General features: G+C 46.5%; 1 protein-coding gene and 1 long non-coding RNA gene across 12 annotated transcripts; one reads left to right on the forward strand and one right to left on the reverse strand.

The window, feature by feature from the left end:
• Positions 1 to 18,069: 18,069 nt before the first annotated feature.
• On the forward strand, positions 18,070 to 68,880 carry LOC140075480 (uncharacterized). Of its 2 annotated transcripts, none has more exons than XR_011849429.1 (3): positions 18,070 to 18,214; positions 20,418 to 20,687; positions 68,672 to 68,880. It is a non-coding gene; the product is annotated as an uncharacterized lncRNA (long non-coding RNA). The 2 variants fall into 2 exon arrangements; XR_011849428.1 differs by lacking the exon at positions 68,672 to 68,880 and adding an exon at positions 22,096 to 22,179.
• Positions 65,558 to 111,216, reverse strand: LOC140075479 (UDP-glucuronosyltransferase 1A1-like). Of its 10 annotated transcripts, none has more exons than XM_072121487.1 (5): positions 110,321 to 111,216; positions 69,725 to 69,856; positions 68,982 to 69,069; positions 66,678 to 66,897; positions 65,558 to 65,972 (listed from the first exon to the last, which is right to left on the reverse strand). In XM_072121487.1, the coding sequence occupies exons 1-5, from the start codon at positions 111,176 to 111,178 to the stop codon at positions 65,681 to 65,683; spliced, it is 1,590 nt and encodes a 529-aa protein (XP_071977588.1). In that variant the 5' UTR covers positions 111,179 to 111,216; the 3' UTR covers positions 65,558 to 65,680. The 10 variants fall into 10 exon arrangements, with proteins under 10 accessions (XP_071977588.1, XP_071977585.1, XP_071977590.1 ...); XM_072121484.1 differs by having other exon boundaries at positions 110,300 to 111,216; XM_072121489.1 differs by lacking the exon at positions 110,321 to 111,216 and adding an exon at positions 108,118 to 108,995.
• Between the last annotated feature and the right edge of the window lie 5,667 nt (positions 111,217 to 116,883).

The raw sequence follows: 116,883 nt of genomic DNA on the forward strand, positions 1-116,883 counted from the left end.
ACAGATGCTGCCACTCTCAGGGCAGCGCAGCGCCGCCTCCAACTGCCCGCTCACCGACTGTTGTGCGACGTGCCCACGAGGTGGAATTCAACACTGACCATGTTATCCAGAGTTTACCAGCAGCGCCGAGCGATTGTAGACTGCCAGATGTCAACTTCCACCAGAACTGGTAGTCAGGTCAGTCAGCTTCCTCAAGTCTACAATGAGGAGTGGACGTGGATGTCTGATATCTGTCAGGTGCTGAGTAACTTTGAGGAGTCAACACAGATGGTCAGTGGCGATGCCGCCATCATCAGCCTCACCATCCCGCTGCTTGGCCTGTTGAAAAACTCTCTGATCAGCATGAAGTCGGAAGCTTTGCGCTCGTCACAAGAGACGGGGGAAGAAGATTCCCTTGTTGATAGCCAAAGCACCCTCAGGTCTGTTTCTCAGCGCATATCGGAGGAGGTGGAGGTGGAGGAGGATGAGGAGGAAGAGGAGGAGAATGTTGGCGAGACACAAGAGGGGACCATTGTTGAGTCCTTCACTGTTCAGCGTGTATGGGCAGAAGAAGAGGAGTTGGAGGAGTTGGAGGAGGAGGAAATGGACAGTCAGGCCAGTGAGGGGAGTGAATTCTTACGCGTTGGTACTCTGGCGCATATGGCAGATTTCATGCTAGGCTGCCTATCCCGTGACCCTCGCGTTCAAAGAATTTATTCCAGCACCGATTACTGGGTGTTCACTCTCCTGGACCCACGGTACAAGCAAAATCTTTCCACTCTCATCCCTGCAGAGGAAAGGAGTGTGAGAATGCATGAATACCAGCAGGCCCTGGTGCACAAGCTGAAACAGTATTTCCCTTCTGACAGCGCTAGCGGCAGAGTGCGTAGTTCTGCGGGACAAGTAGCGAGGGAGAGTAGGCGAGCAGGCAGCTTGTCCAGCACTGGCAAGGGTACGCTTTACAAGGCTTTTGCCAGCTTTATGTCACCCCAGCAAGACACTGTCACCTGTCCCCAGTCTCGGCAGAGTAGGGCTGATCTTTACAGAAAGATGGTGAGGGAGTACGTAGCTGACCATACCATCGTCCTAAATGATCACACAGCTCCCTACAACTACTGGGTTTCAAAGCTGGACATGTGGCACGAACTGGCGCTGTACGCCTTGGAGGTTCTTGCCTGCCCTGCCGCTAGCGTCTTGTCCGAGCGGGTTTTCAGTGCAGCTGGTGGCATCATCACCGATAAGCGTACACGCCTGTCGACTGACAGCGCTGACAGGCTGACGCTTATTAAGATGAATAAAGCTTGGATTTCTCATAATTTCCAATCTCCACCAGGTGAAGGAAGCTCAACCTCAATAATTGATCCACTCCTCCTCCTCCTCATTTTCCTCCTTCTCCTCCTCTTTGTACAGTAAAGCAGAGGAAACTGGCTATTTTTTGACAGGGCCCACTGGCTCTAGCTATAGTACTTTATGCATTTAATTTTTCTGGAGGGCCACCTACCCGGTCCTCTGTTTTAAACAATTTTTGGGAGTGCCACATACAGGCACTCAATCTATTCAATTTTTCTGGAGGGCCACCTACCCGGTCCTCTGTTTTAAACAATTTTTGGGAGTGCCACATACAGGCACTCAATCTATTCAATTTTTCTGGAGGGCCACCTACCTGCTCCTCTGGTTTGAAAAATTTTTGGGACTGCCACATACAGGCACTATCCAAATTAAATTGTCTCCATAGCCTCCACACGTTGTCTCCATTGCTACCTCCAAAAGTCGTCCATATAGCTGCCTCCATACATCGTCCCTTTATCAAACGAGGTGTGTCAGGCAGAAATTTGGGTTGTTTTCATGGATTCCACATCAAAGTTGTTAACTTTGTCGCCACCCTGCTGTGTTATCCACAAAATATACTGGCAAACTTTTATCATTTACCAATATTATTTCAGCGCTTCTTGCGCATCTGTTTACATTCCCCTCACCCGGCATATCCTAAACTTATAAGAACGCTACTACACTTGATCTTATACAAAAGGTTCTTAGAAGTGCTGTTTGGGGAGTAGCCTAGAGACAGGGGCTTGGATTGGCGAAAGCTCGCCTGGCAGCGGAGCGCCAGCTCCATGCGCATCAGCCGCTTCTTGCGCATCTGTTTACATTCCCCTCACCCGCCATATCCCAAACTTATAAGAACGCTACTACACTTAACTTGGTGCAGGCTGGGACAGAGTCTGACCCTGGGGCTGGTCATATACTGCCGACGCAGAGAATTGCGGGGCCTACCTCGGTCCAGGTCTCAAAGGCCTACTATACCTCCTCCCAACCCTCCTCCACCTCCTCCTCCTCCGAATTACCATCCGTGGGCATGGCGCCATCAGTCGGTAGCTCTAGGCACAGCAGCAGTGCCGTCGCTAAGCGACAGCAGGCGGTGCTCAAACTGCTGAGCCTAGGCGATAAAAGGCACACCGCCCAAGAGCTATTACAGGGCATTCCACATCAAACTTGTTAACTTTGTCGCCACCCTGCTGTGTAATCCACAAAATATACTTGCAAACTTTTATCATTTACCGATATTATTTCAGCGCTTCTTGCGCATCTGTTTACATTCCCCTCACCCGGCATATCCTAAACTTATAAGAACGCTACTACACTTGATCTTATACAAAAGGTTCTTAGAAGTGCTGTTTGGGGAGTAGCCTAGAGACAGGGGCTTGGATTGGCGAAGGCTCGCCTGGCAGCGGAGCGCCAGCTCCATGCCAAGATCCAACTAACATAGTTTTAACTGCAGCACCTTTAATCTACTACTAGTTCACTGCCTCCATACATGGTCCCCTTATCAAACGAGCTGTGTCAGGCAGAATTTTGGGTTGTTTTCATGGCTTCCATGTTAACTTTGTCGCCACCCTGCTGTGTAATCCACAAAATATACTGGCAAACTTTTATCATGTACCGATATTATTTGAGCGCTTCTTGCTCACCTCCTTTGGTTCCTCTCTGCCACCCATTGGTTTGAAGCCTGAGTCCATTTAGGGTATGTCGCCATGCCACTCTCTAGCCTGCTGCCGCTGCCTCTGCATGCCGTCCCCTATAGTGTCAGGGTCAATTATTGCATGTTTTAGATGCTATCTAGCTTCATTCTGTCACTCCGTTTCCTGTCCATTTCCGTGGTGTTTCCATCCTTTTCTGAGGTTCCCAGGTGTTTGGCCAAGCTTCCCTGTGCAGAGCCTTGGTCCCCTTGAAAAATGCTCGAGTCTCCCATTGACTTCAATGGGGTTCGTTATTCGAGACGAGCACTCGAGCATCGGGAAAAGTTCGTCTCGAATAACGAGTACCCGAGCATTTTAGTGCTCGCTCATCTCTAGTCAGCATCTATTGGGACAGATCTGTGTGTTTAAAAGTATATATCAGTGCATAAATGTGTGTGCATAAGTATATAAATGTGTGTATGTCTGTTAGTTACAGCTGACATCCAGTGTATTCTGATGCTGGTCCAGCTCCGATCTTGAGCTGAGCCAGCAGCAGCTCTGCACCCGGTTAAGAGTGTATAAATGTGTGAGTATACAAATATGTTTATTTTCTGAGGGTTTAGGGCAGCGATGGCGAACCTATGGCACGCGTGCCAGAGAGGGCACGCAGAGCCCTCACTGCTGGCACGCGCCCCATCCTCCTAACCACTGCCAGGTGCGGACAACCACTGTCCACACCTGGTTGTCATGGCTGCTGGCAGTATCGGAGCTGCGCTCCGATACTGCTAACGGCCATGACAGAGCAGGGTGCTGACACTTCCTGCTCTGTCACTCCAATCACAGCAGCGCACAAGACGGTAAGCGTCCCAGCGCTGGCAGCGAAATGATGTCATTACGCTGCCAGCGCTGGGCACCTTACTCCGTGTGCGCTGCAGTGATCAGCCGGAGGAACGCCGAGTCTGAGGTGAGTTTTTTTTTTTTTAACTCAGCGCATCCACGGGGCATAGATCAGCAGGAGGCTGATTTCCTGCCCGCTCCCGCCCCTCCCCTCCACTAAGCAACCGGCCCGAAACTCACTGCGCCGCTACCACAAGCCCCCGTGCCCGAACCCCAGCCCGCTATCGCACCCCTACCCCCCCCGCCCAAACTCCGCCCACTACTGCAATTTGCCTGCCGAACTCCGGCCGCTCTCACTAAACCCCCCCCCCCCCCAACTCCGGTCACTGCCCCGCATCACTCCCTCTCCTGGAACTCATGCCTCATAACCCCATTGCCCCGAACTCCAGATGCTGCATTACCCCCCCCAGCCCTAACTCTGGCCGCCCACCCTCTGCCCATCTACCCTACTGACCCCCCCGGAACAACAGACACCTGAACTTCTGCCCACCAGCATGGCCGCCACCTTGGACAACCAAAGAGTAAGTAACATGTATTTCTATGTATGTATTTATGTATATGCATATTAGATTATAAATTTATATGTGCATTTGTATATTTATACCTGTGTGAGGGCTTATTTTTTGCGTAACATATTTTACTTCTCATTTATTATTCCATGTCGTGTACTGGGAAGCTGTAGATTTTAATACTTTCGCTGTGCGCTCCAAATCATTTGTGTCCTTTATTCTTTGGTCTGGTCCTATCGCAGTGATACCAGATTTGTAGGTTTTATTGTGTTTTAATACTTTTTCAATAATTAAAACAGTGTACGAAAAAGAAAATAGTTTCGCCATCTTGTGACGCTAATAACTTTAGTGCACGGAGCTGGGGAGGTGTGGTTTTTTTGCTTTATGAGCCGTTGTTTTCATTGCTACCATTTTGAGGACTGCGTGACCTTTTGATAACTTTTTATTACTCTTTTATGTGATGTAAAATGGTGTAAAAGTGGCGTTTCAGTGTGTATAGGACTGCTGGAATCCGAGCTCAGGCAGTCCTGTGTAAATTGATTCTAAACTAAACCGTCAGTTTTCTGGTTAAATTGCCGTACTGGCACTTTGCCATAAGTAATTAGGTTTTGGGTTGCAGTTTGGGCACTCGGTCTCTAAAAGGTTCGCCATCACTGGTTTAGGGGGACCCGATGTAGAAGTCTGCTATAGGGCCCTGGCTTTCCCAGTTACTCCCCTGTCTCAGTTTACACTGTACTTTAATACATTAGTATTGCAGTGCAGTGTCTTGAACCACTAATAAGATCATCAGGAATTCAAGTGCAAGTGTATATAAGGTAAAATAAATGTTAAAAAGTAGAAACCTAAAAAAAAAAAATAAAGTTAATCCCTCGTTTTAACCCATTCATTCATTGCTAATTGCACATTGTAATGAATGAGGAGGAAAATCCACATATACTGCCATACTGCAAAAAAAAAAGTTTAACCAAAAATTATAATTAAAAAAAAATAAAAATTCAAATCACCCCCTTTCCCTAGAACTGATATAAATATTAACAGTAAAAATCATAAACACATTAGGTATCCCCACGTCGGAAAATGCCCGATCAAATTATAATAACGGGTTTTCACTGCATTTAACCCAGTGACGGAAAATAGCGCCCAAACTCAAAAATGGCACTTTTTTGCCATTTTGAAAAATATTAAAATAATCAATAAAAAGTGATCAAAAGGTTGCACAGTCCTAAAAATTATAGCAATGAAACCACCATCAAAAGTCACAAAAAATGACACCACCCACAGCTCTGTACACCAAAAGTTATTGGTGCCGGAAAATGGCAAAATCAACCTATACAAATTTGGTATCCCCAAAATGGAAGTGAAAAAACTAAAATGGGCCAGGTTGTTAAGGGGTTAAAGTCCCTAAAATGACACATTCCCATAAAAAAAATCTAACAAAGTATGACAGCACAAAATAAATAAAAAACCTAAACATATTTGGTATTGCTGCGTCCTTAGCAATCTGCAATAAACAAGGTCATTATCGGACCTGCATGGTGAGCAGTGAAAAAAAAAACTTGAAAACTTTCAGAAAAAGATGATGAAGATGAAAGATGATCACTACCATTTAAAAAATGCTCTAAAAAGTTATCCAAAAGGTTACGGGTCCCAAAATAAGCTTAAACAGCTAAAACGAACAACTCGTCTGGTAAAAAATAAGCCCTTAACCATACCAAAAGATAAAAGTTACAGTTCTGAAAGGATGGTGATGCTAAAATAAACAAGATTTTCTCCAAATTAGTTTTTATTCAGTAAAATTGGTAAAAATGAAAAAGCTATATAAATGAAGTATTGCTGTAATTGTGGGGACCCATAGAATGTTATTTTTATTGTAGGATGAATAGCCCAAAAAAAGCTAAAAAAATCTTAACATTAAATCTTGATCTTAAATTGATGATTCTCATTTCCACCACCAAGAAAGTGTTAATATAATCTTATCATCTTTCATAGATACCCCAAAATGACGGCCAGCAAAAAACTAACCCCTATATGTCCACATTTAAAAAAAAAAGCCTGTAAATTGTGACAATGCAAATCTGCTCTGAATGGCTCCTTCCATTCTATGCCCGGCCGTGTGCCCATACAGCAGTTTACCAACACATATGTGAGAAATTGGGTATTAAAATTTGTGCAACTTCTTGTCATTTGATCCATTGTGATTTTTTTTCCATTTTTAGGCCAATATGAATTTATTGTCCAAAATAATTACAATTTCTAAATTGCACCTCCATTTTGTATTAACCCCTATAAAAATGGGGTTTTGATATTATTTAGGCTGCTACAGGCAACTAGAACAGTTCTGCTCTCAGACACTTCTGATATTTCTCCCTTATAGTGTGAGAGCTGCCATGTTCACACTACGCGATTGTATTGCGTTTTGAAATATCTCCTCCCTGAACACGGATGTGTCTAGACCTAAAAGCTTGTGTTTGACAAGTGTTTTCTTACTATGGCAAAACACAAGTTGCTACTTACCAAACACAAGCATCTAGGTCTAAAGACATCTGTGCTCGGGGAGGATCTCTAGATGTGCTTGATATGTTTCAAAATACAACTCAATCACATCTTGTGAAGATGGCCTTAAAGTCCAGCAATAAGCAGTACCCCCTTTCACTCCCATATTTATGGCCTCTCTCACCTCCCTCTTATTAATGTTGTCCCCCTGTATCTCCCCCTCTTATTGTGGGCCCCCTGGTATCTCCCTCTCTTATCTCCACCTATCATTGTGGGTCCCCCCCATCTTGTTGTCCCCCTCATCTTTCCCCCTCTTAGTGTGGCCACATTTCTGCGTTGTAGCCACAAACACCATATACTCACCTTTCCACATACCCCAGGAGCTCCTCTCCTCCTTCTGCTCTGCTGCTGTGCACAACAGGGGATGATGTCATCATATCGCGCCTGCCGACCTTCTGCACATAGCAGCAGAGAGACACAATGATGATGCGGAGAGCTCATAGCTCTCTTCATCATCATTGCTTTCAACTTTATCTGTATTGGAAGGACACAAAGTTGAAGCCGCAAATGTCAAAAAGGGCAGAGTTGGCGTGACTAGGGGGCAGAGTCAGCAGGTTCAGGGCCCACTGGTGCTTTCACCTGCACATCGGTGGGCCAGTCTGACCCTGGGGGTTTTAGTGGACAGATGCCAGATGGCCTCACATACTCTAAACCTAAATCTATCTCCCTGACATTTTTAAGCCATGTTCTATTATCCAAGCCTTGTCTTGATAATCTCGCTATGCAGCATGCATTATCTATAGGGTGGTAATACATGGGAATCAACATAATTATGGTAATATATTAGGAACTATCTCATGTTCTACACCACATACAGACTGAACCCCACAGACATACATCATGGACCCCTGTATGTAAAGCTGCAGAGTAACCCCCGCTAGAGTTGCACCAGCTATGAGGTGAGTTGAGCCTCTTGCCTCAGTCAGCACCACCGGCAACAAGATGGGGGCAGCATCCGGGGCGCAGTCACCTGTGACAAAGCAGGACCTGACACTTAAAAACTTTATTTCTTCACCCCAGATATCAGCATGGTGGTGAGACTGCATGAAGAACCCTCTTGACCAAAAAAAATAATCGGATATATTACTAGTGGATGGAGGGGCCCCGTCTTATAGCTCGCCTGAGGCAGCAGAAAGTTCAGGTTCATACCTGACCCCCGCACACACCGCACATGATTATCCTCCAGGCTGAACACTGCACCTCCCCCACACACATCATGTGACAGGAAACGGGAAGCTCCGCCTATATAAACCTAGTCACATGATCTCAAGTGTCACAGGACCAGTGACATCACAACTATCCCCAGTCGTTGCTAAGGGCCATATAATCCGGATTATGATGCCGTAGGAAGTTGCCGTATTCTAGAGAATGACAGTTCCATTATCCAATCAGTACACGGAAGCCCTGCAGCAGCAACGAATCAGGATTCTGTGTTCCTGTCCCAGGGCATTGCCACCCACGGCCATGTCAGAAACCTTGGTTGGGTTGAGAACAGACACCCATGAGGTGAGGAGATGGTTCTGACAGGGGTTTTCTATATTCCATGTTTCATTGGCAGAATGGGAAGTGGTTGGTTGCTACCAGTTGTAGTTCCCGTTCAGCATTGTTCTTGGACATTGGACTCTTCTGTATCATAAGTCTGCCTCAGGAGAACAACAAATCCCAGCACTCATTGCCATTGGTCAAAAATTATCCAGTTGCATCAAATAGATACAACACTGTCTATTTATAATGTATGTCTGGGGGGGGGCACAACTCCCAGCATGCTCAGCAACAAACTGTATGGTTAAAAAAATGTCTGTTGCCCATAGCAACTGATCACAGCAAAGTTGTCACTTTTTAAAATGAAAACTGTGATTGGTTGCTATGGGCAACAAAGAAGGTTTGCCATTTAGACTATTTTTATAGTGGAAGAGCCACCTGTTATTAAACTTTTGGTTAAATATAGAGGCTTCTAAGTAAAAAATCACAGCACAACAGTACAAGGAATGTTAGCTGTATTGTGATTGGTCACCATCGGCAACAGTGACTGTATAAGACATTCCGCCTAACAGTTACCCAGTTGCATCAAATATTGATATTGCTGCTCCGATCCCCCCAAATAAAAGGTATGACAGGTTATGGGGATAGCTGTATAGCACTGCCATAGCGCATGGATGGTGCGGGGGAGCACATGCTTGTCTGAGCGGCCGTGGGGTAACGTGCAAAGTCTGTGCCAGGACACCTACTATACTGTGTGGTTTATAGCAATAGTCTTCTCATATGGGGGAGTAACACATTATGGACCCCCTAAGGGTGATGCCACACGTCCCTTTTTTGGACCGTTGGACGCATGGACGCATGCGTTTTAAATGGGCTGAAGACGTATGCGTTAAAACGGTCCAAAAATGGGACTTGTAGCATCACCCTAAGGGTGATGCCACACATGGCATTTTGAAACCATTTTTGGTCCGTTTTTAAGCAATCCGTTAAAAAACACATGCGCTAAAAAACGCATCCTTTTTTAAAAACACATGCTTTTTTTTTAAACCCATCCGTTTTTGGCAGGTTTTCCGAATTTGCGCAATTAAAAACAGACAAAAACGGATGCGTTTTTTAACGCATTGCTTAAAAGCTGACCAAAAAACGGTTTCCCCATAAGGGTGCGTTCACGCATTGTGTGTCGGTCTCGTTTTCATTGCGTTTGAAACACATTACAACAGCTGAGGAGAGGTGATTGCCTAATTACATTACTGTTGACATTTCCTTTTACAAAACGCATAGTAAACGCGATGTTAATGCATGTGTTAACAATGCGTTAACGTGTGCATTTTGTTAAAAAACGTAAACAGTAATGTATTTATGCAAATAACCTCTCCTCAGCTGTTGGAATGTGTTTCAAACGCAATGAAAACGAGACCGACACACAATGTGTGAACGCGCGCTAAGTCTCTTGTGCACGGATGCAACTGCACCTCCTCAAGTTATGCTTCTGAGCGGGACCCCTAAAACTGTGATCAGTGGGGGTCTTAGTGCTCCATTACTCTCTTGAAAGAGGATAACATGCTATGTTGGGGAAACCCCTTTAATTATTAATTGTGTCACTTAAGGGGGTTGTCCACTTTCAGCAAATAATTGATGTTGTTTGTGTAAGAAAGCCCGCGGTCACACGTACCGCTAGGCTTCCGTTATAATGCGACCTCCCCCTGTGTGCTAGCGTCGTGTTATGACGGACGCTTAGCGGTACGTGTGACCGCGGCCAAAAACGTATACAATTCACCAATATACTTTTAGATCTCTGCTTGCTTTGCTTCTAAGTTTACTTCCAGTGGATATCCTCTGTCCTTGGTGATGTGATGGAGGTGTAGGTGCAGTTATTATCACACTACTCCCATTGCTCTCAGTGATAATAACAGCTCATGTACCTGCATGTCCACATCTCCATGGACAGATTCTTACCACTGGAAGCAAATAGAGAAGCTTTCTATACAAGTACAGCAAGCAGAGTTATAGAAAACCCTGAGGAATTGATACAGAAAGTATATTGAAAAATTGTAGAACTACACAAATAGTGAAAGCTGTCATAACAACAAATTGCGGCTCAGGCCGCGGTCACACGCACCGCTAGGCGTCCGTCATAATGCGACGCTAGAGCACAGGTGGAGGTCCTCAGCCCGAACGCACATGCGTTTCCAGGGAAATGCATGCGATCGGCTTAACAATGTGTGCGCTAGCGTCGCGTTATGATGTATGTCCAGGGGGGGGGGGGGCACAATGTGTGCGCTAGCGTCGCATTATAATGTATGTCCAGGGGGGGGGGACAACTCCCAGCATGCTCAGCAACCACCTGTACGGTCAAAAGATAAAGGAATGTTAGCTGTATTGTGATTGGTCACCATTTGTGAAAGTGACAGTATTCTGATTAGACATTCCGCCTAAAAGTGACCCAGTTACATCAAATATTGACATTGGTGGTCCGATTCCCCAAAATAAATGGAGTGACAGGTTATATTGAGGGTGCAGCCACACGTTCAGGGCGCGTTCACACGTTGCGTTTTGACCTGCGTTTTCATTGCGTTTGAAACGCATATACAACAGCTGAGGAGGGGTGATTTGCCTAATTACATCACTGTTAACATTTCCGTTTACAAAACGCATCGTAAACGCAATGTTAATGCATGCGTTAACAACACATGCGTTAACATTGCGTTTACAAACGTAAATGGTAATGTAATTAGGCAAATCACCTCTCATCAGCTGTTGTATATACGTTTCAAACGCAATGAAAACGCGACCAAAACGCAACGCCCTCAGGTTTTCAGTTGCAGTGTTTGAAACCAAAAGCAAGTGTGGATCATAATGAGTGAGACCATATCATTACGAAGTGCTGCTCCTCCTATTTTCGCTCCACTCCTGGTTTGGGCATCAAAAACTGCATCTGGAAAACTGAACACGTGGACACACCCTAAACAAAAAACCTTCTTTTTCTTACCTTCGCTATTTATGACACAGCAGTAACTTCTTCTCCCGGGCTCAGACCAAGGGTGATGCCACACATGGCGTTTGGAACCTGTTTTTGATCCGTCTTTAAGGGTGATGCCACACATGGTATTTTGAGACTGTTTTTGATCCATTTTTAACCCCTTAATGACCGCCGTAAAGGCTTTAAGGGTCATTAAGGGTACTTCTTCTGACGCGTACGCCTTTCTACGGCGGCGCGTCAGAAGAAGATTTCGGGACACCGGGTCTCCGCGGCGTGTAAGGGGTTAAAACCCGGGATCGGACCCCCTCTGGTGAGCTTACCGGGGGATCCGATCCCTCCTGCCTCAGCCCCGGGTTCCGGCGAGTGACCCGGGGCTGTCGGCTCCTCTCTGTGCCGGGTTCCGCCTCTTGGCAGGACCCAGCTGTAAGTAACTGAGCATGCTCAGTTACTTACACTATACACTGCAATACAAGTGTATTGCAGTGTAAAGGCTTGAATAAGCGATCGGATGATTGCTTATTCAAGCCAAGAAGTAGAAAATGTAAAAAAAAGTTAAAAAAACAAAATTAAATCTTTTTATAATATAATTAAATAAATAAATAAAATAAAAGTCCCATAATCTCCCCAGTTACACATAAAATGCAAATAAAGTAAATAAAACACAAAAACACGTACATATTTGGTATCACCGCGTCCGTATTAATCTGTACAATAAATCTAAATCAATATTGAACCCGCTCGGTGAACTACGCAAAAAAAAACTCGAAAAACTTCCCAAAATATACAATTTTCCATCAAACACCATCACAAAAAATGTTCTAAAAAGTGATCAAAAAAAGTTACGTTCCCTAATATGATACGACTGAAAAGAACAACTGTTTTCGCAAAAAATAAGCCCTCAACCAGATCTGACAACAGAAAAATACAGAAGTTATGGCGCTGAAAAGTTGTCAATAGTAAAAACAATGCGATTTTCTCCAATATTGGTTTTGCTCAGGAAAATTGAGCAAAAATAAGAAAAACTATATAAATGAGGTAACACCGCAATCGTAGTGAACCAGAGAATAAAGATAAAATATTATTTTTACGTTACGGTGAGCGGGGGAAAAAAAATGCTAACAATCCAAAATAAAAAGTGATGATTTTGTTTGTGTCCCCCTTGAAATAGTTAATAAAATCTCACGAATAAGCTTTAGACTCCCAAAATAAATTATCTATACATTGTATCTCATCCCGTACATAATAAGCCCTCATACGTTCGCATTACCCAAAAAAAAAAAAAATTTATAGGTCGTACAATGTGACAATACAAATCTGCTGTGAATGGCGCCTCCATTCATTCTATACTCGGCCGTGCGCCCGTACAGCAGTTACCACCACATATGGGGTATCAGTACACTCGGGAGGAATTGGGCATCAAACGTTGCAGTGCGTTTCAACATTTAATTTATTCTGAAAATGTCAGTTTTGGCCTAAATGAATGTATTTTCCAAAAAAATTCTATAATTTCTAAATCGCAGGTCCATATTTTTTAACCCATGTGAAACACTTAAAGGGTTAATAGACTTAATAGAAGTTGTTTTACATATGTTGAGGGGTGAACTTTCTAAACTGGGGTAATTTATGGGGTTTTACTATTATTTAGGCCTCTCAAAGTCACTTGAAAGCTGAGTTTTCCCTCAAAATGTGAGTTTTGACCATTTTCATGAAAATAAGAAAAATCGCACCTGGGTAGTTTTACATCTTGTCTGGAAACCAGAACATTTCAAACTTGGAAAATGAAGAATTTTTACAAACTTTTGCCAAATTTTCACTTTTTTTCAGAACGAAACGCAAAACTTATCACTTAAATTTTATAACTAACATGAGGCACAATGTGTCACGAGAAAACATTCTCAAAATCACCGGGATATGTTAAAGCGTTCCAAAGTTATAATTAATTATCGTGAGACATGTCAGATTTGAAAAATCGAGTCTGGTCATTGAGCTGAAAACTAGTGTCGCTGATAAGGGGTTAAGCAATCCGTTAACCGCATGCGTTAAAAAACGCATCAGTTTTTTTATAAAACACATGAGGTTTTTGACAACGCATCCGTCTTTGACAGGTTTTGACAGGTATTACGAATAAGTGCAATAAAAACAGACAAAAACGCATGCGGATTTAAAAAACGGATGCGTTTTTAACGGACTGCTTAAAAACGGACCAAAAGCGGTTTCAAAACGCCCTGTGTGGCATCACCCTGAGGGCGCGTTCACACGTTGCGTTTTGGTCGCGTTTTCATTGCGTTTGAAACGCATATACAACAGCTGATGAGAGGTGATTTGCCTAATTACATAACCGTTTACGTTTGTAAACGCAATGTTAACGCATGCGTTAACAAAACGCATGCGTTAACGCGTTGTTAACGCGTTGTTAACGCATGCGTTAACATCGCGTTTACGATGCGTTTTGTAAACGGAAATGTTAGCAGCGATGTAATTAGGCAAATCACCTCTCCTCAGCTGTTGTATATGCGTTTCAAACGCAATGAAAACGCAGGTCAAAACGCAACGTGTGAACGCGCCCTTACTCTGAGGAGGGGGTGTGGCCAACTTGGGGGCAGAGCTACCCCTCACATGACTTCTTCAGACGTCATGTGAGGAGATAGCAGGGGCTGATCCCGCCTCCTCCTCGTCCTGAAGCTTCAGCAGCTCTACAGCTCTAATGTACGGGACCAGGAGGAGGCAGGCAAAACAGGGGATAAAGGAGCAGCCCGGGATAATCTCCCAGCCACCGTGATGGCAGGACAGAGCCCAAAAAAACAGGACTGTCCCGCTGAATCCTGGACGGTTGGGAGGTATGCCCTCTGCACCTCCTCAAGTTATACCTCTGCTGAGTGAGATCCTGTGATTAGTGTGGTCTCAGTGCTCCATTCCTTCCTGGAAAGGGAATAACATGCTATCTTAGGGCGACCCATTTAATATTAAATTGTGTCACTTATATTTTTTTCAGATTCCTGCATGCTGTCAGCTCCCCCTACATGGGCCCCCCGCTTCTCTAGCAAGTGGGGGGCCCAATCCCTCTAGCTGAGGGGGACAGAATCCCTCTACCTAGGAAGCCTTCCCCTTCCTCCGGCTCAAGCCAGAAGCCTTCTCCGTCCCAAGCTTTTAGATGCCTGCCTTCTCTATCCCCGAGCATCCAGATGCCTGCCTGCCTTCTCCGGCACAAGTCTCAAGCCTCAGTGACTGTATAAGACATTCCGCCTAACAGTGACCCAGTTGCATCAAATATTGATATTGCTGCTCCGATCCCCCCAAATAAATGGTATGACAGGTTATGGGGATAGCTGTATAGCACTGCCATAGCGCATGGATGGTGCAGGGGAGCACATGCTTGTCTGAGCGGCCGTGGGGTAACGTGCAAAGTCTGTGCCAGGACACCTACTATACTGTGTGGTTTATAGCAATAGTCTTCTCATATGGGGGAGTGACACATTATGGACCCCCTAAGGGTGATGCCACACGTCCCTTTTTTGGACCGTCTACCATGCCTTTGGCTGTTTATCTTAATAGATAAACAGGTTCAAAGCAGCCAAAGGCATGGTCAACAGTAAAGAATTGACGCGTTTTAAAAACGCATGCGTTTTAAATGGGCTGAAGACGTATGCGTTAAAACGGTCCAAAAATGGGACGTGTAGCATCACCCTAAGGGTGATGCCACACATGGCGTTTTGGAACAGTTTTTGGTCCGTTTTTAAGCAATCCGTTAAAAAACACATGCGCTAAAAAACGCATCCGTTTTTGAAAACGGATGTGTTTTCAAAAAACGGATGCATTTTTTAACGCAATGCTTAAAAACGGACCAAAAACGGTTTCAAAACGCCATGTGTGTCATCACCATAAGGGTGCGTTCACACATTGTGTGTCAGTCTCGTTTTCATTGCGTTTGAAACACATTACAACAGCTGAAGAGAGGTGATTGTCTAATTACATTACTGTTGACATTTCCGTTTACAAAACGCATAGTAAACGCAATGTTAATGCATATGTTAACAATGTGTTAACATATGCATTTTGTTAACAAACGTAAACAGTAATGTATTTATGCAAATAACCTCTCCTCAGCTGTTGGAATGTGTTTCAAACGCAATGAAAATGAGACCGACACACAATGTGTGAACGCGCGCTAAGTCTCTTGTGCACGGATGCAACTGCACCTCCTCAAGTTATGCTTCTGAGCGGGACCCCTAAAACTGTGATCAGTGGGGGTCTTAGTGCTCCATTACTCTCTTGAAAGAGGATAACATGCTATGTTGGGGAAACCCCTTTAATTATTAATTGTGCCACATAAGGGGGTTGTCCACTTTCAGCAAATAATTGATGTTGTTTGTGTAAGAAAGCCCGCGGTCACACGTACCGCTAGGCGTCCGTTATAATGCGACCTCCCCCTGTGTGCTAGCGTCGCGTTATGACAGACGCTTAGCGGTACGTGTGACCGCGGCCAAAAACGTATACAATTCCCCAATATACTTTTAGATCTCTGCTTGCTTTGCTTCAAGTGCATATCCTCTGTCCATGGTGATGTGATGGAGCTGTAGGTGCACGAGCCGTTATTATCACACTATTCCCATTGCTCTCAGTGATAATAACAGCTCATGAACCTGCACGTCCACATCTCCATGGACAGATTCTTACCACTGGAAGCAAATAGAGAAGCTTTCTATACAAGTACAGCAAGCAGAGTTATAGAAAACCCTGAGGGCGCGTTCACACGTTGCGTTTTGACCTGCGTTTTCATTGCGTTTGAAACGCATATACAACAGCTGAGGAGAGGTGATTTGCCTAATTACATCACTGTTAACATTTCCGTTTACAAAATGCATCGTAAACACGAAGTTAACGCATGCGCTAACATTGCATTTACAAACGTAAACGGTAATGTAATTAGGCAAATCACCTCTCATCAGCTGTTGTATATGCGTTTCAAACGCAATGAAAACGCGACCAAAACGCTACGTGTGAACGCGCCCTGACGAATTGATACAGAAAGTATATTGAAAAGTTGTAGAACTACACAAATAGTGAAAGCTGTCATAGCTGTTACCCATAACAACAAATTGCGTCTCAGGCCGCGGTCACACGAACCGCTAGGCGTCCGTCAGAACGCGATGCTAGCGCACAGGGGGAGGTCCTCGGCCCGAACGCCCATGCGTTTCCAGGGAAACGCATGCGATCGGCTTAACATTCACATGCGTTTCCCTGGAAACGCATTTGCGTTCGGGCCGAGGACCTCCCCCTGTGCGCTAGCATCGCGTTCTGACGGACGCCTAGCGGTACGTGTGACCGCGGCCTCAACGGAGAGCAGAATATAACATTATACCTGTGCAGGAGTTGGTCGCTACTTATGATGTATGTCCAAGGGGGTGGGGCACAACTCCCAGCATGCTCAGCAACCACCTGTAGGGTTAAAAGATAAAGGAATGTTAGCTGTATTGTGATTGGTCACCATTTGTGAAAGTGACAATATTCTGATTAGACATTCCGCCTAAAAGTGACCCAGTTACATCAAATATTGACATTGGTGGTCCGATTCCCCAAAATAAATGGAGTGACAGGTTATATTGAGGGTGCAGCCACACGTTCAGGTTTTCAGTTGCAGTGTTTGAAACCAAAAGCAAGTGTGGATCATAATGAGTGAGACCATATCATTACGAAGTGCTGCTCCTCCTATTTTCGCTCCACTCCTGGTTTGGGCATCAAAAACTGCATCTGGAAAACTGAACACGTGGACACACCCTAAACCAAAAAACCTTCTTTTTCTTACCTTCGCTATTTATGACACAGCAGTAACTTCTTCTCCCGGGCTCAGACCAAGGGTGATGCCACACATGGCGTTTGGAACCCGTTTTTGATCCGTCTTTAAGGGTGATGCCACACATGGTGTTTTGAGACTGTTTTTGGTCCGTTTTTAAGCAATCCGTTAACCGCATGCGTTAAAAAAACACATCTGTTTTTTTATAAAACACATGAGGTTTTTGACAGGTTTTGACAGGTATTACGAATTTGCGCAATAAAAACGGACAAAAACGCACACGTATTTAAAAAAGGATGCGTTTTTTAACGGACTGCTTAAAAACGGGCCAAAAACGGTTTCAAAACGCCATATGTGGCATCACCCTTACTCGGAGGAGGGCCAACTTGGGGGCAGAGCTACCCCTCACATGACTTCTTCAGACATCATGTGAGGAGATAGCAGGGGCTGATCCCGCCTCCTCCTCGTCCTGAAGCTTCAGCAGCTCTACAGCTCTAATGTACAGGACCAGGAGGAGGCAGGCAAAACAGGGGATAAAGGAGCAGCCCGGGATAATCTCCCAGCCACCGTGATGGCAGGACAGAGCCCAAAAAAACAGGACTGTCCTGCTGAATCCTGGACGGTTGGGAGGTATGCCCTCTGCACCTCTGCTGAGTGAGATGCTGTGATTAGTGGGGTCTCAGTGCTCCATTCCTTCCTGGAAAGGGAATAACATGCTATCTTAGGGCAACCCATTTAATATTAAATTGTGTCACTTATATTTTTTTCAGATTCCTGCATGCTGTCAGCTCCCCCTACATGGGCCCCCCGATTCTCTAGCAAGTGGGGGGCCCAATCCCTCTAGCTGAGGGGGACAGAATCCCTCTACCTAGGGGTGTCCCTTCCTCTGGCCCAAGCCAGAAGCCAGAAGCCTTCCCCTTCCTCCGGCCCAAGCCAGAAGCCTTCTCCGTCCTGAGCTTTTAGATGCCTGCCTTCTCTATCCCCGAGCATCCAGATGCCTGCCTTCTCCGGCACAAGTCTCAAGCCTCAGAAGCCTCAGCTGGGCAAAGAACAGAACGCCCATGGGGTGAGGAGATGATTTTGACGGATTTATTGCCGGGGGGGGTGGGGGTGGGTGAAGCCCCTGGTTTATAGTAACTACCATTGTTGTCTATATTCCATGTTTCATTGGCACAATTATTACACAGCAGACAGTTCATACCATGTGGCTAAGCATGCTGGGAGTTGTAGTTTCCGCTCTGCATTATTTTTGGACATTGGACTCTTCTGTATCATAAGTCTGCCTCAGAATTTATTGGAGAACAACAAATCCCAGCATTCATTACCATTGGCCAAAAATTATCCAGTTGCATCAAATAGATACAACACTATTTATAATGTATGTTCGGGGGGGGGGCACAACTCCCAGCATGCTCAGCAACAAACTGTATGGTTAAAAAAAATGTCTGTTGCCCATAGCAACTGATCACAGCAAAGTTGTCACTTTTTAAAATGAAAACTGTGATTGGTTGCTATGGGCAACAAAGAAGGTTTGCCATCTAGACTATTTTTATAGTGGAAGAGCCACCTGTTAGTAAACTTTTGGTTAAATATAGAGGCTTCTAAGTAACCAATCACAGCACAACAGTACAAGGAATGTTAGCTGTATTGTGATTGGTCACGATCGGCAACAGTGACTGTATAAGACATTCCGCCAAACAGTGAACCAGTTGCATAAATTATTGATATTGCTGCTCCGATCCCCCCAAATAAATGGTATGACAGGTTATGGGGATAGCTGTATAGCACTGCCATAGCGCATGGATGGTGCGGGGGACCACATGCTTGTCTGAGCGGCCGTGGGGTAATGTGCAAAGTCTGTGTCAGGACACCTGTTTGCAAATGCCGACAAAACGGCACGTGTGCCACCACCCTAAGGCTAGCGTCACACGTAGCGCTTTGTCTGCGCTTGCAAAACAGACAAAGTCGCGCCCACCGGGGCGGGCCTCGTGAACAAGCCGCCGGTGTTTCGCGTTAAACGCAAATTAACGCAAAACACCGACGTCTCGTTCCCGATCGCAGGCGTTTCCATAGAAACGCCGATGCGATCGGGCCGAGGCCCGCCCCAGTAGGCGCGACTTTGTCTGCGTTTGCAAGCGCAGACAAAGCGCTACGTGTGGCGCCAGCCTTAGGGTGATGCCATACGTCCCATTTTTGGATCGTTTTAAAGCATGCTTTTTCAGTCTGTTTAAAAGCACATGCATTTGTTAATGTCTACCATGCCTTTGGCCGGTGCCACGCGCACCGCTTCGGCTGCGTTTGAAAAGGCAAACGCAAGCAAAGCCGCGCCTACCGGGGCGGGCTGCGGCCGATCGCATCGCCGTTTCTATGGAAACGCCTGCGATCAGGAACAAGCCGCCGGTGTTTTGCATTAAATTAACGCAAAACACCGGCGGCTCGTTCCCGATCGCAGGCGTTTCCATAGAAACGCCTGCGATGTGATCGGGCCGAGGCCCGCCCCGGTGGGCGCGACCTTGTCTGCGTTTGCAAGCACAGACAAAGCGGTACGTGTGACACCAGCCTTTGGCTGTTTATCTTAATAGATAAACCGGTTCAAAGCAGTCGAACGCATGGTGAACAATAAAAAATTGACGCGTTTTAAAAACGCAGGCGTTTTTAAATGGGCTGAAGATGTCTGCGTTAAAACGGTCCAAAAATGGGCCATGTGGCATCACCCTGAGGGTGAAGACACACGTGGCGTTTTTGGGCCGTTTTACGTTTTCAGATCGTAAAAAACGCATGCTTTTTTAACGATCTGAAAACGCACTAACTAAAAACAGCCCACAAACGGCCTAAAAACGCCACGTGTGTCTTCACCCTGAGGCTGGCGCCACACGTAGCGCTTTGTCTGCGCTTGCAAAACGCGATCGCAGGCGTTTCCATAGGCGTTTGCAAGCGCAGACAAAGCTCTACGTGTGGCGCCAGCCTAAGGGTGAAGACACACGTGGCATTTTTAGGCCGTTTTTGGGCCGTTTTTAGATCGTAAAAAACGCATGCGTTTTTTGACAGGTTTAACCAATTATCTTAATTTCAAACTGGTCAAAAACGCATGCGTGATGGCTGGACAAACCCCAAAAACCAGGACTGTCCCGCTGAATGAGTGAGACCCCCCCCCCCCCAATCCTGTGATTAGTGCAGTCTCAGTGCTCCATTCCTTCCTGGAAAGGGAATAACATGCTATCTTAGGGCAACCCATTTAATATTAAATTGTGTAACTTATATTTTTTCAGATTCCTGCATGCTGTCAGCTCCCCTACATGGGCCCCCCCGATCCTCTAGCTAGTGGGGGACCCAATCCCTCTAGCTAAGGGGGACAGAAAACCTCTACCTAGGGGTGTCCCTTCCTCCGGCCCAAGCCAGAAGCCTTCTCCTGCCCAGGCCTCTAGACGCCTGCCTGCCTTCTCCATCTCTGAGCATCCAGATGCCTCCAAGCCTTCTCCGGCACAAGCCTCAAGCCATGTCAAGAGCCTCAGCTGGGCAAAGCACAGAACGCCCATGAGGTGAGGAGATGATTTTGACGGATCCATCACGGGGGGCAATGACCATGGTTTATAGTAACTACCATTGTTGCCTATATTCCATGTTTCATTGGCAGAATGGGAAAGGGTTGGTTGCTGCGAACTGCAGAGGCAGTCATCTAAATATGACACAATTATTACACAGCAGACAGTTCATACCATGTGGTTAAGCATTCTGGGAGTTGTAGTTCCCGTTCAGCATTGTTTTTGGACATTGGACTCTTCTGTATCATAAATCTGCCTCAGTATTTATTGGAGAACAACAAATTCCAGCATTCATTACCATTGGTCAAAAATGATCCAGTTGCATCAAATAGATACAACACTGTCTGTAATGGAAGCTGTCTGTAACCCATAGCCACAAACTGCAGCTCAACTGAGCAGAATATAACATTAAACCTGTGCAGGGGTCGGTTGCTATATACGATGTATGTATGGGAAAGGGGGGGGGGCACAACTCCCAGGATGCTCAGCAACAAATTGTATGCTTAAAAAAAAATGTATAAAAAAAAATGAAGGTTTGCCATTTAGACTATTTTTATAGTGGAAGAGCCACCTGTTATTGAACTTTTGGTAAAATATAGAGGCTTTAATGTAACCAATAACAGTACAAGGAATGTTAGCTGTATTGTGATTGGTCACCATCGGCAACAGTGACTGTATTCTGATTAGACATTCCGCCTAACAGTGACCCAGTTGCATAAATTATTGATATTGCTGCTCCGATCCCCCCAAATAAATGGTATGCCAGGTTATGGGGATTGCTGTATAGCATTGCCATAGCGCATGGATGCATGCATGGTGGTGTAACGTGCAAAGTCTGTGCCAGGACACCTACTATACTGTGTGGTTTATAGCAATAGTCTTCTCATATAGGGGAATGACAAATTATGGACTACAAGTCTCTTGTGCCCCGGATGCAACTGATCCCTCTGCACCTCCTCAAGTTATGCCTCTTCTGAGCGGGATCCTAATCCTGCGGTCAGTGGGGGTCAATGCTACATTACTCTTTGGAAAGGGGATAACATGATATCTTGGGGAAACCCCTTTAATTAACAATTATGCCACTTTAAGGGGTTGTCCACTTTCAGCAAACAATTGATATTGTTTGTGTAAGAAAAAGTTAAACATTTTCCCAATATACTTTCTGTATCCGTTCCTCACCACTTTCTAGATCTCTGCTTGCTTTGCTTCAATAGAGAGCTTCTAAGTTTACTTCCAGTGGATATGGAGGTGTAGGTGCACGATCTGTTATTATCGCACTGCTTGCTTTCTATATAAGTACAGCAAGCAGAGTTACAGAAATTATATAGAAAAAATTCTATAACTTTTCATTACACATATAATATCAATTGTTTACTAAAATAAACACTTTCTTGTTATTTCTCAGATTTCTGTCAGCCCAAGGAGTCCTCCAAAACCTCTACCTAGGGGTACAACATCCAGCCTGCCTTGCTGCCCCCCTTGGCCCGGGCCAGCCTGCCTTGCTGCCTCCCCCAGCCCGGGCCAGCCTGCCCTGCTGCCTCCCCTGGCCCGGGCCAGCCTGCCCTGCTGCCTCCCCCGGCCCGGGCAAGCCTGCCCTGCTGCCTCCCCCAGCCCGGGCCAGCCTGCCTTGCTGCCCCCCTTGGCCCGGGCCAGCCTGCCTTGCTGCCTCCCCCGGCCAGCGGCGTTGCTGCCTCCCCCCGCCCGGGCCAGCCTGCCTTGATGCCTCCCTTGACCCGGGCCAGCCTGCCTTGCTGCCCCCCTTGGCCCGGGCCAGCCTGCCTTGCTGCCTCCCCCGGCCCGGGCCAGCCTGCCTTGCTGCCTCCCCCGGCCCGGGCCAGCCTGCCTTGCTGCCTCCCCCGGCCCGGGCCAGCCTGCCTTGCTGCCTCCCCCGGACCGGGCCAGCCTGCCTTGCTGCCCCCTTGGCCCGGGCCAGCCTGCCTTGCTGCCCCCCTTGGCCCGGGCCAGCCTGCCTTGCTGCCCCCCTTGGCCCGGGCCAGCCTGCCTTACTGCCCCCCTTGGCCCGGGCCAGCCTGCCTTGCTGCCTCCCCCGGCCCGGGCCAGCCTGCCTTGCTGCCCCCCTTGGCCCGGGCCAGCCTGCCTTGCTGCCCCCCTTGGCCCGGGCCAGCCTGCCTTGCTGCCCCCCTTGGCCCGGGCCAGCCTGCCTTGCTGCCCCCCTTGGCCCGGGCCAGCCTGCCTTGCTGCCCCCCTTGGCCCGGGCCAGCCTGCCTTGCTGCCCCCCTTGGCCCGGGCCAGCCTGCCTTGCTGCCCCCCTTGGCCCGGGCCAGCCTGCCTTGCTGCCCCCCTTGGCCCGGGCCAGCCTGCCTTGCTGCCCCCCTTGGCCCGGGCCAGCCTGCCTTGCTGCCCCCCTTGGCCCGGGCCAGCCTGCCTTGCTGCCCCCCTTGGCCCGGGCCAGCCTGCCTTGCTGCCCCCCTTGGCCCGGGCCAGCCTGCCTTGCTGCCCTCATTGGCCCGGGCCAGCCTGCCTTGCTGCCCCCCTTGGCCCGGGCCAGCCTGCCTTGCTGCCCCCCTTGGCCCGGGCCAGCCTGCCTTGCTGCCCCCCTTGGCCCGGGCCAGCCTGCCTTGCTGCCCCCCTTGGCCCGGGCCAGCCTGCCTTGCTGCCCCCCTTGGCCCGGGCCAGCCTGCCTTGCTGCCCCCCTTGGCCCGGGCCAGCCTGCCTTGCTGCCCCCCTTGGCCCGGGCCAGCCTGCCTTGCTGCCCCCCTTGGCCCGGGCCAGCCTGCCTTGCTGCCCCCCTTGGCCCGGGCCAGCCTGCCTTGCTGCCCCCCTTGGCCCGGGCCAGCCTGCCTTGCTGCCCCCATTGGCCCGGGCCAGCCTGCCTTGCTGCCCCCCTTGGCCCGGGCCAGCCTGCCTTGCTGCCCCCCTTGGCCCGGGCCAGCCTGCCTTGCTGCCCCCCTTGGCCCGGGCCAGCCTGCCTTGCTGCCCCCCTTGGCCCGGGCCAGCCTGCCTTGCTGCCCCCCTTGGCCCGGGCCAGCCTGCCTTGCTGCCCCCCTTGGCCCGGGCCAGCCTGCCTTGCTGCCCCCCTTGGCCCGGGCCAGCCTGCCTTGCTGCCCTCATTGGCCCGGGCCAGCCTGCCTTGCTGCCCCCCTTGGCCCGGGCCAGCCTGCCTTGCTGCCCCCCTTGGCCCGGGCCAGCCTGCCTTGCTGCCCCCCTTGGCCCGGGCCAGCCTGCCTTGCTGCCCCCCTTGGCCCGGGCCAGCCTGCCTTGCTGCCCCCCTTGGCCCGGGCCAGCCTGCCTTGCTGCCCCCCTTGGCCCGGGCCAGCCTGCCTTGCTGCCCCCCTTGGCCCGGGCCAGCCTGCCTTGCTGCCCCCCTTGGCCCGGGCCAGCCTGCCTTGCTGCCCCCCTTGGCCCGGGCCAGCCTGCCTTGCTGCCCCCCTTGGCCCGGGCCAGCCTGCCTTGCTGCCCCCCTTGGCCCGGGCCAGCCTGCCTTGCTGCCCCCCTTGGCCCGGGCCAGCCTGCCTTGCTGCCCTCATTGGCCCGGGCCAGCCTGCCTTGCTGCCCCCCTTGGCCCGGGCCAGCCTGCCTTGCTGCCCCCCTTGGCCCGGGCCAGCCTGCCTTGCTGCCCCCCTTGGCCCGGGCCAGCCTGCCTTGCTGCCCCCCTTGGCCCGGGCCAGCCTGCCTTGCTGCCCCCCTTGGCCCGGGCCAGCCTGCCTTGCTGCCCCCCTTGGCCCGGGCCAGCCTGCCTTGCTGCCCCCCTTGGCCCGGGCCAGCCTGCCTTGCTGCCCCCCTTGGCCCGGGCCAGCCTGCCTTGCTGCCCCCCTTGGCCCGGGCCAGCCTGCCTTGCTGCCCCCCTTGGCCCGGGCCAGCCTGCCTTGCTGCCCCCCTTGGCCCGGGCCAGCCTGCCTTGCTGCCCCCCTTGGCCCGGGCCAGCCTGCCTTGCTGCCCCCCTTGGCCCGGGCCAGCCTGCCTTGCTGCCCCCCTTGGCCCGGGCCAGCCTGCCTTGCTGCCCCCCTTGGCCCGGGCCAGCCTGCCTTGCTGCCCCCCTTGGCCCGGGCCAGCCTGCCTTGCTGCCCCCCTTGGCCCGGGCCAGCCTGCCTTGCTGCCTCCCCCGGCCTGGGCCAGCGGCCTTGCTGCCTTCCCCGCCCTGCAGCTTTGCTGCCCCCCGCCCCCCGGCCCGGGCCATTCTGCCTTGCTGCCTCCCTTGGCCCGGGCCAGCCTGCCTTGCTGCCCCCCTTGGCCCGGGCCAGCCTGCCTTGCTGCCCCCCTTGGCCCGGGCCAGCCTGCCTTGCTGCCCCCCTTGGCCCGGGCCAGCCTGCCTTGCTGCCCCCCTTGGCCCGGGCCAGCCTGCCTTGCTGCCCCCATTGGCCCGGGCCAGCCTGCCTTGCTGCCCCCCTTGGCCCGGGCCAGCCTGCCTTGCTGCCCCCCTTGGCCCGGGCCAGCCTGCCTTGCTGCCCCCCTTGGCCCGGGCCAGCCTGCCTTGCTGCCCCCCTTGGCCCGGGCCAGCCTGCCTTGCTGCCCCCCTTGGCCCGGGCCAGCCTGCCTTGCTGCCCCCCTTGGCCCGGGCCAGCCTGCCTTGCTGCCCCCCTTGGCCCGGGCCAGCCTGCCTTGCTGCCCCCCTTGGCCCGGGCCAGCCTGCCTTGTTGCCCCCCTTGGCCCGGGCCAGCCTGCCTTGCTGCCCCCCTTGGCCCGGGCCAGCCTGCCTTGCTGCCCCCCTTGGCCCGGGCCAGCCTGCCTTGCTGCCTCCCCCGGCCTGGGCCAGCGGCCTTGCTGCCTTCCCCGCCCTGCAGCTTTGCTGCCCCCCGCCCCCCGGCCCGGGCCATTCTGCCTTGCTGCCTCCCTTGGCCCGGGCCAGCCTGCCTTGCTGCCCCCCTTGGCCCGGGCCAGCCTGCCTTGCTGCCCCCCTTGGCCCGGGCCAGCCTGCCTTGCTGCCCCCCTTGGCCCGGGCCAGCCTGCCTTGCTGCCCCCCTTGGCCCGGGCCAGCCTGCCTTGCTGCCCCCATTGGCCCGGGCCAGCCTGCCTTGCTGCCCCCCTTGGCCCGGGCCAGCCTGCCTTGCTGCCCCCCTTGGCCCGGGCCAGCCTGCCTTGCTGCCCCCCTTGGCCCGGGCCAGCCTGCCTTGCTGCCCCCCTTGGCCCGGGCCAGCCTGCCTTGCTGCCCCCCTTGGCCCGGGCCAGCCTGCCTTGCTGCCCCCCTTGGCCCGGGCCAGCCTGCCTTGCTGCCCCCCTTGGCCCGGGCCAGCCTGCCTTGCTGCCCCCCTTGGCCCGGGCCAGCCTGCCTTGCTGCCCCCCTTGGCCCGGGCCAGCCTGCCTTGCTGCCTCCCCCGGCCTGGGCCAGCGGCCTTGCTGCCTTCCCCGCCCTGCAGCTTTGCTGCCCCCCGCCCCCCGGCCCGGGCCATTCTGCCTTGCTGCCTCCCTTGGCCCGGGCCAGCCTGCCATGCTGCCTCCCCCGGCCCATGCCAGCCTGCCCGGCTGCCTCCCCCGGCCCGGGCCTGCGGCTTTGCTGCCTCCCCCGGCCCAGGCCAGCGGCCTTGCTGCCTTCCCAGGCCAGCGGCGTTGCTGCCTCCCCCCGCCCTGCGGCTTTGCTGGCCCCCCGCCCCCCGGCCCGGGCCAGCCTGCCTTGCTGCCCCCCTTGGCCCGAGCCAGCCCGCCTTGCTGCCTCCCCCCGCCCTGCGGCTTTGCTGCCACCCCCGGCCCGGGCCAGCCTGCCTGGCTGCCCCCCTTGGCCCGGGCCAGCCTGCCTGGCTGCCCTCCTTGGCCCGGGCCAGCCTGCCTTGCTGCCCTCCTTGGCCCGGGCCTGCGGCTTTGCTGCCTCCCCCGGCCCAGGCCAGCGGCCTTGCTGCCTTCCCAGGCCAGCGGCGTTGCTGCCTCCCCCCGCCCTGCGGCTTTGCTGGCCCCCCGCCCCCCGGCCCGGGCCAGCCTGCCTTGCTGCCCCCCTTGGCCCGAGCCAGCCCGCCTTGCTGCCTCCCCCCGCCCTGCGGCTTTGCTGCCACCCCCGGCTCGGGCCAGCCTGCCTGGCTGCCCCCCTTGGCCCGGGCCAGCCTGCCTTGCTGCCCTCCTTGGCCCGGGCCAGCCTGCCTTGCTGCCCCCCTTGGCCTGGGCCAGCCTGCCTTGCTGCCTTCCCCGCCCTGCAGCTTTGCTGCCCCCCGCCCCCCGGCCCGGGCCATTCTGCCTTGCTGCCTCCCTTGGCCTGGGCCAGCCTGCCTTGCCGCCTCCCTTGGCCCGGGCCAGCCTGCCTTGCCGCCTCCCTTGGCCCGGGCCAGCCTGCCTTGCCGCCTCCCTTGGCCCGGGCCAGCCTGCCTTGCCGCCTCCCTTGGCCCGGGCCAGCCTGCCTTGCCGCCCCCCTTGGCCCGGGCCAGCCTGCCTTGCTGCCTCCCCCGGCCCGGGCCTGCGGCTTTGCTGCCTCCCCCGGCCCGGGCCAGCGGCCTTGCTGCCTTCCCCGCCCTGCAGCTTTGCTGCCCCCCGGCCCGGGCCATTCTGCCTTGCTGCCTCCCTTGGCCCGGGCCAGCCTGCCTTGCTGCCCCCCTTGGCCCGGGCCAGCCTGCCTTGCTGCCCCCCTTGGCCCGGGCCAGCCTGCCTTGCTGCCTCCCCCGGCCCGGGCCTGCGGCTTTGCTGCCTCCCCCGGCCCGGGCCAGCGGCCTTGCTGCCTTCCCCGCCCTGCAGCTTTGCTGCCCCCCGCCCCCCGGCCCGGGCCATTCTGCCTGGCTGCCCCCCTTGGCCCGGGCCAGCCTGCCTTGCTGCCCCCCTTGGCCCGGGCCAGCCCGCCTTGCCGCCTCCCCCCGCCCTGCAGCTTTGCTGCCACCCCCCCCCGGCCCGGGCCATTCTGCCTTGCTGCCTCCCTTGGCCCGGGCCCGGGCCAGCCTGCCCTGCTGCCTCCCTTGGCCCGGGCCAGCCTGCCCTGCTGCCTCCCTTGGCCCGGGCCAGCCTGCCCTGCCGCCTCCCTTGGCCCGGGCCAGCCTGCCCTGCTGCCCCCCTTGGCCCGGGCCAGCCTGCCTTCCTTGGCCCCGGCCAGCCTGCCTTGCTGCCTCCCTTGGCCCCGGCCAGCCTGCCTTGCTGCCCCCCTTGGCCCGGGCCATCCTGCCTTGCTGCCCCCCTTGGCCCGGGCCAGCCTGCCTTGCTGCCTCCCCCGGCCCGGGCCAGCCTGCCCTGCAGCCTCCTTTGGCCCGGGCCAGCCTGCCTTGCTGCCTCCCCCGGACCGGGCCAGCCTGCCTTGCTGCCCCCCTTGGCCCGGGCCAGCCTGCCTTGCTGCCCCCCTTGGCCCGGGCCAGCCTGCCTTGCTGCCCCCCTTGGCCCGGGCCAGCCTGCCTTGCTGCCCCCCTTGGCCCGGGCCAGCCTGCCTTGCTGCCCCCCTTGGCCCGGGCCAGCCTGCCTTGCTGCCCCCCTTGGCCCGGGCCAGCCTGCCTTGCTGCCCCCCTTGGCCCGGGCCAGCCTGCCTTGCTGCCCCCCTTGGCCCGGGCCAGCCTGCCTTGCTGCCCCCCTTGGCCCGGGCCAGCCTGCCTTGCTGCCCCCCTTGGCCCGGGCCAGCCTGCCTTGCTGCCCCCCTTGGCCCGGGCCAGCCATCCTTGCTGCCCCCCTTGGCCCGGGCCAGCCTGCCTTGCTGCCCCCCTTGGCCCGGGCCAGCCTGCCTTGCTGCCCCCCTTGGCCCGGGCCAGCCTGCCTTGCTGCCTCCCCCGCCCTGCAGCTTTGCTGCCCCCCGCCCCCCGGCCCGGGCCATTCTGCCTTGCCGCCTCCCTTGGCCCGGGCCAGCCTGGCTTGCCGCCTCCCTTGGCCCGGGCCAGCCTGGCTTGCCGCCTCCCTTGGCCCGGGCCAGCCTGCCTTGCTGCCCCCCTTGGCCCGGGCCAGCCTGCCTTGCCGCCTCCCTTGGCCCGGGCCAGCCTGCCTTGCTGCCCCCCTTGGCCCGGGCCAGCCTGCCTTGCTGCCTCCCCCGGCCCGGGCCTGCGGCTTTGCTGCCTCCCCCGGCCCGGGCCAGCGGCCTTGCTGCCTTCCCCGCCCTGCAGCTTTGCTGCCCCCCGCCCCCCGGCCCAGGCCATTCTGCCTTGCTGCCTCCCTTGGCCCGGGCCAGCCTGCCTTGCTGCCCCCCTTGGCCCGGGCCAGCCTGCCTTGCTGCCCCCCTTGGCCCGGGCCAGCCTGCCTTGCTGCCTCCCCCGGCCCGGGCCTGCGGCTTTGCTGCCTCCCCCGGCCCGAGCCAGCGGCCTTGCTGCCTTCCCCGCCCTGCAGCTTTGCTGCCCCCCGCCCCCCGGCCCATTCTGCCTGGCTGCCCCCCTTGGCCCGGGCCAGCCTGCCTTGCTGCCCCCCTTGGCCCGGGCCAGCCCGCCTTGCTGCCTCCCCCCGCCCTGCAGCTTTGCTGCCCCCCCCCCCCCCGGCCCGGGCCATTCTGCCTTGCTGCCTCCCTTGGCCCGGGCCCGGGCCAGCCTGCCTTGCTGCCTCCCTTGGCCCGGGCCAGCCTGCTCTGCTGCCTCCCTTGGCCCGGGCCAGCCTGCCCTGCCGCCTCCCTTGGCCCGGGCCAGCCTGCCCTGCTGCCCCCCTTGTCCCGGGCCAGCCTGCCTTCCTTGGCCCCGGCCAGCCTGCCTTCCTGCCTCCCTTGGCCCCGGCCAGCCTGCCTTGCTGCCCCCCTTGGCCCGGGCCATCCTGCCTTGCTGCCCCCCTTGGCCCGGGCCAGCCTGCCTTGCTGCCTCCCCCGGCCCGGGCCAGCCTGCCCTGCAGCCTCCTTTGGCCCGGGCCAGCCTGCCTTGCTGCCTCCCCCGGACTGGGCCAGCCTGCCTTGCTGCCCCCCTTGGCCCGGGCCAGCCTGCCTTGCTGCCTCCCCCGGCCCGGGCCTGCGGCTTTGCTGCCTCCCCCGGCCCAGGCCAGCGGCCTTGCTGCCTTCCCAGGCCAGCGGCGTTGCTGCCTCCCCCCGCCCTGCGGCTTTGCTGCCCCCCCGCCCCCCGGCCCGGGCCAGCCTGCCTTGCTGCCCCCCTTGGCCCGGGCCAGCCCGCCTTGCTGCCTCCTCCGGCCCGGGCCAGCCTGCCTGGCTGCCTCCCCCGGCCCGGGCCAGCCTGCCTGGCTGCCTCCCTTGGCCCGGGCAAGCCTGCCCTGCTGCCCCCCTTGGCCCGGGCCAGCCTGCCTTCCTTGGCCCCGGCCAGCCTGCCTTCCTACCTCCCTTGGCCCCGTCCAGCCTGCCTTGCTGCCCCCCTTGGCCCGGGCCATCCTGCCTTGCTGCCCCCCTTGGCCCGGGCCAGCCTGCCTTGCTGCCTCCCCCGGCCCGGGCCAGCCTGCCCTGCAGCCTCCTTTGGCCCGGGCCAGCCTGCCTTGCTGCCTCCCCCGGACTGGGCCAGCCTGCCTTGCTGCCCCCCTTGGCCCGGGCCAGCCTGCCTTGCTGCCTCCCCCGGCCCGGGCCTGCGGCTTTGCTGCCTCCCCCGGCCCAGGCCAGCGGCCTTGCTGCCTTCCCAGGCCAGCGGCGATGCTTCCTCCCCCCGCCCTGCGGCTTTGCTGCCCCCCCGCCCCCCGGCCCGGGCCAGCCTGCCTTGCTGCCCCCCTTGGCCCGGGCCAGCCCGCCTTGCTGCCTCCTCCGGCCCGGGCCAGCCTGCCTGGCTGCCTCCCCCGGCCCGGGCCAGCCTGCCTGGCTGCCTCCCCCGGCCCGGGCCAGCCTGCCTGGCTGCCTCCCCCGGCCCGGGCCAGCCTGCCTTGCTGCCTCCCCCGGCCCGGGCCTGCGGCTTTGCTGCCTCCCCCGGCCCGGGCCAGCCTGCCTTGCTGCCCCCCTTGGCCCGGGCCAGCCCGCCTTGCTGCCTCCCCCCGCCCTGCGGCTTTGCTGCCACCCCCGGCCCGGGCCAGCCTGCCTGGCTGCCTCCCCCGGGCCAGCCTGCCTGGCTGCCTCCTCCGGCCCGGGCCAGCCTGCCTGGCTGCCTCCCCCGGCCCGGGCCAGCCTGCCTGGCTGCCTCCCCCGGCCCGGGCCAGCCTGCCTGGCTGCCTCCCCCGGCCCGAGCCAGCCTGCCTGGCTGCCTCCCCCGGCCCGGGCCAGCCTGCCTTGCTGCCTCCCTTGGCCCGGGCCAGCCTGCCTTGCTGCCCTCCTTGGCCCGGGCCAGCCTGCCTTGCTGCCTACGCCCGCCCTGCGGCTTTGCTGCCACCCCCCGCCCGGGCCAACCTGCCTTGCTGACTCCTTCGGCCCGGGCCAGCCTTGCCTTGCTGCCTCCCCCGGCCCGGGCCAGCCTGCCTTGCTGCCTCCCTTGGCCCGGGCCAGCCTGCCCTGCTGCCTCCCTTGGCCCGGGCCAGCCTGCCCTGCCGCCTCCCTTGGCCCGGGCCAGCCTGCCCTGCTGCCCCCCTTGGCCCGGGCCAGCCTGCCTCCCTTGGCCCCGGCCAGCCTGCCTTGCTGCCCCCATTGGCCCGGGCCATCCTGCCTTGCTGCCCCCCTTGGCCCGGGCCAGCCTGCCTTGCTGCCTCCCCCGGCCCGGGCCAGTCTGCCCTGCAGCCTCCTTTGGCCCGGGCCAGCCTACCTTGCTGCCTCCCCCGGACCGGGCCAGCCTGCCTTGCTGCCCCCCTTGGCCCGGGCCAGCCTGCCTTGCTGCCCCCCTTGGCCCGGGCCAGCCTGCCTTGCTGCCCCCCTTGGCCCGGGCCAGCCTGCCTTGCTGCCTCCCCCCACCCTGCGGCTTTGCTGCCACCCCCGGCCCGGGCCAGCCTGCCTTGCTGCCTCCCCCAGCCTGGGCCAGCCTGCCTTGCTGCCTTCCCAGGCCAGCGGCCTTGCTGCCCCCCTTGGCCCGGGCCAGCCTGCCCTGTTGCCCCCCTTGGCCCGGGCCAGCCTGCCTTGCTGCCCCCCTTGGCCCGGGCCAGCCTGCCTTGCTGCCCCCCTTGGCCCGGGCCAGCCTGCCTTGCTGCCCCCCTTGGCCCGGGCCAGCCTGCCTTGCTGCCTTCCCAGGCCAGGGCCAGCCTGCCCTGCTGCCTCCCTTGGCCCGGGCCAGCCTGCCCTGCTGCCTCCCTTGGCCCGGCCCAGCCTGCCTTGCAGCCTCCCCTGGCCCGGGCCAGCCTGCCCTGCTGCCTTCCCAGGCCAGGGCCAGCGGCCTTGCTGCCTTCCCCTGCCCTGCGGCTTTGTTGCCTCCCCCGGCCCGGGCCAGCCTGCCTTGCTGCCTCCCCCGGCCATGCCTCCAGCCAGCCTGCCTGCCTCCTCCGGACCATGCCTCCAGCCAGCCTGCCTGCCTCCTCCGGGCCATGCCTCCAGCCAGCCTGCCTGCCTCCTCCGATCCATGCCTGCAGCCACCTGCCTGCCTCCTCCGATCCATGCCTGCAGCCACCTGCCTGCCTCCTCCGGGCCATACCTCCATCCAGCCTGCCCGCCTCCTCCGGGCCATGCCGCCAACCTGCCTGCCTCCTCCGGGCCATGCCTCCAGCCTGCCTGCCTCCGGGCCATGCCTCCAGCCAGCCTGCCTGCCTCCTCCGGGCCATGCCTCCAGCCAGCCTGCCTGCCTGCTCCGGGCCATGCCTCCAGCCAGCCTGCCTGCCTCCGGGCCATGCCTGCAGCCAGCCTGCCTGCCTCCTCCGGGCCATGCCTCCAGCCAGCCTGCCTGCCTCCTCCGGGCCATGCCTCCAGCCAGCCTGCCTGCCTCCTCCGGGCCATGCCTCCAGCCAGCCTGCCTGCCTCCTCCGGGCCATGCCTCCAGCCAGCCTGCCTGCCTCCTCCGGGCCATGCCTCCAGCCAGCCTGCCTGCCTCCTCCGGGCCATGCCTCCAGCCAGCCTGCCTGCCTCCTTCGGGCCATGCCTCCAGCCAGCCTGCCTGCCTCCTCCGGGCCACTCCTCCAGCCAGCCTGCCTGCCTCCTCCGGGCCATGCCTCCAGCCTGCCTGCCTCCTCCGGGCCACTCCTCCAGCCAGCCTGCCTGCCTCCTCCGGGCCATGCCTCCAGCCAGCCTGCCTGCCTCCTCCGGGCCATGCCTCCAGCCAGCCTGCCTGCCTCCTCCGGGCCATGCCTCCAGCCAGCCTGCCTGCCTCCTCCGGGCCATGCCTCCAGCCAGCCTGCCTGCCTCCTCCGGGCCATGCCTCCAGCCAGCCTGCCTGCCTCCTCCGGGCCATGCCTCCAGCCAGCCTGCCTGCCTCCTCCGGGCCATGCCTCCAGCCAGCCTGCCTGCCTCCTCCGGGCCATGCCTCCAGCCAGCCTGCCTGCCTCCTCCGGGCCATGCCTCCAGCCAGGCTGCCTGCCTCCTCCGGGCCATGCCTCCAGCCAGCCTGCCTGCCTCCTCCGGGCCATGCCGCCAACCAGCCTGCCTCCTCCGGGCCATGCCTCCATCCAGCCTGCCTGTCTCCTCCGGGCCATGCCACCAACATGCCTGCCTCCTCCGGGCCATGCCTCCAGCCAGCCTGCCTGCCTCCTCCGGGCCATACCTTCATCCATCCAGCCTGCCTGCCTCCTCTGGGCCATGCCTCCAGCCAGCCTGCCTGCCTCCTCTGGGCCATGCCGCCAACCAGCCTGCCTCCTCCGGGCCATGCCTCCATCCAGCCTGCCTGTCTCCTCCGGGCCATGCCACCAACATGCCTGCCTCCTCCGGGCCATGCCTCCAGCCAGCCTGCCTGCCTCCTCCGGGCCATGCCGCCAACCAGCCTGCCTGCCTCCTCTGGCCCATGCCGCCAACCAGCCTGCCTCCTCCGGGCCATGCCTCCATCCAGCCTGCCTGTCTCCTCCGGGCCATGCCACCAACATGCCTGCCTCCTCCGGGCCATGCATCCAGCCAGCCTGCCTGCCTCCTCCGGGCCATACCTCCATCCATCCAGCCTGCCTGCCTCCTCCGGGCTATGCCTCCAGCCAGCCTGCCTGTCTCCTCCGGGCCATGCCACCAACCTGCCTGCCTCCTCCGGGCCATGCCTCCAGCCAGCCTGCCTGCCTCCTCCGGGCCATACCTCCATCCATCCAGCCTGCCTGCCTCCTCCGGGCCATGCCCTTCAGCCAGCCTGCCTGTCTCCTCTGGGCCATGCCACCAACCTGCCTGCCTCCTCCAGGCCATGCCTCCAGCCACCTGCCTGCCTCCTCCGGGCCATGCCTCCAGCCAGCCTGCCTGCCTACTCCGGGCCATGCCTCCAGCCAGCCTGCCTGCCTCCTCCGGGCCATGCCTCCAGCCAGCCTGCCTGCCTCCTCCGGGCCATGCCTCCAGCCAGCTTGCCTGCCTCCTCCGGGCCATGCCTCCAGCCAGCCTGCCTGCCTCCTCCGGGCCATACCTCCATCCATCCAGCCTGCCTGTCTCCTCCGGGCCATGCCCTTCAGCCAGCCTGCCTGTCTCCTCTGGGCCATGCCACCAACCTGCCTGCCTCCTCCGGGCCATGCCTCCAGCTCACCTGCCTGCCTCCTCCGGGCCACGCCTCCAGCCACCTGCCTGCCTCCTCCGGGCCATGCCTCCAGCCAGCCTGCCTGCCTCCTCCGGGCCATGCCTCCAGCCAGCCTGCCTGCCTCCTCCGGGCCATGCCTCCAGCCAGCCTGCCTGCCTCCTCCGGGCCATGCCTCCAGCCTGCCTGCCTCCTCCGGGCCATGCCTCCAGCCAGCCTGCCTGCCTCCTCCGGGCCATGCCTCCAGCCTGCCTGCCTCCTCCGGGCCATGCCTCCAGCCAGCCTGCCTCCTCCGGGCCATGCCTCCAGCCAGCCTGCCTGCCTCCTCCGGGCCATGCCTCCAGCCTGCCTGCCTGCCTCCTCCGGGCCATGCCTCCAGCCAGCCTGCCTGCCTCCTCCGGGCCATGCCTCCAGCCTGCCTGCCTGCCTCCTCTGGGCCATGCCTCCAGCCTGCCTGCCTGCCTCCTCCGGGCCATGCCTCCAGCCAGCCTGCCTGCCTCCTCCGGGCCATGCCTCCAGCCTGCCTCCTCTGGCTTCAAAATAAAACACTCAAATTGTGAGTAAAGATGTGTCCTGTGTTTTAAAAAATGCGTCGTTGGGTATTTCCTCTTGAACAAAACTCATTGTCATTCCAGTCATGTTTAATAGTAAAGGTTAACTAAGCATAAGGGATTCTGACTTCCAAATGAAGTGAGGGTAATTTGCAGCACTTAGTGGCACCTGTCTGAACCTGACTCTTTTATCCAATAAAAGATATTGTCCATCAGGATATACAATTATATACAGTCCAGCAATAGGAGACAAAATATGCAAATCATAGACGCCATACAAAATTTTCAGGCCAAAATTTCCATCACTGAAACTGTAATGATAATAGATAATAATCTCCAGTGAAATGCTTTAAGGGTGTGTAAAAGGCATATTGTACCAAGAGAGAAATTAATAGATGTCATAACGTTGTTAAAGCGGTTGTTCCAGTGATAGCAAGTGTCTAACTTGCTGATCGGCAGGAATCTCGGTGAAGGGGCTCCTACGGTTCTCGAGAACAGGGGTCGTTGTACACGAGATGAACAGAGCAGCCTGTCGCATACTTATTTTCCACCATAATTTGCTAGTAAATTCCTTAAAAATGAGACATTGTGATTTTTCTGGATTTGTTTTTTACATTTTGTCTCTCATAGATAAGGTTCTACCTATGATGTAAGTACAGGCCTCTCTAATTTTTTAAGTGGGAGAACTTACACATTTGGTGGCTGACTAAATCTTTTTTCCCCCACTATATATATAGCCTTTCTATATACAGTCTGTCCCTTCTGGCCCTGGTACCCAAGCTTTCCCCCTTTGGCCTCCTCCGGGCCTCAGCCTCCAGCTGCTTGCCTGCCTCCTTTGGTTCCAGCTGCCTGCCAGCCTCCTCATTCCAGCTGTTTTAACTACAAACAAAACACTAAAATTGTGAGTAAAGATGTGTGTCCTGTGTTTTGAAAAATGCAACGTTGGGTATTCTGTATCCAATAGGAAGAGCGGTTTGATACTATATGACAATGGACATATCAATAGTAAAGTATTTTCTATCTTATACCTATAGACTCTTAGTGTGGCCCCCGCTCCTCTGTAGCATAGTTTAAAAATAACCAACAACTCACCTTTCCACGTTCCCCAGCAGCTCTTCTCCTCTTCTGTGTACAAGAGGGCGGCAATGATGTCATCATATCACGCCTGCAAACCTGCTGCAGGTAGCTGTAGAGAGACACAATGGGGGTCATTTACCTACCCGGTCCAGTCGCGATCCAGCGGTGCCTTCTCTGATGCTGATTCGGGTTCTGCCGGGATTCACTAAGGTCGTGTGCCCGATATCCACTAGGTGTCGCTGCTGCGCTGAAGTCTGCCGGAATTCACCTCCTCCGTCTCGGTGTATGTGAGTGCTATTTTTGCGACACAAATTTTTTTTTAAGTTCCGCGGTTTTTCCGAATCCGACGGGTTTTCAGACGGCCACGCCCCCCCCCCATTTCTGTTGCGTGAAAGCCGGCGCCGATGCGCAACAATCCGATCGCATGCGACAAAATCCTGCGGCAATTCGGCGCAAATCGGAAAAATTCGGGAAACCCGGCGGAAAAACGTAATTCGGACCCTTAGTAAATGTTCCCCAATGAGACTATATACAGTACCTCCGCAAGTCTATTAATACAGTTACCCAACAAGTCTATACATGCAGTCCCCTCATAGTCTATATATACAAGGCCCCCATAAGTCTATATATACAGGGCCCCCACAAGTCTATATATACAGCTACCACTATACAGCTATATACAGTTAAGATACACCCCGCCTACACACACACAGTTCAGATACAGCCCCCCCACACACACAGTTCAGATACAGCCTCCCCTGACAGTTTAAATACAGCCTCTCCCCCGCTCAGTTTAGATACAGCCTCCCCAGCACAGTCCCCTTATAGTCTATATATACAGGGCCGCCACGAGTTTATATATACAGCTACCCCACAAGTCTATATATACAGGGCCCCCAGAAGTTTATATATACAGGGCCCCCACAAGTCCGTATCTACAGCACCTTCACAGTCTATGTACAGCGCCCCCACAGCCTATATACAGCGCCCGCACAGCCTATATACAGTACCACCTCATCCTAAATACCGGCCTCCCACACAGTTAAGATACACCCCCCTTACACACACAGCTCAGATACAGCCCCCCACACACTGTGCCTCCTCCGGGCCATGCCTCCAGCCAGCCTGCCTGCCTCCTCCGGGCCATGCCTCCAGCCAGCCTGCCTGCCTCCTCCGGGCCATGCCTCCAGCCAGCCTGCCTGCCTCCTCCGGGCCATGCCTCCAGCCTTCAAAATAAAACAGTCTATAGTCTATATATACAGGGCCCCCACGAGTCTATATATACAAGGCCCCCAGAAGTTTATATATACAGCTACCCCACAAGTCTATATATACAGGGCCCCCAGAAGTCTATATACAGCACCACCACAAGTCTATATATACAGCACCCCCACAAGTTTATATATACAGGGCCCCCACAAGTCTGTATCTACAGCACCTTCACAGTCTATATACAGCGCCCGCACAGCCTATATACAGTACCACCTCATCCTAAATACCGGCCTCCCACACAGTTAAGATACACCCCCCCCCCCCCCTACACACACAGCTCAGATACAGCCCCCCCCACACACAGTTCAGATACAAGGACATCCCAAGGACTATGATGGTCGGTTAATATAATACGGTTATGGTGAGCGCATTTGCATTTGCCCTAGTGGCTTGGGGCAACTGTATCTCTAGTAGGGACGGTCAAAAGATGGATAAAATAATTAAGAAAGCCTCCTCGATAGTAGGTTTGCAATTTGATAGATGGGAGGAACTTGTACAGTGCGGGATAATAAGGAAATTGTAAAAAATTGTAAAAAATTTGAAATAATAGTGACCATCCAATGTATGGCGTGCTGCAGGCACAGATTAGTGGTTTTAGCTCCCGTTTTATTCTCTTGCGCTGCAGGTCGGAGAGATTTAAAAAGACGTTTATACGTTTATATTATCTATTTTATGGTATATGTGTTCTTTTTATGTGAGTATATATGTGATGTCCTGTCAATTTGATGTACTGCGGAGGTGACACTTTAAGTTCCCATTTGGGATAATAAAGTATTATTATTATTATTACAGCCTTTCCCCCGCTCAGTTTAGATACAGCCTCCCCCGCACAGTTTAGATACAGCCTCTCCCCCCCCCCCCCCCACACACACAAACAGTTTAGATGCAGCCTCACACACGCACAGTTTAGATACAGCTCCCCAACACAGTTTAAACTGTTGGGGGGGGGGGCCTGTATCTAAACTGTGTTGGGGAGCACACACAGGCTACATGCAGCCCCCATAGTGTGTATACAGCTAATCCACTCGGTGCACATGCAGTCCACACATTGAATAATACACAGCCCTCCACATAATTCCTTACAGACTCCCCAACCCACTTATAAGGCATCTCGTTCTATACCTGTCCCCTTACTTGTGCTGCCCCCTTTCTTTAGGCTCCACTAATAGTCCCATCTTTTCAGTAGCCCCTTCACTTATAATCCCACCCTTTCAGTTGTCTCTCCACTTATAATGCCCCTCTTCAGTAGCCCCCCATTTATATTGTCCCCCCTTTTCAATAGCCCTTCCTTGGGCAGTCTGAATAATTTTAGTCGTATATATACAGGGCTTGTTTAAGGTTGGTGGGGCCCCCGGGGTGCAAAATCTGGGGAAGCGCCCACTGAGTGTAGCATACATTCATATCCTCCTGCTCAATATCCACTATCCCAGCAGTAACACAGCAACATACACCTGCCAACTCCCAGTAACACAGCTACATATAGCCGCCTCACCACCAGTAACACAGCTACATACAGCCGCCTCATCCCCAGTAATACAGCTGCATACAGCCATCTTACCCCCAGTAACACAGCTACATACAGCCGCCTCACCCCAGTAACACAGCTACATACAGCCGCCTCATCCCCAGTAACACAGCTACATACAGCCGCCTCACCCCAGTAACACAGCTACATGCAGCCGCCTCTCCCCCAGTAACACAGCTACATACAGCTGCCTCTCCCCCAGTAACACAGCTACATACAGCCCATAACCCCCCTGTAACACAGCTACATACAGCCGCCTCATCCCCTGTAACACAGCTACATACAGCCGCCTCATCCCCTGTAACACAGCTACATACAGCCGCCTCATCCCCTGTAACACAGCTACATACAGCCGCCTCATCCCCAGTGTCACGAACCCGACTCACCGAAGTTCACACACTGGGATAACTACTCTATGGAGTCCCAGAATTTAGCCCTTAAGCTCCGCCCACTTCCACAAAATGGCGTCCTTACGCTAAATTTACTCCACAGAATCTTAGCCCCAGCCAATCCGCACTGCCACCACCCACGAGTTACTTATGCAAAGAAGGCCGTAGGCACCTCAACCACACAGACAATGCACCCTGATGATAACTCAGCACATGCACTCACTACTTACACGATATTACAATTATAAATTCACACAGAACATGCAATCGCTTACTACATGGACTATGCTAACAATGACCTCTGGTAACGTGATTCCCTTCAGAGACTCAGATTCTTTAAGGCTACAAGCAGAGGCTTATTAAAAAGTTTTAATTTACATAAAAATGCAGTACACTCAAAGAATTAAATTGTCAGATAAAATGAAAAAAGGATTAAAAACAATACACATACAATACTTACAAACAGTTATGGAAGAAGAAACAAAAAATTCTTGCTAGTGGAATAGGAAGAAATTCTTTGGCCCGAGGACAGGGCATAAGCATCGATCCAGCCTTCTATTGTCATAGAGTCACTCAGTCTGAACACTACTATGTGGCTGCTTCATTAATTTAAGCCCAGGTGATTTTTTGACCCCCACCCCTGGCTGTGATGTCACCGTGAGGGGGATTTTTCTATCCCCCTCCTATCAGTGAGCTACTTTTTGGGTCTGGGTTTTTATCAGAACCCCATAACTTTTGATTGGGAGATGGCACAATTGTGCCATGGCTTCCAACCAAACGGGTATGTTATTCCCATTAACCCCATATCAAACTTGGGGCGTCTTAGCCTAATATCAGGGGTGTTCTGCTATTGGCTGCCTTCCATTGCAGCTAATGTTCTGATTTTCGGTCCAGAAGTGTGTCTAGACCCCATAACTGTCCTGTGTAACTTGGGACCTATAATTATGAATTATGTCCCAGTTATGGACAGCTATGATATTCCCCTTTGTCTGAATTTGGAGGGAAAAACATGCAGTCTGTGGCTTCTTTTCATCCCCCACTAGCTAGACTACTCTGGCCGAAAGGTGTTAATTTTACCACTTAGGAAGACCATGCTTCTCTGATCAAACATAGACTCCCTGGGGTTTTATAACCACCCTGCCAGGCTCATCTTCTGGCTGGTCTTAAACAAATGGAGCCTAATGATTTATAACAGGCAGAATGAAACACAAAGAAAGAAAAAAATATATATAACAAACAAACTGTGGAGGAGTAATATTATTATCACACCTCCCTCCAGAGATATGGCATGGGATTTTGATATTCTAATCAATATCCCAAGCCATTGTCCGCCGGCTCTCCCTGCCGTGACAACCCGTCTGCATTCCCATGTTCACTGCCCTTCTTGTGTTGAATGGTAAAGTCATATTGCTGTAGGCCTAGACTCCATCTCAGCAGCTTTCCGTTATCCCCAGATACCCGGTGAAGCCAACTGAGAGGGTTGTGGTCCGTTACCACGGTGAACTTTCGGCCATATAAATAGGGCTGTAGTTTCTGTAGGGCCCACACAATGGCAAGGCATTCTTTTTCTATGGTGGCATAGGCCACCTCCCTGGGTAAGAGTTTCCTGCTTAGGTATAGGATGGGGTGCTCATCTCCCTCTGGGTTGACCTGGCAGAGTACCGCACCCAAGCCATAGGCGCTTGCGTCAGTCTGGAATACGGACTTGCGGCTGAAATCTGGACTCTGTAAGACTGGAGAGCTAGTCAGAGCCAATTTCAGAGCCGCCATGGACCGCTCACAATCGGCAGTCCAGCTGACTACCTGTGGTAGTTTCTTCTTTGTGAGGTCTGTGAGGGGCTTGGCCAGGGTACTGTAGTTAGGGACGAACTTACGGTAGTACCCAGCTATTCCTAGAAATGACATCACCTGTTTCTTCGTTTTGGGGGTAGGCCAATTTGCAATGGCCTCTACTTTCCCTGGCCTGGGCTTAAGTGTCCCCCCCACCTACCAGGTGTCCTAGGTATTGCACCTCAGACATGCCTATCTGACACTTCCCAGGCTTGATGGTGAGACCGGCTTCCCGGAGGCGCTTGAGCACCTGTGACAGGTGTGTCAAGTGCTCCTCCCAAGTCTGGCTAAACACTGCAATATCATCCAGGTATGCCACAGCAAACCCTTCAGACTTACTTAGCAGTTTGTTCACCAAGCGCTGGAATGTGGTAGGGGCATTCTTCATGCCAAAGGGCATGACTTTAAACTCATATAGTCCAAAGGGGGTGATGAAGGCGGACTTTTCCTGCGCCTCCACTGTCATGGGAATCTGCCAATACCCCCTACTTAAATCCATGATGGTGATATACTGGGCGCTGGCGAGTTGATCCAAAAGCTCATCTATGCGGGGCATTGGGTAAGCGTCAAAAACTTTGATGCTGTTCAGCTTCCTGTAGTCCACACAGAAGCGTGTGGTCTTGTCCTTTTTGGGGACAAGCACCACAGGTGATGCCCACGCACTTTGAGACTCTTGGATCACCCCCAGCATTTCCTCCACCTCCCTCTTAATGTCAGCCCTTACTTCTGTAGAAACCCGATATGCACCCTGTCTGACTGGTGGGTGTTCCCCCGTGTCTACATGATGAGAGGCTAGTGGGGTTTTTCCTGGTTTACCGGTGAAAATGTCAAGGTATGGGTTGAGTGTCTCTCTCCGCTGGGATTTCTGAGATCCAGACAGCTGGGCGCTGACTATGGCATCCTCAATGGACCCTCCCTCCTGTGCGGATGCCACTAAGTCAGGCAAGGCCTCCCTTTCTCCCTCCTCTGGTATACTGCAAACTGGCAGGACGCACGTATCCCTATCATGATGAGCCTTGATCATGTTGACATGAAAAACCTTGTGCTTCTTGCGAACATGGTCGATCGTGACTACATAGTTCACGTCATTTAGGCGTTGATGAATGGGATATGGGCCTTCCCACGCAGCTTGGAGTTTGTTTTGGGTAGTGGGGATCAGGACCCACACCTTCTGGCCCACCTCATACACTCTCTCCCTGGCGTTCCTGTCATACCACCGTTTCTGGTCGGCCTGGGCTTGAGTCAGGTTCTCCTGCACCATCCCTGTCAATGAACAGTCTGTCCCTGAACTTCAGAACATAGTCAACTACAGAGACCTCTGGTGACCCTAATTCTCCCTCCCATGACTCCTTCATGAGATCTAGTGGGCCCCGTACCTTCCTGCCATAGAGAAGCTCAAAGGGAGAGAATCCAGTCGATGCCTGCGGTACCTCTCTGTAAGCGAATAGCAGGTGTGGTAGATAACGATCCCAGTCCTTCCCATGGGTATCCGCAAACGTCCGGAGCATCTGTTTGAGGGTCCCATTAAACCGCTCGCAGAGTCCATTGGTCTGCGGGTGATAAGGACTGGCTACCAAGTGCTGCACCTGTATTTTCTTACAGAGGCACTGCATAAGGTGAGACATAAACTGGGTCCCCTGATCTGTGAGCATCTCTCTGGGGAACCCTACACGAGAGAATATAGTGAGGAGCGCATCTGCCACCTTGTCAGCCCGGATGGATGACAATGCCACGGCCTCTGGGTAACGTGTGGCATAATCCACAACCGTCAGGATGAAGCGTTTACCTGAGCTGCTGGTGACATTCACAGGGCCTACAATGTCAACAGCAATTCTCTGGAAAGGCTCCTCAATTATGGGTAAAGGGATGAGGGGTGCTCGCTGGACCTGGCCGGCCTTCCCCACCCTTTGACATACTATACAGGAACGGCAGTATTCCGCCACATCATTCCCCATATTGGGCCAATAGAAATTCTGCTTGAGTCGACTTTTGGTTTTACTTATCCCCAGATGGCCTGCTAGTGGTATCTCGTGGGCAACTCTCAAAAGCTGCTCCCGGAAAGGGCGAGGTACCACCAGTTGCCTATCAAGGGATACATCCTGCTGGGGGTCAGTGTGAAGGCTCTGTCTATACAGCCTACCCTGGTCCCATGTAATACATTCCTTGTCCCCCTCCTCAGGGGTCTGACCAGCCCTCTCACGTAGCTTGTGTAGACTCTCATCTGAGTGCAGGGCGTCCAGAAACTGGCGACGCTCTGACTCTGTACTGGTTAATAGTTTAACCCTTTGACTGGTCTCAGCCACTGGTGACAGGCTGTCAGTCTGCTCCTGTTCCTCTGTAACCCGGACAGCAGGAGGTTCAGGACTCAGGCAACGGTGAGCTTCCTGAAGACTCCGACTGCGAGTTACAGCGGACACGGACACACCACACTCCAGCTTTTGGCGCAGAGCTGTGGGTGTTAACATACTACCACTCTTAGCCACATTATTAACACAGTTAAACTCTACATCATTACTATGTTCACATTCATGGTCTATGGCATTAAAAGCTAGGTTAGAAACAGGTAAATGGTTACTACACATTTCAACAATATCACATGATGCATCATCGTCACAGTCTACAGTAGGCATAGTCCCAACAATATCAGATGTTAACTCACGTGGGGCACCAGGGATGCCTGTGTCCTCATCGGCATCCTGGATTACATATCTAGAGACCAGACGCCCCAGGTCAGTCCCCAGCAACACATTGGTGGGAATTTTATCCGTTACACCCACGTCTGTCATCCCTCTCCCCGCCCCCCAATCCAGGTACACCCTGGCCATGGGCAATGCAGGGGTGAGGCCTCCAACTCCAGCAACTGTAAGAGTCCATCCTGGGATGAGATCCTCCGGCTTGACAAGTGTGGGGTGCACAAGGGTCATCTCTGCACCGGTATCCCTCAACCCCATTGTGACATTGTCACCCACAGTAACCTCCTGTAGGTTGTCACCAACCACCCGCTTACTCCCACCCACAAACAAAACAGATGGTGAAGACGATGTTGGTTTGGGCAAAGGGGTGGTCTTCCTCTTCTCTGGGCATGTAATGCTGATGTGCCCCGATCGGTTGCAAACAAAACACCTGCGTTGGTCTCCCGCTGGCTTAAATGACAAAGAAGGGGATGCCCCAGAAGCTTTGTGGGAAACTGTAGAAGAGTTAACAGGGGGCTTACCCCCCTTCCATCCTGCAGCTGCAGGTTTCCGTGCCTCGGGCACTCTGCTGGCAGCAAACACATCTGCCAGATGGGCAGCCTTTTCCAAGGATTTTGGCTCCCGTTCTCGTATGAACTGTCGCACCTCCGCTGTACAGGTGTGAATAAATTGGTCCATGGCGATCAGGTCATCCATCTCCTCTAGAGTGGTCACACCCCATCCTCTGGACCATTGTTTCACCAGGTTTAGCAGTTTCCTGGCAAACTCGGCATAGCTATCCGTATCTGTGCGCCTGACAGTACGGAAACGCTCTCTGTATAACTCTGGAGTGAGGTTAAAACGCTGTATCAGAGCCCTTTTGATAGCCTCATAATCGTGCTCCACAGAGGCAGGTAAGGCTACAAACGCCTCCAGTGCTTTGCCTTTAAGTCCAGGGGTAAGGTATCGGGCCCATTCTGCAGGCGGCAGTTCTTTGCTGTTGTTGGAGCTGTATCTGGGCCATCTGCAGCTCATGCTCCCGCTCTGCTTGGCGTTCAGCAAACTCACGTCTACGTTCCTCAGCCGCCCTCTCTGCTCGGGCAGCTTCCAGCGCTGTTTGGCGTTCAGCAAATTCACGCTCTGCTTTGCGCTGTTGGGCTGCTTCTCGGGCAGATTCTCGGGCTGCCTGTCTCTCCCGTTCTTGCATCAACAGCTGTATCCTAAGGCTAGGATCACAGTCACCGATCTGCTGGAGAATTAGAGAAAAAGAAGTGTCCATACCGCTGGCGCTGCCATGCCCAGCCGGTTGCGAGACATCTCCTATCGGTTCCTCTGAGGCTGGAGGTCCCTGGTCCGGTTCCGCAGAAGGATGGGACTGCACATCAAACTCCACCAGCGTTTGAATTATCTCCGCCTTGTTCTGGCCCGTTGTTATTAGTCCTCTCTCCGCACAGAGAGTCAGCAGATCAGCCTTGGATCTGTTTCTGTATACCTCTGCCATCTTAGCAGTGGTCTCAAGTTAGCAAACAAAAGATAGAAAAGAGGGGGAGGGGAACTGTTTTGCACGTATGTATATTGACTGACAAGTTTTGAGTGCACTGAGTCTCTTGCTTGTGGACTGTAGTATTAGGAATACTTCAGCCCTTAAGTGAAAGGGTTAATTGCTTAAACCAAACACTTAAAGCCTTAGCAGTGTAATAAAAAAATTATACACTATCCCACCGCTATGCCACCAATCTGTCACGAACCCGACTCACCAGAGTTCACACACTGGGATAACTACTCTATGGAGTCCCAGAATTTAGCCCTTAAGCTCCGCCCACTTCCACAAAATGGCGTCCTTACGCTAAATTTACTCCACAGAATCTTAGCCCCAGCCAATCCGCACTGCCACCACCCACGAGTTACTTATGCAAAGAAGGCCGTAGGCACCTCAACCACACAGACAATGCACCCTGATGATAACTCAGCACATGCACTCACTACTTACACGATATTACAATTATAAATTCACACAGAACATGCAATCGCTTTCTACATGGACTATGCTAACAATGACCTCTGGTAACGTGATTCCCTTCAGAGACTCAGATTCTTTAAGGCTACAAGCAGAGGCTTATTAAAAAGTTTTAATTTACATAAAAATGCAGTACACTCAAAGAATTAAATTGTCAGATAAAATGAAAAAAGGATTAAAAACAATACACATACAATACTTACAAACAGTTATGGAAGAAGAAACAAAAAATTCTTGCTAGTGGAATAGGAAGAAATTCTTTGGCCCGAGGACAGGGCATAAGCATCGATCCAGCCTTCTATTGTCATAGAGTCACTCAGTCTGAACACTACTATGTGGCTGCTTCATTAATTTAAGCCCAGGTGATTTTTTGACCCCCCACCCCTGGCTGTGATGTCACCGTGAGGGGGATTTTTCTATCCCCCTCCCATCAGTGAGCTACTTTTTGGGTCTGGGTTTTTATCAGAACCCCATAACTTTTGATTGGGAGATGGCACAATTGTGCCATGGCTTCCAACCAAACGGGTATGTTATTCCCATTAACCCCATATCAAACTCGGGGTGTCTTAGCCTAATATCAGGGGTGTTCTGCTATTGGCTGCCTTCCATTGCAGCTAATGTTCTGATTTTCGGTCCAGAAGTGTGTCTAGACCCCATAACTGTCCTGTGTAATTTGGGACCTATAATTATGAATTATGTCCCAGTTATGGACAGCTATGATATTCCCCTTTGTCTGAATTTGGAGGGAAAAACATGCAGTCTGTGGCTTCTTTTCATCCCCCACTAGCTAGACTACTCTGGCCGAAAGGTGTTAATTTTACCACTTAGGAAGACCATGCTTCTCTGATCAAACATAGACTCCCTGGGGTTTTATAACCACCCTGCCAGGCTCATCTTCTTGCTGGTCTTAAACAAATGGAGCCTAATGATTTATAACAGGCAGAATGAAACACAAAGAAAGAAAAAAATATATATAACAAACAAACTGTGGAGGAGTAATATTATTATCACACCCAGTAACACAGCTATATACAGCCGTCTCATCCCCAGTAACACAGCTACATACAGCCGCCTCATCCCCAGTAACACAGCTACATACAGCCGCCTCATCCCCAGTAACACAGCTACATACACCCGCCAACCCCCAGTAACACAGCTACATACAGCCGCCTCTCCCCTAGTAACACAGCTACATACAGCCGCCTCCCCCCCATTAACGCCGCTACATACAGCTGCCTCGCCCCCAGTAACACAGCTACATAGAGCCCCTAACCCCCCAGTAACACAGCTACATACAGCCGCCTCGTCCCATGTAACACCGCTACATACAGCTGCCTCATCCCCAGTAACACAGCTACATACACCCGCCCACCCTCAGTTACACAGCTACATACAGCCGCCTCTCCCCTAGTAACACAGCTACATACAGCCGCCTCCCCCCCATTAACGCCGCTACATACAGCTGCCTCGCCCCTAGTAACACAGCTACATACAGCCCCTAACCCCCCAGTAACACAGCTACATACAGCCGCCTCATCCCCTGTAACACAGCTACATACAGCCGCCTCATCCCCTGTAACACCGCTACATACAGCCACCTCATCCCCTGTAACACCGCTACATACAGCCGCCTCATCCCCTGTAACACCGCTACATACAGCCGCCTCATCCCCTGTAACACATCTACATACAGCCGCCTCGCCCCCAGTAACACAGCTACATACAGCCACCAATCCCCCAGTAACACAGCTACATACAGCCGCCTCATCCCCTTGTAAATAAGCTTTATAAGATTGTATTGTATAAGATTATATAAGGTGGGGCCCCCTGTGCACAAAATCTGGGGAGGCCCCCACTGAGTGTAGCATACATACATATCCTCCTGCTCACTATCCACTATCGCAGCAGTAACACAGCTACATACACCCTCCAACCCCCAGTAACACAGCTACATACAGCCGCCTCACCCCCAGTAACACAGCTACATACAGCCGCCTCACCCCCAGTAACACAGCTACATATAACCACCTCATTCCCAGTAACACAGCTACATACAGCCGCCTCGCCCCCAGTAATACAGCTACATACAGCCGCCTCACCCCCAGTAACATAGCTACATACAGCCGCCTCACCCCCAGTAATACAGCTACATACAGCCGCCTCACCCCCAGTAACACAGCTACATACAGCCGCCTCATCCCCAGTAACACAGCTACATACAGCCGCCTCATCCCCAGTAACACAGCTACATACAGCCGCCTCATCCCCAGTAACACAGCTACATACAGCCGCCTCATCCCCAGTAACACAGCTACATACAGCCGCCTCATCCCCAGTAACACAGCTACATACACCCGCCAACCCCCAGTAACACAGCTACATACAGCCGCCTCTCCCCCAGTAACCCAGCTACATACAGCCGCCTCCCCCCCATTAACGCCGCTACATACAGCTGCCTCGCCCCCAGTAACACAGCTACATACAGCCCCTAACCCCCCTGTAACACAGCTACATACAGCCGCCTCATCCCCTGTAACACAGCTACATACAGCCGCCTCATCCCCAGTAACACAGCTACATACAGCCGCCTCATCCCCTGTAACACAGCTACATACAGCCGCCTCATCCCCTGTAACACAGCTGCATACAGCCGCCTCATCCCCTGTAACACAGCTACATACAGCCGCCTCATCCCCAGTAACACAGCTACATACAGCCGCCTCACCCCCAGTAACATAGCTACATACAGCCGCCTCATCCCCAGTAACACAGCTACATACAGCCGCCTCACCCCCAGTAACATAGCTACATACAGCCGCCTCCTCCCCAGTAATACAGCTACATACAGCCGCCTCACCCCCAGTAACACAGCTACATACAGCCGCCTCATCCCCAGTAACACAGCTACATACACCCGCCTCTCCCCCAGTAACACAGCTACATACAACCGCCTCCCCCCATTAACGCCGCTACATACAGCTGTCTCGCCCCCATTAACGCCGCTACATACAGCTGTCTCGCCCCCAGTAACACAGCTACATACAGCCGCCTCATACCCAGTAACACAGCTACATACACCCGCCAACCCCCAGTAACACAGCTACATACAGCCGCCCCCCCCCCATTAACGCCGCTACATACAGCTGCCTCGCCCCCAGTAACACAGCTTCATACAGCTGCCTCATCCCCAGTCACACAGATACATACAACCGCCTCTTCCCTAGTAACACATTTACATACAGCCGCCTTATCCCCTTGTAAATAAGCTTTATAAGATTGTATAGCTTGCCCTACCCTTTCCGTTATTTAAAAGTTGGGAGATATGCACAGAGTTGAATCTTAAATCAAAACTGACCACCCTTTTTGAGACTCCTCCATGTCCCCACAAACAATAAATGGCTTATCTTGAAACTGTTTTTATAAAACCATGCCATTATTGGTTCAAAAAATAATGTATATTAAAGTTTACGTGGCTCCCTGCCATCTTGTAACCTGTGTCACAGGAGAGTGTTCACCTGGGATACCCCCTCCCCCCCCCCCCTTTGATCCTCTGAAAAATACTCGTTATCTGTGAGTTAAAAAAAAAAACTCCTGTCACCTGCCATAAATGGAACTACAGCTGCAGTACACAGCTAAGGTGGAGACATGTAGCAGAGCTGAGGTGGACACTTCAACTCTGCTACATCTGCCTCCTCTCAGCAAGCTATATGCATTTTATACTACATGGTGGCACGCTGTATGCATTTTATACTACATGGCGACACACTGTATTTATTTTGCATTGCTTTATTTTCACACGAAACCAATATAATGGATCTGTTCCTGACACTCCCCGATATACACTCACCGGCCACTTTATTAGGTACACCATGCTAGTAACGGGTTGGACCCCCTTTTGCCGTCAGAACTGCCTCATCTCTTCGTGGCATAGATTCAACAAGGTGCTGGAAGCATTCCTCAGAGATTTTGGTCCATATTGACATGATGACATCACACAGTTGCCGCAGATTTGTCGGCTGCACATCCATGATGCGAATCTCCCGTTCCACCACATCCCAAAGATGCTCTATTGGATTGAGATCTGGTAACTGTGGAGGCCATTTGAGTACAGTGAGCTCATTGTCATGTTCAAGAAACCAGTCTGAGATGATTCCAGCTTTATGACATGGCGCATTATCCTGCTGAAAGTAGCCATCAGATGTTGGGTACATTGTGGTCATAAAGGGATGGACATGGTCAGCAACAATACTCAGGTAGGCTGTGGCGTTGCAACGATGCTCAATTGGTACCAAGGGGCCCAAAGAGTGCCAAGAAAATATTCCCCACACCATGACACCACCACACCACCAGCCTGAACCGTTGATACAAGGCAGGATGGATCCATGCTTTCATGTTGTTGACGCCAAATTCTGACCCTACCATCCGAATGTCGCAGCAGAAATCGAGACTCATCAGACCAGGCAACCTTCTACTGTCCAATTTCGATGAGCTTGTGCAAATTGTAGCCTCAGTTTCCTGTTCTTAGCTGAAAGGAGTGGCACCCGGTGTGGTCTTCTGCTGCTGTAGCCCATCTGCCTCAAAGTTCGACGTACTGTGCGTTCAGAGATGCTCTTCTGCCTACCTTGGTTGTAACGGGTGGCGATTTGAGTCACTGGTGCCTTTCTATCAGCTCGAACCAGTCTGCCCATTCTCCTCTGACCTCTGGCATCAACAAGGCATTTCCGCCCACAGAACTGCCGCTCACTGGATGTTTTTTCTTTTTTGGACCATTCTCTGGAAACCCTAGAGATGGTTGTGCGTGAAAATCCCAGTAGATCAGCAGTTTCTGAAATACTCAGACCAGCCCTTCTGGCACCAACAACCATGCCACGTTCAAAGGCACTCAAATCACCTTTCTTCCCCATACTGATGCTCGGTTTGAACTGCAGGAGATAGTCTTGACCATGTCTACATGCCTAAATGCACTGAGTTGCCGCCATGTGATTGGCTGATTAGACATTAAGTGTTAACGAGCAGTTGGACAGGTGTACCTAATAAATTGGCCGGTGAGTGTATTACATATATGGGGGGGGGGAGTCTCTCTATAGCTCACATCGGACAGCAGAAAGGTTTGGTTCACCCCTGCAAGGAGGATGCTCTAAAACAGTGGTTCTCAACCTGTGGGTCGGGACCCCAGTGGGGGTCAAACGACAAAAACCGGGGGTCACCTAAAGCCATCGGAGCCACAATTTTACTGTGTTTTTACTGCGAGTTGCAAGGTTTGGGGTCACCACAGCATGAGGAACTGTATTGCGGGGTCACAGCATTAGAAAGGTTGAGAACCACTGCTCTAAAAGAATGCCTAGTGACAGGTTCCCTTTAATACTGGAGTTTGCCTAACTAATTTGTTATCCTTTGCTGCCACCTACTGCTAGAGTGTGGTATAACACCCACAGTATGAATGCCTGTCCCTACAGGGTTAATGTGTGATATTAATGTTGAAATACTTGTACTTCTATTTGCAGCCCCAGGCTGGTGATTGGTGAATCAAACTTGCTATGCTATTTAGTGAGCTTCAGCCAAATGTCTATAACTATAAACTCATTGCAAGGTTTTGGGTTCAGTCTTTTTATTTGGTGTTCTGAGTCAGTGAGCTAGCTTGCTGCTGTCTCCATTCAGACGGATAGCCCTGAGCTAAGCCAGAATGCTAATACCACAGAGTTTGCCATCTTGCTGCCAAAGCAGCCAAGTCAATCCAGGCTCCTACCAGCCAGCCCTCTAACCACTGGACTAGGGATGAGGTAGGCTCCAAGTTCTAGATCCACAGCCACCCAATGCCACCGCCATGTGTGCCAGCAGAGAGGAACGTTTACAGCCTGTTACCTACTTCTTTGTTGGACTGTGTGCCATTAAAATGATGTTTTTGTTCAAGACTTCTGTCTCCCAAGTTTGAGCCCTGGCTGCTGCTTCTAACACCAGAGGCCTCCCTTTCACTGCTGGCCCTGCTGGTCGTGGATGGGGCCTGTTATCCTGGAGCAGGCCATCCGTGACACATCCTAAGCCACACTACAAGCCGGCCACTCCTGCACCAGGGAATCCCGCTGCCCCTACACTGCTGTCAGGCCCCAAATGGATACTTTCCTGAAATAAATTATATCAACTACAGAATCCCAAATGTTTTTTATAGAGTATTATATAGAGTATTTATTAGTATTTATTTAGAGTAACCCCTCTGAACTATGTGCCCCTTAATTTATACACAACACCCCTCACATTTATGTACAGTTCTGTCTCATTAGGTATTTATTTGGGATATGCTATGTATAAATAATTTAGGGGAGACCAGCTTACAATTAATTAATAAGAGGGTGCTGTAGTTAAAATATGAGTGTACATGAATAATGAAATGCTTATACATAAGGGTGGGCAGTATATAAATGAATTCATGATGGGGTTAATTATGAAAATTACAGCAATGGTTATTTATTACTGTATACCTCTGCTGCCTCTTCTACCTGAACTATGGCACAAATTGTTCGACAGAGGGGCTAGAGGCCAGGCTAGAATCAGCTACACTTTTTAATTGATGGATTTGGAGTTGGTGGAGATATTGGCCGAAGCCTGACATTTCCATGGTAGGTACACCACAGATGATGATATTTCACTTACAACAGTGATATGCAAAGCAATAGTCCTTCCTGTAATGGTCTGAGTGTTAAAGTTTTTTTCCACCTTTAAAAAAATTATTACCTATCATTGACTATCTATAGGTTAGGTCAGTGATGGCGAACCTTTTAGCGGCCGAGTGCTCAAAAAGCAACCCAAAACCCACCTTATTTATTGCGAGGTGCCAACCAAAAATGAAAGCAGTAACTTATTGCTCCCTATTCAACAACTAGATGGAAAATTTGCATCATTGTAGCTTCTTTCTAGTGTTCCTCTGTACACAGAGAATCATGGGGCCAGCAGGAGGTCCTCCAAAGATAATTTGGCCCTGTCTATTCATTCTCCCTCTTCCTACAGTCCCAAGTAGCGAAGTCAGTATGAAAATATGACTGAAAGCAGCATCTTTTAAGTTGCTTGGAACTGCAGGAAGATTCTTTGAGTCCTGTCTGGTCTGTTGGGCCAATGGCCCGGGTGCCCACACAAAGGCCTTTAAGTGCCGCCTCTGGCACCCATGCCATAGGTTCGCCACCACTGGGTTAGGTCATCAAAATCAGATTGGTGGAGTTCAACTAATGACTTGTCCGATCAGCCCTTGCTGGTGATGGAGGGCCAGATCCACTCACTATGTAGCGATATGATCCAGAAAGTGGACTACTGGCTTTGATCTCTCTGTTCTGATCTCTCTATGGACTGTTCATCAATATCTTGGAGGTTAAAAAACGTCTTTAAAGGAAGACTGCCTTTATGTGAGCAAACAGCATTTCATGAAAGCAGCTTGTGGAGCTCATTTCACCTCTAGATGGCGTACTTGGTGCAATATGTATCATATATATGATTTATAAGTATATAAAGATCCAGTAGTTTTCCTGCTTCAGAAATTGATTCTATAATAACAAAACTTCATAAGTAGCTTTTAAAGTCGCTATAAAGTGTCTGCTTGCTTAAGCCGGGGAGCTGCAGGACTGGTCGTGCTCTTTACCCTTAAAGAGGACCTGCCACCCAAATTTTCGACACTAGGAGCTGCTTACTAAAGTAAGCAGCTCCTAGTGCTTGAACATACGCTGCAGTGTTAGAGTGATAGCGATACCGGAAACCTCCGGTAACGCTATCAAACACTCCGTCGGGGTACAATGTAATCAATGGACCGCTCGCAAAGCTGTCTGATGTATTCATGAGGGGGCCGCTCGCTCCATAGGCTGGCAGTGACTGCCACACGCAAGGCGGCAGTCACCACCCCTAGCCACGCCCCAACCCCCGCCCCCTCATGAATATGCCGGACAACTTTGCAAGCGTTCCGATGATTTCATTGTACCCCGCCGGAGTGTTTGATAGCGTTACCGGAAACCTCCGGTAACGCTATCACTCTAACACTGCGGCGCTTGTTCAAGCACTAGGTTTCTTTAGTAAGCAGCTCCTAGTGCCAAAATTTTTGGTGACAGGTCCTCTTTAAGAGCGCGGCCCTCCTGCACCCTTTCACCCGGTTCACATGGCCAGCTAATTCGGCTGGCCACTGGGGGACGGTTGCCCAGTATACTTATTCCTGAGCGCGGAGCTAGCCCATCCTCTTTGGACTGCTCCATGCTCAAGAGATACCCACACTCCCTCCCTAATTTTTTGTATCCCCTGTTTTGTATTTCTAATTTGCAGAGGTGGGGCCTGTCATGCAATGTGAAGTTTATGAAAAGGGTCTGGGTTCCCAACAGGTCTCTTATATTAGATATACTGTTAATTATAAAGCTGTGGCTGACCCCCACCTATTTCTCCCAAACAATGTTGTGTGTAGGTTTGGACGTTGGATGGGTGTATTGCAAGTTTTTGGGGTTAATCATTAGTACGGCCAGTCTATAACAATCCAACATCTTTAAAATCCACTTGTCACTGAGATCAAATAAATTTCGGCTGGGGTTACTAAACTATACAGTTCCTACTTACATACAAATTCAACTAAAGAACAAACCTACAGAACCTATCATGTACATAACCCGAGGACTGCCTGTATTAGGAAACTTGATGTGGTAGGCAGACCATGATGTCTGGTTCTCTCTGAAGACTCTAGAAAAAAACCATGTGCTCCGTTTAACAGGGGTTTATACAGGGGCGTAACCAGCAGAGGCTGGGCCCCATAGCAGACTTTTGATTGGGGCCCCTTCTCTTCCCCATACATATTTATACACACATTTACACAAGCGCAATCATTTTTACACATGTGTTTACACATTCATACATTTATACACACATACACTCACCGGCCACTTTATTAGGTACACCATGCTAGTAACGGGTTGGACCCACTTTTGCCTTCAGAACTGCCTCAATTCTTCGTGGCATAGATTCAACAAGGTGCTGGAAGCATTCCTCAGAGATTTTGGTCCATATTGACATGATGGCATCACACAGTTGCCGCAGATTTGTCGGCTGCACATCCATGATGCGAATCTCCCGTTCCACCACATCCCAAAGATGCTCTATTGGATTGAGATCTGGTGACTGTGGAGGCCATTTGAGTACAGTGACCTCATTGTCATGTTCAAGAAACCAGTCTGAAATGATTCCAGCTTTATGACATGGCGCATTATCCTGCTGAAAGTAGCCATCAGATGTTGGGTACATTGTGGTCATAAAGGGATGGACATGGTCAGCAACAATACTCAGGTAGGCTGTGGCGTTGCAACGATGCTCAATTGGTACCAAAGGGCCCAAAGAGTGGCAAGAAAATATTCCCCACACCATGACACCACGACCACCAGCCTGAACCATTGATACAAGGCAGGACGGATCCATGCTTTCATGTTGTTGACGCCAAATTCTGACTCTACCATCCGAATGTCGCAGCAGAAATCGAGACTCATCAGACCAGGCAACGTTTTTCCAATCTTCTACTGTCCAATTTCGATGAGTGTGCAAATTGTAGCCTCAGTTTCCTGTTCTTAGCTGAAAGGAGTGGCACCCGGTGTGGTCTTCTGCTGTTGTAGCCCATCTGCCTCAAAGTTCGACGTACTGTGCGTTCAGAGAAGCTCTTCTGCCTACCTTGGTTGTAACGGGTGGCGATTTGAGTCACTGTTGCCTTTCTATCAGCTCGAACCAGTCTGCCCATTCTCCTCTGGCATCAACATGGCATTTCCACCCACAGAACTGCCGCTCACTGGATGTTTTTTCTTTTTCGGACCATTCTCTGTAAACCCTAGAGATGGTTGTGTGTGAAAATCCCAGTAGATCAGCAGTTTCTGAAATACTCAGACCAGCCCTTCTGGCACCATCAACCATGTCACGTTCAAAGGCACTCAAATCACCTTTCTTCCCCATACTGATGCTCGGTTTGAACTGCAGGAGATTGTCTTGAGTTGCCACCATGTGATTGGCTGATTAGAAATTAAGTGTTAACGAGCAGTTGGACAGGTGTACCTAATAAAGTGGCCGGTGAGTGTATACACACACATCCAGTATATACAACACATACACACACATATACAGCATATATACACATACATCCAGTATATGCAGCATACACACAGATATACAGCATATATACACACACATCCAGTATATACAACATATACACACAGATATAAAGTGTATATACACACACATCCAGTATATACAGCACATACACACAGATATACAGCATATATACACACACATCCAGTATATACAACATATACACACAGATATAAAGCGTATATACACACACATCCAGTATATACAGCACATACACACAGATATACAGCATATATACACACACATCCAGTATATACAACACATACACACAGATATACAGCATATATACACACGCATCCAGTATATACAGCACATACGCACAGACATACAGCATATATACACACGCATCCAGTATATACAGCACATACGCACAGACATACAGCATATATACACACGCATCCAGTATATACAACACATACGCACAGACATACAGCATATATACACACGCATCCAGCATATACAACACACAGGGGTGTGATGGGCAGACCGTGAGGCATGAAGGCAGGAAGGCCACAGAAGAGGCGAGCGGCCGGGCAGCAGGAGAGACGCATGTGTGGAGGGTGGTACGGACCGGTTGGGAGCTGGGCGTGCCAGATGTCAGGTCTGTGGGGCAGGCACCAGGTTCCGCAGCAGAGGTAGTGGGACGGCTCCTGAGCCTGGGATGGACATCCGAATTATAATTTGTTAATGATGTGTACCCGGGCCCGTCCCACTACCTCTCCGCCCACCTCATATGCTGCCTGCATGGCAGTGGAGGTAGTGGGATGGGCCCAGGGGCACATCCATAACAAATTATAATTCAGATGTCGGTACTGGGCTCAGCTCCCTATACTAGAGTTCCTGCTTCCTGCCCGTCCATCACGGGCCCCCCATGCGCCTGGGCCCCGTAGCAGCTGCTACGGTGGTTGTTACACCACTGGGTTTATATACTCTCTTGGTCAAGTGGTAGTACTTATCCAATCAGCCTCCAAGAACATCACTGGACAGCAGCATTGTTAACTCTTGCTCTACCATAGTATCATAGTATATAAGGCCGGATAAAGACTCAAGTCCATCAAGTCCAACCTTTAATTAAATAAATGTTTTATCCCCATAACCCGTGATATTTTTTCTCTCCAGAAAGGCATCCAGGCCTCTTTTGAACACGTACATAGAGTCCGCCATAACAACCTCCTGCGGCAGAGAGTTCCATAGTCTCACTGCTCTTACAGTAAAGAACCTTTGTCTATGTTGATGGTATAATCACCTCTCCTCTCGGTGTAGAGGATGCCCCCTTGTCCTGGTCACAGGCCTAGGTATAAAAAGATCTTTGGAGAGATCCTTGTACTGTCCGTTCAGGTATTTGTACATTGTAATAAGGTCTCCCCTCTGTCGTCTTTTTTCTAAACTGAATAATCCCAAATTTTGTAATCTGTCATTGTATTCTAATCCCCCCATTCCCCTAATAATCTTGGTTGCTCTCCTCTGCACCCGTCCCAGCTCTAATATATCCTTTTTATACACTGGTGCCCAAAACTGTACACAATGGGGCAAATTTACTTACCCGGTCCATTCGCGTTCCAGCGGCGGCTTCTCCGCTCTGGATTCGGGTCCGGCCGGGATTTAATAAGGTAGTTCTTCCGCCGTCCACCAGGTGGCGCTGCTGCGCTGAAAGTAAACTCATTGCGCCGGAATGCACCGAGCTGGACCAGGTGAAGGTAAGCGGTCCTTATGCGACACATTTTCGGTTTTTAAATGCGGCGGTTTTTCCGAATACGTCGGGTTTTCGTTCGGCCACGCCCCCCGATTTCCGTCGCGCGCATGCCAGCGCCGATGCGCCACAATCCGATCGCGTGCGCCAAAATCCCGGGGCAATTTAAGTACAAGCGGCGCAAAACGGAAATATTCGGGTAACACGTCGGGAAAACGCGAATCGGGCCCTTAATAAATGACCCCCAATATTCCATGTGTGGTCTGACCAGCGATTTGTATAAGGGCAAAACTATGTCTTTCTCATGAGAATCTATTCCTCTCTTTATACATACCATAATTTTATTTGCTTTAGCAGCAGCCACCTGGCTCTGGTCACTAAAATTAAGTTTACCATCTACCAATACTCCCAAGTCCTTTTCAGCTCCAGTTTTCCAAGTAATTGACTGTTTAGAACATAATTATACTTTTTGTTTCCACGGCCCAAGTGCATAACTTTACATTTATCTACATTAAACCTCATCAACCATTTCTCTGCCCACTCCTCAAGCTTCCACAGATCCCTCTGTTATGCTAAACTATCGACCTCAGTATTTATTACTTTACACAGCTTAGTATCATCTGCAAATATTGAAACTTGACTGTGTAAACCCACTACAAGGTCATTATTAAAAAATTTAAAAAGAAGTGGCCCCAATACTGACCCAGTGGCACTCCACTGATAACGTCAACCCAATCTGAGAATGTGCCATTAACCCCTTAACGCTCAGCGTCCGATATATCGGACGCTGAGCTCAGTGACTTAGCGCTCAGCGTCCGATATATCGGACGCTGAGCCGATGCCGGTTCAGCTCAAGATTTGAGCCGAACTGGCATCGGGAAACACGGGGTGCCGGCTGTGACTGATAGCCGGCACCCCAGTGTAACACCCGCGATCGGAGTTGTCTCTGATCGCGGGTGATTAACCCGTTAAATGCCGCGGTCATCGCGACCGCGGCATCTAACATGCATATGGGGTGTCTTTCCCCCACGATCGCCCCCCCCGAATCATTTTCGGGGGGCACTGATCACTGCTACGGTATCACTGGGGTCCGATCTGGACCCCAGTGTTACCTGCAGGAACTGCCGGTAAGATGGCGTCTATGACGTCATCTTACTGGCAGAGTGCCACCCTATGCAAGTGCATAGGCTGACACTGATAATGCCCTGCAATACATAAGTATTGCAGGGTATTATTATGAACAAGCAATCAGATGATTGCTTGTTCATTTCCCATGGTGGAAAAAGTGAAAAAGTAAAAAAAAAAATTATTCAATAAAAAAATAAAGTAATAAATCACCAAAAATGCCCAAAAGCCCCAAAACATATAAAGAGACATATAACTAAAAAAAAAGTCTAAATCATAACACAAACCCCACATATATAGTATCACCGCGTCCGTAACAACCCGTAGAATAAAAATAAATAATTATTGAACCCGCACGATGAACGCCGTAAAAGAAAACTGTTATAAACCCTCCAAAAATTATGATTTTTACCTATTAAATCCCACAAAAAATGCTATAAAAAGTGATCAAAAAACCATATGTACTCTAGAATGATACTGGTGCAAAGTACAGCGTGTCCCGCAAAAAACAAGCCATCAACCAGCTCCGTAGCCAAAAACGTAACAAAGTTATGCCACTTGGAAGATGGCAATACAAAAATGATATATTTTTCCCCACAATAGGGTTTTATTTTACAAATTTAGTAAAATGCAAGAAAATATATTCGTGTCTGGTATCCCCGTTATCGTATCGACCCATAGAATGAAGATAATATGATTATTAGTCTATACGGTGAACACCACAAAAAAAAAGTAAAAAAAACAGTAGAGAATTGATGCTTTTCTACTCCTGCTCTCAAAAAGAAGTTCCTAAATTTTCAACAATAGGTGATACCAACCCCAAAATGGTAACAATGGAAAAAGCATCTCATCCCGCAAAAAAAATGCCGTCACATGACCCTAATAGCGCAAAAGCGAAAATTTTACAGCCTTCAAAAGAGGCCAATGAGGAAAGTAAAATCCTGGCAGCTGCAGGGTGCTCCTTCCCTTCTGCGCCTCACTGTGCGCCCATAAAACAAGTCACGGCCACATGTGGGGGGTCTCTGCACTCGGGAGAAATTGTAGAACAAATTGTATGGTGGGTTTTGTATTTTTATCTTTTGGAAATATGTAAATTTTAGGGCTAAATGAACGTATAACCGGCACAATTTGACTATTCTAAATTTCACCTCCATTTTGATGTAATTACTATGAAGATCTCAAGGGGTTAACAATCTTTGTAAAATCTGTTTCTGATAGCTTGAGGGGTGCAGATTTGAAAATGGGTTGGTTATATGGGGGGTTTTGATGCTAAATATGTAAATTTTCATTCAAAACTGTATTTATCCCCAAAATAGTCAATTCTGAAAATCCGGAAAAGAGCTATTCGATTTGTAAGCCGCGTGACATCAAAATCAAATCAGAATCGTTTTGATAAGTAACAGTGTTCAAAAGTTATAACCATATAAAGCGACGCATGTCAGAATCCAAAAAATGGGACTGAGCCTTAAGCTGTAAAATGGCTGTGTCCTTAAAGGGCACCTACCACCACGAATCTACCTATAAAGGTAGATCGGGTGGTAGGTGGATGTATGGGACGTGAGGATAGCCCTTTTTAGAGCTAATCCTCACGTCCCCGCTAGCCTAGCATAAACTTTATTGGCCTAATATGTTAATTTAATTAAGCGGCTACCGGGGCGTGGAGTAGCCGGACACGAGGCTACCCGGCGCGGCTACTCCACGCCCCAGTAGCTGCTTTCCCCCGCCTACCCTGTGATCTTCGGCGCGCAGCTCCTGGCAGCTGCGCGCCCTCGTCCGAGAAGCCGGAGTTCTGCGCATGCGCAGTAACTCCGGCCTCGTTCCCGAGATCGCGCATCTTGGCCGGAGTTACTGCGCATGCGCAGAACTCCGGCTTCTCGGACGAGGGCGCGCAGCTGCCAGGAGCTGCGCGCCGAAGATCACAGGGTAGGCGGGGGAAAGCAGCTACTGGGGCGTGGAGTAGCCGCGCCGGGTAGCCTCGTGTCCGGCTACTCCACGCCCCGGTAGCCGCTTAATTAAATTAACATATTAGGCCAATAAAGTTTATGCTAGGCTAGCGGGGACGTGAGGATTAGCTCTAAAAAGGGCTATCCTCACGTCCCATACATCCACCTACCACCCGATCTACCTTTATAGGTAGATTCGTGGTGGTAGGTTCCCTTTAAGGGGTTAATAACAAACCTCTGTTTTCTATCACTAAGCCAATTACTTACCCAAATACACAGATTTTCACCTAGTCCCAGCAGTCCTATTTTATATACCAACCTTTTATGTCAAATGCCTTTGAAAAGTCCAGATATACAACATCTACCAGGCAGTGGCTACAGCTGCAATTACTAAGTTCTCCTAGCATTAGCTTCTGGATGAGTTGCGCAGGCTCACAAGATAGATCCTGCCATGGGGAGGGCACTTTGAGGGCAGCACGGTGGCTTAGTGGTTAGCATTACAGTCTTGCAGCATTGGGGACCTGGGTTCAAGTCACAGGGTCAACATCTGCAAAGAGTTGGTACGTTACCTCCACGTTTGCATGGGTTTCCTCCGGTTTCCTCCCAAACTCCAAAACATACTGTGAGGTTGATTAGAATGTGAGCCCCGTTGAGGACAGTGACTGATTTGGCAAGCTCTGTGCAGCGCTGCGTAATCTGTGTGCGTTATATGATATAAATAAAGGAATCAGACGGAGGCAAAAATTATGCAAATCAACTCACAGTTCTTTATTGAACAAAAGGTAGCAGGCAACAAGCCTAAAAGGTCAAACTGCAGATCTGCAGTCTGGTACTGAAGTGTTCATGGAGAAGGGTCCTTAGGAATAAAGCTCCTGCCTGGTAGTAGATGCATAGATATTTGAGATGGAGCTGTGTCCAAACTGTGGAAGCTGCAGCTCTGGATTAAAGTCTCCTGACTCAGTTCCTGGGATTAGGTTCTTTGACAGCACTGAAGGTGTGCTCCACACTCTATCACTCTCTTCACTCAGACCATGTGGTGTGGACTCTCTGCTGTTGAAATTACATAATGTCCAGATTCTTAGAGGGCACGCGACTCCCCCTAACAGCTGCTGACAGCTACAGCCTGTCATTGTATTGGCAGGGGTGGTGCAGAATTATTATTATTATTATTCGCAAATACCACCTTGCCTATGTATTGGCAGGGGTGGTGCAGAATTATTATTATTATTATTCGCAAATACCACCTTGCCTATGCATTGGCAGGGGTGCTGTATTAGTCCTCCCTGCTCAATCGTATCAGCATCCTGAGAAAACCAATACAGAAAAAAAGAAAGTTGTAGTTTCCATCCAGGCTTCCCTTAACACAGAGGTGCACAACTTTTTTTGGTCCAAAGGTTGCATTGTCATGGGGGCGCACTTGAATACTCACCTGCCTGCAGCCGACTGAGATGTTCTGCTCAGGTGGCATCACCTTAACAAGGACGTCGGCGCCTGGGTCAGACAATGCACCCAGGCAGCGGTAGTATTTGCGTCTACACACCGCTCCAATGGTAATCCAGCTCTGTCCACAACTTCTTGCTCCTCCAGGCAGCCCAGGATAAATTGTTTTAACCCCTTCCCGCCGATGGCCTTTTTCGTTTTTCAGTTTTCATTTTCCACTCCCCACCTTCAAAACTCTACAACTTTTTTAAGTGTTCCCGTGTACTGGGAAGCAGGTAAAGAGTTGCAAATGCAGTGAAATTGGTGAAAAAACACATTTGCGCCGTATTCTTGTGGGCTTAGATTTTACGGATTATACTGTGCACCCCAAATGACATGTCTACTTCATTCCTTGGGTCGGTACGATTATGGGGATGCCAAATTTGTAGAAGTTTTATAATGTTTTCATACATTTTACAAAAATTAAAACCTGTACAAACATTTTTTGGGGATTTCGCCATCTTCTGGCGCAAGTAACTTTTTTATACTTAGGTATACAGAGCTTTGGGAGGTGTTGTTTTTTGCGACTTTTGATGACGTTTACATGTTATCATGTACGACCTTTTGATCACTTTTTATAAAAAATTTTTATATTTTTTAAAATGGCAAAAAAGTGCCATTTTCAACTTTGGGCGCTATTTTCCGTTACGGGATCAAACGCAATGAAAAACCGTTACTAGGGTTCATTCACATGGCCGTCTACGGGGACGTACATGCGGTCGCATGTACATCCCCATGGACGGCAATAGCAGCACGGTGGGGATACGGTGCCACACATATGTGGCACCGATCCGGGCCCGACACTGCAAAAATATAGAGCATGCTCTATCTTTCAGCGAGAGTGTGGCCGTGCGCCGCTGTTTTCTATGGAGGGAGGAGGGGTCACCTCTACCTCCTCTCGCGGGCATACCGCGTGAGTATGCACCCTTATATTTTGATACATCGGGCATTTTCAGACGCGTCAATACCTAATGTGTTTATGATTTTTACTGTTTATTTATATCAGTTCTAGGGAAAGGGGGGTGATTTTAATTTTTTAGGTTTTTTATTATAATTTTTTTTTAACTTTTTTTTAATTTTACTATTTTTCAGACTCCCTAGGGAAATTTAACCCTAGGTTGTCTGATTGACCTTACCATATACTGCCATACTACAGTATGGAAGTATATGGGGATTTGCCTCCTCATTCATTGTAATTTGGCTCCTCATAGCACATTGTAATGAAAGGGTTAACACGAAGGAACCTCGGGTCTTCAGAAGACCCGAGGCTGTCATGGTGATGACGTTACGGGGAGCGACAATCCTCGTCTAGCAAAGACTTACTGGCTATGGTAAGCCCGTGAGCCCTCTCCATGCACCCGCATGCGGCATGTGAGTGTAGTATTACGTCACATGTCGGTAAGGGGTTAAAATATAATCTACAGCAGGAGGCCTTGAGTCCTGTCTGGTGAACTCTGTGCTAGGCTTTAGACTGGGTGCCCACAGAGAGGACTCTGACTGCCTCCTCTGAACCCGTGCCATAGGTTCGCCACCACTGTACTATATTATTTATTGCCCACACTAACCAGTGCACTGTTTTGTTAGGCTTTGCGCCATGCACGCAACTGAAATCGGAGGGCGTGGCCGTAAAAAACCTGACAGATTCTGAAAAACCGCCGCATTTAAAATAAAAAAAGTTCCGCTTGACACGCACTTACCTGCACCCAGCGGGGGACGGTGAACTTCAGTGCACTCCGACGGATCTCAGCGCAGCAGCGACACCTAGTGGACATCGGGGGAACTGCCTTAGTGAATCCCGGCCGGACCCGAATCCTCCGTAGAGAACGCGCCGCTGGATCGGGAATGGACCGGGCAAGTAAATCTGCCCCATAATGATATCATTGCTCCCGCTGGGTTAAGTCACTCCGCTGGCTGAGAGCAATGGCAGAGAAGAGACACTGAATACTGAGCGAGGGCACAAGAAAGTGGACGTTATACAGCAAAGGCTACAGGAAGGGGCTATTTTAAAGCTGAGCGGACCTCAGGCATTATACAGTGTGGGGTTATTATAGGATAGGGTAATATAACAGCAACACATGGCTATAGGCAATGGACTGGAGCCCAATCAATGAGGTGTATGCAGAGCTGTATTATATTATGGCCAGAGTGACAATTGCAGTATGTAGTGAATTTTATCAACTACAGACAGGGCCGGATTATAGACGGGGCACCATCTTGCCCCCCCCAGGGGGCCCCCACCAGATGCCACCCCCGCGCCTCCCCTCCTGAGCCGACATGAAGCCCGGCCGCATCCCCGGCACAGGAGACTGCCAGTGCCACCTGCCCCCCCCCCCGGCACAGGTCACAGCCTCCCCACCCGCCCATCCGCTTGCATGGTCAAGCTTACCGCCCCGCGCCCGCCCTCCGCCTATTCCCCTGCAAGGCTGAGCCACATGTAGCTGTGTTACTGGGGATGAGGCAGCTGTATGTAGCTGTGTTACTGGGGGCGAGACAGCTGTATGTAGCTGTGTTACTGGGGATGAGGCAGCTGTATGTAGCTGTGTTACTGGGGATGAGGCAGCTGTATGTAGCTGTGTTACTGGGGATGAGGCAGCTGTATGTAGCTGTGTTACAGCTGGGATAGTGGAAAGTGAGCAGGAGGACGTGTATGCATGCTACACTTAGTGGGGGCCTCCACCAGATTTTGCGCCCAGGGGCCCCCACTGACCTTAATCCGGCCCTGACTACAGATCCAAAACTCTTAGAGTTTATATGCTCCCATCATCTATGATGTGCTGATTTACTGTTACTTTGAGACACTTTTCGTGTGCTGTGTGATTTATGGCTTTGTTGGTCCATGTATATCTGGGAGATTTTCTGCTGAACTACATGGTAGGGTGTTCTTCCTTTCATGTTGTTATTGCGGATATCTGTGTTCTAAGATTCTATGTAATAGTATGGATTATACCACTTTATGAGGGAGTAGATGGATATTGTATTAAGGCCCCTTTACATTTTTCAGCGGTTGCATGTCATTAATGTGATTTGCACATTGCAGTACACAGTACATATTGCTATTTTATAACCAGCCACCTTTGTCTACATTTAAGCTTCTTCTCCTTTGGGCCCTAAGGCCACATTTATAGAATGCGTTTTAATTGCATTTTGAAAGGCATAGAAAAAGTATCAGGTAAATTACATCCCAAAACACACTTTTTAAAAATCATTTTAGGTGCATCTGGAGAATTTCCTCCCGAAACATTTGCATTCAGACGTCAGGGAGGAGATTCCCGTGATACACTTAAAATTTAATTCAATCTTGTGAACATGGATGTAAGGTTCAGCATTAGATGGGATTGAAAGCAATCAGTCTCTCTGCCAGTTCCTAGTGTGCCCCCCCCCCCCTCATAATGTGGCCTCCTCTCATCTCCCCCTCATATTTTGACCTCTCATCTCTACCTCTTATTGTGGCCTCACATCTCATAACCGCCTATATTCTGTGCCCCCTCTCATATCTCACCATGATGTCGGCCCCCTCTTATACCCCCCTTATATTCTGGGCCCCCTCTCATACCCCCCATATTGTGACCCACCAACTCCTCCTCTTTTCCCTGTTCAAATGAATTTTACAAAAAATAAACACCACATACTCACCTGTCCCCCAGCAGCTCTCCTCTTCTTATATTCCTCTGTGCTATGATGACGACAGATGATGACATCATCACTGGACTCCTGCTGGCATCACAGCTACAGGGGAACAGTGATGATGCAGAGAGTCCATCTGGGTAATTCAACTTCTCTCCAGCCACAGATAGTGTTGTAATCAAAGAGGGTCATTTTATGATGACACTATACCTTTGATAAGTCCTTTTTAAGTACTGTCTGCTGAAGTGGAATATCACAGGGACAACTGTATGTATAATGTCTAGTGTGAAACTATTAAAGCTTAACATATCTTGAGGAATTGATCTTTAATTGCAATTTTCATAAAGAACAGTATTTTTTGCATTCCTGAGGGACAATTTCTACAAAGAAGCAGTTTTTCTCAATAAAAAAAGATAATTGTACATAACATCTATTCTTTCTTTGATTTGGACTTCGGTCTAGATTTTCGTCCACAGCATCTCCGGCAGGTATATGTGCAGCACTTAATGCTGATGAAGAGTGTGGTGACCAGCACAGCGAGCAGGAAGGCAAATACATCTAGAGAGTGGTACTGTATCCAGTTCAGATCATGCGCAGCTGGTCGCAGGTGGGGTGCACCCTTGTGTCTCATGACAAACTCTACCCAGTGAACGGCAAGATCCAGAGGATGGATTGGTCTATCCAGATGCAGAGCAGATAATCTCTGAATGTTCTCCTTGTAGCTAAGTTTGACACATGAAAAAGGGTTACACATAGGTTTACCTATGATGGCTGTAGTCTATATATAAAATAAATAATCAAATTCAAAAAGAGTGGTTAAAAGATTAGCCTTTATAGGTACTGGGAGGACTCTTGTGTACACAAGGTCCAACACACATGTATGTGAATTTCAAGACTGGAGGTCAAAGTTTGTGGTTACATTGGGTAGGTAGAAGCCTTTGAGCACGGCTGCTGCCCAAACCCCACACTACTGCATGTGTGTACCCCTTGGCTGAGTAGAGGAACTATCTAAAATTTTCATCCAAAATGGTTTGCAAAATTTTAAGTAAAATCTACTTAGCAAGGGGGCGGGCTGTGTAAAATTACAAAATAACAATGACCAAAAGAAATGACCTGCAGCAACTTATATGTACATGTTACAAAAAAGCCTGTAGCGCACACACTGTCCTAACAAGGTAAATATTTGGGGACATATAAGGGCATTCCTAACTTTTTCTTTTTGGATAGATATAGTTTGGCTGAAAATATAGCAAAAGCAATTATTAGATAAGAGAAGGGGTATCCAATAGTAATAGCATGGATATAATCTTAAAATGTACATTATTAGCTTTAATTCTGTCTCTCTATTCCAAGAGAACTGCAACATGGAAGCTGAATGTTGCAAATTACTAGAAGAAAAAATGTTTATATTTATGATTTATGCTTACCTTGGAACATTGATAACTGCATCAAGAGCATCGCTAAGATCTTCTGGTGTCATGTCCAAGACATTTAGTGTTAATCCAGCACCTCGGGACTCAATCCTCTTAGCATTATCCATTTGGTCACCAAACAGGGGTAACATGACCATAGGAACAGCATTACAGATACCCTCGTAGATTCCATGTGATCCCGCATGGGTAATAAAGGCTCGGGCTTTTGGATGTGCTAATGAAATATGAAAAAGATTGTCAGAGATGCCAAAGTTCTGAGCAAAATAATAAGCTAAAATTGTACATGGGCAGTGTTTTTGTGTTTCCCGTAGACAGAGAAAGCATCCATTCAATTAATTGGCAGAGAAGGTGCATGAATCTCCATCTCAACACTTGTTATCGGCCCTTTTAAATAGACAGATACACCACTTTGTGCATGTTGAGGAGCGGCGTAGACGGTTTGGTGCCGGCGTGTGAATGCCTGGCCCACAACTTTCAGTATAGTGTCTTTTGGAAAACCATAGCAAAACCCTGCCAGTTAAGACCAGAGTTTGCACCCGTATCCACTAAGAGGCCGGAGCCTCTTAGTGAATACAAGCACTAGACCGCCAGCCTGGGCTGCTTCTGGTGCCTGAGGTAGGAACTTTATTCCGCCTCAGGTGGCAGATTGCAGGCCCTTTTGGGGTTGGAAGATCTCCACCGGTAGTACGGACTTGTCAAGTACATACTACCTGAAAAATCAATTACATCTGTGCCTTTAAGTCATTGCACATTCTGGCCTGTATCACCACACACAACGCTTCTGGCACTGGCGGGCGGGCAGCTGCAGGGGAGCACTGGGGCTGGAGGTAAGCACAATGTTTAAACTTTTGGGTATCATAGCTGTATACTATATACTATGTTTTATACTGATATATATATATATATACAGTATATAGCTGTATAATATATGTATAATATATATATAAAATGTATTATATACTGTATATATAATGCTGGGAGAGGCTGTGTATTACTGGTAAAGGCTATTTATTACTGGGAAGACTGTGTATTACTGTGGAGAGCTTTGTACTGCTGGGGGAGTCTGTGTACTACTCAAGGAGACTGTGTACTTCTGGAGTGGTTGTGTGCTACTGGTGGAGGATGTGTACTGCTATGGGAGTTGCGTACTGATGGGGAGGTTGTCTACTGATGGGGAGGCTGTGTATGCAAGGGGAGGTTGTGTACTGATGGGGAGGCTGTGTACTGCTATTGGAGGTTGTGTACTGATGGGGAGGCTGTGTACTGCTATGGGAGGTTGTGTACTGATGGGGAGGCTGTGTACTGATGGGGGATGCTGTGTACTGCTGGGGGATGCTGTGTACTGCTGGGGAGGTTGTGTACTGACGGGGAGGCTGTGTACTGCTGGGGAGGTTGTGTACTGACGGGGAGGCTGTGTACTGCTATGGGAGGTTGTGCACTGATGGGGAGGCTGTGTACTGATGGGGAGGCTGTGTACTGATGGGGGATGCTGTGTACTGATGGGGAGGTTGTGTACTGATGGGGAGGCTGTGTACTGCTAGGGGAGGTTGTGTATTGATGGGGAGACTGTCTACTGCTGGGGGAGGCTGTGTGCTGCTGGGGGAGGCTGTGTACTATTTATCTACTATGTATGTATCTTGTAAGACAAAAAACTTTTGGAAAAAATAAAGGAAGAACAATTCCCAAATTGACATATTGAAATCCTCCATCATACAAAAAAAATTGTATTAAACACGATTAAAAAAACTATTTCTGAAGCCCAGGTGTTAACAAACATAAACTACGGGTTAACTGTTCCTAAACTGCAGATATTGAAAGAGAATTGTGGGGCATGTTGTATTTCTTTGCTTTGCAGGGCTGGTAGCCTCCGCCACAGGTATTCCCCTCCTCCCTTTCAGCGCTCGCTTCTTTGTACTTCTATAGAAGGTGAATAAATGCTGTTACCTGATGTGTATTGTTGACTAACACTTTGAACTTTGGTTTCTTAGATTGGGATGAGAAGATATTAGGTTTTTCAGAGCAAAGACACAGGTAAAGAGAAGTAGGGCAAAAAGTGGAGATTGAGATGAAAGGAGGGGAGATAGAGAGACAACAAGCAAAATGAAAAGTACATTGGTAACATAGAGACGGAGGTATGAGAAGGACATGAAGCTGATTTCTTACAAGGTCGAATATTCTTGATATTCTCATGATTGGAGTAGGTAACGTTATAGTTCTTTCAACGAAAAGTACTGTAAAACCAAACTTTTACACTCTGTTTTGTGAAGGATGCATCTCTCTAGTATTGTATATACTTACCAAGCAGGTCATTCTGTGGAAGCCACTTCACCAGGTGTGTGTTGTTCGCCAGATTCGAAGGTACTTTCCCTGTATATCTCCAGATAACCTACAATCATAAACAGTGGATTCCGGTGATAAATCAAGTATAAAACAGCAAAACTCAGGTGCGGTAAACTTTGCAGGGAATGTGTCTTAGGTGCAAAATAAAAACACAAATCCACTTATGCGCCAGATTAATAAAAAGGGAAAGAAAAAGAATGTGTTATAATACTCCCTACGTGTTGCGATATGGGACATGTGGTGTTCAGGGCAAAGGTTTTTTTTTTTTTTAATTTTTTTAAAAAAAAGATTCCCTTTTTTTTAAAGAATTCCATGCGTTTCTACATAAAAACAGAGGCATATAACAGGTCAGGAGCACAAAACTGTATATTTTATAATTGTAGCTCCAGACAACAAAAAAAAATTTCGCCCTATTTACAATTGGACTTTCAATTTTTTTTCCTGTAATGGGACCAAGGATTATCAATAAAACTAACTTCATTACAGACTTCTTACAGCTGAGCATTGCAGCGTGGGACTAAAGTAAAGCATCCAGAGAGCTTCATCAAAGGTCACAGTGGGCAGAGGGGTCAGTCTGTAAGTCGGGTGTACTTAAGTAGGGGGTCACCTGTACTGGATATTTATTCTTACTATTCAGCACATCATTACTGATAAAGAAATTACTTTAGATGCAAGTAGGGTGACCCAACTGATTTTCTTACCGTTTGGGGAATGTATCGGAAAGCTTCTGCTATATCCATTGCCTTGTTCATAGGAATCTCAGACACCATTGATCCCAGGGAGAAAACCACAAAGCCATGTTCTCCAGAGCTGTTAACTATCTTCTCAAAATCCTGAAAAATATTAAATATTTACGGTTATGCAGAATGTAATGAATGGAATTTTTGCAAAAGATTAGTAATAATGTTACAGATTGATTCAGATGTATGCGCTAAGCGGAGGCACTAGAAGCCTATGGGGAGTGGATGCAACATATTGCATCCCTACTCCCAACCTCACTCAGGCGTTAGCAGACAAGGAATACCCGGTGATGTCACTGTCTACATAAGGATGAACGGGGTGTTTCCCCAGTGCACTCCTCCTCCCACATTCAGGGGGGAGTACCCCCAGACAATGTATCCCAATATATAAGCAAACAGTGGGATATATCTGTGCCATACCTTGTATGGTCATGTTTGAAACAGGTGATGTAAACCCAGCCATATGTGTTTCCATCACATTTATTGTGCATTTAAGACACTTGTTTAACCTTATCAAGGAGACATAGTTTAACAGGAAAGAAGTATAGAGTGAGGGAAAGTGGGAGGGCAAAGTAAGCCAACAAATAGGCAAAATATAATTAGACCAGTGGTGGCGAACCTATGGCACGGGTGCCAGAGGTGGCACTCGGAGCCCTCTATATGGGCACGCTTGCCATCACCCCAGGGCAGAGTTCGCCAGACAGGACTCAAGGCCTCTTGCAGTCGCAGGCAGCCCAGGACCCCAGAAGGAAGCTACAATGATAATCTAAACTTCTTATCCTTCTTTCTACTGTATTGGTGTCTGTCCACAGGGGCCTATACAATTTATTCCTGTGAAAGAGCAGGGAGTAATAAGTTACTGCTTAAATTGTCGCTTCAACACTTTGCGAAAATATGTGGGTTTTGGTTGTAGTTTGGGCACTCTGTGTCAAAAAGGTTTGCCATCACTGAATTAGACTATACAATCTCATGATACAACATATTTTTATCCAGAATCAGCCACTTTACTAAGTCTGGTTCATTATTAGATTCTTAGTTTCATCTTAACTTCAAATTTTGAAAGGTAAAAACGCCTGGTACTGTATATTCACTTTAATGTATATGGGAACTTCTAAATCCTAAAAATTCGGAAGATAAAGGGATCAGACAGTTCAGTTCAACATTCCTAACCCTCCTGATCAAAAGACAGTAAATTAAATCCATCCCTGCTTAGGCACAAAAATCTACAACAAAATGTGTACCGCTTTCTTGCAAAGCTGGTGGATGCCGGGAATCATGTGCCATTCAGGCAGACACAAAAGGGCTTACAAAATTGTATGTACATATTAAATTCTAATTTATCTAATTTAAATTATAAATTTATAAACTTGTTCATGTAGTGACTACCTGTCCGAGGGTTTTCCTGTTGTCACAGAGGATGCCTCCAATAAAAACCTCATCTGGCAAACTCTAAGGTAAAGTCATATCTCAAGAGCCAAATGGAAGCACGACTGAAGAGATCCACTGCACGGACATCTCTTTTCAGAAATTCTGTGGCCATTCTGGCATAAGGCTGGTAAATAATGTGACATATTATATAGCCAAGAATGCGGACAAGAACATTGTTCACCATGTGGTCGGTGTAAGTGGTGAAATATCTTGGTACGTATGAAAGTGGGCTTGGAGACCTTGTGGCCTCTTGAATTATTCCAAAAGGGACATGCAGGTAGAAGACAGAAGGGATAGAGAGGTGTTCTGCAATTATTGGACCACAAGGAACCACAGGATCAGTCAGCAAAGCATCAAACTTGGCTTCTTCCAAGAGCTGGATAAGAGAGGAATTCTGCAGAAGGCACCTACATGCTCCTAGCATCCAACTATTTCCATTAGATACTTGGTGGTATAAGTTAATAACCTTATTTATAAGTGATGTTTGCATAAAGGCTCTCTTGATTACTGCCTTGAGCTCTGATTTCACATACAATGTGCCTTCACACAAAGAGTAAGTCTTTATAGTATAACCCTCCACACCTTTCAGAAGATAGCTGTGTTATGGAATCACAATCACAACTTGGTGACCTCTTTCAGACAACCTCTTGACTACGTTTCGCATGCTTAGCCAACAACTTCCTTCCTGGGGCACCACTAGTAATTTTCCCCCATTAAGTGAATGGAAATTCAGAAAAACAATGAGAAAAATTAAAAAGAATTTGCAGTTCTGAGTGTACATTTCTTCTGCCTTAACACAAAGTAGACAACCTGAAAAACATAGATTTCCCAGTTTTGTTTATAGTACTCGGAAAGCGAACTTTGAATTCAGGTCAAATATACAAGGCACTCCTAGAACACATGGATCAAAATGTAAACTTTCATCATATATTAATCCAGGAGCTTAAAGGGCTATTTCCATTTCAACAAGTAATTGCTATTGTTTGAATAATAAAAAGTTTAACAAATTTCCAATATTCTTTCTGTATCAATTGCTCACAGATTACTAGATCTCTGTTTGCTGTCCTTCTATAGAAATCTTTATTGTTTACTTCCAGTGGACAGAACTCTGGTCACACAGGTGCACCGTTCGTTATAATCCACAGCTCTGGTTACTCTCTATGACATATGGAGCCGTGCACCTGTGTGACCATGGTCAGATGTCTGTCCACTGGAAGTAAACAATAAAGATTTCTATATAATGACTGCAAGCAAAGATCTAGAAAGCTGTAAGGAATTGATACAGAAAGTATATTGGAAAATTGTAGTATTTTTTGTTATACAAACCATAACATTAATAGTGGGAATAACCCTTTAACTAGAAAAGGCTAGGCCCTATAGCAAAATTGTGGTTAAACATCTAAAATTACACTACTCATCAAACCTCTAGTAGTAACCAATTCCAGGCAATTTGCATATGAGATTGATGGTATTTTTACAGGTTATTTAATGAGTTTTAAGATAAAAGAGGAGGGGGCTGTTAGTTTAGTAGTGATAAAGCCGGGGACAATATTAACACCACAGGGTGAAACTAGTCTGGGCTCTTGGGCCCCCAGTCACTGTGGGGTGCGTAGTAGCGAATGCTACATGTACTATAGTGGTAGTTACACTAGTAGAGGATAGAAATCTGAAAGCAAGCAAAGACCTAGAAAAAAAACCCGTCAATGTATATAGAAAATATATTGTATTGTTTCATGATACAAATAATCACATTTACTTAAATGGACAACCTCTTTAAATCTGGTGCTGTATAAGGCTTTCTTTCTAATGTTGAAAACTCATGATTAGTATAACTTACCTAGATCAAGAAACACAACAAGTCTATGCTATACAGACAATTACCTTTACCATCCAAGTGAGATCAATACTGAAGATTCTTGAATATATTTTTGCTGACTAGGGCAAATGACACATTGGGGCTTATTTACTAAGGGGCCATGTGGATCTGTCATCGGCTTTTAGAAATCTTCAGGTTTGGGATGATCCAATGGATTTGGACTGAGCGCGGGATTTAACTTTCAAATTGTGTCGCAAGACATGCACTAGTATACAACGTCAAGAAGAAGGTGAACTCCGGCGGACCTGAGCGGGGAAGTGACACATGCAAGAAATCTGGCGCATGATCATTGCAAATTGCGTGTGCATGATTGTCGGACAACACACAGCAGGGATCGCGACAGGACCGGGTAAGTAAATGTGCCCCATTGTGTCCCATCCCAAGATGGGAATGTGCAATAATGGAGAATATATATAAGCAAAATATTGCCAATTGCAGCCACGTATGGGAATAAGCTTTCCTAACTGCTGTACCGATGGATAGATAAATATGCAGTTTTATAGGTTTACATAATGTATTAACCAAATTCATTTTTGCTGAATGAAACAGATATTGTAAAATCAATCATAGGACCAGGAAAAACAACCTTTTTCTTCATGTACTCACACTTGTCAGGTTTTTTCTATTAACACAGTTGATGCCTCCTATGCTGATCATATTGGGCATTACTGGCCTTATGAACTCAAACACAAAGTCATATTTCAAAAGCCATATAGATGATCGACTGTAGAGGTCTGCCATGGAAACTTCTTTCTGCAGGAATCCCGAAGCCAAGCGCCCATAGTCATTATAAAGAAGCCTACAAAGAAAGCCATCAAATCCCCAAAGAACTGTATTCCTTATCCTTTGAGAGAAGCTCATGTGATCAGTGTACATGCTGAAGAATCTTGGCACATAAGAAGGAGGACTTGGACACTGTGTGGCCTGCTGGTCCATGCCACATGGTAGACTTCTCAAAAAACTCACTGAGGGAAGTCCTAGATGTTCAGAAACAATATGTCCACATGGAAAAATAGGGGATAGTAAGGTAGCATCAAAGCTTTGTCTTCTCAAGTATCCAATAACTTCTTCATTCTGGAGTAGTTGCCGACATGTTGTATGCAGAATGTCGCTGATATTATTTATTCTTTTAAAGGTTCTCACAATTCTTTTCATAATAGGAAGTTCTGTGAAAAGATTCTGAGTAGATTGTGACATTTGGTCCTTAAGTTGTTGTGTTGTATACGGTACCGGATATGTCTTCAAGATGTAATGGGCTGAAGCTTTTACATGCAGGTTGCTTTCTGGAACCAGTACTACAATCTGATGGCCTTGTTGTCCTAGTTTCTCTACTAAAGACACCATACTGATCCAATGGCTTCCATCCATAGGCATTACCAGCAAATTCCCAGCATATGTACAAGGAAGGGATCCAAGAAACAACGTAAGAACAAACAAAGATCCAGTTGTCTTTGGCTCCATGTGGATTATATATCACTACAGCTTCAGGTGAACATCCATCAGAATATAAAGCATTTTCTGTGTTATATGTGCTGCTCCACAGATAATGGTTAAACCAGGGGGCAGCGGACTATGATCATTAACCTAACGCAATAATGTTTACATGAAATGTGTCTCCTAGCAGCTTTTCTCTACAAACAGGTACTTGGACCTATTCTTTTTTTGTCTTTTTGCTCTATTTTCTCACAACTATGATAGCAACCTTTGTGCCCAAGCACAACCAATAGCAACAATCTGGGGATTAAACATTAGGGGGGATTTATTTAAAAGCCTATTGAATTGTGCTGTGATAGACTGATTGTATGTCTTATGCAGATCTCTTGATTAGGACAATGTCCGCAGAGGTCAGGGGATGTAACAATAGTTATATGGTACTGCTGGAGGCTTAGATAAAGCACAAAGCGGTAATAAAGCTGGTCATACACATTAGATTAAGTACATTGACTTCAATCACACTATCGGATCATTTTAGGGAATCTATCAGCAGTTTTGATCCTGCAGACAGTGTTGGGTATTGATCCTTGAAGGCTATTTAATCATACTTTAGTTAAATAATACATTAATCATACATTGTTAGTAGCATCAGAGTTCGAAAAGTTGCTTACATTGGCATAAGGATAACCACATACAGGACTAAAAAATGTATATGGTCATGTGCATGTAAACTAAAGGCAGGGCCAGATTATAGGCGGGGATCCCAGGATGCACGCCCCGGGCCCCCATCATCTTGCTTCCACAGAGGTTCCCCAGCAGATGATCATGTCTGACAGGCAGGTACAGTGGGCTTGCAGTGACAGCTGGATGCACAGCTGTGTCCTGCACACTGATTCACACTGCTGTGAGCTGACTGTCTCTGGCTGAGTAATGCACTGCAGTGGTGCTGGATATAGATGTATTACTGGGGTTGAGGCGGCTGTATATAGATGTATTACAGGAGGTGAGGAGGTTGTATATGGATGTAGTACTGGGGGTGAGGCAGCTGTATGTAGATGCATTACTCGAGGTATCACAGCTGTATAGATGTATTACTGGGGGTTGAGGCAGCAGTATAAAGATGTAATACTGGGGGTGTGGCGGCTTTATGTAGAAGTATTACTGAGGGGTGAGGCTGCTGTATGTAGATATATTAATGGGGATGAGGCAGCTATATATAGATATATTACTAGGGGTTGATGCAGCTGTATATACATGAAATACTGGGGGTTAGCCAGCTGTAGATAGATGTATTACTGGGGGGTCTGCAGCTGTGTATAGATGTTTTACTGGGGGGTTTTGGCGGCTGTATGTGGAAATTGAGCAGGAGGACACGAGTATGCTACACTCATTGGGGGCCTCCAACAAATTTTGCGCCTAGGGGCTTCCACCGACCTTAATCCAGCCCTGATAAAGGCTGTAGCAGGCTTCTGGTTGTATACTACAGCAGTCAATTAGAGCAAAGAGAAGTGACTAGGGAGCAGTTTAAATAATTATAATAATTATGTGTTCTAATTTATGTATTAAAAAGATGGATATTGGTGGATAGTAAACTCAATTTTACTCATCATAGCGAGGTGTCTACTGCTAAAAATAAAAATTCTGGGATGTATCAAGATAGGAATAGATTCTAATGATAAGGACATAGGGGCACATTTACTAAGGTCCTTCCACCAGTTTTCTGTTACACTTTACACGCTCTTTTACCAACATGCTACATACTAGTATCTCAAATGCTTAGCCCTCTCCATACAAGGTGGGCGTTTACTGCATATCGCAGCAAACACCCACTGTTAACACCTGCGGTAAGTGCTGGCACCAATAGTGGGTTTGGGCTGTCTGGGCGATGTATGAAAATATTATAAAACCTATGCAAATTTGGTATCCCCCTGATCACACCGACCCAAAGAATGTCGCACGGCCCATGTTAAAGGTGCACCAAAAAAACGTGGTGCACTCTTTCGGAGCAGTGCAGAGGGTGTTAGATTCATTACGAACAGGCATTAAAAATCCAGAATTTGGCGCCCTCTGCACTTTACACAGGCAAACTGCATATTGTGCATAGTGTTAGCCGTATACAAATCCCTGGTCAGACCATACATGGAATATTGTGTACAGTTTTGGGCACCAGTGTCTAAAAATGACATAGAAGAATGGAATGGGTGCAGAGGAGAGCAACCAAGATTATCAGGGGGATGGGGGGACTAGAATAAAATGACAAAATTACAAAATTTAGGATTATTCAGTTTAGAAAAAAGATGACTAAGGGGAGACCTCATTACAATGTACAAATACCTGAACGGACAGTACAAGGATCTCTCCAAAGATCTTTTTATACCTAGGCCTGTGACCAGGACAAGGGGGCATTCTCTATGCCTAGGGGAGCGGAGGTTCTACCATCACCATAGACAAAGGTTCTTTACAGTGAGATTGTGCAATAATATCACATCATATGGGTAAAACACTTTTTGTTAGTAGTTTCTGTTGATCCAAGCAGTTACTCTGACCTACTAGGGGTCGGGAAGGAATTTTTCCCTTCTGTGGGCCAATTGACATAAATTTTTCAGGGTTTTTGCCTTCTTTGGGATCAACGCAATATAATGTATAGGTGGACCTTGATGGACTGATGTCTTTTCCTAACCTCTTTTACTGTGATACTATGATACAGAGATCTTGCAGCACTGCAGTTAGAGGAGACACTCCTCTGCTCCAACTCCAGCGACAATCCTGAAATATATATCCATTTTTCCCAGTCTTTTTTGCTGCTAACTACATATAGAAAAAAATTATTGTTAATCTCTTTGGGGGATATAAGTTCATACCTGTATTCAACAAGTTATGTTAGAACTTTTGTTACTATGGAAGGGCCTTTGACCTCAATGGGGAATGGAAGGATAACGGAAGACGTTAAATTTTTGTTTCCTTTATGCTCTCCTATAAATTAGAGTTTTAACAGTAAATAAGGTGGCATGAACTGGGCCTAATGCGTCTACAGTTTTGAACTGCAGAATATGTAATCTATGCCTTCTATGGCACAGAGATCTACAACTAAATGTGTGCAATTTTCCTGCGTGCCAGGAATTATGCGCCATAATTTGGGAACTCTCAGGTGTTTCTCTAAGCCTTAAAGGGGTATTCCAATCTGGGCATTCACATTTAATTAAATTCATTTTCCATATGTAAACATTTCTTCAATTGGATGTTAATAAAAAAAATGTTCCTGTGTCAAGATAATTTCTCATAAATGTAGCCATGTTGTCCCTTAAAAACGAGCTTCCTCAGATACGACCAACTCAAATTTTGGTAGCCATGGCCAGCCATGCACTATTGAGCCCTGCCTGACTAACTGGATTCAGTGATCATTACCACAGGACGGCTGTGGGACATGCAGTAACTCCAGGACATTTACAAACACCCTTTTGTTTCTTTGTGAAATCCCCCCAGCAGAGGTGGCCGTATCCAAGGACACAGTTTTGTTTCTGAGAGACCATATCACTACATTTAAGGGAAATGAGCTTCACACAGGAACATTTTTTAAATAACATCTAAATGTTCATATATGGCAGATTAATGAAACTGAATTTGAATGCCCAGATGAGACTACCCCTTTAAGTAGACACTTTGGAGGGAGGGGTTTATGAACTAGTGCAAAAAAAGCATATAAGTAGTGATAAAATCCACATTTAACCACAGATCTAATTCTACATTCAATTTGTACATTAAAATATAAAAATGGGACAAAGATTTATAGAAATAAAAACATACATGTTTGTATATTCAGCCTTCTTTTGTTTGAATATACATTCTCTAGGGAAGGGATACCTGGCACCCACTTGATGCAGACATATGCATAGGCAATAAGCATACACCGCTTGCCTTGATACACTCCCTGCAGCGCCAGTGACAACTTATTGATATATACAAATAGTGTTTTTTTATATCAAAACAGTTTATAAAGCCTACCTGACCAAGGAGTTTCTTGTTGGCACAGTGGATGCCTCCAATAAAAAACATATTTGGCATTATAGGCTTGGGAAACTCCAAGGCAAATTCATATCTCAAGAGCCAGATGGAATTGCGACTGAATAAATCCACTGCACGAACATCTCTTTTCAGAAATTCCGTTGCCATTCTGTTGTAAGGTAAGTAAATTATGTGACATAATATGTAGTCAAGAAGGCGAACAAGAACATTGTTCACCCTTTGGTAGAAGTTCATGTGGTCGGTGTAAGAGGTGAAATATCTTGGTATGTATGAAGGTGGGCTCTGAGACATTGTGGCCTCGTTTTCCATTCCAAACGGGAGATCACGCAGGAAGAAGACAGAAGGAATCGATAGATGTTCAGCGATTATTGGACCACATGGAAACACAGGATCAGTCAATAGAGCATCAAACTTGGCTTCTTCCAAGTGCTGGATAAGAGTGGAGTTATGAAGAAGGCACCTGCATGCTCCTACCATCCAGCTAGTTGTATTAGATGCTGCTTGATATGAACTCACTACCTTATTTAATAAAGATGTTTTCATAAATACTTGCTTGACCATTAACTTGAGCTGTGATTCCACAAATTCTTTATGTAAAGGCACATTGTAAGTCTTTATGTTGTAATCCTCCACACCTTTCAGATGAGAGCTGGCTTCCGGAATCACAAGAACAACCTGGTGACCTCTTTCAGACAACCTCTCCACTAAGCTTCTCATGCTTAGCCAGTGACTTCCTTCCTGGGGCACCACTAGTAATTTGCCTCCATAAAGTAAATGGAAATTCAGAAAAACGAGGAACAGAGTAAAAATGAAGTTGTATTTCTGAATGTACATGTCTTTGACCTTAGCACAAAGTAGGCAACCTGGTTAACTGAGAGATTTCACTGTATGATTTATAGGATCCAGAAGGTGAACTTTGAGCTTCAGAACAAAGGTAAAAATAACTAATTCCAAGAATACATGGAGCAGAATAAAAACTTTCAATGATATATGAAGGCTGGAGCGTAACTAGGAACGCCTGTTCCCCTTCGCAAAATTGTGGTTTGGCATCTAATAGTGACTCATTCCAGGCAACAAGTGAAGCTTCTCAGCTTATTTGCATATACCATCAATGGTGATGAGTTTTAAAGGAAATTTACCATCAAAATCAGAGATGATAAACCAGGGGAACTTACTCAAAGATATAGTCTCCGTGAATTATGCTAATGCGCCAGAAGGGCTCACCCCCCACCCATTGTGTGCTGAAACTTTAAGGCTCATTAGCATAATTGTAAAAGTTGATTTTTAGAAGGAAGGAGGCCATGGATAACAAATATTAGAAGATTTCTACAGTCACTGTGCCTGGATCTATAAATAACTGTCACTGGTTTATTTTGATGGTAGATTTCCGATAACTTAAGAGAGGGAAAGATAGAATGAATATTTCATACACAAGGTGTAGGCTGAAATGTGTGCCACAAAAATGGGCTGTTAGGTCCACTGACACCTTGGGTGCCACAGCCACAGCTATGGCTACTATACAACCTTGTATGAATCTAGTAAATGTCTTATACACAAAAATTCAGCTGGCAAAACATGGAATCCACAGCCATGGGCAGGAACCTGTAGAAGTAAATGGGGACATGTGCTAGCACCTGAAATACAGCTAAAACTCATCCCCATTTCACATTTCGTGCATGAGCCTTTTGACTGCTAACCTGCCGTGTTTTACAGTCTAGGCATAGTGAAGGAGATTTAAAAAGATCCCGTACCCTTGCTTTAGTAACTACATGCAGAGCAAAATGAGCTGCTGGATTTGTCTCAGTGGTCTGTAAATTGTTGCTGCAGATTTAACCTCTATATAAAACAATTCTTAACATGACACATTACACATTTACCTGGTTTAGCAGTTTCCTGTTGGCACAGGTGATGCCTCCTATAAAAACCATATTAGGCATAATGGGCTTGGGAAACTCAAAGACAAAGTCATATTTAAGAAGCCAAATGGAAGCTCTCCTGTAAAGGTCCACAGCAGTAACATCTCGTTTCAAAAACTCTGTCGCCAGTTGGCCATATGGCGAGTACAACACATGAAACATTGCACAATCAAACATCCTTATGAACACATTAAGCAATCTCTGGCTGAAAGTCATGTGGTCGGAGAATGTGGTGAATAATTTGGGTACATAGGAAGGTGGCCCAGGAGATTGAGCAGCTTTCTGTTCTATACCAAAAGGTGCGCCGCTCATGAAGAACAATGAAGGGATAGAGAGATGTTCAGCAATTATCTCACCACATGGAAAGACTGGTTCAGTCAGCATGGCATCAAATTTGCCTTTTTCCAAATATTCCATAAGTGCTTCATTCTGAAGAAGGTTCTTGCAGGATGTTAGAAGCCAATTTGTTGCATCTGTCAATCTTTTGTAAACTACTTGTATCTCATGAGGAATTGTCTTAAGTACAAACACTTCTTGACTCACTTGCTTAATAAAGTCTTCCATATTCTCCTTGCTTACAGACACATAGGTTTGCACCACATAACCCAAGTCTTTATCAATGAGATTGGTCTCAGGAGCGATCACGACGATTTGGTGACCTCTTTGGGACAAGTTGTCTACCAAGTCTTGCATGCTGAGCCAGTGGTTTCCTTCTTGAAGCACCACAAGTAGTTTTCCACATTCCGACAAAGTGAAAGTAGTCAGGAAAATACATGTAACCAAGGACTGACAAAACCGGCCGCTCATATTTGCTTCAGCACAAAGTGCTCTCCTGCAGAAATCCAACAGCAGAGGCAGGGTCTTGTAGTGGGACGGCTGAAAATTTAGTTTCACTGTTTGTTTTTACTGAGGACAGAACAGTGAAATGTAAAAGCTGACATGCCCCTGCTAGGAGAAGAGACATTCTGAAAATTCCAAAGAAGTAGTTCTGGCAGCATTACTGCAAAAACATTCCAGAACAGCAGTCATTCTGCAGCTCGGAGCTATACACAAAATGTAAATCAAAAAACTTACTCCACCCAGATTACAAGATACATTGAGTCAAGTTCCTTATACATTTATAACGCACACACCTTTTTTTTAAGCTGCTGAAACTATGGTTAAATTACCCTTAAATCACCGGTATTATATGTGGAAGAAAGCACATTTTTTTAAGACAAAGCCAGAAGTATATGTATCCATGTGAGGTTCCATGGTAGTGCCCTTTCTAACACCTGGTAGAGTGGTCCTAGAATTTAGCATGGAATTATGTCTCCAAATATGTACATACATTAAAGGAGTTGTCCACTTTCAGCAAATAATTGATACGGTTTGTTTAAGGAAAAGTTCTACAATTTTCCAATATACTTTCTGTATCAATTCCTCACAGTTTAATAGATCTTGCTTGCTGTCCTTCTATAGAAAGCTTCTATGTTTAAGTCCAGTGGACAGAAATCTGACCATGGTCACACAGGTGCACGGCTCGTTATATCACAGATCTGGTTACTCTCTGTTATACTAACGAGCTGTGCACCTGTGTGACTATGGTCAGATTTCTATCCACTGGAAGTAAACATAGAAGCCTTCTATAAAGCTACTGCAAGCAAAGATCTAAAAAACTGTAAGGAATTGATACAGAAAGTATATTGGAAAATTGTAGAACTTTTCCTTACACAAGCCATATGAATTGTTTGCTGAAAGTGGACAGCCCCTTTAAGCAAAAATAAAGCCAAAACTTCCAATACCTCGGAGATAACTGTTGTCCGAATCGTCATTTATCTGACAGATAACTGTATCCTCTACGCCAAAAGAGAATATATCATAAACGGAGAGAGACACTGGCACCTCTGGCTTGAGAACAAAAGAATAATGCAGTTGAATTCTGAGTTCCCCAATACATATGTGTCCCTAACATCTGCTATCTGAGCTAAGTAGTGATGCCATATACATAAAATGATCATCAAAACCCTCTTATTTTGTCAGACTTGGCAGATTTTTATTAAATGTATATGGGGTCTTAAGGAGAAAATCGCTGTATATACTGTCTGGAAAGTAATCTGACCTCCCTGAGGAAAGATCAATAGACCATAGGGGATTTACAGCTCCATTGTTCTGCTGAAGGTCAAGATAGCAACAATTCTCACAAAGATAAGGTTTGTATATGTACTTGTCACATCTTAGATCTCTGAGATATTGGGGTGAATTTTATCTTTTTCAAAGGATTGTTATAATGAAATGTTCCCATAAATCTTCAATTAAAACTATTCCTTTAGACCCTCATATACATATAGGAATAAAATCACTACCAGAAATGTGTTGTGGCCACCTGTCTCCACAAAAAGTTACTAAATTTCCATTGACATTTGACATGTTAACTTTTCTTCCTTTCAATATCTGTTACGAAAGAGCTATGAGTCCCCATATATTTAAGATATTCACCTGATCCTGCCAAAATTTTAAAGCTTGGCTGACTCTGCCCCCATGTGTAAGTAATATTCAGCTTTCTCCTATATAATTCAGTACCTTTCTTTTACTTGTTATTGGGGTTAGTAATACCTTCTGGAAAAGAAACTGTTCAAGCTCTCATGATGAGAAGAACATGCTATACCACTAGATTACGGGAATATCATGTATCTCATAATATCTCTAATATACCATCTTTATCCAATGTGCAGTTGCGTGACCAGTGGTCTGATAACATGGCCCAAATAAAGTGCTATCTCATTGTGAGGTTGGGAAATTAGTTCTGTGACTAAATTGTATCATGGTCCCAAACTCATATGAACCTTCAGCTAAAGGTTATCTCATTTCTCTGCAAGTTAACCGAGTTCATCTTCACTTGTGATATTGGCCAGGATTACTCTAGGGGAGAGTGCACAGGAGGAAAGGGTCACTTGCAAAATAGGAGCACATTTTAATAATAGTTAAGACTAAGGGTGGCGGCCAACATAGCGTTTTGAACCTATTTTTAGACCACTTTTAGTCATGCATTAAAAAACGCATCCGTTTTGTCCGGTTTTCCCAATTATCTTTATTGAAAACTGACAAAAACGGATGCGTTTTCATAAAAACACATATATTTTCAAAGCACATGCTTTTTACCACCTGAAAACGCATGACTAAAAACGGCCTAAAAACGGGTTCAAAACGCCACGTGTGCCACCATTATAAGGGTGGTTTCACATTAGCGTTTCTTTTTCCACATCAGTGATTTCTCACTGAACCCATTTTGGCTTATGGACACATACAGATTGGTTCCCTCTTCATGGCTTCAGTGATTTGTCACCGATGCTTTACTGATCCATTCTTTTCAATTGGACTTTTCACACTTCCCTTTTTTTCACTGATCCAATGTTGTCAGTGAACACAAAAAAGAACCAGTTCTAAACTGATCACAGATCAGTGAAAAAACTGAAGTGTGAAATAACCCATTGAAAAGAATTGGTCAGTAAAGCATCAGTGACAGATCACTGAAGCCAGGAAGAGAAAACCAATATGTACCTGTGTCCATAAGCCAAAATGGGTTCAGAGAAAAATCACTGATATGAAATAAGCCAATGTCAAACCACACTAAATCAGATTGTATATATTAAACAATTAACATATCTGATATTACATCCAAGGATATCCCCCAGCTGTTGGAGGATGTTGAATTAAGTGTCTTAAAGGAAATCTACCATCATAATCAGTCATGGTTCCAGGCATCATGACTGTGGTATTCTTGTTATATTTGTCATCCATGGTCTCCTTGTAAAATCAACTTTAAAAATAATGCCCCTCCATGCTGCAGCTTCAATGGCTGTTACACTGTCTCACCGCTTCCTCAACACTCCACCCTAGCCACTATGTGATCTGGCTTTGCAGACTGTTACACTGTATCATCCTCGTCCTGCTCCCTTAGCACTTGTGTAGTGATGCAGACCTGATTTCTTCTTTGGGCAAGTCCCTCTTATCACTACCTACTTGCCATCCAGCAATATTATTATTATTTCAGGACATCACATGTTTTTTACTATTCTTATTCTAGTGGAACATTGAAACAGCATATAAAATTACCCAGCAGGACATATGGATTGGTGGTAACTCCCTTCTACCATATACTTTATATACTACGAAAAAAAGTGATACTCACACCTCAGGACAACATTTCATCCTACACCTATTTTTTGTAAATTAACTCTACCCCAATTTAGACATAAATACTTTTATTAATAGAAGAAGTATGCCACCACAATAGCAATCACAGAAGAAAAAGCGGAACTGGCACTGCTCCCATACGCAAACCGCTCCAAATATTCTTTTCTTCTAATGCCTATGTCACCACAATATTTATTACTTACTAATATGCATTTTTACACCCACCCCCTACAGTTTTATTATGTATATTAACTGATATTTGGGAATTTTATATATATGCGTATATATACGCATTGTGGATTTGATATATATATATATACGTATATATACATTGTCCACTTTTACAAAAAATAAAGATCTACTCATTTGTACCCAACTGGTTTGGCCTATTGGTAGCGCGTTTTTCAGCAATCCTGTGTTTTATTTCATAAACGTATCCATTGTTTGAATCCTGACTATACGACAGGAATCAGGGTGACGCAGCAACCATCACTTCCAATTACAAGACCACCAGCCTGAACATACGAAAAATCCTGCCGGAAGCGGCAAGTATTACCTTTGTTTATAGGAATGTGTCAGTGGGGCTAGGGTAGCCACTCAGGCTCATTAGCATAATTATAAAAGTTTATTTTAAAAGGAAGAAGGTCCTGGATAACAAATAAAAGAAGAATACCACAGTCTTGGTAAGTGCCCCTTGTTTATCATTCTCGATTTTGATGGTAGATTTCCTTTCATGTGAGAATATATTACCTTTCCCCAGGTTTCTGCCCCACATATCTATCAATCAATCAATCAATCAATCAATCAATCAATCTATCTATCTAGATAAAATGCTGATGTACACTTTCTTTGTACACTTATATGTGAATGTATGCCATTTCCCTTTTTCTATCTATCAATCTTCAGAGCAGGTCCCATTGCAAAACCATTTTTATTAGACTCCACAGAGTATTACACATTTCTATCGATCCCACTTTCCTAATATATACTGTACATTTGACAAGAGACAAGAATTAGGTTGAGAACATACACTTAGAGTCATCTCTACAGAATATTTGAGTACTTTCCAGAAGAGAACAAATCACATATTTTGGGAAATCTGCTAATGGAATCTTCACAGTTCTCAAATAATAGGTCTCCATTTAAAATAAAATGATCACAGGTTACTGTTTCTCAATTCATCATAAGAAAGTTTAAGTTAGTTTAATACATTGTGTAATTTATACAATCTACCCATAAAATAAAGTTGTACAAATGAAACTATATTTCTGTTCAGTGCCCATTTTAAGTAATATAATGTCATTACACATTATACAAAACACCAAATGGAGTATTTATTCATTCTGGCACAGGGTGGCGCAAGAACTGTGCTATATTTTTTATTGGGATGTAAGTTTGTGGCGCAAGGGATTAATGAATTGGTGCACAAACTAAAACCTTTAGTACTCCCTAGACTTGCTTTGAGTTGTTCTCTTTCGGTGTCATAAATTGCACCAAAAAAGTCCTAAAAATAGAAGCACCAGAAAACTGTTGGATTCACAAGCAGGGTCAAAATAGAACAAGTCAAGACGGAAAAAAAAATATTGTGATGCCGACACTTCATAAATTAAGGTGCAAGAGGCGCACTAACAAAGGGGGGGAAAAAACACTGCCAGTTTTCCGTTTGAAAGGCCACAATAACGCCCCCCCCCCCCTAAAACTCGAAACTTCTACTTATAGTATATCACAAGAAGAACAATATGTAACAAGATTTTTAGATATTTCTACCTGGTTTAGAAGCTTTCTGTTGGCACAGTTGATGCCTCCAATAAAAACCATATTCGGCATAAAAGGTCTGGGGAAATCCAATACAAAGTCATTTCTGATCATCATGATAGACGCGCGACTGAAAAGATCCCAAACTGTGACATCTCTGTGCAGAAATTCTGATGCGATTCGGGCAAATGGCGCATAGACCATTTTACATGCCATGGATTCAGTCAAGCCCAGTAATAAGTTTATAACTCTCTCCTTAAAACTCATATGGTCTGTATAGGCAGTAAAGAATCTGGGCACATAGGAAGGAGGAATCGGAGATTGAGCGGCGTAGTACTCTGCTGAAAACGCAGCAGCTCGCATAAAAAATACAGAAGGAATCGATAAATGTTCTGCAATAATTTCTCCACATGGGAAAACAGGATCACTCAACATTACATCAAAATTGCTGGTTTCCAAATACTTGATGAGAGTTTCATTGCTGAGAAAATTCTCACATGTAGATGTAATAAAGTAGGTGGTATTTACTATTCTGTGATATAAAAGCTTCATATTCTGTAGAATTGGTTTGCGCTCAAACACATCGTAAATGACTTCCTTTATATAGGACTCCATAAACTTTTTGCTGTACGATCCACTGAACGTTTTCACTGTGTAGTGGTCTATGTCGTTCAGATGAAAGGTGACTTCTGGGACAACTATAACAATTTGGTGACCTTTTTCACATAACTTGTCCACTAAACCGCGCATACTAAGCCAGTGGCTTCCATCTTGTGGGATCACAAGCAGCTTTCCACCTTCAGTAAATCGAAACGCCATAGAAAAAATATAAAGACTTCTAATGACAATTCCATAGAGTGACTGAGTGCACATGGTACAGCCAGGAATAAAAATAATACTCTGCACCCACATCAGTCCAGATCTGTGTTTTATTTATCAGTCACTAGGTATTTTTTTCAGAAAAACAAATAGACCTTTGGATATTTATAAAATACTTATTGGATAAAAACAGTTTCTCAGTATTTGGCAAAAATATCACATGCTGGAAATACTCAGCATGAAATGACCATTGACGTAGTGTTATCTTAGCTTGAAATTCTAAATATTCATGTTTATGTGGCAGTATATAGAGTAGGGAGCACTGCCATATACATGTGAGACACATAACACAAGTATTTAAAGGGAATCTATCAGCAGTTTTGACCATACAAAGATGCAGACAGTGTTAGTTATTGAGCCTATAGAGCTATGCAAATTTATTTTTATGTAGAGCAGCAGGACTATGAAAAGGAAACTTTTAATCCAGGTTTGCAAGTTCTGCAAAAGTCTCTGGATAGGTCTATCAGTCGGAAGAGTTTTCTGCTCTCTGTAATGTGCTACTCCACAGACACAGCCCTCTGATACTTACAACAACCACTCAGAGCAGAGGGGAGGGGCTGTGGAACAGTTCATAGCAAAGAGCAGAAAGCTCTTCAGGCTGAAAGACCCATCCAGAGCACTTGCAGGATCTACAAACCTAGATTAAGGCCCGTTCCACACTTGCTGACATGCTGAGTTCAGTCCTGGTTTGCAGTGTTCGGGCCGTGCGATCCGGGCAGCATGCGTTGCGAGTGTGATGCAAGTTCACCGCATCACACTCGCAAGTGTGGAACGGGCCTAAGAGTTTACTTTTCACAGTCCTCATGCCACACACACACACAAAAGTATGGTTATACAACTCCTCAGGCCCTATACTTATCAATATCTGCAGTTTATTATGGATAAAACCTGATGACGGATTCCCTTTGACACAGCAAATGTTCAAAAATATAAATAAAATATCTCAGCAATTCATAACTTTTTCTCCTTTTTCTAAAAGGAACTTAGAAATATGCTAAGAAATCTATGCATCCCTGACTGGCATAGAAAGGTAAGTTTCTGAGGATCTCACGGTATGACTAAAGTTAGCAAAAGGAAACGGTCCCTCGAGTCTCAATTTGATATCAAATGGGATATTTTAATGAAACTGGATTTTGAAAAACAACTATTGAATCAAAGAATCATGTTAAAGCAGATGGCAGCTGAGGTGTTGTTACCTAGCTAGGCCACTACAAATAGAATGGAGCTGTTCTACTCACTGAGATTTATGTGTTGATTCCATTATCCTTTGGGTTGGTCATTGATTGAAATAGGATGAAAAACCCCTACACGGGAATATTCTCTGCAAAGCCCATCCAATTTGAACTTTGTGGCTTCTATCTGATGTCCAATGTTCACTGTCCTTGTTTGCCTAACACATAAACAGACACTGCACTGAACTCTGTCTATGAGGATTAAGATTGAGGTGAAGTTGGGGCAGAAAGGAGTCCTTGCAGCTAGACAGCCTGTTGCACCTTTACCGTAAAACTGCCCTGGTTACAGTAACAATATTGCACCGAATACATATAAAACTAATTGCACAATATTTAATAATTTTTTTTATTATATATAATATATTAATTTTAGAATAATAAAAAAATATCATGTCAATGACTCTGGAAAGCCACTCACCTTGTTTAGTTTCTGCTTCCTATCACAATTGTGTCCTCCAATAAACACCATGTTAGGCATAAGTGGTTTAGGAGGCTCAAGAACAGAATCATATTTAAAGAAATAGATCTCGGCCCAACTAAAGAGGTCAAGTAACTTTACTTCTTTATGTAAGAATTGTGAGGCCAGCTTTGTGTATTCTTTTTCAATTAGTTGACAGGCTACATATTCTATTATATGAAGAAGCAGGCTCTTGACACGCTGCATAAGACCTTGTTCATTATCAACATTTGCGTAACTCATGTCCGGACACCTCGTGGCCCTGTGGCCCCAACCACAAGGTAATGTTGGTAAAAAATAAATGGATGGCAAGTGAAGTTGTTCTGAAAGGATAGGACCACAAGGAAAGAATGGGTCCATGATGGCGACGTCAAAAACATTTCTTTGCAAAGAACGGATCAAAAGGTGGTCATCTAGTAGATGCAAACAAGTGTGAGAAAGGACGGATGCAGTGTAAATGATCCTTCTGGATTCTGTACTGATAGCACTAAGCAGGGTGCCCATTTGAAATGTATCAAATAAAGGTTCCATATTGATATCTAGTCCAGACTCCAAAAATGGGGCAGAGTATGTTTCCACAGTGATCTCTTTAGAGGAATCCTTGATGAGGTTGTTCCTGGGTATGACCAGCACGACTCTGTGTCCCTTTTCTTGTATTGTCTCCACCATGCTCTGCATGTCCAGCCAGGTATCATGATCCTGAGCAATTACTAGTACATTTCCACATTCAACCAGACCAGGAAGGCAAAACAACGCATATATATAGAGACTCACAGTAGGAGAGAAAATCTGTGCCATTACTAATCAGCAACTCCAGCTAACCCTCTTGTGAGGGTCAAGGGGAAATGCTTGCTTTCAAGTTTAGTTTCAAGACGAGGAGCTGCTAGTTGAATACACTTGAATGACTCAAGCAAGAACACTCCCTTGTCCAACAGCAATTTATCACATTCGAGATAGAGCAAGGTAAATTCTCCATGGTAACATTATTTATAAATTGGATTTTGAGGAATGGTTTCATTCAAGGTTCACATGTTTCTATATTTGTGTTTTCATGTGAAAAAAATGCAAGAGTGCAAGTGTATTGCACAAGGGGTATGGAAAGAGTATATAGCACCAAATTTACATCAAATGTATTATCTAACATTTAGGGACAAACTAGGCCAACCAGTTGGTGGTTTAAAATGATAGAAAAGTAGTCTAATAATAAGTAGTCTTATTAAATTACATGCCTAAAATAATAATAACAGAAGTCTTACAAAATCCATTAAAATGCCTATTGGTTTGTGGTTTGAATTGACTTTCAATGGCTTCCATAATTACATCAATTCCTTAAGGGAAATCTACCATTTGTTTTTATGCATTGTGAACCAAACATACCTTGAGCATGCTATAGCTACACTGATGCAGAAACTGATCCGAGTGGTTTTGCTCAAAAAACTGTTATAAAATTTAGGGGCTTGTGAAAGCTCAGTGCTCCTGGCTGCCATGCATAAACACATTACACAGAGCTGTCCAGAAAGGACTAATAAACCTGAGCTGGATCACTCATACACTCAGCTGGGGGATGGTGCAGCAATTGATTACTTCTGTCTGTCAGCCCCAACACAGTGATTACATCATTATCTGAAGCAGTGCATAATTAGGGTAAGATGGGAAAAGGGAAAAGAGAATTTTTAATTCAAATAACATAAGCACTAACAGAAGACATTAGAAGATTGGAAGCCCATTGAAATCATGCAAGTCTTTTAGTAACAGAAGTTAATAGCGGAGGTCCGTCGACAAATACATGTAAATTGACACAGTTGTATAAATCTGGGACATTTTCTAACAACCTGTCTGAATTGATTCTTTCCATTTATAAGTGAGGGCCACTGAGCTATCATTTCTAATTTTAATCTGTATTGAATGGGTTGAATGCAAAGTTGGGCAGGAGATGTTTCGATAAGGCAAAGTGTGTAGCCGAACAGTGAGGAGAATGCTAGAGAGATCAGGCAGGGAAGTGACACCAAGAGAAAGCTGTGAAGGGCAACAATGTTGATTTCTTGCAGCATAAAAAAATTCTTGCAAATTGGCTAAACCTCATGTCAGAGTCTGAGACGGCAAAGATGCAATAAGTAGAAGCCAAGCTTCAGGGAAAATGACCTGCACCACAAGGATCCTTAGCGTACACACTGCTTGTAGTTATCAAAATCTAATAAATTATGTGAATCATGTGGGAGTGCTGTCATGTGAACAGTTACCCGCTCCCGTTTGCCAATAGAGATGTACGCTTGTCTATAAGTCTTTAAACGGAAAAGAGGAAAAAGACACTGCCGAAATTCTACTTTTTAGTGATTTATGTTCTTGAGTTTAACCTACTCAAACACTTGAAATCCATCGGCCTAGTCCATTCCTTGACATCAGCTATTAGTAGTAGTCCGGAGATCCACATACACATAAAATGATCAGACCCACCAAAATTAGAGGAGGGGTATTAAGAGTATTGTTTCTGGGGCAGAATGCACCATATACATACTGAATATGATCCTAAGAACTCAAAATGCATACTATTCATGCCATTGTATAACTTTTTAAATGGAATAACAAAGAATACATTTTTTAACTACTTCAGGTGCTGGGGAAACCTTACCCTCATGCACAGGTACTTGGTTCTGTCATGGATTTATGAAAACTATTAAAGTATATTATTACCACTAATAATTTGAAGGTTTCTGCTATACACAAAGAATTCTTCTTTTAAGGTTTTGCTTACTCTATCTGGTTTCAATTATTGTTTGAATGATATGCTTACTGTAGTATGTAATATAAAGACCGTCTGTTATCCATAGCAACAGACTGACAGAACTATTATATAGCAGATAATACATTGCACAACCTTTAGCATACTATAGCACCTTATTAGTCACGCTCGCACCCTCCTGTTCAAATGCAAGTTTTTTGCCATGTGAAAAAAAAAAATTATTTCAGATTTATTTCTACATTCATATAGACCGATAAATTCCCAAGGCATTAGATATACTATGGAACACAGTGAAGACTTTTAATATAAAGCATTGCCCCTATCCCTTTATTGTCCCTCTACATGCCTGTAAACTTAAGCAATGAGGTCCTAAAGCTTTATGCAAATGACGTGTGAAATTTCCAATGAGTCATTATCATATTCAAGCTGTCCAGCTTATTCATGAGTGGGAGGAACAGCCGCAACCCCCTCCCCCCCCCCCCCCCCCGTGCTTGACTGACAGCCAGTATAATGGTGTGAGGTATAATGGTATAATGGCTCCTCCATGTGCTTCCTGGTGCTGGTGCTTCCTGCAGCCTGTGTATATATATGAGATACTCCTATACACATGACTGAAAGCATGTATAATGATGTGAGGTATAATGGTGTAATGACTTCTCCATGTGCTTCCTGGTGCTGGTGCCCCCTGCAGCCTGTGTGTATGAGATACTCCTATACCCATGACTGACAGCCTGTATAATGATGTGAGGTATAATGATGTAATGGCTCCTCCATGTGCTTCCTGGTGCTGGCGCCCCCTGCAACCTGTGTGTATAGGAGAGATACAACAGCTACAGGCAGCCATGTTATAGCAGAACATGTCAGGTACTTGTGTAGCTGATGTCTGTGTCTCACTCATGTGTATTAGGAGGATGCAGCATGTCGGCAGATAAAGCACAGACACTAGTAATGCTTTACTAAATATTACACACAGACATGAGCAGGGGATGAGAGGGAAGAGGTAACGCGTGACATCACTGCCTCTGACCATGTGACCAGCCTCATTTACATAATAAAGAAAAGATGATTTTAGAATGATTAATGTATGAATTGACTAGATAAAGGCTGGGGTGGATCCAAGTGAGCTGCTTCAGCAGGTAGAGGTGACAGGACTAGTGACGGAGACCTGATGAAGGTGTCCTTTAATTGAGAATAGGATATAATGTAGGCTCAACAGTAACATTATCAAGAAAAGGACATTCATCAAAAATTGATTAAAAGACAAGGAGAAAATTGCCCGGGAACGTTGATAAGATATGAAACCACCTAGAAACATACCTCAAACACTATAAGAGTCCTTCAAAAAACATTTCAACCAAAAAACAAAAAAGCCACGAAGCAATGACTCATATATGATAAAAAAAAGGTACATTTTTGTGTAAATTCTACAATAAAATGTTCCTTTTTTTTATATATGGGTCATTGCTTCGTGTCTTGTTGGTTTAAGTTGATAAGATATGTCTGGCAAATAGGATCAGTGTACTACATGTGACAACAATCTCCATATTCTTCATATTTCTGGGCTGTGGGAGCCAGGGTGGAAGCCATTCCTTACAAAAGTCCATCTTTTGCTAAAAGCACTTGTTATAGTCCAATGTTACTACCAGTACATTGTGGTAATAAGGGCACATAACTGTCAGGCCTTAGCAAAAAAAGGAGGAAAAGAAAAAAAAATAAAGAGGAATTTCATCTTTCATCTTACCAACAGCCAGGGAAGGTCCTCACAATCTGACAGATTTGGAGTGATTTTTCAAGGAAATATGGGCAAAGTATGACAAGTCGATGAAAGAATCCTGTGCCATAGGGCTAAATGCTGTCATTAATTTAAAGGTTTACTTCAACAAAGTATTAGTTTAATACAACAAAGGATGCATAATAACGCAGCAACATCCTTGGAGCCCCCAGGAAGCTCCAGGAGCATCAAGTGCTGAGCAGCAGAATTCAGAACTTCCAGTTAGATCTTTTAAAATTCTGCAAAAACAAGGGAGAGGGTGTAGAGCAGGAGCATCTACTAGGAATGATTTGCTTCACTCTGATACAGCGCTTCTTCCTGCCAGAAGCCAGAAGGAAACTGAAAGTAACTGAAAGTCCCAAAATTCTGCTGCCCGGGACCTGCCACTCCTAGAGGGCTTCCAGGAATGTTTAACTTAATGTTAAGTGTAAATGTTTCATAAAGGTGGTCAACCCCTTTAATGTAGGGCTAGAGCCCTAGGTATTGATGCTATTAGTAAATATGGTCTTTTCAAATGTATTCAAGGGCTTTTACTACCCCACGATAAAATCAATTTTCCAGATGCTAAGACCTCCTTGTCACTGAGCTAGGTGGCTACCAAGACAGATTTCAGTACAGCAAAGGTGCAAGTGCAAAAGGAAGCTCTGATAAGATATAGATTACAAAGTTTCCTGTATGCACTGTACTACTGATTTATACAACCTTTGTTGAAAGGTTAAGAACCATTTAAAGGTTGAACCTGATAGACTCTATTCAACTTTATATACTTTGATTTAAAAACTGCTGCCTCTTCATTCTATTACTAATTAACCCCTTAACGCCGAAGCCACTTTTCACCTTCCTGACACGGCCCATTTTTTTCCAATCTGCCCTGTGTCACTGTAAGTGGTTATAACTTTGGAATGCTTTAACATATCCAAGTGATTTTGAAGTTGTTTTCTCGTGACACATTGTACTTCACCTTAGTTAAAAAATTTTGGTGGTATGTTTTGCATTTATTTATGAGAAAATCAGATATTTGGTGAAAATTTAGAAAAATTCTCAACTTTCTAAATTCAAAATATACTACTTTTTCCACACGTGAGTTATAACAGCAAAAAACATAATAACTAACATTCACCAAATGTCTACTTTATGCCTCAGTAGTTTTTTATACATACTCTCATTTTTGTAAGATGTTATGGGGCTTTGAACGTTTTTCAGATTTTCATAAAAAAAGCTAAATCCTGCTATTGAGGGACCTGCTCAGGTTTGAAGTCACTTTGAGAGGCCTAAATAAAAGTAAAACTCCATATATTACCGCATTATAGAAACTACTACGTAAAACAACTTTTATGAAGTTTGTTAACCCTTTAATTGTTTTACAGGGGTTAAAACAAAATCGGATGCAATTTCAAAATTAATTTTTTTTTGGCTAAATGAATGTGCTTTTCATAAAATGTACAAATTCTCAGTGGATAAAATACCAAAATGCTCCACAAAGTTTGTTACCCAATCTCTCCCTTGTATAGCAATCCCCCATATGTGGTTGTAACCTGCTGTATGGGCACACGCCAGGGCATCGAAGGGAAGCTGCACCATTCAGAGCAGATTATTCATTGTCACTTTTTATTGGCTATACAATCTTTATTTTTTTGGCAATTTGGACATATAAAGGCTTATTTTTTGCAACATGAGATGCACTTTACAAATACTTCATTTTAGTGGTTCTATAGCTTTTTGATGAGATTTTATTAACTGTTTGATGTATGGAGGAAAAGAAAATTGTCAATTTTGGATTACTTTTTTTGTATCTCTTTGGGGTCATACACCGTACACTAAAAATACTATAATATGTTTATTCTATAGATCACTATGATTACGGTGATACCTCATTTATATCGTTTTTAATATATTTTTACAATTTTACTGGAAAAAAACGAATATAAAGAAAATCTCATTTGTTTTTACATCGCCATCTTTTCAGAGATATAACCTTAATATTTTTTGGTTAACAGAGCTGCTTTAGGGCTTATTTTTTACATGTTGAGTTGTCCTTTTCAGTGGTACCATTTTGGTGCACATAACTTATTTTGATCACTTTTTTGGAACATTTGTGTGAAGGGATTTTATAAAAAATGTACATTTTTGCCAAATTTATTCGGCGATACCAAATATGTGGGGGCGTTTGGTGATTTTCAGGTTTTTTTACTTTCTTAGATGTGTATAGGGAATGTTTGTGTTTAGGAGACTTTAACTTTATTTATTAATTCTTTTTTTAAAAAAGTGTGTTTAATTAGTGTTTTTAACTTTTTTTTTCTTTACTTTTACAGGTTGGTTTGAACAAGCGATCCTCTGATCGCTTGCTCAAGCTATTCTTCATCTAATACAGTGTAATACAGATGTACTACACTGTATTATGTGACACACTGAGCATGCTGCGCATGCTCAGTGTGTCACAGCCGGGTCCTGCCAGAAGGTAAGACCTGGCTCCCCGGAAGCTAACTGCAGTCCCGGGGCTGCGATCGGAGCCACGGACCCCCCAGGTAAGCGGCAGTTAAATGCCCCTGACACACCGCAGTCAGCGCGACCGTTGCGTGTTAGGGGTTAACACCTGCGATCTGAGAAATCTCCAATCACGGGTGTTAGAGGCGGGTGTCGGCTACAACATAAGGAGCCGGCGCCAGAAGCATGACGTAGTATTACTGCATATTGCGGGAACGCACGTCCCGCCGTGCAGTAATACTACGTCAAATATCGGGAAGGGGTTAAACATCCTAACAATACATTGCTAATCTCTTTCAGGGGTGTTCCCATGTTAAAGAGGTAATCCAGGAATTGATATTCTCTGCTTAGCCTTGAAGGGGTATTGACAACAATGTAAGTTTCTTAAATATACTCAGGTTAAAAAAATAACACATTCTCTAATTAGTCCTGGTGTACACAATTTCAGTTGCCCCAGGTTTCCAACCCTCAATCTTCTGAATTTAGGGTTGGCTGTGGAACTGAGCTCTTCTCTGCTCCCTGCAGTTCCCCTACCCCCTGCATTCCAGATCTGAGCTCACACTGATACACACTAACTTCCTGCTGGCAAACAGCAGCAGCGAGGGGAGAGCTACAAGCTGCAGGCTGGTAAGTTCTTTATCCAGGGAGGGGGATAGTGTTATGGATCTCATCATCTCATATTTAATGTCTCATCTCTCTTTCTATGTGTCAGATAATAGTAGAATGTTCAGTGGATAAATTAACATGTATTTAAACCTTGTACTCTGATAATCTAACCACATTGTCAGCATACTGTATCTCACATCAATATAGGGATCATGATGTCTCTGCTTTGAGGGTCCCCTTCCACACTCTGGGATTTTACACTGACCATCACTGAGTGATAGTAAAGTTATTGTAAAGTAAGGGGTTAAACATGATCTTTAATGTGTATACATCACTAGGGGATTGAAATTCGAGGGCGGCCTAGAAATAGTTAATTTACATAAATTCCTGGGCAACCCCTCAAACTATCTATAGCTTCATATATGCAAGTCTCATCTTTCGGATGTTTACATTCCATGTGAAAGCAGGAACCAATGACACATAGTAAAGGATACCCACTTGCTTCATAGTAATACATAGTTACACACATAACGCAAAAAATACAGGCACATTATATACGTTGCTAAGACATACTGTATATAGACACAAAGTAGAGAGAATTAAATGAGCAAATCAAAGTGGCAAACTGGCAAGAAGTTCAAGTTGTTGCAGTATACTGTTTTACAGGCAGGTATGGGATGGGGATAGCAAGACTTTTGTAGATTTTGGAAAAGTAAAGCAAACATTCACAACCTGCACCCCTACACCTCCTAATTTCTAACCCCTAACTGCACCTGGGGCAAGTTCACTACTGCCCACACTCCACGTCCTAATTTGTGCTTTGAAAATCTAAATTGTATGATTTTCTGCTGTTTACACCAGTTTTGATAAAGATTACCCTATAGGTCTTCGCAACACTTTTTGGTATTCTCGACCTAATCATAAAACTGTAAATTATTAACACAAAAAATGAACACTAAAACGAACACAGTGAATACATTCTAAATATTATATATTCAATATATTAAAGAATTGAATTCACACCTGATTTAGAGGCTTCTTCTGAGCACAGTGTATCCCTCCTATCATTACCATGTTGGGCATCATTGGCTTTGGATATTCGAAGACAAAGTCAAGTCTCATCAGCCATATGGCAGCGTGGCCGAGAATTTCTTGCAAATCTACATCTCTCTTAAGAAAGTCAGTGGCCAACTGCTGGTAGGGAGAGTAAAGCAGATCACACATAAAATGTGTAGTAAGGTCAAAGAAGAGGTTCTTCACCCGCTCAGGAAAGCTCATCTGATCTGATAAGGCAGTCAGCATCCTTGGCACATAAGATGCTGGTGTTGGGCATTTAGAAGATTTAGCATCAAGATGGCATGGTATGCCACGCAAGAAAAAAACCGAAGGCACAGAAAGGTGTTCAGCAAGTATTTGACCACATGGGAGCATGGGATCGGTGAAAACAACATCAAAGGTGATGGCCTCTAAGGACTGTATGAGTTGGGAATTATTCAGGAGTCGAGCACAGTTATTTAGCATAAAAGCGGCTCCTTGTTTCATATGGTTCTGGATTGTAAGGAACTTCTCCAGTGAAGGTCTTGGAGTGAAGACTTCATTTGATAATAAAGAAAAATGCTCGTTAAGTTCTTGTAAAGTGTAAGATACTGGGTAAGACTTTACTTCATATTCTTCAGATGTCTTAAGATGCCAGTTAGTATCTGGTACAATAACAACAGCATGATGTCCTTTCTGTACCAATATGTCCACCACAGGTCGCATGCTAAGCCAGTGGCTGCCATCGACAGGCACCACAAGTAACGTCCCAGCATTAACAAGTGCTACATCACAAAATGCTAACAATACTATACTAGTAGCCAGAAATAAAGAGGGTTGAATGCAAGCCATTATTCTTCTCCGTATTCCTGCAGAATAAAGCTTTTCTGCGTAGGGCTTTTAGCCATTTGTACTTTAACTAGAGCTACGCCCTGTACTACGTCACAAAGCCATAAACTTGGACACCAAGCTGTGAGCTCTGAACTGTAGACCTGTACTCTCTATATTTGTACTGCTTGCAAAGGTCATATACATGATACAGCATCTTCTAATAGTTGGAGTATTTGAGTTCATTTTCATAGAATGTTTGTATAGAATACCAAGGGTCTTAACGTAAAAACAGAAGAAATTTAATCTTGGGTGAGAATAAAGACGTCTGTATACTAAATTTCTACACTTGGATTAATGGTATAGTCTGCCAAAACTTGATCTGATGTCACGAATATAATGCTGAGCCATTGCAATGCTGAGTCATCTCTAATGGTTAGTTTTTTAATAGTTGCATCCTTACAACTTAACTTTATTGTAGTGATTTTAGGACTTCATTTAAAAATAAAACATGACTTGCAAAAAGTGAGTCCTTTTGAAAGCTTATAACTTAAATAAAATTACGGTATTAGTAATTTTTTTTTTTTTTTTTAACTGTTCACTGTACAATACAAACTATATTACCATTATTTTTATTTTACAATAGAAAACTTTTTATTTTTTGATTGCCCTGACCTAAAATTTTTTGTTCAAAAAAATGGATTTTTAGCTTTTCATTTCAGTTTTTTAACAAATTCCCTAAATATACAGAGTTCATTTCCTTAAAACCCAATTTTGTGCTATGCAAGAGGGATTTAGGAATTTTAACGCTGCTCATGGGTCAAAGTGTAAAGGGACAGTGAGGACTACCTGGGGTCGGTTATCAGATAACTAATGATGATTGGTGTAATGGTTAACTCATTACTTTTGCAGTACACTGTTTGTAAGTCCTTAAACCTAGATTTTAATATAGATATTTGTTTGGGGTTTGTAAGATGTTAAACCTAGATTTTAACATAGATAACTGTTTGGGGTTTTCACCTATTCCTGCCTTGTATATTTCTTTTTTATTGCCAATATATGTATCAATATGATTATTGATATATGATATATATTTTTTATTGCTATTATATATGATAGCAATAAAAAAGAAATATACAAGGCATTATTATTATTATTATTACAATAGCACCTCACATAAATACATTGTACAAAAAAACAGTGCCCATGTTTATTAAAATGTTTGCGCCAGTTTTCTGTCGAACTGTGCACATTTATTAATGATGTGCGCCACAATTCTGCAGCATGAACAATGTGCACCAAAAAAATGGTGCTCATTCCCAGAGAAGTGCAAGGTGCGCCAGATTCCACAGAAAAACTGCATATAGCACAGGCTGCACTAGTTTTGATAAATGTGGAACAGAATCTTATATCGCGCTGTATTTAAAAATACAGCATCAAAACTGGGCTCCATATAGAATTAGAGCACTAGAACCCAGGTTCTGTAGAGCTATACAGCACCAAAACTGTCCAAATATGGAAATATCATGTGTCAACTGTTCGCTGAGCTAATGCTGCTTCAGCTCGTTACTGGATCTGGGTCAGGATCAGGAAGCATGTGGTATCAGCTGTAACCCCAGAATAACACCCATGGTAGGAGTGACCGCCAATCGCGGGTGTTTAACCTTTTAAATGCCACATTCAGTGCACCAATGCATTGTCTGCAAGGTGTTTCCCCCTTGACCTCTGCGACACCTTAAAGGGTGCCAATTGTCGCTGTCCATAGTCAGAGCCTGTAAGATCCTGTCACACCGGTGTCTACATAGTTTGTGATAATCCCCTGCAATACATCCAATTGCTTGTTCATGTCCCATAGTGGGACTAATAAAAACATTAATAAAAGTTTTTAAAACAAAATCCACATTACATGTAAAAAAAGAAGGGAAAATCATCACATAAACCCTACACATATTGTATCCCAGTAACGACCCATACAATAAAACTGTATTATTATTGAACCCTCACAATGAACGCCATAAAAAAGTAAAAAGCACCATAAAATTATTATTTTTACCTCTCTCATCCCACAAATTATGCAATAAAAAAGGTGCATCAAAAAAAAGTTGGTGCACACTTCTTGAGCAGTGCAGCAGGCGCCAGATTCATGAAGACCTGCCAGTTTTGATTAATCTGGTGCACTCAGCACACTCCACTGGCAAACTACACATATGGCCACATTAATGGAGAAAACAAATATTTTATAGCTTACTAAAAACATCATAACGAGCAAAAGTGGTTATTGCATGGCACTCCTTCCCTTCTGCATCTGCTGTGCGCCCATACAACAATTATGTCCACATGTGGGGTTTGTATAACAAATTTTAAGATGGTTTTTCTCCTTTTATCTTTTGTGAATGTGTAAATTTTAGGGCTAAATGAACGTATTATCGACAAAATTAGACCTATTTAGTCCAAAAAATAATATGGACAAAATTGGGTTGAAATAAAAATAAATAAATATTTATGAAATATCATGAGAATACATCATTAATGGACCGGATAGCATGCTAACCTACCCATTTTTACTAAATAACAACATGTCAACATGTAAACATTATGGGGGAGGTTTATCATAAGTCGCTTAGAGCAGAACTATTCTAGTTGCCCATGGCAACCAATCAGAGCTCAGCTTTCTTTTCCCCACAGCTGTTTATAAAGTTAAAGCTCTGGTTGCCATGGGCAACTAGAACAGTTTTACCACAGAAACTTGATGATAAATCTCCCCCTATAACTGTATCTCCACCATTATAATAAACTAAAGAAATTTCTTGCTAGGTGGAAAATAGGTCATAGCTTTTATTTTAATTCAACCCAACTGGCAATTTAGCCAGATGAGCATCAACCATATAAATCTTCATCATTTGACTGTGACAAATACAATACTCTTGGTTCATTTATTCAGTATCTTGAGGCAACAGATTAGGTGCAGTTATCAGTAAGGGGGAAACACTACGGCACTAGGGTGTCACTTTGACACATGATAAGTAGCAACCCACACCAATTTCTTATTGTCCCCTTCAGCCTGTTTCCACCTTCTAGATTACTAGGTGCAGTTAGCCTGTGTATACTGCAGAGGGTGCCAGATTCAGGATTTCTGACTTCACGAGTTTGCTGCGCCCTGCACTGCCCGGGCAGAGTGTACCAAATTTTTTTTTGGTGCACCTTTAACATAGGGCTTGTGACACATTTGCAACACATTCAGACTTTGCATGATAAAACTGGCACATGGTCCGACTGAGCACCAGAACGCCCACTAACATGTGTCGGATGGTGCCTTGTGTAGCGGCGCCACAGTAGGGTCCCGTGCGACACATTTGTGTTGCAGACACTTCTTAAATACCTGTGCAAGCTGTTTCCACCTCAAAGTACGTGCAAAGTCTTACAGAGAACTGGCGCCTTAGTAAATGTGCCCCAAAGTGAATCAATTCATTTCTATGTAAACACTGTGCTAAAACTTATATCAGTTATAATCAAGAAAAATAGTCACTAATTGAGTGAGTATTAAAAAAATAAATGCTCCAAAATGGCCTCAGCATTTGGGAATACAAGGATTTACTTAAACATGCATGTCTGAGAACTGGTACATCTTCTGCAAGGCTATTACCATGAGCAGGGTCAGACTGGGGGGCCTAGGGCCCACCATTGAAATTGATTCAGGGAGCCCACAGAATGCTACAGTACATGGAAATTGCCATACGTTTTAAGGACACGTCAGGAGGATTCCGACGTGTCCTCACAACGTATGGCACAGGCATATACAATGGGAAACACCGACGTAGGCATACATTGGGATACCTCGCCCAGGGACTCCCCCCTGCCCTTAATGCGGGGAGAGGGGTGTACATCAGCAGCAGCTGGTAATTGGCTGCTGCAAATGATTGGAGTGCTCCCCCGGTGATGTCACTGTCCTAACATAGACAGTGACATCACGGGGTCCCCACTCCCCAATATGCTGCATCCGCTCCCATTGCCTCCGCTAAGCGCATAAGCCGCTTAGGTGGAGGCTGCTTTCTATATCTTTCTATCCTGCATTTCTTGATGGGCAGGACGTATAGTGGCCAGACGGAGACAACAACTATGCTTCTGCCTGACACTTTTTGTCAATGTATAAGTTAAGTGTATACGTTGGGTGTTACAGGTGTATACACTTAGCGTATACAATAAACGTGATATGAACATTTATTTTACTGAATGTGTTTTCATTGTGTTTTGAAAAGCACTGCACATGCTTCAGACAAAATGCAGATGTATTTTGAGGTGTGTTTTTTTTGCACATTCTTTTTGGTGCTACCTGCTTGCACATGTATTTATAAAGTGTCTGAGACACATTTGTGGTGTGACTGCAGTATGCCCGATCCGACACAACATTCTGCACATAGAGGGGTGTTCCTGTACAAAGTCGTACAATGCGACGCATTTATCATGCGGAGTCCGACGGAATTGTGTCACACGCACTTTGTTAAAGGTGCACCACAAAAAAGGTGGTGCATTCTGCTGGAGATGTGCAGAGGGCGCCAGATTCATGAAGAATGTGCAACACATTTCATGGATCTGTTGCACACTTCACAGGCAAACTGCACCCTCTACAGGCAAACTGCACATAGTGCAGTTTGCACTATTTTTGATAAATCTGATAATGCAGCCTAAGACCATGTGCACAAAGTGAAACTTTAGTGACAATCTCCTTCCTTAACGCAGATGTGTTTAGACTTAAATGCTTGCGTTCAGTAAGTAGCAACATGTTTTTATGTCTTAAAAAAAACACATTTATTGCTACTTACGAGACTAAAGCATACAGGTCTAAACCTATCTCTGTTCAGGGAGGAGATGCTCCAGATGTGCTCAAGATGTTTTTAAAAATGTATTTCAATCTTGTGAACATGGACATAGGGTCCAGCATGAAGTAGAACCTACTTTCAAAAGCAATCAGCTCCTATTTTGGCCCCTTATCTCCTCCTCATATTGTGACCTCACATCTCTTCTCATATTGTGGCCCTTTTAATTTTCACCTCGTATTGTGGCCTCTTATCTGCCCTTATATTGTGACACCTTAATCTCCAACACATATTGTGGCCCCTTTCATCTGCCCCTCATATTATGACCTCTCATCTCCCCTCATCTTGTTACCCCTTCAACTCCCCCTCATATTGTGGTCCTATCATCTCCTCCTCTTATTGTGGCCCTTATCATCTCGCCCACATATTATGGCCCCTTATCTCCTCCTCATATTGTGGCATCTGATCTCCTCCTCATATCGTGGCATCTGATCTCCCCCTCATATTATGCCACTTTTCATCTCCCCCTCATATTGTGACCACTCATCACCAACCCATATTGTGGTCCCTTTCATCTCATTCTGATCTTTTGGCCCCTTTCATATCCTCCTCATATTATGGTCTCTAATTTCCCTTCATAATGTAGCCCCTCTCATCTCCCCATGATATTGTGGCCCCCTTATCCCCCCTCATATTGTGGCCCCACCCATATAACTCTAATATTGTGCCCCATCATTTACTCTTCATACTGTGGCCCCTTTTATCAAATTGTTGTCCCCTCTCATCCCCCCTCAACCCCATTATGTGCCCCCCCCCCATATTGTGGCTTCCAACTTATCTCCCATCATATTAGGGTCAATCATGTTGTGAGCCCCTGTCATCCCCATGTCATTGTGGCCCCTCTCATATCTACCTCATATTGTGGCCCCTCATCTCCCCCTCATATTGTGGCCCCTCCCATCTCTTCTTCATATTGTGGTCCATCATCTCCACCTCATGTTGTGACCTGTGATCCCCCCTCATATTGCACTGCTTCTGATCCATCTCTCTTTGTGGCCCCTCTCACCCAACTTCATATTGTGGAGCCTCATCTTCCCCTCATATTGTGACCCCTCTTAAAATTTTGGCCCGGTTTTACCCACTTAAAGTGGGTCGAATTCTTTACAAGGACGACAGGGCCCACCAGTGTTTGACCATTAGTTATTTATATCGACATACCATAATTGTTTAAAGATGGAGACTGGCAATAACTATTAGGTATTTGATGGAAAAGACACATCTATATCTATAAATAATAATTAACTGAAGATAACCAGAAACAAAGATAACCAGACTCAATGGGGGACATTTATCTAGACATTATGCCATTTTTTTGTTGTACAAGCCCGCAAATAATCACTATTACAAATTATTGATCGATTATCAAACAATTATTTTCACCTTCACAAATTTCCTGGAGGCACAACTGCCGGCCAGATGCATCAGATGGTCTAAGCCTCCTGATGTATCTGCAGCAGCAGGTTGGGCTCTCCTTACACAGTGATAATTCCATCATTTGATAAATTCTCCCCTTTATTCCTAGACATTCCTTTGACTATCCTATACATAAAAAATTCTGAATTTTAATTTGCTATGGTAGCGTACTTATACCTTATTATATTATAATTTATATATGCAGCAAAGTTTGTGCTATATCTACAACAAAAAGTGGTTCTTACTTGGGGTAAAGCCTTCTGTAGTGCACAGTTGATGCCTCCAATAAAGATCATGTTTGGCATTATTGGTTTTGGATATTCAAAGACAAAGTCATATCTTTGAAGCCATATTGAAGTCCTGCTGTAAAGTTGTACTGGGGTGACATCTTTTTTCAAGAACTTGTTAGCCAATTTCATCCAAGGTGAATAAATAGCTTGACAATAATAGGGCTCCAGCACCCTGATCATCAAATTTTTCACACGTTCAGTAAAGGTCATCTTGTCTGAGAACTTACTAAACAGACGGGGGACATAGGAAAATGGGGTTTCACACTGAGCACCTTCATAGTCATGGGCACAGGGCAAGCCCCTCATGAAGTTCACATTTGGCAAGTCAAGGTGTTCTGCTAAAATCACTCCACATGGTAAACCTGGATCCATTAGCATAGCATCAAATTTCTCATCCTCAAATCTTTTCATTATCTCCTGGTCGAGCAGTAAAGTCTCACAAATTTTGGAAAATACATTGTAAACAACCAACATGCTATTTAGCATTTCCATAGCAACCCATGGAAAATGTGATGGGAGGCTAAAGTGGGCTCTCCCAAAAGTTTCCATTAAAGTTTTTAACTCTTGGCTGGTGAACGGCACAGGGAAAGACTGTACAGAGTATTTTTCTGACCCTCCCATGGTTACAGTGCTTTCAGGCATAATCACAACAACTTTATGTCCGTTTTGCGACAATTTCTCGACCACAGGACGCATGCTCAGCCAGTGACTTCCATCCACAGGAAAAACAAGTAGCTTACCCCCATCTGCTTGGCTAAAAATCATATAAAGTAGCAAAATAATTGTAGAAACTGGAAACTTTGACAAGTCCATGTCTGCAGCAGTCCAAAGTTCATCAAGGAAAAACTGTTTTATAGACATTAACAACTACACCTACTTGATAATAGGTGCCAAAATACACAAACCTCATATACTGAATAACTAGACTAGTTCACTTGTTTTTCTTTAAACCTATAGTAGCTTCCAGGGGCTGAAGTGATTTTGTTTCTTTTCTATACCTTATACAAGACCATTGTATTTTTTATTAAATGTAATACCACTGACAATTCATTGGAACAGTTAAAATTATACTAAATATTTATATTAACACTTTTCCCTTACTATTTCAGTTGTTTCTTATATGGCTTGAAATGGTATAAATTATCGCAAACTGTGTTTCTAAGTTTTTGGGAAGAATGCAAATAAGTTTTCCAAGGTGTTAAATGGAAAACAATACCTCCTTTTGCTACCTTGAAAGGCAGCCCCCTTAACACCAAGTATGACCTACAGGAAGTCTACAAACAAGCTGTTGGATTAAGCCAAACCAATATATCTATTCCAGAAGGAACAGACTCCCAACTGTAGACAGCACTGTTTTGACCTGGTTGGGTCTCCTCAATACAATGTAGGGAATTGATTTGGCTGTGTGAGAGGCTATTGACTTAGGTGTCTCTGTATATGAAAATGATTCCGGAAAAGGGTGTTGGTGTAAATTTGCCAAAAAATATGCCAAAATTTAAAAGTAACATGTTTGGGTCATAGTAAGTGCTATTAACTTAGAATAGATAGTCCCAAGATGCAGCACATGTATCATCCAGCATGAGCAACTGTCATACATCTTTCACATTTTCAGACTGCCTTCTTACAGGGGTTTTTGCAATTTTTTGATATTGATGACCTATTTATAGTATAGATCATACATGCAAGAAAAGTGGAGGTCTTTCACATGCTAGTAGTTTAAACCAGTGCCGGAAATAACAAAGAGAGCAGGAATGGCAGCTCTGTTATCTCTGTAGGATGGGCCAGGAACTGTAACTCGCCTACGTATTGTCACGGTTGCTCCCGCGTTCGCTGTCTCGGATCGCAGGCGCACCCGTGTTCCTGCTGCTGCCCCGGTCCCGGGCCCTGCACACCTTCCCTGGCTCCCGCGATGTCCTCTCTGGCTCTCATGGCTCGGCGCGTGCGTCCCCGTATCCCAGGGCGCGAGCGCGCCGTCACTCTAAGATTTAAAGGGCCAGCGTGCCAAGTCAATGGAAACTGAGCTGCAATAACACAGCTTTGCCACTAAACATAAAACTGTTTATATTGTTCACTTTTGCCAAATATAGGCCAGTGATTAAGGAAAATGCTCCAAAACTGTTACTGAATTTGAGAATGTAAGTAACTGAATATAATTTACCAAAACATAGATATCTTTTTAATGCTATGGTTATCATCGATATCTATTAGCCATTACCTCTTTTTGTTTCAGTGAATTAATACTAACTCATTTACTCGTCATTTTGTGGGCTCTCATCTCCCCCTCATATTGTGGCCTTCCTCTCATCTACCTCTGATCCCCCCTCATATTGCACTGCCTCTGAGCCATCTCTCTTTGTGGCCCCTCTCACCCTACTTCGTATTGTGGACCCTCATCTTCCCCTCATATTGTGGCCCCCTCCCACCCCCTCCTCAAATTTTGGCCCCCTTTTACACACTTAATAAAGTGGCTTCCTCAGGCCACAGTTAGAGTTGAATTCTTTACAAGGACGACATAGGACGGGGTCAGGGCCACCAGTGTTTTCAACGGTACACCAGTGAGCCAGTCCAACCCTGACCATTAGTTATTTATATCAATATACTGTAATTGTTTAAAGATGAAGACTGGCAATAACTATTAAGTACTTAATGGAAAAAACATATACCGCTATATCTATAAATAATAAGTAACTGAAGTACAAAGATAACCAGACGCAATGGGGGACATTTATCTAGACTTTATGCCATATTTTTGTTGTACAAGTCCTCAAATAATCGATATTACGAATTATTGAGCGATTACCAAACAATTATTTTCACCTTCACAAATTTCCTGGAGGCACTACTGCCGCCAGATACATCAGGTGGTCTAAGCCTCCTGATGTATCTGCAGCAGCAGGTTGGGCTCTCCTTATACAATGATAATTCCATCATATGATAAATCCCCCCCTTCATTCCTAGACATTCCTTTTACTATCATTTACATAAAAAAATTCTAAATTCTAAATTGCCAATAGCCATGTTCTTACTTGTGTCCAGAATTATTATACACAGCTATGGTAGGATACTTATTTCTTATTATATTATAATATATATGAGGCAAAGTTTGTACTATATCTACAATGAAAGGTGGTTCTTACTTGGGGTAGAGACTTGTGTAGTGCACAGTTGATGCCTCCAATAAAGATCATGTTTGGCATTATTGGTTTTGGGTATTCAAAGACAAAGTCATATCTTAGAAGCCATATTGAAGCCCTGCTGTTAAGTTGTACTGGGGTGACATCTTTTTTCAAGAACTTGTTAGCCAATTTCATCCAAGGTGAATAAATAGCTTGACAATAATAGGGCTCCAGCACCCTGATCATCAAATTTTTCACACGTTCAGTAAAGGTCATCTTGTCTGAGAACTTACTAAACAGACGGGGGACATAGGAAAATGGGGTTTCACACTGAGCACCTTCATAGTCATGGGCACAGGGCAAGCCCCTCAAGAAGTTCACATTTGGCAAGTCAAGGTGTTCTGCTAAAATCACTCCACATGGTGAACCTGGATCTATTAGCATAGCATCAAATTTCTCATCCTCAAATCTTTTCATTATCTCCTGGTCGAGCAGTAAAGTCTCACAAATTTTGGAAAATTCATAGTAAACAACCAACATGCTATTTAGCATTTCCATAGCAACCCATGGAAAATGTGATGGGAGGCTAAAGTGGGCTCTCCCAAAAGTTTCCATTAAAGTTTTTAACTCTTGGCTGGTGAACGGAACAGGGAAAGACTGTACAGAGTATTTATCTGACCCTTGCATGGTTACAGTGCTTTCAGGCATAATCACAACAACTTTATGTCCGTTTTGCGACAATTTCTCGACCACAGGACGCATGCTCAGCCAGTGACTTCCATCCGCAGGAAAAACAAGTAGCTTACCCCCATCTGCTTGGCTAAAAATCATATAAAGTAGCAAAATAATTGTAGAAACTGGAAACTTTGACAAGTCCATGTCTGCAGCCAGTCTAAAGTTCATCAAGGAAAAACTGTTTTATAGACAGTACCAACTACACCTACTTGATAATAGGTTCCAAAATACACAAACCTCATATACTGAATAACTAGACTAGTTCACTTTTTTTCTTTAAAACCTATAGTAGCTTCCAGGGGCTGAAGTGATTTTGTTTCTTTTCCATACCTTATACAAGACCATTGTATTTTTTATTAACTGTAATACCACTGACAATTCATTGGGACAGTTAAAATCATACTAAATATTTGTATTAATTATCGTGATCTATAATCACACTTTCACAGACCTGCTCTACTCCTGGTGCGTTGACCACCGGGAACGCCTTTCTCCTCCCAGATGCAAAGGAATTTGAAAAAGACGAGGTCCGCACTCACTGTTGCTTGAGTCGAAGGTTTCTCTATATTGTTTCATGGAAAACAGAAGTTACAAGTATTATCCTCCAAATTTGTAACTGTTGTTTTCCATGAAACAATAAAGAAAAACCTTCGGCTCAAACAACAGTGAGTGCGGACCTCGTCCTTTTCAAATTTCTAAATATTTGTATTAACATTTTTTCCCTTGACATTACAGTTGTTTCTTATATGGCTTGAAATTGTATAAATTATCCCAAACTGTGTTTCTTAGTTTTTGTCATCTCTAGTTTTTTTAGTTTTGCAGCATTGGACTGGATTAATATAATAAATATTGTATAATGTTTTCTGGAAATATGCATGATTAAAGGAAACATGTCAGCAGAGTGTGTCCTAAAAAATCATTACCAGTATGTTGTTAAATAGATTATCACCTTCCAGATCAAATTTCTTTCATGGCCCGGTGTAGGGACATCATCCAGAAAATCGACTTTGAAGTAAGATGTAAACTGGGTGTATAAAGTCATAAAGATGGAGAGGTTAGCACTGAAGTCAAGCTCTCCCTCCTCAGGACATACTGGTAATCATATATTAGGTCAATTTCTGCGGAAAGGTTCCCTTTAACATTTTTTTCTTAACTTTAAATATGACATAGGATAGTATACCTTAACAGTAGCATATACAGGCAGTCCCTGGGTAAGTTACAATAGGTTCCATAAGGTTTGTTCTTAAGTCAAATTTGTATGTAAGTCAAAACTGTATATTTGATAACTGTTATAGCTGTTTATTGTAGCCTGGGACTAAAGTACAGTAAATTAACAATTACCAGAGGTCTGTTTGTAACTAGGGGTAGTCTGTAAGCCGGGTGTTCTTAAGTAGGGGGCCGCCTGTAATTTCTTACTCATTCAAGAAAGAATTTTACACTGAGATAAAACTAAATACTTAGATTGTACATTATATGCAGTGCTTCTTACGTTGGGCAGAGACTTCTGTACAGCACAGTTGATGCCTCCAATAAAGATCATGTTTGGCATTACCGGTTTTGGGTATTCAAAGACAAAGTCATATCTTAGAAGCCATATTGAAGACCTGCTGAAAAGTTGTACTGGGGTGACATCTTTTTTCAGGAGCTCCGTAGCCAATTTTATCAAAGGTGAATAAATTACTTGACAATAATAGGGCTCGTGCACCTTGACCATTAAATTCCACACACGTTCAGTAAAGGTCATCTTGTCGGAGAACTTACTAAACAGTCTGGGCACATAGGACAGTGGGGTTTCACACTGAGCACCTTCATAGTCATATGCACAGGGCAAGCCCCTTAGGAAGTTCACATTTGGCAAGTCAAGATGTTCTGCTAATATCACTCCGCATAATAAAAAAGGGTCTGTGAGTATGGCATCAAACTTCTCACCTTGAAGTTTTTGAATTAGTTCCTGGTTGTGCAGTAAAGCCTCACAAGTTTTGTAGAATATATTGAATGTAATCAACGACTTTTCTAACATACTCAAAGCAGCCCAAGGATAATTGGGCGGTAGAGTAAAGTGCTCACTCAAAACCTTCTCAAATACTTCATTTATCTCAAGGTTTGTAAACGGTACAGGAAATGTCTGTATGGAGTATTTTTCTGATCCTCGAATGGATAAACTGCTTTCAGGCATAACAACAACCACCTTGTGTCCATTTTGAGCCAGTTTCTCGACCACAGGGCGCATGCTGAGCCAGTGACTTCCATCCATGGGAACCACAAGTAACTTACCCCCATCACATTGGTGAAGGATCACAAAAAATATCAAAACAGCAGTATATAATGAGAATTTAGTGAAATCCATGGTTGAATGTGTTTTTTTATGTGTAGACAAAGCTGAGTTTTATATGTACTAATGACCAAGATAACTTGTAGTAGGCGTGCTTAACAGCAGGAAGAGCGCCAAAACAATCATAAACTGATTAACTTCTCCAGTAACCCTTTAGGTACATTATAAAGAGAATTATTTGGGACCAAAAAGTTTTTTTTTCTTGCAATAAAAATATTGATGACCACTGATATTACAGGTCTACTGCCTATATATTATAATTGTAACATTTCAGCATACCAAAGCTCATTTATATATTTTGAATTAAAAAAAAGATTTTAAAAAGTTTTTAATATAGGACATTTAAGTACTTATCTTTTGAGACCTTACTATTCATCCAAGATACAGGCAGTCCCCGGGTTACGTACAAGATAGGGTCCGGAGGTTTGTTCTTAATTTGAATTTGTATGTAAGTCGAAACTGTATATTTTATAACTGTAGATCCAGACCAAAAAAAATTTGGCCCTAGTGACTATTGGAGTTTAAACATTTTTTGCTGTAATGGGACCAAGGATTATCCATTAAGCTTCATTACAGACACCTTACAGCTGATTATTGCAGCCTGGAACTATAGTAAAGCATTCAGAAATCTTCACCAGAGGTCAGAGGGGTCTGTCTGTAACTATGGGTTGTCTGTAAGTCGGGTGTCCTTAAGTAGGGGACCGTCTGTACTGGATTGGTAAATTTATTTCCAGTGCATATATTTAGTTAGACAAATAAATGAAAAGTGCCACTTGTATCTATATGTATATTTCTATGGTAATATTTGATGTAGTTTATATAAGTTTGCATATTTATTAAAATGGTTTTATAACAATTGAAAAAGATAATTAGTTTCTTTAGGAAACTGTGCCCCTCTTGTCCCTGGGCTATGTCTGATATCACAGTCATGTTAATAGAGCTGAGCTATAATACTTGGCATGGTCCATAGACAGGAATAGTGTAGCAAGGCACATGTGTCCAATTATTGAATTAAATAATACTGATTGATTGAATGATTGACTGATGACTGTATTTATTTTTTCATCTATGCCATCAAAAATAATCACATTAAAGCAATGCCATAATGATAAGCTAAAAATATTTTCTACATTTTTATATAGTTGCCTGGGTCAAGAGTAGTCACTGTATCTAGGCAGTCACTGGGATCCTCACTATAATAAACTTTGGGGTACATTTACTTACTCGTCTGCTGGAGTTCACGGAAAGTGCATTGTCTGACGAGAATGCATTGTCCGATGAGTGGTGCATGTAAGTGCATTGTCTCGCGACACAATTTGAAAGTTAAAGTTATATAATATTTTATTATATATGGCAGATGAATTCAGTGAAATGTGACTGACCAAATGTGAGCCAGTTTTCTGTCGGACTTTGCATTTTCTTTTTGGTGTAAACTGCTTGCACAGGTATATAAGAAGTGTCTGCACCACAATTGTGTCGCATGCAATCATTTTGTGATGCAGCTGCACTAGGCTTCATGCGTCACATATAAGGGGGTGTTCTGGTTCTCAGTCTGACCGTGCGTTAAATTTAACATGCAAAGTCCGACATGCAAAGTCTGACAGAAGTTTGTCGCAACCCCTTTGTTAAAGGTGCACCACAAAAAACTGTGGCAGATTAATCAAAGCTGTTACCCGGTTTTCATGTACCAATAGTATTAATAAATTTTCATGACACTGCAAGTAACTAATGCTCTTATGCAAAAAGGGTAACATATTACGACAGAATTATACTGGTTACACTGTGTTTTATTTTGTCACAGTGACAAAGCAACATGCATAAAACACAGCAAAAAAATTTAATAGTCCTTGATCTCTAACCATTGATTCAAAATGTTGGCATGCAATAAATGGTGATGGGGCATGACATTGCAGTTTTTTAGTTATAACACCTTTACCTTTACCTTTGGTTCTCAATACCTGAATAGGAAACAGACAGTTTAATTCTTTTTGAAGTGGACAGACCTAGTTTTAGCAAATCATCTCCCATTCATTTGAATGGGCACTAAGCTCCGGTGACATGGTTCAGGCATTAAACAGAGGGCAGAGGTGTCTGCCTTCCATTCCTTGCTCTGTTTAAGAGCTAGCAAAATAATATTTTTGTGCATAAAACATTGGAAAAAAGTGCAATAGTCCTTGAGCTCTGACCATTAATCAAAAATATTAGCCTGCAATAATTGGCGTTAGAGCATGAGATTTCCGTTTTTTAGTCATAACACTAATTTATAACTTTAAAGGGGTCTTTAGATTTCATGCCATTTAATCCAACCAATATAACATACCCAATAAAAACAGGCAACAGCATAAAAAATGATTAAAAAGCAATGCCAGAATGCCTCTTTTTTGTAATTCCAATGTCATAAGACCCCTATGAAGGTTTTTTTACTGCCCTTATGTAATGACAGGAAATTGAGAGGTCCCTCCTGCAACCTTCCATCATTGTTTCAATAAATAACTACCCCAGGAAGGATACTGGGGGGAGGGGCAGTGCGCTGCATAGCAGTATACTGGGGAGCAGTGTGCTGGATACATATATACTGGGGGGCAGTGTGCTGGATACATATATACTGGGGGGCAGTGTGCTGAATACATATATACTGGGGGGCAGTGTGCTGGATACATATATACTGGGGGGCAGTGTGCTGGATACATATATACTGGGGGGCGTTGTGTTGCAAACATACTGTATATACTTGGGGGCGTTGTGCTGTATACATATATACTGGGGGTCAGTGTGCTGGATACATATTTACTAGGGGGCAGTGTGCTGAATACCCAAATACTGGGGGAGGGGGATTTTTAGCATATTTTTAAGTTTACGTTCCAAATATTAATTGTTTGGATTCTATGTAGCGAGTTTTCTCCCTGTGGTTACCACCACAGTGCTCCCATCCTGCAGGGGTGATGTCTTAGTGGTATACAGTGTGTGCGGTCTGTCATTGATATGTATACAGATGCTTCATCACCAATGGTGGCCAAACTTCTGCATGGGGCTCTCCTTCCCCTTAGAGCGAATTCACACAAACCTGTGCCCGCCGTACCGTAGCACGGCATGCACACGTCAGCGCACGGGATAGGAGGAGGGTGTGAGCGCTGCTCGCCCCCAACCCTCTCCTTAACGATGTATGGCGCTGTGCGCCATATTACGAGAAAAGATTGGACATGTCCTATCTTTTCCCTGGTTATGGAACGGTATCACTCTGTTTTATTATATGACAAAATTCTTATTTATAGGTTATATATGTAAATTGGAGGACTCTGTACATATGAAAAATCCTTTGGGATACTGTATATACATATATAGAGATCGGGAATCAGTGTAGCTGCTGTGCTTCTGTATGAAGCTCGGTTCTAGTCTGATACCTGTGTATTGAATACTGGTGCTGTATTTAAATAGATTAGATGATGAAATAGAATTCAACGTAACATTGTGTGAATTCAACATTACATGAGTTGGGTAAGAGTGGTTTTCTGGGAATTAATAATCTAACCCAAGTACTGAAGGATCTGAATCAGGACTTGAACGAAGTATAGGAGAGGGATGGCAATCGCCAAAGCTGCCATCCGCCACCATGGGCTCCACCATGTACTTGGCTACCTTTATACAGGGGGGCATGTGTGAGGACTACCTATATTCAAGGGGCATGTTTTGAGCTAGCTATATACAGGGGGAATGTTTTGGGACAACCTATATTGTGCTGTGCTGTCCTATCTAAATTAATGAGGAGGTGCTTGTGTTGAATATTAAAGGAAACCTACCACTTGAAGTGGCAGGTTTCAGATGGAAATACCGAGCACCAGCTCAGGGTGAGCTGGTGCCGGAGCTTATTTTTGTTAGTGTTTTAAACCGCGGTATCGCGGTTTAAAACACTTTTTAAACTTTATAGCCGGCGCAGGGAGGTACGCGCTCGGCGCTTACCGTGCACGCGGCTACATAGGAAGTGAAGGAGAGCCGCGCACATGGTAAGCGCCAAGCGCGTACCTCCCTGCGCTGGCTATAAAGTTTAAAAAGTGTTTTAAACCGCGATACCGTGGTTTAAAACAGTAACAAAAATAAGCTCCGGCACCAGCTCACCCTGAGCTGGTGCTCGGTATTTCCATCTGAAACCTGCCACTTCAAGTGGTAGGTTTCCTTTAAGGAAGGGGAAACTATACGGTCGTATTATTATAATATATTGAGGGTCACCGTGTATCATCTGTATATGCATGGGGAACATTGTGGTCATTTTGAAGAGAACCAAGCTGTTATCTAGGGCAGTGATTTTCAACCTTTTTTGAGCCGCGGCACACTTTTTATACTTAGAAAATCCTGGGGCACACCACAAACCAAAATAGCACAAAATGACACTAAAACAATTATATTATACATATAGTTAATAATATAGATTCTAAATTTATTTTACTCACTCAGTGTGAAACCTGGGCCTGTTTCGATAAACACAAAAGGGATATCCTGGCAGGAATGGTGGAAAGACGCACACGAAGCTCTTCCTCAACAGTTCTCAGTTTCTCCCTGTTTTTAGTATATGGTGCTGATTATTTTGTGGCTCATATACTGCAAAATAAAGGGGTACAATGAGAAGTACTATGGCCATGAGGCCAGAGGACAAGTGCCAGCTCATATACTCAGCATATGAGCTGGTATTTGTAGTACTCCAGCCTCATGACTATAGTATTTATCATTTTACATTTCTCATTGTTATATGCAGTATACTGCTGGAGTACTAAAAGTACCAGCTCATATGCTGAGTATTCTGCCAACAGTTCATATACTCAGGCAAAAGCTCATATGGTCAGCGTTATTGGTGGGCATTACCTTGGCGGTGGGCAAATGCGGGAGTCTCTCCACTCTTAGGATGATGCGCCAGCCTTGGTGACGTCATTTTGTCGCGCGAGGTTCAAAGCTTGCCCATGTGTTATTGTACACGTCTCCTACATTGTAAGAAGCCGTGACTGCGCATCGCTGCGCATTGCCGGGAAACAAAACACAGGGGGCACCATAGTTTGGGGAAATTTCCCCGCGGCACACCTGACCATGTGTCGCGGCACACTAGTGTGCCACGGCACACAGGTTGAAAATCACTGATCTAGGGGACATTATATTGATTATAATTTTTTTTAGGAATGGACACGACCGTATATTTTGCTGGAATACTGCCCCATGCATTCTAATGGGCAATACGGCCATCCATGTACCATGACCGTACCATATCGTAAGCGAGCCGTATAAAAACATAGAGCATGTCCTATTTTCCACCATATTTCCATTCCATATGGCCCATAGAAGTCAATGGGAATGTAAAAAATAAAGGTTAAATACATGCTGCATATAGCTTTTCACAGTATGCTGCTGTATATACATGCAGTATCCAGAACCAGTGGGAGGTGCATTCTATCAGCCATCCATCATTTGCCAGCCCACTGTATTTTATTTGGATACGGTGCAATACATTGCCATACTATTACAATATGTCCGTATTTGCAGCCAGAATACAGCCGTATATACAGAACAAAAAAAAAAAAGACCATACAGTTATTTGCATGAGGCCTAAAGGTTTATTCACACACGGTATTACCGCTGTGTGCTTGAGAGGAGGAGGAGGTGACCCATCCTACAACAGGTGCCGCAGTGCTACACAGCTTATCGGAAACCTCCGATAACGCTAGCAAACACTAGCAGTG

Source organism: Engystomops pustulosus, chromosome 8, assembly GCF_040894005.1.
Source record: "Engystomops pustulosus chromosome 8, aEngPut4.maternal, whole genome shotgun sequence".
NCBI lineage: Eukaryota > Metazoa > Chordata > Amphibia > Anura > Leptodactylidae > Engystomops > Engystomops pustulosus.

Coding starts and splice junctions, on each gene's coding strand:
- LOC140075479 (XM_072121484.1), bottom strand. CDS start 111,178: ATGGATTTCACTAAATTCTCATTATATACTGCTGTTTTGATATTTTTT. Junction 69,070..69,724: donor TCCGATACATTCCCCAAACG/GTAAGAAAATCA, acceptor TTATGATTGTAG/GTTATCTGGAGATATACAGG. Junction 65,973..66,677: donor GCAGTTATCAATGTTCCAAG/GTAAGCATAAAT, acceptor TGTCAAACTTAG/CTACAAGGAGAACATTCAGA.